Below are 144179 nucleotides of genomic sequence, written 5' to 3' on the forward strand. Positions count from 1 at the left end.
GGGGACAGAGGTCCATGCAAGGACAGGCAGCAGCCCCTTGAAGCAGCCTGAGTTCTCCCAGGGAAACATTTCCCATGGCACATCCCTGCTCCCACCCAGGGGCAATGCCATGCCTGCTTCTTGACTGGCCTGGCCCTGTCATGAACATCATTTGCAACATCAACTCTTTTTGGCTGGCAGTTCATCTCAGGCTCGTCCTTCTCCTAATTTTTACCATTTTTTTTTCAGAGTTAATAAGCAACTACAAAGATTCACTTTGTTATATTTGTAGACCAGATGTAACTCCCCAAACTCATTTTTTTGTTAGGTGTCCATTTCATCCAAGTGCTTCCTTCTTTCTTCAGAATATTTTATAGGCTGCTAAATTCACACAGCAAACCTCCAACCTCACCATGTGCATGGTTTCTCTGTAATAGTAAAGTAGCAAGGGTGGCTGATTTTGCTACTCACAGTTTGGGCCGTTCATTGGATTAGGAAGATTTCCTCTCATAATTTCAAATTTTCTTTGCAGGGGTATCAAATCAAATCCACACCTTGCAAATGCAGCTTCCACAGGAACAAAACCATGGGGGAGAGGCTAAGAAACCATGCCCTGCCAATTTTTAAACCGTATTTCTCATCACAGTCTCAGCCATGCTTTCTGCTGGAGTCTGCCAGCAGCAAAATAGGCTCTGCATGATGATGGTGTCTCTTTGCTGTGTTTTGCAACATGAACCATGGAGTTCTAAGCCCTGTTAACCTCTATTAAAAGTCCATTATCCAAAGGTCCTCATTTGAGAAATGCTGTTACACAGCAGGGGAGAGAGCAAAAACTTAAGAACAGAATAAGTGGCAAAGGAAAAGATAATAAAAGCCCAAGCCAAGAATGCAATGGCTCCATTTGCCCCTTTGGTATTTCAGGGATGTCCTTATCCTTGTTTTATATTATGCAGTAGCAAGCACAACAACAGACCCACACATCAATCTATCTGCTCCAGCAGCTCTGACCCCCAGTGATTGCTGCCCATAATGGAACCCATAAATGGGTTCCTGATGTTCTCAAATAAATCAATGCTCTTCAGTAGCTGGAATGCCACTCTCCCAAACGATGCAGTTTGGGCCACAGAAGCTGTCTATTCAGTGCTTGCTTCTCACTTGCTAATTTCTTGCCTGTAAATAAAGCCCCATGCCACCTTCTTGGGTTTCCAGGATCTTCAGCCAGGCCATCTTGGGCCATGGTCTTGTCAGATCATCTCAGTTAAGCAGGGTCAAACCTATGAAGTCCTCTTGAGAAGGAAAACAGGGGTACTGAGAACACTATCAGGTGTTTGAAAACCACTTTTTCTCTTAAGCAGAGACATATCACTTGTCAATACCATGATTAGGAAACTCTATACTGGAATGATGCCTTCCCCATCAGCTGCAGAGCAAGGGGCTTCCTGGTGACACCTCTCCTGGTGACATGGGTGCTAATCCCACAGATTTCCAAGGTGGGTATCATATTTTGCCTACTTTAGGTCTCTCCTCCATAAATTATGTTTCCAGGGTGTACTTCCTTTCCTAACACACTGCTTAGTGGTGTTCTGGTAACAGCACATTAGAGCAACAAACAACACTCTTGAGGTGAGGACACGTTCATGGTTGGTCTAAAACACTTTTCCAAGTCTAAACTCCCATCTTCTTCCCAAAAACATTTGTTGGTGTTCCCCTCAGAGCTTTCCAAAATAATCACACATTCCTCAATGTTCATTAAGACAGGAAAGCCACCTCCACTGGTGACACTTGCTATTTCCACACCAATTTGACACTCGTTCAGGAATCCCTGGGCTCACAAGCTGCTGCACTGGTACAGGAGGGCAGAGCTGTGCTGTGCCAGAGCTGCACTCAAAGCCTCAGCAGAAGACAAGAGGCACCTGCAGCAATCACAGAGCAATTCCTACAGCTCAAAACTCACACTAAGCAGGCACCCAACAAGCATTAAGCAAAAACACTTCAGGAGCACACTGACAGAAGGAGAGGTCTGCCCTTGGTAATGAACCATCCTGACTCACCTTTGTAAGGCAGGTGCTCACGTATGGATGAACTCTGGAATGAATCCTGCAGCTTCTCCTGCAGGATTGCTTCACCTCATTGATTTTTTATTCTCATTTAAATGCTCTGTTCAAAAATTCCAACCCAGCCCTCTTGAAAGCCAAAAGGTTGACAAGTTCTTAGCTTGAATATCAGGAAGGCCTGACTGCTGTGTCACTATTTGACAGGCAGCCCATGTTTTGAGTACCTAAAACTGTTCTATTTTTAAGATAATTGATGGGACACATGCTGTGGTCAAATATTGGAGAGCAATTTCTATAATGTTGGGGGTTTTTTTTTGCTTATAAATCCCCCCACATTAATTCCCCTCTATTACCAATCCATGGCATTTCCAAGTGCAACTGGAGCAAGTCAGGGAATGTGCCCATGTAACATAACCTTGCATTACTTTTAAGAAACTCGTAGGCTGATGGGAGAGTCTAAAATTGACAATCAGTAGCACACACCAAGCATGTCCAGCAATGCAATGTAACCCAATACAGGGATTATAAAGGATCAGATGATGGCATCTTAACAATAACAACCACTGAGGAATGGGAGCAGTCATAGAGAGACACCCTGTGGGAAAAACACCAAGGGGAAAAAAAATCACCCACCACATCTCCAAACTCTTCCAGATATAAATATATCAGATTAAGTTTGCTGCTTAAATAGAGTAAGGACATCTGACTTTAGAAGTATTTGCCCAAGACAGGGAGCTGCAAAGTCAAACCCTGTGAGAAGCAGCAGGCACAGCAGGCTGGGTCAGGGCAGGAGGGAGCAGCAGGGATGGGGTATGAGCCCCCCACTGCTGCCCCAGCTCAGCCAACCACCACATGTCACTGTGCTGAGATCTCTCATCATCTCCCATGATCTCTCCCATCATCACTGGGTTGATGTCTTGTAATTTCCTCTGCCTCTAGGGAAACAAGCAGAGCTGCATCTCGTGTTTCAGTGGGACCTGGATGCTTCTAATTTGCTCCCCCCAAAAAGAACTTGGTGATTTTTTTTTGTTTGTTTGTTTGTTTCCATTTTTAGAGAAATCTGAGAGCAGCTACAGTACCTGTGCAGTAGGAAACAACCTCTGTCATCATCCACCTTCTTGATTACAGGAAAAAGAAAACATTAACAAGTGTAGGGAGAAAAAGGGAGCATGGAGAAGACTTTGGTTATGACAGAAATCAAGGACAGAACATTTCAGCCTGGGGCAGGGCACTGACCACCCACAGTGGCCTGTCCAAAGCAATCCTGTAGGGAAATGCATTGGCAAGTCAGATGCATATTCCTTGGTTTGTATCAAAAAGGGTTAAATAATCAGCAAATGGATTTTAAAATAATTTCAATTGTTTAAACCATTAAAAAATATCAAAAGCTCCATGATTTTGGGGTAGGAGACAGCCCCACATATGAGCATTGAGATTTTGCTGGTGGGGGTCTGGAGATGACACAAAAGCCAACTGAGCTGATCCTGGCAGTCTGGGCTGACCCAGGACAAACCTTTGCCCCATTCAGAGCCAAAAGCTGTTCCAAATCTGACCCCCAAAGACTGACTTTCTGGGCTTGCTTGCCACTGAACAGCACTACACCTCCCCTGCCATCTCCCAGATCTTTTTTTTACTGACCACATTCTAAAATGGCTGGAGCAGCACCCCCAACACAGCCAGGGGGGCTGCTCTGCACCGTGTTCTGTTACCCAGAGCAGTTCTGTGGCTGCAGGAGGGAATTTCTGCTCCCAGATATCATTTATAGCACAAACATGGGCAAAATGCTGAAACACTCAGCACTGGTTTCTGCTAACTTGGTATTTTCCTTTCCCAGCTTGTTATTTATGCGACCTTGGAGAAGCATTTGTAAATACCTGAATGTTTTCATCCCTGGGTGGTGGTTTGTTACCTCTTCTTCCCAAAGCACAGTGCTAACAGCTGCCAAAAGGAGCAGAAAACCAGCCCTGTGGTGAATAAAAACAGGTCTGTGAGAGACCATGAGTGATTTTGAATGTGTTTGGAGAATTGTTTACCTGGGATGATTGCTTGGTTGGATTCTGGTGAGGATTGTTTGAGGCTGATGACCAATCCAACCCACCTGGGGCTGGGCTCTCATAGAGGGTCACAAGTTGTGTTAGAGATAGAGTCAGAAAAAATAGTATGTAGTCTTAGTATCCTCCTTGTATATAGTATATTAATGTATTTTAGCATAGTTATAATAAAAACATAATTCAGCCTTCTGAATTGAGTCAGACATCATCATTTCTTCCCACTAGATTCATCTGCATTTACAATACTGAACCTCACACTGCCCATGGGCATTACACAGGGCATTTACCCAAATGTTTACCACTATTAACAGAGAGCTTGTTGTTCCAAATCCGTGTGCCAAACAGGCTCAGAGACTCAATACTTGCATCAGAAACGCAAGCTCAGACCTTGAGAGAAGACATTAATCTCCCTGAAAACTGTGTACCGACCTGTCTGTGACAGCATGTGCAATTCAGCAATTATTTACTGCTAACTCTGCCTTTATTCTTACAATTTATCTGCGCTCTGGGTTTGCAGGGAAAAAAACCCAAAAAACCCAACAAACCTAGGAGTGACAAAAGCCTCATGCTAAAACCAAAATACCAGTGGCTAGAATTAAATGTTAAAATATACCCTTTCTTTTTAGGCCAAATCTGTATTTTCACTCCCAATGTTGCCTGGCAGCACTATTAAATCAGAACTACAGTAACACAATGTCAAGGATTCTTCAAGAAGCAACATCATAACCTTTGCAAGGAGCAATCACCTCCACATTTATATGAAACACTGAATTCAGCATAAATAAATCAGATGAGAAACAGCCATCCTAGGAAACAATGTCACCTTTCACACTGAAATAGGGTTTACCTTTCTTTTGCAGCATCCAAACCTGTCACAGCCTCACACCTCGTGTCCTCCTACCACCAAAATGAGCCCACAGGCAGTGATGCTGCAAAGGCCACATGGCAACCTCGTTCTGTACACATGGGGCACGTCCTTCCCTAACCTCAGGCTGGCAGCAGGTGCAAGGATTTCTTCTAGAGTTACTCCAGCTGAGCCCTGGCTGGCTGCAAACTCTTCTCCATCTGCAGCTCTTTGATGGCACTCTAATGATGAAATAGAAATTGAGACTCCTTCCTGCTGTGCTGGAACAGGGCAGGAGATGTCCAGGGGGGCAGAGCACGTCCCTGTGCAGTCAAGGACTTGCTGAAGGATTTATGGTGAGTCCCTTCATCATAAGGGACTGACAGGGCTAACCAAGGTGGATGGATGGCAAGGAGCTGGCTGCTTCTTGTTAGAATCTTGCTTCTGTGTCATTAAGGCCCTGACCTTTGTGTCCTCCTGGGCTACCAGCACTTACCACAACTCACACTGCCCCTTCCTCCAAGGAGGAAAGGTCACCTCAGGCTACATTTGCTCCAGCAGAGCACAGGGTAAAAACTTTGATGATAAATCCTGCCATGGGAGAGATTTCGCTGACAGAGACTTCACTACTTGTGTGAGGCCCTGCTGTAGCTGAGGCTGTCAGTTTTATACCTTAGAAATGCATTAAATATGACAGAAAAGTACAAAGGAGATGGAAGAATAGTGCAGAATGGAGAAATCTTCCTAGAAGTAGTGTGAATGTATCCAGACAGTGCCAGGCGAGCACAGGGAGCCTCTCCTGCAACGATCCCAAAGCCCAGAAGATGGAGCAAACCTTCAGTCTTTACATCTTTAGAGTATTTCCTACACACGTTTTGGGATGGGCTGGGTCATGGTGAAGGCTTCTCACCCACCCAGGAGCTGCAAACACTGCTGCTGCATTCTTCACACTTCAGTTGAGCAAGTCCAAGATCATGAATGAGAAGTCAGCAGAAACCTACAGGAGTCACATATTGAGTCTCCTTGACCAAAAATTTCACATAAGTGTAGTCAGGTGAATTTTAAAGATTAGTGATCTTAAAAGATTTTTCCTGTGTTGGGGAATGGGCTCCTGGCCTGAGCCTCATCCCTCCTGGTCCCTGCACTGAGGAATGTCCAACACCAGCCTTCCATGGGGCTCATGGCAACTCCCATCACTGCTTGTCCTCCCATATCAGAGTATTTTTGTTCAAAACAGCAGAGAAGAAGCAGACAGTAATTAAAAATATCAGGCATGGCTTATTTTAGCTCAGCGCACAAATTCCTTTTTAAGGATTGCTGGCAAGGACTGGGTCTCCTTTTTAACTCAAAGCATTCAAAACCACTCCACTACACACAGATTTAAGTGGGGTTTTATTTTCCCTCCACACTCCTATCAGAGCATCTACCTTCTGAAGAGAGAGACGTTTGTAAAATCAAACCCCGTGGGTCTCATGTTTCACCTTGTTCACCTCCTGGCTTTGTTCTGATATTACCAAATAAGAATTTCTAGATATTTCTTCATACTGGAAGGGTCAGGAAGGATTCCAGAGGAGCACAAGAGGCAGGAATGCTCCTCTCTTCAACTCTGCTGTCAGGCACTAGATGTCCTCAGTTATCCTGGAGAGGCAGGCTGTGGTTAAACAGCTACACACAGATGAGATAGGAATTCAAACAAAGCACAGGCAATTTGTATTTCAGCTGTGAACAAATAAGATAATGATTACAAGTATGTCTTTATTACCCCCTCAGCTGCAGTATACAGACTTGTTTCTGTGAATAGTTGTACATCTGCATCAAAAGATCACTCCAGAAATGCAACAAAGCAAGCTGGAAATCTGCAAGGGGCAAAGTTAAAGGTACTGGGGAACAACTGGGTGCAGCAGCAGCTCCCTTGATAGGCAGGAGATGCCACAGGATCATCATGGGTTTCCTTTCTCTCCTTTGCCACCCAAGACTGACCCTAAGCAACATCTGAGAAAAATTGGGTATTTTCATTCTCTTCTTCCAGGCCACCTTCTTCATTTTGTATTTTCACCCCTCACAGAAGTTCCTGAAAACAAAACTCTTGCAGAGCCAGGAATGTGGAGAATGACAAGAGGGGCTCGAGAGCTACAGCTCCACCATCCCACTTCCATTTCCAGCTCCTCTGGCTCAGCCCTTGCTAACTGGAAACCACAACCAGGCTCTGAACTCTGGCCCTAGAGGTTTTATAGACAATACCCCCAATTACAGCAACCATCCTCAGCTCAAACCCACCTCAAATTCCCATCTTCTCAACATCTTCATCCAAAATCACTGTTCCAGTGAGCTGGGAGGCCAGGCTGAGTGCCAGTGTTGTGCCAACATGGATGTGTTGGGCTGAGCTAAATCCTGAATGCTGATGGAAAAGCCAACACAGAACTCAGTTAAAAGCATTAAAAGAAAGGATTGCAAACAAAGCTTTAAATGGGGCACAGGCCTTGTTACACATCTCATTTCCTTTCTGTAGGAAAAGCTTTGATAGTGCTGATTCCATGAGCTCTGGGTAAGGAACTGGATTTGGGACCGCTCAGCTTCCTGCTCAAAGCACTGGTGGTTTGTAGCAGCAGAGAGCAGTCAATGCATGAAGAACTTGCCAGCAGGAAAACCCCAAATGCTGCTTTGAGAAATCCTAACGTACAGTGTCAAAGGGGTAATTTCAATGGGCACACCTGCAGGTTTTTTTAAACACCTCTTTTTGCCAGCAACCTGGATATAAGAACAAATTCAGTGGTGGTTGTGAAGTTTATGGACACCACAAAAAGTAGGGAATGACAACTGAAGAGAGTGAGACTGAATAATCTCAGCTACTGGGTGACCAGGCTGCAGAAGCACTTGTACATCTGACACCCAAGTCACTCCTACAGATGGGTGGGTGTCTCGGGGGCACAAACTCCAAAGAGGACCCAGCACTTGAGCAGCACAAACCCCCAAAACCACGTTCCAAATGAGAAAGGCTGTGGAAATTCCTAGTGCAAGGACAGGTGAGTGAGAAGCATTTTCAACAACACAACAACACCTCTGTATCACTGTAGAGATGCTGAGAGAGCCCAGCTTGGCTCCCTCAGTACAGCTGATGGAGAAGCAGAAATTCTGACCTGATACTCTGATGTTTTGGGATCTCTGACCTGCCTGGGGCCAACCTCCCTTCAGATGAGACCACTGACCCTCTGCACCCCACCCAACACCACAGGCCAAAAGAAATCAGACCACGGTGATTCACTTCAAAGCCCTGAAATAACATACACTGCACTTTCCCAAGCACTCAAGGAGAAACAGGAGGAATGCTGAAGTGGTTTTGGTAGCACACTTTTTAGTTTATTGACCTATACAAAATAATAGGTCTAAAAAATTCAAGAGTAGTAAAAGAATAAGCAAAAAGAGCTTTCGCATTTCTAGAAGGCTATACAAATATGCAAAACCAAGGAAATAAGTTATTTTTTATTTTGTTTTTGTTCGTTTAATTCCAAATTGCGACTCTAATACAAACAACTAAGTACCAGCTTAACAAGTGTGTCCTTCTGTATATATTACATGCTCTGGAATACTGGTAAAAAAAGTCAAAAAAGTTTATCAGAAACCTTTCTATTCACAATATGAACAAGGAGTAACTAATCTTCTGTATAAAAGAACAAAAGAGCACCATTGCTGGAATCCTGAAGCACAGTACAGCTGAGAAACGAGAGAGATTTTACCATATGCAGACGAGTCATCAGGAATCAGGCAGGATAACCCCGTGCCAGTTTGTTCCTACAGATGGATGACCTGAGGTAGGTTTATCCCTCTTAAATCAAGACTGCAGTCACACGTTTTCTCCCTACACAAACGCTTCTGTGAAAAGGCTGTTCTGTCACTCAGTGACTTTGCAACGCACCTGGCGGTTCAGGTGACTCGCGGTACAATCCTAATGCCCCTCATTTTAAGGCACCCACTTGGCTGTTTGTGTTTGCATCCACCTTAAAATACTGGCCACTGCTACCAAATTGTTCCCTGGGGCTCCCCACTGTGGATCCCTGACCCACTGTGGCACAGCAACGTGTCACTGTCACCTGCTGAACAGGGGTCACCGCGCAGCCACAGTGAAAATTTGCCTACTCCTCCACGCAGTGAAGTTGTACCATGGAAAGGTCATTAAATGGGCTGTTATTAATTATGTTTTATCATGGAAAAGAGAATTCAAAGTTCACTGCTTCTGTTTCTGAATCCACAACTAGCTATTAGCTTTACATGATGTATGTGTCGGCAAATTTTTATTCTTTCCAGAACTTGCTCGTGGTGCTAACAAACACTCCTAACAAAACCCCAAAAACTGGACAGACTCATTCAAACCTCCATAATAAAAAAACTCCAGCCTTCCTTCAAGTAATGTTCCAATATTGGTTCAATCACCCTTTGCCTCACTCACGCACACAGATCTATCCTTCATAAGCCCATGAAACCTCTTCCAGGTCCTCATAAGCCATGGCAGAATAAATTTTCATTTTTCCTTCTTCTTTCAGACATCAGACTTGTGCTCCTATAATTCCTGGTTTTTCCATAAGAGTCTCCTTTTCACATTTTTTTTTTTCTCTGAGGTTTGCCTTCAAGACCTTCCAATCTTCCCAAAAAGTGCTTGCTAAATATAAATACTTCAACCAAGTGCTGCATCTGGTCATAGATGAACTGTGGCTTGCCCTGGGCTGTAGGGATTCACAAAGAAACGCCATTCGTGGTAAGACTTGGTCAGTTTGCTACAGTCCCTCTGAATGCTGAATTCCACCTTTCCCAGCAGAACAGCCTTAGCCTGCTTCCTCTTTTTGTTCCTTTTGAAGTCCCGCCCGAGGTCGGCGGCGTTTTGTGCAAGGCACGCAGGGGTGGGAATGAATGAGGGGCTCCTGGGGGCTACACCAGCGTCCCGGGCTTGGAGTCCTCGTGCCAGAACAGCCTCTGCTCACTGCTGGGCAGCTCTGCCTCCAAGCCATCCTCCTCGTCCCCGCCCAGCTGGCTCGGCTCCACGTAGGTCCTGCAACACAAACACGGCACCAGGATCAGCTGAGGGTCTTCCCCAGGCTCTTAAATTCATGCACCTCCCTTGGGCTCAAAGCTATGCTGGTTATTTTGAGTTTGCCTCCAAGCATAAACCCATTTTTTATGCTGTAATCAGTAAAGTTGTGTGCAAGAGCAATCTCAAAGTATCACAGACTGGTTTGGCTTGGAGGCACCTTAAAGCTCATCTTGTTCCAACATCCCTGCCCTGGGCAGGGACACCTTCCACTACACCATGTTGCTCCAAGCCCTCTCCAACCTGGCCTTGAGCTCTGCCAAGACTGTTGGACGTACTGATTGCTTGTTTGCCATGATCACATTAAAGCAGAAAATAAAGCAGATGAACAATCAGACAAGTGATTCAGCATGTGGAAAATCAATAGCTAATGAACCTCATTTAAATAAAGCTGCTAATACAAGCAGAATTTTCAAAGCTCAATTATGAGAAATTAAAAAATTAGTAGAAACAGTATTTTTAAACACTGTTGCCATAGATATTTTAAATCACTTCAGTAAAACAGCCCATAGCACTTAGCTCAGGAAAAAAAAGGATCTAACAACAGCTTTTATGTATTCCCTTACACTTCCATTTATTTTAAAACAAACAGAATTAAAAATTCAGTATTTTCACACAAGTCGGTCTGGCAGCAAGCATAAACTGCAACCCACAAAGCAGGAGGCACACGTGGGGTATTTATTACACTGAGCATAAGTGTATTTAAATGTGATGGCATTTGTGGGGGCAGGAGTCATTCCCCAGGGCAGGAGCTTTCTGTCCTGACAGCCAAGTGTTCTCCAGCGGGGGGGACACATCAAAAATGCCATGCAGAAGCAGCAAGAACTGCAGGATTTCCTGCAAGGACCAAGCAGAGCCTGGGCTCTCTGCAGCCCTTGGGAGAGCCCCCACAAGCAGGAGGTGCCTGCAAACAGGAGCACATCCCCCGTTGCCTTGATTTTTAAAAGTGTTAAATTTTCTTTTATAGTTATTTTGAAAGTTTTAAAGTTCTCACAAGACTTCTTTAGCCTTCTGGTAATGTTTACATATTTGAGAGTCAAGAGTTCCCATACAATTTCATGTATAAATAGAATAGCTTACATATTTCTCTGTGGGTGGAGAGAAATAATTAATTGCTCTTTAGACCGGTGTGGTTGGAGAGGTGGTATCCTCCAATCCAGACACCTTTAGAATTCTATAAATACCAGATGTTTGAATAAAACTAAGTCTTTTTTGAATTTACCAAGCTTCTGTGTACTCATTTCATATCCAATAACAACAATCCCCCATGGCTCCCAGGTTCATCTCTGCCAAGGGAGATGCACTTGGCAGAGGTGGCACCACCTCAGATGTGAGGTTGGAGAGGTATTTTCTTGTTTTTACAAAAGTTTATCAGCACAAGCACTACAGCTTCAGGAACACAAGGGGACTGTGTCCTGGGAAACTGCTGATGGGGTTCAGGAGAGTCCCCCCATCAAAGGGACTGGGCTCACTGTGAGCTCTGCCTGCATCACTGCCCAGAGCATCACAGCTACCAGGGGCTGCAAGATGTTTGACTGCCCTGCACCAGCCACAGGAAAAAGTTGTGCAACCAATGAGTTCATCCTTCACTACGACTACTCCCCACTTCCTTCAGTGTCGGGGTACAGTTAGTGGTGGAACATTTCATCTGCTCCACACAGAAAACCTGCCCTCACAACATCAATTTCATAAATGCTTTTCATCCTGGCTCTTTGAAATCAAGCTGATCTGCTCAGAAGATTTAAGAGCCAGTGACATGCAAGAGGAAGGGCAGAAAATATATATTCTACTCACCTGCTCTGCAAAGGAAGGTTGCCATAAACATTCCCATAACAGCTGGCATAGGAGGAATGAGACAACGTATCGTAGTCTGAAAGTCCCAGTGTAAGGGGGTTTCTCCAGTTCCCAGCAGTGTTTGTAGAAGATGCTGGAATTTAAAAAAGGATTATAACAAATTACAACTTTCTTCAGTTAAATCAGCTGAGGCAAGACAATTTTCATCAGCGATCTCTGTTGGGCTTTGCAGGACACGGGAAGACAATGCAAATACAAAATACGATTTACAAGCCCTGTGCAGGTGCTATTCTGTAGCTTTTAAAGTGCTTTCTGACACAGTCAGTGATGCTCACTGGACTATATTTTGGAAGCCATCACAAGGCATGAAGCTTTGTACACTGCTGTCAAACTCAAATGCTCTTTGTCCTTCTCTGGGTTACCGTGCTTACACAAAGAGCAAAAGGCTCATTTACTCTCAGGAGAAGATAACAAGCAAGACCTTCTGTAGGGAGCGCTGTGCTCCAGGACGGTGTAGATGAATGGAGACGAGATCTCTGCAGGCTGCTCTTGGGGTATCAGGTTTATTAGGGATGGAGAAAGGTCTTGCTTGGAGCTGCCAGACGCAGCACGTGGTGAGGCTTGACAGGGTGGGAGAGAGGAGAGACAAGGGGATGCTCTAGGAGAGGGTGGAGGTCCTAAGAGAGGGAAGATCCAAGAGAGGGGAAGTTCCCAGAGGCCATCCGACCCCTCAGAGCCCCCTTATCAGGGGGCTTCAAGGTGGGCTGGAACAAACTTGGGCCAATGGGGTTACAGACACTTGATGTTTTAGGGGAGGGTTACAGGTGTGAGGTGAACCATACATTTTGTGGGGTGAGATGGAACAGTCCATTTGACTTTAGGACTTATCTGTAGGTAAGGGTATTGTCCAGCCAGTGGGGAGGATTGTTTTCATCCTGGCTGTATTATTATGAATAATTATATTTATTCATCCTTCCCAACAACCGTCCTTCCAAAACAGAACAAGATCCTACTTGGCTCCTCATCTACCTTTCAGGACAGAGCTCTGGTCTGGCTTCACTGAAGCAGTGACAGGGGGCAGAACTGAAAGGACGGCAAGGACTTAGAAAAACACAGATGAAATCAGACATTACCCGAAGAGAAAGACGACACCCGACTGCTCGGCGAGCACGGCGTCTGCAGAGCAGCGAAGCCCAAACTCCTCTGAGATCCTCTGTCAGACTCAAAGCCTGCCTGCAGGCTGTGACCCTGCTCCTTCTGGCTGGAGGCACGCTGGTACCAGCCACGGAGATGCTCTGCTACTAAGGCCTTGTGAATGTTTTTGGTTATGTGCTCCGTTTTAGCAACTTGCTTCCTCGGGAGCCTCAGGGTTGCGTAGGGGTTGTGTGGAACTCTGTCCACCTCGTCCTCGTGGTAGGAGCGGAATTCCCTGCACCGCTCGTATCCGTAATGCGCCGATGAGCGGTAGGAGGGGTTGACGCTGTACTGCCCCTCCGTGTCACTCTCATAAACGTATCCCCCGTTGTAATAAACGTCCGGCTCGGTGTACGGGGAGTATCCAGAGATGTAGTAATTATTAGAGGAAGGCTGCTCCTGATTTTTGTGGAAGACACCACTGCGGACGTCCTTATGGGCCAGGTTTGGCATGCTTCCTGAACTTGCGGCAGAAATGTTGTGTTTCTTTGACCGCCTTCGACCCCTGGTCCTGTTGTCCAGAGTCTGAGTGGTGTAATAGGGGTTGGGAGTGGGTGTCACGCAGTAATACTCTGCACTTGACTGGCTGGTGTAGGATGATCCATCGTCCAGGATCTCTGTGCTGCTGCTCCGCTGGGACTTGGAGAGGGAGAAGGTTGTCTTTTCAGCAGGAGTCTCGGACAGCAGGTGGGTCTGGGATTCCAGACTTCCACTGCGCTGCCGGCAGTGGTGTGGGGAAACATCTGGCCTAGAACAACACAGATGTTGGCTGGTTAAAGGCAGTCTCACACAAATGTACACACAGAGCTGGGGAGAGCACACAAGGACAGGTCAGCTGCCTCCCCAGTCCAAGCACAACACAAATCCTGCCTTATGTTTCCACACAGAGTATTTGCAATGCACAGAAATCAGTTTGGCTGAATTTTGTATTGGCTGCAACAGTAGGAGATCTGCCTTACAATAATCTGTCAGGCTGAGCAAGGTTAATCTGTGACAGGGACACACTGAGCTAAGGTCACAGACATACATTTGGTAATGATTTACAGGAGGGCTCCCTCAGCTTTTAGAAAGGAAAAGCCTACACAAGTAACAAGCTTGGAGCAGAAAATGGCAAGATGGGTTTCCTTTGGATCTGTCTCTCAATGCTGCATTACAAACCTTGAGCTCTTGATAACATTTTAAGATTCCTAGCATCTCTCCTTCTCCAGAATGGATTGTCAGCTGTCTAACAGCACAGACTGAGCTCATATTACAGCTGGCTTCCCACAGTAATATCTCTAAGCAACATTTTGAAAGCCTTAACCTGCTTGTGGGAAAAACCACGCAGCGAACGACCCTTTGCCCTCCTAACACCATTTGTTTTGACTCTGGTGCTTCCCCAGCTGGGTGTGGCAGGCGAAGCAGGGGTCCCTTACTGCAGGTGGCTGCTGCTGTAGGCGTTGCGGGTCAGCACGGGGGTGGTGGGCATGCTCCTCCCGCCGTGGGGCTGCGCCGGCCGCTCCAGCGTGCGGAACGGGCTGCTGTGCGTCGAAAGCACGTCCCTGCAGCAAAGGAGAGAAGCCCAGTGAGGTTAAACGTCCCACAGGTCCCACCACGGGCACCTGAAGTGCCGCAGAAACTAAAGAAAGGGAGGAACAAACCTAACTGGATATGTGAGAAATAGAATAGGAAGAAAAATGCAACCCTTTCCTGTGGTTCAAGGGAGGTTTTCACAGGATAATCAGAAGGACAAGTTGCTGCCGAAGGACAGAACCATTGAGGAGAGACAGAGCAGGTAACAGAGAAGTAAATCAATTAGGTTTTCAAATGAAGGACATCACAGTTGAATGGGTACATATGGCTATAATTTGACTTCTGAACTTCATGTGGAGGAGTGTTCTGCTACTCTTGAGGGACAGATGAGGAAAGAAAGCAAGACATGGCATTGCTCAAAACTCTAAAACTTAAGCGTGTCTTCAACAGCCTGCTCACACAAGACAGCCCAAGAAATCTGAGGATCAGTGGGAATCCATACACTGGGTACAGCTGCTAGCTAGAACCAGGTCTGACATGATCACACAATCACCTGCATACCTACTGCTTTTGATGTGCTCCAGGGAGCTGTCCTAGCTCATTAAGTGCTCAAATCCCATAGATTTGGGATGGACATACAGCTCACTAGTGATGGAAGCTGTCTGAATCCCAGTAACTCTGCTTGTAAACAGAGAATTCTCCATCACGCCTCACATGAATTATGTCTGCTTTGATAATGCACCTGCTGAAATACTGATACCATCAGGACGGATGGGTAGGGTTTGGTGCTGCCTGAATCCGCTAAACACAGTCATCGGGAAAATGACAAGTTGTTAAACGAGCACTGAAAAAACCCAGAAACTGCCACAAAGAATGACAGCACGAGCAACTCCTTAAATGCAGCCCTTGCTATTACATTTCTCACCCGTCTCACAAAAACTGCACTACACTTTGGTTTGAGATATGTGTCAACTGCTTATCCACACTTTTGTTCTTAGCCAGGAAATTCAGCTCCCAAACCCTGTAAGCCCAGAAATTTAGCTCCCAAACCCTGTAAGCCCAGAAATTTAGCTCCCAAACCCTGTAAGCCCAGAAGAGCAAGGAGGCAGTGGGCTCTGCTGGAATGCTCAGCAGGGACAGAAGGATGCAGCTCATGCCAGCAGGTGCAGAGTGCAGCAGCAGGGAGGTGTGCCTACCTGGAGTGTCTGCTTTCCAAGAGCTGCTCGTTCATGGATGACTTCCTGAGATGAATTCTCTCCACGCCAAGGGACTTTGGTGGGGGAAGTCTTGGAGAAAGCTGTGCAGAGCTGGGTCTCTGTGCTGCTGCAGGAAGTGATTCGCTGACTGTTGGAAAGGAATATGCACTTTGTTAGAGCAAAATCTGTGATATTTTTGCTCTGTGTGTAAATCTGTGGTCCCTAAGGAGAAGCACTTTCAAGTACAGAGACAATGGCAGGAGTTGTGGATCCAGAAAAGATTTCCTGCCTGTACTGAGCTCTCTCCACACAGACAGGACATCGTGGAGGCTCCTACAGATCCCAGCAGCACTGACTCCTCTGGAGACTGCACCCAGCTTGGGGCTGTGCCAGATCACAGAATGGAACTTCCTGGGAAAACATGTGTTTGCAGAGCAATCCTTTCCAGAGCCAAGCAGAAAAGCTCAGCCTCTGCAAAGGCCAGTTCCTCTCTCTCACTTTCCAGCTCTTGAAAATGACATTTTAAGAATTAGTTTTGAAACACAACCTGAAAGAGACTGACTTCAAAAGCCACTGAATGAGCAAAGACAACTGACAGACACATTTGGCTGAAGGCAATTGGGAAGATGCTGGTTTGATCCTTGTTCTCACTTTGCTTAGGGCACAACCAGGTCCTGACAGAGCCAACAGGAAACTCCAACTAATACATATAAATGCAGGATGAGCATCACAGAGAACACATTCACAAGCCTGGCTCCACTTCCACTTGTACAAGCAGAAATCAGGTGTAAATCCATTTTATAGCACCACCTGGTTTGTACAAGTCTAAAACTGGGACAAAGCGAGATCAGAATCAGGCCTGAACTGAAAAGTGAGTAATAATTTACATAATGTTTGTCCCCAAATGACGATTATCCAGTTTAAGGGAGAGGCAGGCCAAGTCCTTTCCACCTTGTGGAACAGGGTGTGAGTGTGTCTGTGGGTGTGTGTGTGAAATGAGTAAGCTGAGCAAACACCAACCCATGCAAGATGCAAGCTCACTAGGGAACAGATAAACGTAAATAGAGCATTAGTATCTGTGACTATTCCACCTTTCTCCAAGTTTTATAGTAGCTGTGAGGGCAGAAGGGCTGGGCTAATTCTTCCAATTTGTAAGTCCTTCAGTTCTAGGCCAGGCCCTAGGGACACTCACAGTGTTTTCAGCTTGCAGGTTGCTCATGTTAAAACCAACTTCCTTCTCTGAAGATGACTCAGGTCAGCTCACAGAGCAGAAACTTTCAAAAACTAATTTGTTAGGAGGAAAGATATTCCCGAGCAGCTATTTTTTCCTCTGCTATAAAGTAATTTATCATCAAGAGCCACCAAAATTATAGAATCATATAATGACTTGTACTGGAAGGAACCTTAAAGCTCATCTCATTCCAACTCCCTGCCATGGGCAGGGACACATTTCCCTAAAAGGTTTTGCTCAAAGCCCTGTCCAGCCTGGCCTTGAACATCTCCAGGGATGGGACATGCTAATGGACATTAAGTCAAAGAAATGGGCAAACTTTTAGGGAGAAAAAAGGATAAGCATCATACCATCATCATAGGTGGTTGTGTCTGACAGGGAGCTGCTCTCGGATGGAATTATATCATCTGTGAATAAAAACAAACACTTTAAGCATAAAAGAGTCAACATCAACTTACAGATATCTTAATAACAGTTTATTTTATAGAGTTTCAGAGCCAGCTGATAATTTTTAACACTGCAGTCCTTACTCTTTAGCCCCCAAAGCCTGAAGACAATCCTGGTACATCATCACTCTGTGTGTTCACTGCAGTTCAGCAAGTCACCCAGGTAATTATCAAAGGAGATTTTTTTTTTTTTTCTTTTTTAATCTGCAGCAGGAATCAGGCCAAGATTTACAAAGGTGTTTTCCACCCCAACAGATCTCACAGGGTGTTTTGGTGCTTCAGTAGGAGTCAGGAGCCTACACAGACATGCAGATCTTGGCTGTTAGCAGCTAATCTCCTCTAGGTACACCTGAAACCCCACCAGGTAGGTACAAAAAGTCTTTTAAAATTTGGCACTCATTTTTGAATGTTTCATCAGTATACAGATCCTGTTTCAATTAAATTAAGATCAATCCAGAGTAATTCCACTGATTTCCATCAAGGTAATGCAAATTCCAGCAACACAGAAAACAGGAACTGTTGCATGGGCATACTAATTTTTTGTTTCTTTTACATTTTGTTGCTTATTCACAGCACTTCACTGTACCTGTCTCACCTTGATGCTACACAATGAGAAACAGCCTGTCCTCACTCAGGTTTGGAGCAGACCACCAGCAGCAGAGAAATGAGGCTGAACTAGAGATTATTAACCCATGGACAGCTCAGTCTCTAGGCTGTTTCTGGCAAGATATGGCACTGGTGGGGTAAAAACCTTCATGAATCTTCAAACATGACAGAAAGGAAGCAGCAAAAAAATGACAGTAGCAGCCACTTTGTGTATGACACCTGCTTGTGCCCTGAGCTACCATGAGCATGTGCAAGTACACTGCTCCTGCTGTCACAATTTGCTGCCAGGAAAGCTCTGGTTACAAGAATGTACTAAATAGAGCAGCTGTTCAAAACCAGCAAAAATCAGGACTGGTCCCTGCCCTGGGGGGACTTGTCAGACCACCGAGGATGGGCTGCAGCTCTGCTTGCAACCTGACACTGGGAAAAAGCTCCAGGGGAGCTGATTAATGTGGATTTGACCACAGGGCTGTAAAACATGGAACTGGGCCCAGTGTAGGGAGGAACAAAGCCTGCTGAGGAAAAGAAAAAAGCCAGCCTTAAGCTACAGTGCTGGATTCAGGGGGGTGTGCAATGCTGACATACTCAGATACACTGACATCTGAATTTAAATCCCTGGTCTGTGCAACTCCCCTCAATGGAGGAAGAAACTCTGGGCTAGAGAGGGAGGAAAGGGAAGAGAAAGTGGAACATGGAAAGCAGTCCAATATGTGCTTCACCTTCTACCCTTGGGGCTGGGATGGAAACAGCTATGGTTTGATTCAATAAATCAATGGGACTATTCAACATATTGCTTCCAACAAGCAATTCACAGACTCAGGTGACTCATCAATGTTCAGCCTCCTGAAACCCAGACCTGAAGCCCGAGAGCACTGCTGGTGACCATGACAAGGTAACACATAAAATCAATTACTGAAGCAGGGGACAGCTTCAGGTAAACAAATACAGGCTGCAGGGTGAGAGCCTGAGACTGGAAGGGAATGCAGCTCCTGATTGCAGGCTTGGACTTCAGGGCAAGAAACTGCCAACACCAACAATGGCACCCAAGGATGGATGGATCTCTCTGCTCACCAGCCTTTCTGGTCATTACCACACACCAGGTGCCCCAGGTAATACAGGACCTTCCACAATCAGTATCCAAGAGTGAGCAAGAGACAGGTAAAACAGATGTTTCCCTCCCCTCTGTCAATCAGGAACAAGCTGGGCCACATTAAATGCCGATCATCAGTCTTTCAGAATAATCACTGTGTGATGATGGATAGCCCAGTGATGCCGTGGTGTGTCAGGGCTAAGGATACAAAACTCCTTCAATTGGCTTGGATACTAACAGGTTTTCATACATTATCCTACAGAGCAGCAAGAATCTCACTTCCCTTAGGAGAAAGACACTCTCACAACAGAGGGCTGAGAATATCTGCTTTTACTGTGCTCTTCAGTGGCAAATGGATTTAGTAAAAAAATCTGTTTGCTACTAATTGCATTCATAAACTCCTGAACTTCACTTATGATTTCTGGGAAATCAGGAATTTTGAATCAAGAAGAAATGTCCTCCATCCTGCAGAAAACCCTGCCTGCTCTATTTCTGCTGGAAATGAAGCACCACGGGAGGGACAGGGGAGAGATGTTACATGTGGCAGCTCAACTGCACTCATCACACCAGGAATTCAGGCATCAGAAAAGCTTCACCCAAGGTGTTGCTGCCAGCCTTCAGTGCACAGCACCTTCAGCCCATTCCTGGTGCTGGAACATGTCTGTGCTTGCTCCTAAACTGTGGCCTACTCTGCCTTCAGCCTACAGCAGTGCACTGAGTGTATCAGATGCAGCAGTTTCATCTTCTTTTTCTTATTTAACTGCCTTGGAGAAGATAAAAACCATATAGAGAAGATGTAAACAAAGTTTCTAAGTAAGCCAAATTGCTCTTTTTCCCTCCTGTTTGCATCAGAACATGGGGAATTCTCTCACCTGGTAGAGCCAGAGTTGATTTCTGGGTTGGTTTTTTGCCACATTTGATTCTGTATTCATTTATGGAGTTTTCGATCTCTTGCAGCTTTTTTACAGCATCAGCATACTCTTGCTTTCTTTTCTTCTTCACGTTTTTGCAGAGGTCTGGCTCACTGGCAAGTTTCTTTGCAGCTTCCACCAGCTTTTGGTGTATGATAAAATTGCTCTCCAAGTCCTGCAAAGTAGGATCCTGCAAAATCGTGAGTTGCGTTATTTCTTTGTACTCCCCAAAGAAATTATCAATGAAAATCATTTTAAAAAGTTCTATTTTTGTGGTGATGAAGTAAAATGTTGAGCACAAAATACAGAAATACCAAAGTTCATACACAAGAAAATCTCAGCATATGAAGGTCTTGAATCTTATTTCTAACTAGGGTACAATTCTGAGATCTCTTGGGCAAGGTCCAAAGTTCTGAAGCCCAGATGACATAACTAACACAGGCTCTTAAATTCAGGTTTAGGCTGCTAAACCTCCTGCTATGAGTCCAGCCCTGAAAACGACGTTCAAAATCTCTCCCTACTTCATAGAATATAAAAATGGAAATTGGTATCACCATACCTACGTAAGAGGGAGTTTCAGGCTTTAATTAATTGTTTGTAAACTACTTTGAGAAGCTCAGATGAAAGGCACTGCAGAAGTGCTAAGCAACACATTATTAAATCTGGTCAGCAGGATTTTGGTTTAATAGCATTTAAGCAGTCCACAAAATCACTTTGCTGCAGACAAGGAGCACACCAGCCCTGTGAGGCAGGGCAGTGAGTTTCTGGTGAAAGACAGATGCCAAGTGCCCAACACCTACTTATTTGGATGCTACAGCTTGTTAACAAATCTCACAAGGAATGAGGAGGAATGGAGTGTGTTCAGAAACTGCAAACATCTGAATTACCCTATCACTTGAGTCAGTCCCTGCCAGCAAAGTTCATTTTAGCTTCTTGAGCAATGTAGGGAGGTTTTATTCAGGTGGAACCTTCATTAAGCCACAGGTAAAACTCCTCCTCCTGTCACCTGTCACAAAACTATGCTCATAGACAGATGATTTTGCAAGGGGGACAGAGCACACCCCTGCCACGTTCTGGTTTCAGACGCCATTCCAACATGACACAAGTCAGGCTCCAGAAAAGTCAAATGGCATTATGCACCTGATCTTCTCCAATTAGCAGCAAAATATCTATTAAAATTCATGCAACCATGGCCAAATCAGGTCGGGTCAACTTAAGGCCTTTAGAAACAACCAATTCTTCTGGTCAGTTCAAAGCACGGCTGAAAGAAGGGCAGAACCCACCAAAATTTCCCCCTCCACACAAGCAACTGCCCCAGCTGCTTTCCTCTTAAAAAACCCAAGATGAGCTGGAGTATCTCCAAGTGGCTTTGGCCACTGCTCTGGCCATGCCAGCCCTGCTGTCAAACAAGCTGCCAGGCTCACCTCCTCGCTGGGGAGCAGGTTGTCATCCAGCTTGAACGCCGTGCCAACGCGCCGCCTCACCTGGGGAGGCTCCTCCCCAGCACCCAGAGGATATTCCTTGGGCATCTTGCCTGTCAGCTCCTGGGGAACAACACAGAGGGATCCAGCTAAGCCCCAGTGAGAGAAAAGGGCTCCCACCTGCCCGACCCCAGAGGGAGGTGCAGCTCTCACCGCCTCTCGCAGGCAGATTTTCTTCAGCTCCTCGACCTTCTGAAGCAGTTTTTCCTGAAGGAGTTTCTCTTTCTTCTTTAGTTCCATGATTTTCTCCTTCTTCTGTTCTTCACTGACCTCTGAATCCTGAGAGCCTGGAAAACACACTCTGGATCAGGATTTCCAAGTAAAGGCCATTTTAATTGTCTGGTAGTCTCACTTGCCTTTTAACAAACACAAGCCCCATTAAATTTGGCTACTTCACATTTATGTGCAGTATTACCTGATGAGATCAAACTGCCATTGCTGGCCATAATAAGCTGGTTCTTGGCCTCCAAAGTCACCAGCTTTGACACTTTTGGAGTTCCCATCTCTGTCAGATCCATGGCGATATCATCCAAACTTCTGGCTGATGGAATTTTTGCCTGAAGGAGTTAAAAAAAAAAATCCAGCCTCATTGAGTTACCTCTAATTAACTTCAGAACACATCACAGAAGATGACATTTCACACATCATCTCCCACAAAATTAAGGGCTAAAGCAACAGCATCACACAGGTGCTTGCGGAATACAAGGGCTGTTTGGCATTCTCTTCCCCTCTCCCCCAAAACCCAAACCATCTCCCAGCTCAAAATCTCTTCAGCTTTCAAAACAAACACAGGAAAGGAGACAAAAGGAAAGGCAGATTAGACACCCAGACATGGGAATTCCCTCGTCCATGATTACACTTCCATAGGCCTTAACTGCAGGCAGGCTAAAACAGATCAAATACCAATGCCACCACTAACAGACTGCTCAAAAAGCTGACAAAAACTATTTGTAGTTTTTCTCTGGAGAGTAGTTAATCCATGGAAAAACATACGCTGAAGGATATACAGGAAAGGTGTTGAAACTCATGCTTGCAGTAAAATACAAACTCATAACTTACTTTGCTTTGCTTCCTGTCCAAGTAAAACTGGTGCTGACTGATTGCCATCACCCAGATGGACTTGATCAGGGAAGTGTTTGCATACCAGGTCTGCACCACCAGCCCACTCTGACCAAAGGTCCTTCTTGACACTGAAATTCTGAGGAGGTGAAAAGAAATGCAATTTCAAGACAGGTCTCTGAGGTTTAAAGTCCACAATATGTCTCTCTTAACCAGGTGAGGCTCAGCCTTTATTTTAGGGATGTAAAAATTCAGAATTCCTTCATCCCATCATCCAGTGCTGCTGCAGATTTGGCCATGACAAACAGTCCTCCCCCTGCTCCAAGAACTCCCTGAATGGACACACAGGGAATTTGAGAGGACACCCAGAGCTGTGACAACCCCAGTTTGCCCTGCCAAACGCTGGATCAGGATCAGTCCCAAAGCCCAGAGTAAACTCAGCTCTGAGGCACCTCCCACCCCATCCACCAACACGTGATGGTGAGCTCCCACTCTGGGTAAAGATTAACCCTGATGACAGAACTGCCTCCTCCAGCCTCACCTGCGGGGATCATGCACTTCCACAGCAAACTTCTTCTCACGGAAATAGAGATTTTCCAGCTGTTTCCATTGAAATAGCTAGAATTGGGAGAGAGAAGCAGAACACGGTCACCAAATCACCAGACATCTCACCCCAAGGTGATATCATTCCAAATTACAATTCCTGTGTATCTCCAGCTATGGCATGGACTGAGCAGTAACTACATTCATAACATCAATTAAAAGAAGCACGTAAATATAGGATGCCCCCTCAGTAATTTCACACTCTTATACAGACAATGTGCTGCAAATTGAGGATTTTGCCAGTGACAACATCTGCCTCCATCAGTAGCACATTTAATTTCACTGCTATAAGTTCCCAGAGATCTTGGCGGGGCAGCTAAAGTAATTTTCTCTCTGATTAAACACAAAAATCTCTTTACAATGTAATTGTATAGACAACTATGTTCTACTTCCCTGAGTCAGAACATCCCCAGGGAATGGCAGAAGCTTGGAAAAAACCAAAACTCTCTTGTGTGTCTTTTCACAAGAGAAAAGACACAGTGTGTCTCTTGTGAAGACACACTGTGAGACATCCAATGTGACATTTTGGAGAAGAGGTACAGCATGTACAGAACAACAACAGCTACAGGGGGAAGCCACCCCCAGCACATCCTTCTGCTGGAAACCCACATATTTCCTGCAAAGTGCCAGCTGGGAGAAGCGATCAAAGTCAGTTGGGGCTTGGCAGCTGCACCCGTGGGATCAGAATTTCATATGAATTTGCTCTCCTTTCACAGCAGCATCAGCCACCCCCTGGGGATGAGCCATTGGGGGCTGCATCTTCCCAGCCCAGCCTCGCAGGTTTCGGCAGCACCACCTCCTGCCCCCTTCTCCAGCAGTGCCAGGGTGCCTGGATGCACTTGGGGACCCAGATGATGTCCCCCAGACCATGAAGGGCTGCAGAGGTGCAGCAGCTCGCTGCAGTTTACATCAGCTGCTTGCCAGAGCTGCAGCCCACAGGGGTGCTCCCACCCAGCTGGGCAGGCAGGGACAGGGCTCAGTGAGAGATCAGCCCTGGACACCAGGGATCCAGCCGAGGCACCCAGGCCTTCACAGCAATTCCCTCCTTTCCCTGCTGGAGTTTTTCCAAATCCTCAAGGGTGCAGCCAGCACAGCAGAAACCCCCAGGACACACAACATTCCCACTGGCGTTTGCCAAAACCTGACATGCCATGCTACCTCCCAATATAGAAGCACTTCAGGTGTTGTAAAAAATTATGTATTAGGCTGTGATGCATCTGAAACATTTGTAACACAATGAAACATAACCCAGCACATTTGTGTTTTGGGGGAAAGTGGCTCTTTGAGCAGCCTCTGCCTCCGTTTAATTAAAACTTTCCTAGGAGTACAACTGACTATTAGAACCTGCCGTAGAAGAAGTGAAGCCGAGTGGAAATGCAATTTACTTGAATTAATAAATTATTTTCTAGACGACTGTGGAAGTTTCCCTCTGCTGCTTGAGTAAGTTTGTGTTTGTCTCACAGCCCTCCTGCCCATCCACACCGCTGTCAGAAACGCCTCTTTTCAACTCTGCGCTGAACTTTGAAAATAAATCCATTAACAAAAACGCAAAAGGAAACAAGCCCAGCAGTCTGTCGGGACATTGAGCAACAGACATCGTGCTCCAGCAGCGATCCCAGCCGGGATCCCGGCACAGCCGCGGCCGCTTCCCCGCGTCCCGCACTCACCTGGCCGCAGCCCCGATCCCGGTCCCGATCCCGAATTCCCGGCCCCGCCGGGCAGTGTCAGGGGTGGCATGGGCAGGGCACAGCCGAGCCGTCCCTCCGTCCCTTTGTCGTGCTGCTCCTCTCCGGCAGCTTCGCCTCCCACTGCTGACACACGCCTGACATCACCACCCGCCCGCTCCGCTGCGGCGCCTCCCACACCCCTTCCCCAGACAGAGGGAAAAACCCAACAGCGGAGGAACAGGGAGGATTCCACCGAGGGGCTGCACCCCTGGGAGCACCCCCGGGTGCCTGTGGGGGCCAGGGGCTGCCCGGGGTCCCCGCGGTGCCGTGTCCGGCCCCGCCAGCCTTGACTCACACCCAGAGGCAACAGGTCCAACCAGAAGCATCATCCCGCGTTCCCGGCCGCCCGCTCCCACGCTCGTAAAAACCATGGGCGTGCTTCAAACATGACCTCTGGAAAAAAAAACTGCCTCGCTGCGCCTCTTATCGCGGCGGGGGATGGATCCCCGTCGCCTTTATCACTTCCTTCGGGTTTTTCCCCTCCGGATGCGCTCGACATTCCTTGAGGGCTGCGGGAGAAGGGGGCACCTGTCCCAAGGTGGGTCGCGTTTGGCAGGAGGACAAAACGCAGCAGCTCCAGCACCTGGAGCAGCCTCCTGCCCTGGCAGAGGGACACGGGGGTCTGTGCAAATCCGACACCACGACCACTTCCAGTGCCGAAGAAAGAAAAAAAAAATAGGCGTTTGCATTTTTAAGAAAACCCGCATGGAACTGCCTCAGGATGTGGGTAGAGCTTTGCTCCATTTCCACTGCACCCTGTGAGATCCATCCCAGCCCAAAAGGAGCTGAGGGGCGCCGCAAGCATTCGCAGCTGGGTACATTCAGCACAAAGACATCTCTGCCTCCTTGCCCAAAGGATAACTCCAGCTCCCCGCTCTGCTGTTCCACAGCAGCAGAGAAGGGAATTGGCGTTGTACTCAAAACACATCTTTGCTCTTGAGGACTCAAAAAGTGCCCTGTCCTCAAACTATCTCATTTAAGAACAATATAAACTCCTTAGCTATCACCTCCTCTGACAAACGCTCCTAAATCAGGTTCTTGTAAAAAAGGCTGATGATTAAATGAACAGCTTCAGAGTAAGTTGTGAGCCAGTAATATTTATACAGATGCACATAAAAATAATCCTGAATGAAAGTATTACACTTCTCTGCCTAACACACTTGGATTCATGAAGACAAGAGGGGAAAAAAATTACTCAATACAAACAAGGGCAAAGCAATAATGTTTCTTCAACTGAAATTTTTCTAACTCATGGTCAAAAGGCAACACTCAGGAAACCGTCACCGCTCTAGAGATATCCTGCTCCCTTCAAATACTCCCCACCCTGTACAGACATGTTCCTAAATAATTCCTAATTTCAATCTTACCTAAACTACATGCATATTTAAAGACAAAAGAGTGGCAAAAAAAAAAAAAAAATCTGGAAATCTGGAACTGGTTTTTGAGGGCTGGAAGAACAATTAGGAATAATTAAAATGTTTTTGTAGAAGTTTTGCAATGTATGTTCCCTTTAACCAGATGATTAAGTCCACTTGAGCTAATTAATGTTTTCTTAATAGCCTTCACATCCACGTAGGTTGTCAGATCCTAAAATGCTCCTGGAAAATACTGAGCATCCCAAGGGGCTGCCTGTCTGACTCTGAGTAGAACTTGGCTTGGTCAAGGCTGTTTTTCTGATTTTTTTTTTTTTTTTGCAGAAGGCGGAGGTACAACTCTGATCACATCTCATTACCCAGGCACCTCTGTGCACCAGCCAGACTCCTACCACCCAGCTGCTGCTTTTCTAGCCCACGAGTTTAGGTTTCCCTGTATTTCTACTGTGATTCAATTCCAGGTATCAGGAAGCACTGAGTAAAAAGGAATATCCCTCCTCCCTGCACAAAAAGAACAGTAATAGTCTAAGGCAACCCAAGTAGGCATGGCATGTCTAAATGTTGAAACACCTTAAAAGCAGCAGCTGGTTTTTCACCTGGCTGATCTTGCATCCAGTTTTGAATAAAATTCAAGTTTGTCCCTGCCTGGCAGCAGGAGCAAACTGGCTCAGAAAAACGGTCCTGTCAGGATGGCAGGCAGGAGCTGGCAGAGACCCTGCCCAAAGAGACGTGCAGGAGAGCTGCTCAGGCTCCTGGCTCAGCATTGCTGTGAGCCTGATGAGTTTTGTTTAAAAAATAATATTTTAGCTTTTTTTTTTTTACAAAGTTTCTTTTTGCAACGAGGTGTAAATGTGGAGAGCAGCTCAGTGCAGGGCATGCTGCTGCACCAGCCCACATGCTGGAATTGCACCTGGGACGTTCCCAAAGTTAGTGACAAATTCTGACCAAGAGCTAAATTACCCAAATCTCTGGCTTTCCACCCAGATGGTCTTTGAGTAAGGTCAGCATGGAAGTGCAAGCCATGCCACAGTGTTTGCAGCAGCCTTTCCCTCGGGAAGCACTTCCAAAGCACCTTGTGGTACGTGCAGTGCCTGCAAGGAGGCTCAGCAACCAGCACCTCGGGAACTGGCTGGGAACAGCAATCTGCAGACAAATCTGGCAACTCAGAGCAAGGAAACATAAAAGATTTCTGCCCACAGGAATGCACCCCACCCGATGAGGGAAATTACCACCCAGCAGCGGCGCTGGGAGCAGGCTGTGTTTCAGCCCCTCGACTGCACTCAGCTGCCTGGCACGCTGCCCTCAGCTGCAATCCTGTGTTTCACTGCTGCCCTGCCTGCCCATGAAGGGAGGCACTTGAGGAGATGGCAGCAGAGCCAAACTGCCCCACCTGCAGCAGCTTCTGAGGGAAAGAGGCAGACAGCTCCCACCTGTGCCAGCATAACTCGGCAGAGCTCACCTGCAGGCATCCTTCATCCCTTAAATATTAAGCCAGTCCTCTAAAAACCTCTTCAATCATATTTTGTTCTAATACCTTATGATGCTTTTTTGCCTTGTCCTCACTAACACTGGCATCATAAGACTGAGATGTCTGCCCAAAACATTTGTGTTTTGCAGCAGGTAACGTTCAAGCGACTTTTTTGCACATCTGGAAAGAACTGAATTTCAGAACAGCCTCACAAAAACTGTGGTTTTTTTTAAGTAATTATGCAAGCTTAGTATCTTCTATCTAAATCAATGGCTTGGTGAGAAATAAACACCATAAAAGAAATCTCTGCCTAATTAGAGCTGCCTGTTGAGAAGGCTGTTCCAATGCTGCTGTGTTCTGAACTATTCAGCAAAGCAGGACAGCAAATTTACATTAAGTAAATGTTCTGCAAGAGAGAACTTTCAGCATCAACTTTTAGCATATGTTGAATTAAGAAAGAAGTATCATAATAACTCTTCCTCACACCTCAGGAGCAATGCATCCCAACAAAGAGGAAGTCATGCAAAAGTGTCAGAATGCTTGGAAGGGTGAACAAACTGCTCCTGGACAAACTCAAGACACAAAAAGACACCTACAGAAGGTGGGAGAAATACAGAGAAATTATCTGAGCAGCCAGGGGTCTGATTTGGAAAGCTAAAGCCCTGGAAGTATTAAATCCAGCTAGGGATACTGTGAAGGTGATGAGGCCCTGGCAAAGGTTACCCAGAGAAGCTGTGGCTGTCCCTGGATCCCTGGGAGTGTCCAGGGCCAGGCTGGCTGGGGCTTGGAGCACCCTGGGATAGTGGAAGGTGTCCCTGATATGTGGCAGGGGGGTTGAAATGAGATGATCTTTCAGGTTCCTTCCAGCCCACACCATCCTGTGATCATCACTGCCCATTTCAAAACCAGTACATGCTAACAAAAACACTTCTGAGAACACAATGCAGCCAAGACATCAAGCAGTAGAAACGATTTTCTTGGACATTTGAAACAATACCACACCAAGATTAGTTCTTCTCTTCAGATAACATAGTTAATTTATCACGAGGGAGTCGCCCACAGAAACACAATGAAGTGGGAGAACAAGTCAAAGAGCCAGCAAGCTGCCTTCTCCAGCCCTCAGAAGATCCTCACATACTGGCTGAACACAGAATAAACTCAACTCATACCATAATACACCCTCCATTAACAAGTCTTACATTGTTTATCTCACCAGTGAGAAGAATGGGGTAGAGATAAGGGGAGATCTATTCTGGCTTGAAATGACAAAGTCCTGGGACCTGTTTTATACTTTTCCTAATTGATTCGGAGGATACTGGGGACAGGATTTTGGCAGGCCACCTCACAGCAAGCAGGAGGCACTTCTCCAAGCAGGAGGTGACTCTCAATATTAACTGCAACTGAAAGAGAATATGTTTGCAAAGCAGCAGGACTGCAGAGCTAATCCCAGGTCTGAGCTCAAATCTGAACAAGGGTTGCCAAATTCAGTCTGTTTTAATGCCCTGTGAGACTCCAGGATGATAATCAAGTGAGCTCAGTATAACCTCCAGCCAGCATGGAGCCACTGCTTTTATCTACAAAGACAATTTTCATAAATGACACACAAAATAATTCTCCCTTTTCAGTCTGTTACAGAGCTGGAGCACAGTGCTTCCCTCAGTGCCTCAGCTGGCAGTCCTGGGTGATGGGGAACACTTGGGCTTTTCTAGAAACTGCTCCCAAAGCAATACAGGAGTGACTTGGAGCAACAAAACTTCCTTGTCCAAACCATCTCAAGTCAACCAGCAAAATATTAATAGCTGGAGCCAAACCTCCCCAGCCAGCTCTGCACAGCTAGACAGCCAGGGCAGGTTCTCCAGGTCCAGCCCCAAATCACACACCAGCCTCCCCGATGGTGAGCTGGAGCCCTGGCAGGGCTGGTGATAGGGATCTGGAGATTGCTTCACCCAGGCCTCTCCTGCAAGTTGCTTCCTGTGAGCAGCTCTCAGCCTTGGACTCCATGCACTGGTGTTGATCCAATAACAAAATCTTGGGATAACCACTGTGCTCCAAGGCTCGTATTTAGGTGTCTTTGCCTGAAGACCTACTTGGATAAAGCCAGAAGATTTCACTTTTTTAAGAGGGTGGTTATATTTCTTTGGATTTAAGTCATCCTCCATTAATGGGTGCAGCTAATGTAGATTTTATTTCTATTATATATAATGCAATTTTATTCTAAATATGGAGTTGGCACTTGCAAGATACTTGTGATTCTATGGTAAAGCAAACACATCTGACAGCACTACAGAAAAGACAGAGAACAAAATAAATCTCCTTGATGTGAATCACTGAGGCACAGGTATCAATTTCTGTTAAAAGCCTCTATCAAAATGCTGCAGCTTTCCCACCACAACCAGTGTCAGAGAGGTTTGCACACTCAGAGATCACTTGTAGCTTTAAAATTCAGGAAGGCCAACTCAGTCTTCATTGGACTTGGACTCAGCCTTTCCCTCTTAGTATTCTCTATTTATGTATCAGCTGCATGCATATTTAACCATCACCAACTGGAGAAGTGGAGCACAATGAGGATGCTCTTTCCCAGATGGCTGGGGATAAACACAACAGCAGTTTTGATCCATGGTATAAACAGCTAGATAACACCAGCACACGGCAGTTGTGAGTTTGGCTCCATTCCCAAAAAGCAAAGCAAGAAAATTCTGCTAAATCCAGCAAAACTAGCAACTAGCACCACTGCTCTAAAAGACAGGAATAGTTTACATGCCTATTCCCCTCCTGCCTGCTGCTTCAGAGAGACTCCTGGGAGATTCAGGCAAGCTGTCCATACTCCTCTCTCTCTGAAATAAATTCTGATACATTGATAAATATGAACAAACAACAACACTGATTAAAAGGAACTTCTGCCTGCTCCATCACAGGCAGCAGGGCTGTAGTTACACTGAAATAAGCAGCAGTATCCTCAGCATTTTAACTCCAAACCCAAGTCTGGGTATGGGTGCCCCTCTAGACCCGCTGTCTGCTTTTCCTCCCAAAAGTGATCTGATTCTAATCACTTGCCCAAAGTGCACTTTGTATTTCAAACCCAGAAACATTTTTCATATAAAGAAACTGTTTGTATATTTAGCCACTCGTTAGAGGCAATAATGGCTCAGGACAAGTGGTGGCTTATGTAATTTTTGTCCCTTTGCACTGACACCAGAAAAATCCTTAAGGATACTACAGCCATATCCATCCCCACAGTTTCAATTAGCTTACAATTAGGCTCCTCTCTCTCACCTTCCCTATTCTCATTTCCATTGTAATGCTTCCACTCCAGAGATGATCTCTGGATTTTACTTTATTTTTCTTATACACAGCTCCTGCTGCATTCAAAGACAATGCCTCATAACTAACTGTAGCAGGGTGTGACTTGGTATCTGGGCCCTGCTGACCTTAAAAAATTTTCTTAATCAGCCTGGTTGATGTTGTAAACTGAAATCCCACAAGCATAAAAAATGCTTGGCGAAGCAATGCTTTCAGCCAGGCAGGCTCCATTTTCTTGGAGAGCATTGCTGGTCACAGCTGGACATCTTGGCTGCAGAATCATCTTTTCCTGGCTGGAAAATCTTATAGATGTTGCCTAAAATCAGGGAAGTGCTCCAGGGCAAGAGGACCTCCTTGATGCTCTCCTTTGACATTCAATGGCTTCATCAAGTGGACTTGATTTACAAAGGGTTCCTCCTGTGTTACTCTCTTTTAATGCAGGCATGGGAAGAGACACCTGGGATAAAACTCTGTATTTTACTAAACAAAGCCACACAGGTACATAAATACACCAAAAGAAACCAAGTCACAGCCTGCTCTGGTAAAAGAGAAGATCAAGTTGGAACCTTGAAGGGGGGATTACTCTTTAACAAGGAAGTTTTGTTAAGCTGTGCTTTTTGGCACCAATACATTAAACGGTATCATTTAGCAAATGTAAAAATTCCCTGGCGAGGAGCTCAACTTCATGTGAACTCCTGCCCAGATAATTCCTGGGGAAAGAAGAACAGCAAACTCCCAGGTCTCCATCCCCTCATGGCTTAGATGTTTTAGTGAAGACACACTGGGAAGCAGTGGGTTGGAGAAGGAGGAGGGTGACTTCCAGTACACAGCATTTATTCTAAATTTCCCCTTAGAATTTATGGAAACACACAGTTGCTTCAACAAGCCTTCAATTTCATGCAGTTCTTCTTGTTTTTTGCCTGTATCAGTGGAGCCTTTTATGCATCATGTACAAAAAAACCCCCACCTACAAAAGTGAACTGAAAACACTGCCCGAGTACAAGGCCTTGCAGAACCACAACTGCTTCATATTTCTGTAGTTATCCCTGGGGGCTGCCAAAATTCCCACCCTGAGACCACCAAACTCAAGACACACGAGCCAAAGCTCCCAAAGGGAGTTTCCACTATCTAGGAGAGGGAGAGATTTACGGCCTCAGTGCCAGCAGAAATCTCCTTCTGCCTCCAGTCTTTGGTCTTTTGCCCACCAGTCTAATAAGCAACAGCTTAAATGAGTACATTCTGACATGCAACACCATACCATATAAAAAAAGTCAGATGCAAAAAAAACTTACTTTTCTGGGCTTAACTTTATCTTGTAAGTCGTACTGGCCGATTCCTTTGTAACTTATTCCAAGCCACCATGGGATTCCTTGTTTATCCTGAAAAATGGATGTCTACGTCAACCAAGAGCTACTTAAGAATTAGGCAATTCCAAGATTACAGCCCTTTTGTACTCTGTGACAAGTACAAGTAGGTACAGAACGAGGATTTTCTGGCAAACAAATTGACGTGAAGTGGATTGCTGGGGTGAAGGTGGAAACTTTCTCCCTCACAGAAAACCAGGTGGTGGCTGTGCAACGTGGGCAGAAAAGCGACAGTGCTGCTGAAACAACGGGGTGTCACTGCTGGAGGAGTGGCTGTGGAGGGGAAGGACAGGGGACAGAAAAAAAACTGTGGCCAATGACTGCATCCACTAAATTCAGGCATGGACAGCCACAGGAGGAGACACCAGCACAAAACATCAGCTTCTCAGATACCGCAGTCACGGCCATGACTCAAAAGTAAGGAGACATCATCTCTGCGGAGCTCTTCGGCACAAAACACTTTGGCCCCGTCTCTGCTCTACAAATGGGAATAAATGGTGTAGTTCCATCACTCTGCAAAGGTATTTCTCAGCATTTCCCCACTCCAAGCACGCACCACTAATCACCTGCCACTTAGGAGGAGTCTTTTCAACATTCTATTTTTCTAATCTTGATTAATGTCTCTGGGGAAACTGCTTCAGCTCTAGAAGTGATACCCAGTTTAATTAAGATAATAGGAATTTAGCTCCTGATAGGATTACATAAGGTTTTATAAAGATTCCTTTCTGCTTTCTGGAAACAATTTTTTAAGTACATTGAATGGGGAAAAATTACAGAGGTTGAAAAATGTGGGGTTCCACACTGATAGAAGGCACTGAATCATCCAACTGCTCCTTTAGGAATGCAATCCCTCATAATAAGCTCAGCAATCACATTATCTATAGTCAGTTACTGACCTTTACTCCATAGTAATGAACTCCATATGTTGGCAAAGCTTCTACCACTTTCATGTACCTGCAGACAGATTTATAGCATATCAGATTATTTTCTCTGGAGGAAGTAATATCTATTAACATATTTTTTTCACACATACATCCAGGACACGTCATTTATCATCTGCATATTTTGAAGGCCTTAATAGTTGAAGGCTCATGTTTTCAGAAAAAACTTATCTTGGCTTGGGGAAAGATGGGGTATTTTGGCCCAGTTAAGCAAAAGGAAAATCTCTCATACAACGGAAAATTCAATCTTTTATCAGAAGATAAAAGAAAAGATAACTGAAACCAAAATTCTGACTTGAACATGTGAGCCTTTTGGGAAACATTGGCAGGAAAGACCTGCCTATAATTATTCCATTATGGAGCTCTAGTTACAAAGGATAGGCTCCAAATGACTATGTTTATATACCATTGTACAACTGTTTCATTAGGCAATTCAGAAAACCACTGAACAGACCATTTTTCCCTTGCTCCTACTGAAAAAAGAACCACAGATTATTGAGACAGATTTACAGGCACTGAGATACATGAGAAAAACTGCAAGGAGTCTGCACTGTCCAGCCATGGCTGTCATCTCAAACATCTCATAATATATCCTACTGCATCTGCTTGTAGGTAAATGAAAAATACAATTCCACAGGCTCAGTGGGCAGCTTGGAAGACCTTGATGTTTTGAAAGCCAAATTCTGAACATTTCAGAATTTCTTACAGGGGATAGGGCAATATCCACCCTTAAGAGTTTAGAATGAGAATTAATTGATGGCAGGCAACGTATGGAGAAGAGTCTTCCAATAAAGTAAGATCCAATGTCTTTTGTATTTGAGGTACTCAAATGACTACACAAGTGCTGAACTGCAAGCCTGTGAAATGTGAGACTTCAGATAATTCCACTTTGCGATGTAACTCAATAAAAAGAGAATCTGACAGACACAAACGATGTGGTTTGCAGGCAGTAATGACCCAAAGAATCTGCCTTGCCACTTCTCAACCAAAAAGAACAGGAGAAAAGTAAAAATATCATCTTCACAAATTAACAAGTGTCATACTCACTGAACAATGGCTTGTCCTCTGGTCAGACCTTTGATTTGTGTATAATGCTCAATTACTCTGTCCTCACTGCAAACCAAGCACAAAACCCAATTTAGAGGCTCAGTGACTTTGTTCATGTGCGATGGCATCTGTTGAAGCTCAGCCACCTGCTCAGCATGCAGAGAAGGGTTCCCCTTGCATGTTCCTTGCTCCAGTTTACATTCTGGTTCTTGCTGAGTTCTTTCCCACCCTTCATTAGGCAGCGTGGAGCTGCCTGGCTGATCCCCACCATCACATCCTGCCTTCCAGACTAATTAATGAACCATTTCGGATCAGCCTGTTCTGCTGCAGATGCTGCTGCAGAAGAATGGTCCTAATTGTGGAAATTCATCTTAATGTTCTAAAGGACCCAAACTTCAAAGGCCGGTTAATGCTCCATATGTAAGACAGAAGAAGTTTAACCAGAGCTGTTTTCATTCCTGTGTATTTCTTCCCCCTGACATTTCATAGGTGAAAAAAAACACACATTTGTCAGCAATGACCTTTTTGCATTTTTCCTATTACATATTTCAACATTTTGTTTTGGAGGAATGTGAAATAAAATATGCATTTCTCTGTCAGACAGTTGAAAGCAAAGAAATACCCAGCAGTATTCATTCAGAGACAAACAAATTATAAGCAAGCATGGTATACTTGAAAATCCATCACGTACACATCAAGCCTAAAAAACCAAAACAAATGAGGGAGTTGAATTTGCACAAAGGGCATAAATTCCAAGGAAACAATATCACTGATTCATCCTAAACGCTGTTTTCCTTTGCAGCAAATTCAAGCCCCAGAATTGCAACTTTCCTGCCTTTCTAGATTATTTTCTTCCCCTGTGCTGTTGAGAGGGGCTGGGTGGGCAGCTGGCAGCCAGCAAGGGTCAGCTCACCACAAAGGCTCCACTGTGTGACAGATGAAGACTGAGGTGCTCTCTGCAAACCCAGGCCTGGCTGGAGTTCAGACTTCAGCTCCTTCTATTGCAGGGTCCCCACATACTCTGATCCAGCAGTTTCTGACTCAGCAATTTAATTTGAGCAAACTTTCAAGGAGGAATTTGCATCAGATCTTGCATAATTTATAATCGTCTTAAAACCGGAAATGCTTGAAGATGAGCAATTAACTCCATGTCCTGGGCTGAAAACTTTTAGAGGAGTTTGCAAACTGCTTAAAATTCATCTTGTTGTTACCACTCATAGCAATGATTTACATTTTAAATTAAACAGCTCACCAGTAAGCAAGTGATGGATGCTCCTGCAGTGTCTTGGTAGGAAAGACTGGCAGTGTCTTCAAGTCTTTTCTAGTGTTCTCATCACTGAAAAAGCAAAAATGGCCCAGAGTCAGTGCTAGTGAATCACAGATGGACTCATTAGTTGGGGCAGAAGGAAGGGCTGTATTTGCTGCTCACCAGTGTGGAGGGTTGCCCCATGTCAGGCTGTCATAGCAACGTAACTCTAGATGCCCTCTCACATGACACTGATGGATATGGTGTCATGCTCATTATACACACACGTGATGCTCAGGCCACCACGGTATCAATATTTATTTTGCACACCCTCACTCTATTTGCTGAGTGCAGAATGAGCCCTGAAACAGCTGCAGAAAGCCCAAAAGTAAAGCTTGTAGTGCTAAGTTTTGCTCTGTCTTTAACAATACATTTCACAAAGCAATGTGGTATTTGTTAAATCACAGAAGTTTAACACAGATCTGATTCAAAACAAAGGGTTTCGCTTCATACACTTTCAAATATTTCCAGTGAAATTAGTTCTCCTGTATTGCCTATTGTATAGAAAGTTCAAATATTCTGAACTCTAGGCCCAACATTAAATGAAATACAGGGGGGCTGAAGTATTTGAATGGAATTTGTCATGACAAAACCATGGCAGAATATTTTAAAAGTTTTTTAGGGACATCAGTAAAATGGTTAATATTTTCTCCTCACATGGTCCATTAATTAATCAGCTGAAACCTGCACGCCCCATTTTGGCAGGATTTCTGCATGCCTTCGCAGCAGCGCCAGCAAGCACCAACACGATTTTTCTATGCAAAGAATGCACCAGTCACGTCCATCAGCATCTGCCTCAACTTTGTCCAGGCTTTCCTTGAAGGTGTTTTTCTGCTCCCAACCTCTCTTGTACTGTTAGAGCTTTCATCAGAGTGATGTCCCCCTTTGCCATGACCACTGAGGATGGAGCTCTGCACATGGAGGACACAGCAATCCCCCCCACCACGATTCCATCTCCCAGATGCCACATGGAAAATACAGGAGATTAAAAGTTGTTTTTGTTCCTCAGGATCAGGGGCTAATCCCTGTGCAAGGCTCTTCCCCAGCCCTGACAATGAGCCTCAGCCCTGAGTAAGGGGGACCACCTCTGGGGACAAGGAAACAGTTCAATCAACAGCCTATTTATTCTGCAACTTCTTTGATGAAGCTGCCAAGAAGGGGTCAATTAGCACCGAGGAGTTCGGGTTGCTGCACTCTTCTGCCAGGAATATCCATTTTTCTTTGCAAGCTGGCCAGCACCCAAGTGCCACTAACCGGGACACCTGGGTAGAAAATCAGGATTTCTCCTTCCAGCACTCAAATACTCACAAAAAGCTGAGTTTTATTCACCCCTTGCAAGCCCATTTTGATGGGATCAAAAGGCTGCGGGACATCTCGGCTTGCAGAGAGAAGGCAATGCAGACACAGAGCACACTCATCTGAGGCCGCAGAAATCAGAGCAAAGAATAAAAAAAATCCACAAAAAAAAAAGCCAAAAAACCCAGAAAACTACCAAAAACCAAATACAACCAAACAAAAAACCCAAACAGCACCAAAAAAAAAAAAACAATAACAAAAACAAGAACAACCAAATATAACATTGGCCTGAACTCCCTCTTAAAGCTGGAAGTTTTGGCCCTCCAACTTCAATCACAGACTCACAGGATAACTGATAATTAAACTGCAATTTTCCTCCTATTTTTAAACCTGATTTATCACTGCAATGGCTGCTCTAGCAGGCAGAATTGGCAGGGAGCTACAGTGAAGTAGGAGAGGTTTTGGAAGGAAGTACTAACAAAATAGCTCATTTTTACCAAACAAAAGGGCTGTTTCTGTACACGTAGATTCTCAGCCCTGTATTCATTATCAGAGGTTTAATGGGTGGCCATTAAACCCCTGTTTAGCAATCTGGTTGTAAGGGCTGAGGCAATAATAAGGAGGCTGATGCTGGGAGGCCAGGGCTGAGCTCTGGCAGAGCAGGGGACAGATGACACCCAGCTGTCACCACTACACGTGGGTGGAGAGGTCCCAAACTCTCCTTCCCCAAGCCTTACGGGGCCAGGAGCCTCCCCATCACTGAGAGTCTGCAGAAATGCCTCAAATCCTGGCAGCTGCATCTCCCATGCTCTGAAATGGCCTCCAAGAGCTCTACTGCCTTCTTGTTTGGGCCCTTCCCCTCTCTGCTTGGTTTTTGGGCCCCTCGCCTCTCTAGATGTGGCTAAGTAGCAACTTTATCCTCCCCAATGCCAAAACAAGGGTGCTAGTTAAGCTTGAGTGATGAGTAGCAGCTCATCAATCTGGAGATGTCTACTGCTGAATTTAAATGTTGAGGGCCAGCCAGCAAACCCGCCTCCAAGCAGGGCCTGTGGGCTCTGAGCTGGGGCACGAAGCGATCAAAGGGCTGTCACCACGTCTGTGCCATGACAGGGGGCACGTCCCTGCAGCACTGACCCAGAAGCACAGCCCTGCTGCAGACTGTCAGCAGGCAGGGGCCACGGAGCTGTGACAATTTACAGCAGAGCTGGGCCTTCTCTCCTGCCAACCTACAAACCCATCCAATTTCTTGCAACAGCAGAGAATACACTGATTTTAGGAGGCAAAACTGGCTCCTGGGACTTGTCTTCCTCACAGGACTCAACCTTACACCCTGAGGTTCAGACACCATCCCATTTGCATGCATTGGAAGAAGTCCATCCAAATGGACTTATAAGGCCTGAAACACCCTGAAAAGCAACATGAGGATTTTTTTTCCCTTGCATAATTGTAAGATCAAGCATGAAACAATCCTAGAAAAATGTAGAAGACCTGGGAGAGACGGGGCACAGCTCCTTGCACGCTGGATGCCTTCAGACAGTGCAGGCTGGCACGCAGCAGCCTGGATCTGATGACTGCAAGCCCCAGGATTAGAGTTTGGGATGATTCACAGCTTCAGGGATAATAAAAGCCTCAAATGGTCCTCCTCCTCCTTCCACAGAGTCCATTATCACTTCATCTGCACCAAGCAAGTCTCCCCTTGACCTTCAGGATCACTTTCCCAAGCCCTCCCAGACCCAGCTGTTCCCCAGAGGTGACAACTCCTGATAGCAGGAGCTGCGGTTTGAGTTACGACCTGTTCCTGTTTGGTTTCACAAGAACCACGAGATGAAACAGCAATCCCAGGGCAGACAGCCCCGGCTCCAGATGTCCCACCACCCCCATTATCTGCCAGCCAAACGCCCAGTGCTGTACGTGGCATGTCCATGGTGGGCTCCCACCAGGAGAAGGATGTGGCTGTCAGGATGGGGCGGCCCCAACTTGCCTTTAATCTGACCCCTGCTATGGAGGGGGTTTCTGGACTGGTGGTTTTTGGCATAATTTCAATACATAAACTGCCCAGAGTCAATGGGACTGAACAGTTTTTGGCAAAAGGTTTGTTTATTCCCCAGGAGAATATAGGAAACTCTCAACTCAAGTATTTTTCCACTATGGAGAAGAATTAAACAAAAGCAGCAGACAGACCTTTCCTTCCTATTCCACCCTCTAAACAGGACTTTTCTCTCTGGCAGATACAAAGCAGAACTTGAATCAATCTGGGCAATGCAAATGGAAATAATGAAAATTTGTCTCAGAGCCTCCTCATGCCAAACCTCAACTTGCACTCCTGGTACTGCCCATAATTAATTCTCTGTCCCAACATGATCAAAGGTTTGGTAAGATGCTGTCCCCAGCACACCCTGCTCGTCAGTGCTAGCTCTATGGAGAGGGAGCTTGACTCTAAAATAACCAGATAACATGATTAAAAATATTTGATCATGTACCATACTATCAATGGGACTTCCTAGCTGAAACTCCAGCAGCAAAGCAGGACCAATCTTATGAGCTTCCTACACCCTGCTGATGTTACAGTGAAATTTTAAGCATCTTGCTAAAACCCCCACCAGAAATCCATGAAGGAACTAAGCCAGGAAGGAACTAAGCCAGACCATAGTGGCATGCTCTACCTAGAGCACATTACTGAAAATTTAAAGAGTTACATATTTATGCCCCCAGAAAGTGTGTCTTGACAGCTTGTAATGGAATGATACAACACTCCCTGCCAGGCAAAGATTTACAGAACTGTGCTAATGAGGACCATTTGTCAATAGGTTTCCCTGTACTTACTGTCAAAAACCAGCTTATGCCCCTTGCCAATGCAGGTAAGAGCTTAGATGGAGTATGATATGGTTAATGAGAGTAACAAAACATGAAGAGCAAGCAACACACCCAGCAGCAAAAGCCATATATTGGACTACAGCATAGAAGCTTATCAGCCCACAGATTCTTTGTAAATATTAACAACTTAATGAGGACAGGACTTCAGACAACTCTTAACTGACTAAAGCAGAGGCAGGTGTGTCTCCCTTTGCTGAATTGTGTTTATAACACATAATAAGGGACAAATTTATCACTAGGGAAAGTGCATTGTATAGCAACTTTATTCTTGGAGTTCCTTGACCTCACACAAATACTTTCTTGTGTTACTACAGGATCATTGGATTAAGTCACTCCTTGGTTCTCCTGAATGTCATTATCTTATGTTCAGATAAATCTTGAAATTAATTTTAGGCATAGCACAGGTAGAATTTAGAGTGGCCTTGTCTTTAGAAAATGTCAATCAGCCTCTCAAAATTAACGTGAAAGTTATTTCATGGACCAGAATATTTGAGAATGACATATGAGATTCACAGAAATGTACAGCTGCACAGCAAAAGGATGATACACTATTACCCTACATCATGAAGGTTATTCAAAGCATTTCCATTAGGATTTGTCACCTCACTCTCTTCAAGATATTTAGAGCTAGCAAAAGAAATACTCCAAAACAGCACATGATTAGAGCAGACACTTGAATGCTTGACAATCAAGGGTTTCAGAGGGTCAGATTATTCAGCTGATGGCAGTAACAGCCCTATTTCTTGAGAAAGACCACCAAATTCATTTGCACCAAATTGTACAAGAATATTCTATGCTGCTGCCCACACCCCAGCCGGGTCCTAAAGTGACTTTCTCAAGTGACCAGACTCAGGGAAACATCACCAAGGTCTCCAAGGTGCTCCCATTCCTTACACTCAGAGATGAGAACCAGCAACATGGACCATCCCATTGTAGCTGGGCTGCTTCAGCAACAGGTGCCTGCTCTGTAGGCTTTGGGTTTGCTGTAAAATAAAGAGCAAGGCAACCTCAGGCCCCCGTGGAGGCTGCTCTGCCCTCAGAGGGACCACGAGAAACAGGTGTGAGGAGCAAGCAGTGAGGCAGTGGAGGGGAAAAAATGAGCAGGGTTAAAAGTGCAGGAGAAAAGTGAGGGAAGGAGGAGAGAGCAGGGGAGGTACAGAGAAAAGATGATGGATTTAGCAGCTTTTGAGTACGCCAGAGCAGCAGGATCTTGGCAGGAGGATTTCAAAATGTGCTCTCTGACAAATCCTCTTTTGTGGCAAATGCCAGACGTTTCCCATCATTTCCCAACCTTTCAGTTCATGGTCTGCTGGCACACTCAAGAAAGTTATTTTTCTATTGAAGGGAGCCCAGGATGTGGAAAGGCCATGAACAAGGGGCTCCCGTTGGTACAGGGCTGCCAGAGGCCGAGCTTCCCCTCAAGCAGCAGGAGCTTTGCTGGGGGCAGGGCTGCAGAGGCTGCCACTCCAACAGCAGATAGCAGCCGCCTGCTCAGAGAGGCATTTGAAGGGGTATTTAAGAGCCTTCCAGCCCCATCTGTGAAAAGGACACTGATAAGCAGTGCAGATGGCTTTTTTAACCCCAGCTTGTTGGACGTTCAGGCTGTGACTATGCTATGGGTTCCCACCTTGTAGAGCTGCAACAGCTTTAGCCCCACAGCTCAAGGAGGACCTCCACCAAACACAAAGTGTAGCTGGGACTGGATGACCATTCTCCATAGTTGAACCAGAGCCTTGGACTTCCAGGCCTGACTTTGAGCTCCAGTCCAGTTTCCTGAGCCAAATTTCTCTGCTTCCCAAGCACTGCCCAACTCCTGGGCAGAGCAGCAGCACCTCCTGATCTGCTGGGGTTTGGTGACCCCATACACTGGTTTTTGGAAGACAGGCCAGGAGCACCAAGGAAAATGCAATATTTCTCCTAACAGCTGTAAGCACTCACCTCTCCATATGAGAGCATGGTGAGCAGACAAACGGGAACATGAGCTGCTCCCAGAGCCACCTTGGCAGATGAGACAATGCTACAACTTCCACTCTGCAGACAAGGAACAGGGTGCCAAGGAAGCAGCTCTGCGTGGCTAGAGAAAATCTGTGACCTGGAGCTGCCCTAAATCCTCAGGGCTTCTTTTACAGCTCTTGTTGTGAAACATGAATATTCTGACGACAAACCCGTTTGGTCCTTGAACCTACCACCTACGATGGGTGGTGGATCCCATCCCACAGACCTCCTACGACACATCCATGTTTAAAGAGCTGCTTGCTCAGACCCACAGCACATGCTAGAAGTGCTCCCCTAACAGAGCAGACAAAAGCAGAATGGCTCTGCTTCACCTGGGGATTTACTGCCAAGCAAAAGATGGATATTCACAGTTGATACAACGCTTGAAGGATCCCAAGCCCTTCCTTACAACAGCAGACTGTTATTTCTAACATTCACACTTTCTTCCTGTTCGCACAAAGGTCAGCTTAGCCATATTAGTAGTGGGTTTTTAGCATGTCTGAGTACAGTAGCAAAGTTTAAAGCTTGTTATCACAGCCCGGCTGATACATGGAGATACATGGAACCACAAGAAAAATAAAGTGTCCAAATAATGATAAAGACCTGACAAATCTGCAAAAGCAAAAAAGCTGACGTTGAAAAGCTGTCGCTCCGTTTCCTCTAAGCACAAAATACACCTCAAGTGATACATCTCAGCCACAATGGGAAGGAAAAGCAAAAGATTTACTTCTGCTTTTCTAGAGTGAGGATTTTGTTAGGGATCAGACCAGAGCCCAAACTCCTGCTCACAGCTGAGGGTGCAAGACTGGAAAAAATCCCTGTAGACCTGATGAAGTTTTTCAGATATTCAATGAAAGGGAAGTGAATACATTACAACACAAAACCATGAAATGTGATTTTTACAATAGAAAAAGGCCACGTGTTTTAATATTGAACCTGTGCTTAAGCAAATTTCTAAGACAAGGGAAAAGCATCTTTTACTGGAGATGTCATGATGCTACCCCCCTTGTGACAGCTTCCCCCCTGCATGGGGGACAAGCTGGGTGATGTTGAATTTCCTGGCACCTTGCTTGCCTTGTCTCTCATCTATTTTGCATGCAGAGCACACACAAAAGACCTCTCTAGGTGGCTGGGTTGTACCCACTCTAGCTTTGCTCTCTGAGTTAAAAACAATTAATAAAAAAAGAAGAACCAAAGAAAAGAAAGTACTGTGGAGGGACTATTTAAAGAGGACAAAACACAGTAATCCCTTCTCTGCCCCTATGGAAATTGTACAAACATCACACACATGAAATCTAAAAATTACTGTTCCCTACCAAACTGCCATAATTATGTGTGAATATTAAGAGTTACATTGCTATATACAAGTAGTAAATCCCATGAGATCAGGTTGTTAAATTACTGCAAACATCCTTTTTTTTTTTCGTCTTCATCTAATCCTTTCTGCTCATTTCCACCCACAGTGTTTTCACCTAATTAATCTGCTCCATAATAAGCATTCTATACGAATTCCCTGACAGTCCTTACAGAACTACTTTAAAATAGGAAATTGTAAAAAACCATTACAATTACATCATTGCAGACTGTATATGCTTTATATGCCATGAATTGGATGAATCTACAAGTAGCACCAGTGGAAAAAACCCTGTTGCCATGAAAAGACTATACAAAAAATGGCATCTTAAGTACTTTTTCTTTGTATTTGCACCTGGTTTGCATGAAAAATAAAACACCAAGAGAAAACAATGTTTTCATCTCACAATTGCTGCCTTGGTGCTCAGGGAGATGGAGCTCAGAAGTTCCCTGCCTGGCTCCCCTCTGCCTGCTGCCTTCCCTCAGCTCCTGTTCTTCATGGCAGACCTGCATGGATTCACCAAGGAAAGCAAAATTTTCACCCTGCTAGAGAAAAATTACTGCAGTCTATTACCAGCTTTCTCTGAAGAGCGTATAAAATTCAATTAAGCTCTTGGGAAAGTGGGCATCTGATACCTATCAGTAGGGTGATCATCATCATTGTATGAAATAGATATGACTTTCCCTAAACTTGCTTATTTACTACCTTGGTTTATCATATGCTCCCAAATAAAGCAAAATAAATAATCAACCCCCTCAGCTAACAGGCTCTGAGCAAGCAGATCTTTGCTTGTCTTGCCCTAAGTTAGCTGTTTATTGAAAAAGAGGGAGCTGAGGAAAGCACATAGCTGGGTTTGACAGAGAGAGAGTTAATGGTTCAGAGCCAGTGCCAGGTATTTAAAGAAAAAGTGCTGGGAGTCACAGCTGAAAGGCAAAGCACACAATGAGTCACTTGGCAAACAAGGGCCAGGGGCACAAGGGGCACAAGGCAGCAGCAGGGCTGAGCACTGATTTACAGCCAGGCAGACACAGCCCACGGGGAGCTGGGGGCAGGCTGCAAAAGGCTGAGGGTATCAGGGCACAGGCATTTAAAAAGTGCATTTGCATGGAAAAGAACATCAGAAACTAAACTGCAGCGCTGGCACAGGCACCAGATGGATGTCCTGAGAGTGGATCCCCTGCTGACCCACCAGCTCTTCTGTATCACCACTGGCACAGGTGTGAGGAAATAGTTGGGGCTGAAACAGGATCCAGACCGAGCTTTGATCTTGGGCTGCCAGGTGAGATGTCCCCTTGGAACTCATCCCCAAACGTGTCTTCCTGCCCCAACCCCAGCCCTGGGCGTGGCCACACCAGGAATTTTCCTGGCAAAATTCCCAGAAACAGGCTGGACAAGCCACCTCCAACAGACCTCAGGTGTGTCCTGTTCCTGAGGGTTAGCGGTAGAGCAAGCAGGTGCTTTGCTATCAGACAATTATTAACTTCTTTCCAACAGCTATTTTCTTGCACTGCCCTCATTATCTTACCTGCACTCTTTTCCACCAAGAGATCTTCCAGTTTGCCTGGCAAAATATTCAGCCTCCTAACTAAACACTACCCAAAAATCTCACTCTGAGCACTCACTCTTAATTAAGAGCAAATTGTTAATACTACTTTCTGCATCTACATCAAGAACTTCATTTTTTTCCAAGTAGGATTTTTAAATTCAGGAACAATTACTCCATAGCCCCAGTTGCAGGGCTATCTCTCACCCAAACCTTTCCCTTTTACAAACTGCCTTTATCACCCCCTGAACGATAAACCCCGGTGCCTTGCACATGTCAGCTATCAGGAATTCATTATTTTGTCTGTGTTATGTTATACCAGTCGGGAGTTATCTTTGCAGCCCACAGGCCAGAATCAAAAATGAATGCGTCAGCTATTTAAAGAAAATAGAATCCCTCCTCCAGCAATTTAATTAACTTCCAGGGAGCATGGCTGGGTTTCAATCCTGGAAATGGTACTGGGGAAAATACAGCCCAAGATTACCAGTCAGAAAATAAACTTTTTTTTCCCCCAAGTTGCTTTCCTTATATAGTCCCTGTAGCTAATCTGATTTTGATAAATATTTTTCCAGTGCTAGGACAGCATTTAGAACTTCTCAGTTATAAAATGTCTCTTTCATCAAGCTACAAAGGAAAATAAAAGTGTATAATATTATACAGCATTTTAGAGGGCAGATGCTTAATTTATAAACTAAATACAGCTAGATCATTTATTTCCCAAGGAGGCCAGACTTTATATGTTGAACATCTACAAGAGGAATAATTAACAGACTGCCAAAACATTGTCTCTTTAAAATTCAAATAGAATTCCTAAAATAAACAGAATATGTATTTTTTTCCCCCAAAACTGAGACATGCCAGAAGTCACAATTTGAATCACATTGTCTTTCTAAAACCTTTGCATAGAGTTTAACAATGAAGATTTCATAAAACCAGGCTTGCAGATTTTTCTATTTGCAAATAGGAGAGTGGAAAAACGCAATTAACTCACGCAGAGTTTCAAAACTCCAATCAATGACTAATGATTGCTCGGGGTTCCTATTGCAGGAGCTGGGCAAAAAGTGCTGGGAACTCAGCTTAAACACACGAGCAGTCAACTGGAAACCATGGATGAGTTGTGCAAAGCAAACATGAGGCAGTGTTAGTTACATCCTTCCTGTTGAGCAAAGCGTGCCCAGTGCTGCACAGGCAGGCAGAGGGGAGGAATCTGCAGCAGCCCAGCCTTCCTGGGGACAGCAGAGCTGCAGGACTGTCCTGCTCTGCTCAGGGCAGCCCTGACACCATCCCAGGCAGGGGGAGAGGGATAGCTCACTGAGCATCCCAGTGACATCCTCTTCATCACACACAGCAGGGGATTATCTTGGCTGGGATCACCAGCTGGGTAAACAGGAAAAGGAAATGGGTACATGGTGGCCTGCTGCCACCTCTGTTCCTCATTCCTCTGGTGTCCCAAAGCCAGGTGAGGCTGCCTTTGAGAATCTAGAGTTCTCCAAATCAGGACATGCTGCAGGTGCAATTTTGAAGCATGCACTTTAGTTTTATAAAGATGTCTTCAAAATCAGGGTCCTCTCAAAGTGGGACTTGGGTGTATCATCTTACATAAAGTCTCTCCCCAAATAATAAGGCACAAACGAAATGATTTTTAAGATCACTTCCATCCCAAACCATCCCATGATTCTGTGAAAAAAACCCTGTCTTCTAAGATCCCAGCTCAGGACCTTAGGGTCCTACTGCAAAGCACCTGCAAGGACCAAACCCCAAAGTCCCTGGTATTCCCATGCTGCCAGTGCTACCAGACTGTGAAGCCCCTTCAGAGTGACCTTTGTGGTGTAGAAATCAAAAGTTTTTTACTTTCTCTGAGCACCCACGTGTCAGGCTTGCTCACTGAAAAGAAACAGATTTCCAAGGAATGCGCTCACCCACTCAGCATGGGGCAGGGGAGGGTGTTTCTCAGCAGGCTGCTGCTCCCTGCCATCAGGGTGTTATCTGAGAATTTGAGCAGTGGATTGGGAAAGAGGTTCCTGCAGAACCACGGGAGTCAGCCGTGTTTGGGCCCTGGTATGGAGCTGACGTCAGTGGGAATGCCACATGGTGACCCCACCACAGGATGTGTCCCCATGGAAAAGCTGCCTATGGGATGTGTGTGAAAAATCAAGACAGGAAGAGATCCCCAGCACTGCCTGGACTGGCCCAATCCTCACTTCCACAGAGCTAATCTCCAGGACTTCAGGCAATTCCTGTATTTACCCACGTTCATTCAGCACTAATCAAGTATCAGAAAAATCAACCTGCACATTCTCACAGAAGCAGAGGTGGTGCAAGAGCCACATTCCAAAAGGTGATTCAAAGCAGAATGTCCAAATGACAGTGAGCAGAGAGCACACTAAACTCAAGGCACTGCAAAGGGAGGCAAATCCCACTGCACAGGAGTGCTGCTGCAGGGACACGGTCTGTGCAGCACAGCAAGCTGTGCAGCAGAAGCCAGTCCTTCATCGTTAAGATATGCTGGCAATTAAGCCACTGCTTTATCAGCACTGGCCCAAAGGACCACTTGTGATATGAGACATGGAATTCCTTCACTCCTGGTGTGCTCACGGTGCCTGGGACAGCTGGCTGTGTTCATTTGCCACCGGGGCATAACATATGCTCAGTTTAACAGAGGAAACAATTGCTGCAGCTATTTCCATGCGACTCTTAGGGGAAGAGCTGCATTTGGAAATCACTCTTGTAGCAGAGTACTCTTCTCCACAACTTTCTTTAAATACTTCTGAAGGTAACCACGGGCAATCCACTCCTTGCAACGTGTCCAGGGAAGCATGGAAAACAACCACAGACAGTTCTTGGGCTCATGGAGCCATACTTACAAACCTATTTATGGCAAATGATAAGGAGGCTGTGTTAAGTTTAAACCACATAAGGGAGCTTTTCACCACTAAGGTGGTTTCTAACATTAACCCCTGTTCTTGACAATCAAGAAAATTGTGCCACCAGTTGCTACAGCTTAACAAGTTACTTATTGTGGAGTCAGCAGTGATTTTCTGGTTATCTGGGCCTAACTGAGCTAAGCTTAGGGCGTCCCTGTAGAGATCAGGCAAGATAAGGGGTCTTTCTAGAGAAAAATGCAGCTTACTACAGGTATAAGCAGTATACTGTGGGTCACAAAGCATGAACAAAACAGAAATGGTCTGCACAGCCAGCCCACCTAGCTGATCACAGACATCTTTTCTCCCTGCAGGTGTGACAGGATGCCAACAAACAGGAGGAGGAGGAGGTTTGATGGACTTCACAGTACTGTCCTTTGGCAGGGCTCAGACAGGACTTTGAAGGGAAGGGGTCTAGGGATTGGCACTGGCATTTACTTGACAACTGCCCCCTCAAGGGAAAGCAGAGTCATTCTGGCAGTCAAACGTGACTTGGTTTGGGTAGACAGGTCTGTACTGAACGCTCTCCAAAGCTGTGGTAGCTAAAGCATAAAACACACCTCTCCCCCCATATGGAAACTCAGCAAGCAGTAAAATATTAACGTGACCAAAGCCAATCTTCTGAATCTCTATTTGCTTAGTGAGCTGTTTCTAATGGAAGGTCTTTCCCCGTGCTCCAGCAGGTCCAGGTGACCCCACCTGCTCCCCTCAGCTCCTTATCACAATCAGAGCTGGGTAAGCAGCACCTCCAAGGGGAAGGCAGATCTGATGATGCAGCTTTAAACAGCTCAACCAAAGAAGGGGGGTCACACATCAGCTGCAACACAACTGTTGGGTCAAGTGTGGGGAGGGAGAGGCCCCGGGGCAGCTGCAGGAGAACATGGCTCACTGATCCCAGGGCAGCTGACAGTGTCCCTGCACTGCCACTGCACGGGCAGGGCTGTGGGCAAGGTCACCCACATGGACCCAAACACAGGTCAGCAGAAGTACAGGCAATGGTTTGCTTGGCAAAAGTTTGGCAAAGCACAGCTCTTCCCAGCAGGGAAGTGTGGGAGCTTTCCCCTTCTCCCACTTTGGCACCCACACTTGGGAGGGGAGCAAAGAGTGGTGGCCTGAAACACTGTTTTGACTCAGAGCTTGCTCACAAAAGACATTACTCACCCTTGCAGACTCAGATTTTATCCAGCCCAGCAGCACATTTCACTTTCTTTGGGCACTGCTCGCAGCTGGACTTTACCCCCCATTTGTGATTGTTTGCAATACAATGCCAGCACAGAAAAACACATCCATCAAGCACACACCAGCATTAGAAAGGAAAATGTTATTACCTGGAATAGTCCCCTTTAGCTTCCTACAATTGAAAAACAGTGACAGAATTAAAACGTGATCTCTTCAAAACCCTCGATTTTCCCAGCATTGTTCACTTCCCCACTCCCACAACCCTGCAGGCAGATCCTGACTCCCACCACACTCCCTGCAAAACACGAAGCCTGCCTGCATGTGCTCAAGAGCTGGACTTGGCCCCTCATGCTCCCAGCTGTAGACAATCCACCCACAGCACAAATAAAACTGCTTCCAAAACGGGGATGAGTTTCACATTGCAAATCAAATGTCGCTTTCACTGCACAAGAAGTGAAATACAATTCTCCCTCCTCTCCCATCCAGGCAAAATTGGCTGTACAGTCAGGTCAGCAGTTGGGAGGAATTGTGCTCACTCGAGATGAAAACAACTCTTCAGGCAGATCAAGCTGCTGCTGCAGCTTTGTTGTGGCATTTTGTCAATGACACCACAATGGGGGAAAATCCCCAATTTTTTAAAGGCAGAATTTTATTTCATAGAAAGTGGTAAATAACTGGAGTTTGAGTCTCAGTAGAACAAAACTAGATTAATGAGAGGGGAAACTGACACTGTATATTTTAACATAACAGAGGTATCAAAACCATATGCTTGGAAAAGGAGATTCACAGGCATAATGTAGCTGATTTAGCTACAATATTTACACTTTTCTTCCCAGATCTCTGGAATGTATTTAAATTACGGTAAGTGATAAATTGAATGGAAACCTGCCCAGATAAATGACTTCCCTTGATTAGCTCTTACTCTTTCAATTTAAAACCTCCTCAAATAAATATTTCTCTTACTAGCCTGTGAAAAAAAAGAACTCCTATGTATTTCAGCTTCCCACTCCGCTCCGACCATAAATAAACCCTGCTGGTCCGTACGGAGCGGGAGGAAAACGCCGGGAAGGGGAAGGCGCAGAGCCGAACCGAACCGGGGGGAGACACTCACCTGGAGCACCAGGGCGGCCAACTTGAAGACGGTCTCGCTGTCCACCTCGATGTGCCCCTGTGCCGGAGAGAGCGGAGCGTGAGCCGGCGAGGAGGGGACGGGGCAGCGGCAGAGGCGGCGCCGGCTGCGGCTCCGGCCCGGCGCTCCCCGCCCCGGCTCCCCTCCGCTGCCACGGCCCGTCCTGCCCTGCCCACCCCGAGCCCGGCCCGTCCTCCCCACCCCACCCCAGCCCGAGCCCGGCCCTCCCTCCGCCTGCTTTCTTTACAAATCCGGCTGCCGCGTTTGGTGGGATGCTGCCCCGCGTGTGGCGGGATGCTGCCCCGTGTTTGGTGGGATGCTGCCCCGTGTTTGGTGGGATGCTGCCCCGCGTGTGGTGGGATGCTGCCCCGTGTTTGGCGGGATGCTGCCCCGCGTGTGGTGGGATGCTGCCCCGCGTGTGGTGGGATGCTGCCCCGTGTTTGGCGGGATGCTGCCCCGCGTGTGGTGGGATGCTGCCCCGCGTGTGGTGGGATGCTGCCCCGTGTTTGGCGGGATGCTGCCCCGCGTGTGGTGGGATGCTGCCCCGCGTGTGGTGGGATGCTGCCCCGTGTTTGGTGGGATGCTGCCCCGTGTTTGGTGGGATGCTGCCCCGCGTGTGGCGGGATGCTGCCCCGCGTGTGGCGGGATGCTGCCCCGTGTTTGGTGGGATGCTGCCCCGTGTTTGGCGGGATGCTGCCCCGCGTGTGGTGGGATGCTACCCCGCGTCACCGCGCCCCAGCTCACCGGGACGCGGTCCCGCACGCTGCCAGCCTTTGCCGTGCAGCAGCGAAGGGATTTGGGTGGCTGGAAGCACACCCACCCCCCTCCTCAGGGCACAGAATCCACCCGTTCCAGGGATGGAATTACTAGGATGGGACCTTAACAAGCATCTAGACCCCGAGCCCCCTGCCCTGGGCAGGGACACCTTCCACCAGAGCAGGTTACTCCGTGTGCCCTGGCATTCAGCACTTGCAGGGATGGGGCATGGCAGGCACATGGTTGGGTGGCACCGACGAGCACTTATCAGCTCCACAAGTAGCAATATTTGACAAGATACAAAGCCTTGACACCATCTACAAGAAAAGGTATTTCTCAGCTCCTTTCTGTGCTCTCCAGAGCACAGAAGCTGGGCTTGGGTGCATCTATCCATCTGTCCCAGCCAAGAGTGCCAAGGAATTACTCTCTGTAAAGAGTTTTACTGGTTACAGTTTTAGGGCTATTCCTTGTTTGTTGTCATTGTGGTACACAACCCCCTAATGCTAAACCAGCCATACTGATTAGTCACAAAGACAGCACAACTGAGTCCTTTGTCCTGCTCAGTCTGCACCCTACAGCTATCATTTCTTCCAACTCCACTGGAGCTCTAGAGCAATGTTCAGAAAAACTGCATGGACCCCATGCTGAAAATCTCCTGTGCCTCGAGAACACCCCAAAACCAGCCCTGTTTTACCAGCACTGTGTATTCAGAAACTCCACAGGTGCCAAAGCATCAAAACTACACGAGGATCCTTTTCTTTCTCCTGCTTACAAGCTTAAGTACATACTTTCCAGGTGTGGAAAGCCCCTGGCCTTGGTTCTACTCTAGGACCAGCAGTGACACTGGAAGAGAAAAGGAGATGCACTGACAGTTGCACTCTTTTACCCCTCCTGCATCCTGCAAACAGTGAGCAAAGCACAAAACTATGGAGCAGCCCAGGAACACAGATTGTTCTTATTGACCTTCTGCAAATGCAGATAGTGGACATGTCACTGAGATCCCAACACATCTTTAGTCCCCAGGATCTGTTGGCTGAATGAGGAGAGAAAGCAGACCGAAAGCTGAAATAAAGCCAAAACCAGGGCAGCAGCAAGATCTACAGAATTACATACAGATACAGGGAAATGACATCTCAAAATATATTAGGGCACATCTGGAGCTGAGCTAATTTACCACAGCTGCAGGTCTGGCCCACAGAGACTAAATTCAAAAGTTGAACAAACAAATAATTCAATTTTCATGGAAAGGAAGTGTTTTTGCCAGCTTTGTCAATAAAACATTCCAGCAGCAGCACTCCCCCAGGCTTCTCTGACAGGCAGACCAAGAGGAATTTCCCCTTCCCAACAGGTGTGGCACCAGCTATGCAGGAGAAGCCCCCAAAGCATTCCCAGACATATTTTATTAGAAGAGGAGGGGTGCATCACAAGTTTAGAGAAAAAAAAAATAGCTTGAAGTGCATCCTTCCTTCAGATCTCTTTCATGTTGGTGCTTAAGAAAAGAGGCAAGATTGCAGCCCAGAACTCTTCACATAGGTGCAATTTTAAGGCACTTTGTTACTTCCAGGTCTGTATCAGGTTAGTCTTTGTCATGCACATCTGAGCTGGCTTTTTGAAAGCTTAAATTACATCTGCCCAAGCAACCTCTGATGCCAGCTGTGGTGGTGAGAGGATTACAGGAGATAGGTCACCCCAGCACCACTGGTGTCCTTCAGCAGCAGACAAAGAGCTCAGATTTGGGAAAATGCCATCACAGGGAACCTCAGCTCAGCAGGAAAGGTGAGATCTGGCTCAGCAAAGCTGTCCCTGGATCACAAAATCAGGGAAAACAGGGACACAAAAGACCTTAAAAGCTCACCAAGAGCATTGCCCTGCCCCAAGGCAGAGTCAGCTACATGGGGCTCATTGCCTTTTAAGTTTACAAGAAACCCAAGGAGATTTAACTCTCCAAAGCCCTCTCAATTTATTGCTGGCTTCCAGATAAGCTCAGCAGCACTTGATGAGCTGCTGCAGCAGAGTCTCTGCTGACCCACAGCAAGAGCTTCTGCTGGCCTTACAGGGGTGTTTGGGACTTAAAAACCAAGCACCTCCTCACTTTTCATCTTCAAAGCACCTCACAGACATTAACTAATTAGCAATAGTAATTACAAGACTGCTCTTGTGTGTTTATTTGCTTTTTCCTAGATACTGGCCTTAAGAAACTCTGGTCACTTCTACTGGTTGCTGTGGCATGGCCACAAGTGTTAACAGTGATCCCACAAACCACTTCATTTAGGGTTTTAGGAGGCCAGAGAGAGCATGAAGGGGGACTGGCTTCTCCAGGTGAGGAAGCTTCACTTTGCTTTGAGAGTGAGGCATTTGCTGTGCCAGGGCCCTCAGTTTGCTTAGAAGCTGTAAAGAGTGAAGAGACTCCTCCCTAACTTGACCTCTTGAAGATGTTGTAGGTGTCTTGACCAAGCAAAGGGGACAAACAGATCACCCCAGGAGCAGAGCTGCCATCATGTCTCCCCAGCTGCTGCAAACCTCAGAACAGGGTGGACCAGCCCTAATTATTGTCCCCTGTCACCACACAGGAACAGTGCCAGGAGACTGGGGCCACTATAAGCAAGGCTCAGAAGAAAAAAAAAAACAAAAAAAACAACCAACCTGAAGAACAACCCACCCTTTAAAGGGACTAAAAATCACAGAAAAAAACAAAAGGTGCAGGGAAGTGAAGGGACTGCCCTGAAGTCCTGCAGTAGCTAAGCAGCAGAACAAGGATTTGAAGCAAAGGATGCCAAAGCCCAGCTCAGCCTGTATTTGACAGAATAATGCCTGCAAGTGACAGTGTCTTGGACAATTCCCTCTGAGCCTGGAAGTACTTTTCCATCATAATATAACATTATTTGCCATCTGGCTCACCAATTGGCCATTGCTGTAATGTAATCCAGCTCTGCCCTGGGCTGTCATGGAGTTTGGACAGCCCTTGGCTTGACACAGATCCAGACAGTGATATGTGTCATTCTGGAGTGCAGGACCGTGACTCTTCCCACTCACTCAGGCAGTATTTTGATTTTATAATCATCCTTCAGCCTGGAGGTTAGCAGATGGGGGTTTCTGTCTTAGTATTGCTTTATCAGCAAGGTCAGATTTCAAAAATAGATGAGGAAAATGACTGTAAGAAGATTAATTTGCATTGCCTGCCATTGCCAGGGTAATTCAAGCAGAGACTTCAGTGAGCAAGTGGGGGACCCTGAGAGCCAGGGCAGCCAGTGCTCCCACGGCCACGTGTTGAAAATGAAGGTAGAAGATTTTCCTAGATTTATCCCAAGTGGGAACAAGGTCACCAGCATGAGGTTAAGTAGATGTATGTCATTCAGATAATGGAATCTGAATCTTCTCCATTTGAGATGTAAATTAGTTTAAACAGATTGGTGACTGCAGCTTCAGGGAGGGGATGAAACTGATATTTTTCAAATAGAGTTTGTACAGGGGCCCATCATTTTAACCAGAGATAGATTCAGACAGACGACCAGTGGCTTATCTAAACACTGAACTCGGTCCAGTGGATTCAGGTGGTGGCTTCTGTCATCCTGATGAACACCAGAGTAATAAAAGGCTGCAACAGGTATCCAAACTGGTTGGCAATTACTGTAGAACAGGAGGAGTAAGTCACTATCTCAGCATCTGGTTAAGACCAACTCAACCTTCTGTGCCCACGGGCAGAATTTAGCCCCCAGTTCAGATAGGAGCTCAAGTCTTGCTGCAGAGACATAAAATGTGATAAAAATCACAAGCTTGGTCATGAATAGAGGAGTGAACCCTCATTAGACACAGCAACAACACTAGAATTTACTGCCATAGAGATACAAGTCTGAAATCCTGATGAAAACTCAGATCAAGAGTGATGATAGTCAGATGAGCATTAACTGTGTTAAGCAAATATTTAGGCTGTAAACTCAGATTAAAGCAGATTTTAAAAAAATAAGCACACATAGGAACTGTCATGTTTAACTCTTTAGAGCCAGAGCAAGAAGTGAAAGCGGACATGGTTTATTCAAACCACATGTAACCTCCAGAGGTTAAAGGCTGACAACAATAGTCATTTCACCTGCAGATTTGAGAGCTGAGATACCAACATGCTTGTTCCCTCAAACAAATTCCTTCAAAATTTGTATTAGCCAAAGACACTCCCCAAAACACACACGCTATGATTGAATAGCCTTGAGACAGCCACAAGACTGAATATAATTACCAGTGATTACTGAAAGGTGATTTTAAAAAAATCTGAAAGAAGGGTACAATTAGTTGGAGGGAAAGAAAGGTCCCAAACGTCTCCAAGACGATCAAACCAAGGCAGGCAGGCAATTAGCTGGGTGTGGACCCATCCCAAGTGAACAAAGCAGTGCCAGCTCCCCTGTGCCCTCACCCAGCACTGAGGTGACTTCCCACCAGGGATGCAGCATCCCTGCTGTGTGTCCTGGCAGCCAGAGAGGTGGGCTGGCACATCCCAGCAGTGCAGAAAGCTTAGCAGCTTTTCAGTGTTTAAGGCTTTTTTTTTTTGACAGGCTGGGGAGGGCAGTGGGTGTTGGCCACAACCTGTTACACCACACAAGCTGTGCAGAAGGAACTAGGTCAGGCAGATCCTGTCACTCGCCCTGTTGGGGTGGATGTGCTGGGAATTAATTACTGCACAGACAACACTGGCAGCACATGGAGAACCTCCAGTGTTACAGCGAGCTCATGGGCACTCTGTGCCCCCTTCCCCGGGACCCTGTGACTCTGACCAGATAACCCTGGACCCTCCTTCCTGCCCCAACGGGGTTTGGGGAGAGCCAGGGAAGCCCACCCTGTCCAAAGTCTGTACAGACCCCTGACATTCCCTGTTCATCCTCTTGTGCCCCACTCTCCCCTAGGACATCACAGAACAAAGAGAGCTGAACCAACATATCTGGGGTAAGAGCCTCTTTTGGAAATCTCTGCCATCTCCTGATATTCCTCCCCTCACAGCCTCGGATCTCTGGGCTAGCCTGAGAATTCAGGGGGCTGTGAGGGGGGGGAACGTCACTCCAGCTTCCGACTGCCTGTCCCAGTTACCAGCACTCACACCTAGATCTGAGCCTGGTGGTGTCACCTGCTGCTCACACTGCCCTGCAATGCACTGGAGGCTCCATCCCACTCCCTTCTGCATCAGCTGCCCCAAGCTTTGCCGAGCATCCCAACTGGGACTCAATTCCCAAGGACAAACTCCAAGCTGGAAAAAGCACAGCAGAGCATGTGTCTGCCTCCAGCACCTCAGGGAGGTAAAGCAAAGCACAAAAGCAGCAGAATACGAGCTGCTATAGGAGCAAATGGCAGTCTGCTCCTCCTGACCTTCCTCAGAGGAGCACTTGAGATTTCCACTTGTGCCGCATTTCTCCCACAGGGCCCTGCAGCCTGGGTGGCTCAGAAAACCTCACAGCTGCTTCACAACATTTAGATGGTCCATGATGTTTTCCATTTCATGCATGGAACCCCACAGCCCTTCACACCAGGCACAAGGGAGCACAGCCTGAGACCAAACACAGCTCAGTGCATGTGCAGAGGCCAGCACAGCACTTTCCTGGCCAGACCTGCTGCTTCCCACCTCAGGGGCTTAGGCCAACCCAGCTCAAAAATAAATGCTGTTAGTGCCTTGTGGTAAGGGACAGCTTCAGGTTTCCCTGTTAGACTCTTTATTTTGCTGTCTCTGCCAGCCACTGTCATCCATTTCCCTTTGACTTTTGTGCCTCAGCCAAGTTTCACTTAGATGAAACTTCAGGGACAGGAGCAGCTACTCTAGGACTTGCCTGCACAGTGCAGCAGGAACATATTTACTGCTGCTTTTTCTCATTAATACAAGAGTAAAAGCAGAGAATGGGGAAAGGCATAAAGACTTCCCTAGTTTGCAAGCCAGGGTACATAGCAAGTGTCATTAGCATTAACATATAATCACAGCCTTTTGCTTTCCTACCCCAACATCAGGGTGAGATATCAACACACACAACAACAGAACTGGCTGAGCTGTCACAGCATCTTTGCTCTGTGGCCAGGACATCAAAGGTGCAGGACTCTTCATGGCAATTAACCCAGTCGTTAGTCCCAGGAGGAGGTGACTGCATCCAGAGATGTGAGGAACAGAACTCGGGCTGCAAATCAACTGAGTCTTCCTAAGCAATGGGCCAGCCCAGCTGGGACACAACCTGCACCTCCCCAAGAGCCTCACAGGTCCCTGGGGCACCATCACCCTTTACAGAAGGACTTGGCTCGACCTCAGCACTCTCAGAGGAGGCCCTGGACTGTCCCCACACCATGGCCAAGCCCCTCACAGCCCAAAGGCACCAGCACAGCCCCATGTGAGGTCTCTGGGAGGCCCCATGGAGATCTGCCAAACTACATCGGCGTGGGATCCTGCCTCCCCCTCCCGTCATGTTTTGTTCACAGGCTCCATCCTCCTCGTCTGCTGACATGCTGCTGTGAAGGCTGGGCCATGGAGGTGGCTGCCATGGCAGAATCCACAGGAGAGAACAGCCCTGGAGGAGGAAAAGGCCAGCTGATCCTGCTGAACCTCAGCCCGGGGTACATGTGCTGTCTTTGGGAGCAGAACAGCCAACTCAGGCAATGGACAGAGAGTATTTAATAGCCTTGGCTAGGATCAGACCGTGTTACAAGGCTACAAGGGAACATTCCCCTCTCCCTTGAGGTGGGGGAGAATTAGGAAATATCCATTATAAAACTTTCAAGAACTCTCTGATATATGACCACTTTGCTCCCCATGAGCTGGGAACCAGCCAGGCTTTGTGCTCACACCAGGGGTCTGTTTCTTGGTAAGCACTGGGTCTTCAGGCTGCCAAGTGCTCACAAGCATTGCTGTTCATGGAGCTGTCACAGACTCCTCTGAAAACTTACATTTCCTTTAACTTTTCCCTTTTGTAAAACAATTCTTACAAGTCCTTGAAACAAAGGGGAACTTAAATAAACCCCCCAACACCCAGAGATACAGAGGAAATGGGAAACACAGCCAGCTTGACCAAGATCTTCGTTTACAGAACATATTTTAAGGCCTGGCAAAGACTCAACTGTATGGCTGCAGAGCTATATGGAGGTTAGCCCTAATGCATAATAAACTTGACAGTGCTTTGTTAGCCAAGTAGGGTGTTATTTTTCCAAACTTGGCTGTTTCAAAAGAAGAAAAGACTAATTTATCTTTCCAAATTTATCATCAGCATGTGCGTGACCAGTTCTGACCCACCTCCCTGAAAGCATCCCAGCTATGGTCATGGGCTGTGCAATAACACACTGAGCACGTTACAGAGCTCCCTGTGCAAACACATCCATTCCAGGTAACCACTGCACCAGGCTGCCACTCTCCTAAATTCCAGCTATAAATTTTAACCCAGTTTCTTGGAATCAATGATGGGAGAGAAGGTTTTTAAACTGGAGCTGTCACCACTGAAGTTTCTCAGTCAGCAATACTCAAAGCCTTGGAAAAGAGAGGCACGTAATAAACAAGAGCTCAGATGTACACAAAGCAACTCCAGCCTTTGCATTCTCCCAAAATACATGTGGATAAACGAGTTTTTAACCAAGTCACTGCAATGCACTTCCAGAGACCTGGATATATGATTATCACCAGCTCCCACCTCCTGCTCGGTGGTCCAAGCTGTTCCTGGCAATGGATGTGACTTCTCCAAGCTCCAGGAGCATGGATGCTGGAGAGCAGGAGCCAGGCAGCTGCTGGGACCACACAGCACTGAAGGGCCTGGGGACTGCAGCACCAGAGCAGGGGAAAAATGGGCAGCTTGACATGACAGGAGGGCAGGGTGAGAGCTCTGGCAGCATTTGCTGCCTCAGCTGGATGCCAGGGTTTGTGCAGTGAGGGGGCACCAGGCGCTCTGCAAGTGCAACAGCACATCTTGTGTTCTGTTCACATGCAAAGGAGGCTTCACAAAAGTAAAAATGAGGTCTCAACCCTTTTGTTTCAGGCAAAGGGGTCTCCCCCAGGTGCTCACAGGCAGAGGAGACCACACAGAGAACAGCACAGGTCACAGAGGATGCATGAACCTGGCACGTGCCAGCAAAGGTCCCAGAGGCACAAAGGAGCTTTGATTGTACAGAAGAGCACAGAGGTGGGGGAGTGGGTGGGGAGCAGAAAAAAATATATATTTTTGGCAGCTGAGATTTTACTCTCTATCTTGTCCCTTCCTTGCCAAAATGTCTACAGAGATTGCAAAATGCACAAGCCCCAGTTTCCTCCAAGTCCTGGCAGGGTGAAGCAGTACCTGATTTGCAGAAAGGAGGAGAGAGATTTGCAAGAAGGAATGTGGGGTTGAAAGGTGAGGAAGGGAATCATGCACTGCAGAACACCAAGCAAGCCTTCACCCTTTTCAGAGCTGTCACACAGGTTTTGATTTCATTTTTTATTACTCATAATCTTATTTTGTAATATATTATGTAACCAAGAATATAGTAACATGCTATAGTATTTACCCTAGATTTTTATTCATCTGGTACAAGATGGCTAGCACACACTGCCCAGCAGCTCTAGCCTGACCCCAGAGGTGCTGGACTTTCTTAGGGGGATTCCATTCTCTTTGATTAGACACAGCCACTTACAGGATTTCACACACAGACATCTCAAAGAATACTGTAAATACATTTCTGATGCAGCCTCTGCACTTGTAAGCCAAGGATAAATCCCCTCCACGGGAAGGGCTGGCACAGAGCTTTGCCATTGTGCTGGCTCTGCTTGCCCAAGCCTTTGTCTGGCTCTCCTGGTGTGTCCCACATGCCAGCAGGAGCACTGCCATGCCCATGGCACATGCAGGGCAGCATCACCCTCTCCTCTCTGCTCAGAAAAACATCACTGTCCTCTAAAGACAGAAGCCAAGGGAGCACAGGTACCCAAACAATGCTGTGCTGTCAACACATGCCAGTGTCAGGAATGTCACAAGAGCACTCAAGCATCAGGCATTTGCACCACCCTGGATTTGGGTTTCCCCTATGGGGAAAAGCTGCAGTGAAAACTTTGGAAACACCTTTATGAAAGCAAAAAACCATGGGTGACTTTTAAGCAATCATATCCACACAGGCCTTAGCACACCCCAGGGATTGCAGCATCTGTCCCAAAACCACATTCCTGGCCCACACAGAGCAGAGGCTTCCTGCAGAGATCCAGGTTAGGCTATTGCCTGGCAGGGCTTGCTCTGGGAGCTCTCCTGAGCACATGGGCTGGGTGTGGGCTCCTGCTTTTTGACTGGGGCACTGGGGCTTCCTCACTCCAAGAATACAGCAAGGAAAGGAAAGGAATGAGGGGGGAAAAAAAAAATCAAAACAAAAGCCAAGCTGAGGCAGGTCTAACCTCCTGGAGCTGGATTAACAACTGAGAAACGCCAGGGAACATTCCTGGCTGTCATCAGTGAGCATCAGCCACTTGCCTCATGGAGCTGGGGATGCTCCTATTCAGACATCCCCCAGCTCCTTCCCTGCCCCACAAAGGAGCCAGCAGCACCAGGGGAGAGGGCAGGCTGTGGGAGCACATCTGAGGGACCTTTGTGTCTCCTCCTGTCCCTATCCCAGGGGTTTAGGATGGCCCCACATGCCCTAGAGACTGACCCGAGGCTTGTCACGTAGAACAGAATATTTTTACAAGAGTTAATTGGAAGGTTAAAAGCTACTTGAGAGTGGATGAACTGGCTCCTGCTGAAGGAGCCACAGGCTTGAGCTGGGCTGTGAAAGTGCCAGCACAGAGAGGGCTGCAGGCAGAGCCAAGCCTCCCCAGGTCTCGCTGGCTGCTGAATCACCTGGTGCTGCCCAGAGATCCTTCTCCCAGGAGGAAGTGATGCTCCTCATCCTCATCCCTCTGCTGCCCACAGAAACTGGACACAACAGAAACTCCCTGCTTCTGGCAGTTCTGCTTGCAGGAACAGGGATGCCACACTTTGGGTTGCTACAATTAGAGCACCACAACTTGCAGGCCATAGGGAAAAAAAAAAAAAAAGAGCCAGCCTGCCTTCAAACTTCTTTTTTTATGCTTCTCTTCTTTTCTTTCCGATAAGCTTTATAAATACACATAAACACATATACTGGCACACAAATTTGTTAATATTGGGTAGGGTTTGTTTCAATAGCAGTGGCATTTTCCACATTCCATCCAAAACCAGAACAATTTTCCAATTCTAAAATTATTTGTGCTGTTAAACTGCTCCAGTTAAGGAGCAATTTAAGGGTGGTTACAGGCTGCCAAGACCCTTCATTTTAAGTGGCAGATATGTCAAATGGAGACTTGCTTTTTAATAACCATAACCAGTGAGGCCCAAGTTCTTTGAGCATCTTTCAAATTTGAGCATGTCGTAAAAATGCACCAATTTCTTTCACTCACTCTTCCAGAAAGCAATTCCTGTACAAAGCACAGTCACAGCTCTGCCATCAACCACTTCTATATGCTTTCATAAAACAATGAACACTGGATCCTAAGTAAGAATCCCCCAAAATCTGAAGCATATTAAAGGTGAAAGCTTTGGCTGGCTACACCGAGCTCCACCAGCAGTCAGTGATACAGGATTGTTTCCCAAGGAAAGGTTGTAAGAACCAAGTGACCCTCTCAGACTTGAACCATGAATGAAAACAAAAGGCACCAGAGTTTGACATTAACTGGAAAATCTCAGAAACATCAGAGTAAAGTTCACTGAACTGCAGCTGTGAGTAGGGGCATGGCAAAGTTGGCTGTCACACCACTCTTATTCCAGACCAAGATGTACCTGCAGCAAATCAACCTTATTCTTTAAGGTTTTGATTACCACATCCTGATGTGCCTTTTAAAAACCTGTATTTTACCAATCTGAATATTTTAAGAAAACAGTGGAAGCTTTTCAGCCAGCAAGTAAATACAAAAAATATTCCAACAACTGGTTGTGATTGCTACTTTACATTTGTTATTACTATTTACTGTTACTTGACTATCTCACTGAATTAAGGCAGGAAGTAAAGTAATTTGGGACCAAACTCACACCACAGGACCTTCCTCTCACAGGCCTTTTCTTCTTAAGACAAGTTTGATTCAAAGTCAGTAAAGAGACACTTGCATTGAGTGTTTGCTACGTAGAGTGTAGGAGAATGTGCCACTGAGCAGAGTCTACCTGGGAAATTACAACCCAGATTTCAAGTAACTTAAAAGATTTTGAGTATTTCAGACTCATTGTAGAGCACTGAACACACAGCAGGGCTGGGAAATCATCATCAGCCTCATTCATGTGCATGAAGCATCAGCATTCAAGGCAAGGAGAGAGTCAGCACGCTGAGATTTTAATACTTCAATTACTTCTAGAAATAAGACACAGCTCCTATCAGGTCCTCAGCACTGAGTATGTGGCAAAGGAGCAATAGAAGAAAGATGCACATGGAGCTCCAAGCCTTACCTGGTGTACACAAGACTTGGCATTCAGAAAAAACAGCTCCACTGTAGTTTTGTCCTTGAGAAAGGAAATGCTTTCAATGTAGAACCTGAAAATTAAAAAAAGAACCAAAAACATGAGTTTATCTCTTGAATAGGTTTCATCTTCCTCCCAAGTAATTTTATTTCCTCAGTGTTTTGTTCTCTAGCAATAAAATAGCACAGAGGAACTATGAGCTACTGCACTTAATTTCCTGCCTTTTAGTAGGGAACAAGCAGAAATCACAGCCTGACAGCACACAGTGAACAGGGACTTCTGGTTCAATAGATCCTGGATATCTGATGACTTTTCAAATGAGATAAAACCCCTGAATGCTACAGGAGTGAAGCCCATCCCTCCACTGCAGGTGAAGTCACAACAGTGGAAAAAGCCACTCCAAATGTGTTGCAGGTGGGGAAGCCAGTCCAACACTCTGCTGGAGGACAGGGGTTGCTGGCAGAAATGTTAGTAAAATGTTAGTCCCCTTCTAGGAGAGCAGAATGTTAGTAAAAACCTTTAACTTTGCTCCAGGTCCAGATGCTCCCACTAAATGCTAGGCAGGAGACACAACTTTTTTACAGCCAAGCAAAGACCTGGACCACCAGAGCCTCAGATCACCCAGGGCTCCCAATGTCCTGTCCTCACAGCAGGGAGGGCTGGATGACCCACACAGGGCAGTCAGAACCAGAAAAATCTCCCCCATGCTGCTCTTGAGGCTCCTGAGAGCCTCAAGCTCCATCCCCTGACTTTTGCCCTGGTGATCATCCTGGCATGGAGGGTTTATAGGACATCTGAACAAGTCCCCAGCAGCAGCACAGAGCACGTGGCAGGGAGCAGTAAAGCTGGGACCTGCCACACGTGTTAGGAATGTTTGCAATGTTTATGCTGTGACTTCAGAAAAGTGATACATTAAATAGTAATTGCTTTAACATTTCACATTCCTACAGTGTGTTCCATCAAATTAATTTCAAAGCACTCTCCAGAATGCCTCTGCAGATAATTCACCCATTTCACAGGCATGCAGGCTGTCCAAGGGGCAGCCCAGCAGCCTGCCCCAGACATTTGAAAAGCTGTTATACATTTCCATGACTCACCTTTTCCCATGAACTTTACGAGCCACAGGTATTTCCACCTTCTCTTGATCTCACCTGATTTTTTTTTTTTTTCCCCAGCAGGTTTCCTTAATTTTACTTTAAATACCTTGAGTGTTTCTCTTCAGAAATGCAGAGCAGAGAGCAGGACCCACACTCTTCATCCTTTCCCAACCTGCTGCCAGACCAGCCCTTCCCAGAGTGGACCTTCCTCAGCCTGCTAAAGCCTTCACTGCACCTTGCAGTGATTTTCCTCAGCTAATGACTTCATTTGCACTTCCAGTTTCTTTCAGCCAGGGTCAGGTGTGGCTGACTTACCCTCAGAATCAGGACAGTTCTGGTTCTGAGGAGAGGCAGCTCCCAGGCACTCCTGGTAGAAAGCAGGAAGCTGTAGGATCTGTGGATTTAGGGTGAGGGCACAGGGGGGCACTGCCCCAGTCCCAGCTGTGTCTCTATGCTCTATTTCCTCTGTGGTACAAGCTGTACCTTCTTATCACCCCTGTACAGATGGGGAACACTGAACCACAGAGATAAAGGATGTTCAGAGCATGGCAGGCACATTTGGGAACACCATGAAGTGCACATTCTGCTTCAACTTCCAATGCTGTCAGCAGTCTTGAAACAAAAATGATATTTCTGAAAGTCCTCAATCTGCATCACAGAGCCCTTCAGCTGAGTGTACAATCCAAAAAATCTCTGTGACTGGATTGAGTTTATGCCAGCTGGCAATAATTAAAATCTCAAAGGATAATCACATTTCCTTATTGAACACCAAAAGCTCAGGAATGAGAAGAAATGAAGAAAAACCAGCAATCTGGAGATTCCTCCATTTCCAGTAATGCAACTGCAAACTGCAGGTTTTGAAGTGGCTTTTCTGCTGGAATATCTATTTTCTATGGATCAGACAGTTTCTGTAGTGCTAATTATTTCTGTACCTCCCTCTTCCTGCTCTGCATCTCACTGCCCACCTCCTTGGTTACCTGTTTTGGATCTCATCACCCCACAGTAATCAGGCTTAAAATTCCCTTCTGAAAGTTGATCTTTCCAAGCCCACTCCTCACACATTAACTCCTGCCCAAGCCTCTGCACACCCTGTCCTGTTGAGGACCATCTTGCAACAGAGAGGGCCAAAATGAACACCAGGAGCAAACAGCATAAATTCCAACCAAAAGAATGCTCAAGTTATAGGATTGCTTTCACAGCTTTCTTGGGCAGCCATAGGTTTTGGCCTCCCAGATCTTGATCAAACAGTGTAAATAGTGAAGAGCCCATCACCCCTTTATAAATGGAGCTTTTTCTTTCTGCTGAGTGTGGAAGAGGAGCTCTGGACACCATCACACACCAGCACGTATTCAGCCAGAACAAAGTGCCACTTGTTTGTCCCATTCCCCTGGTGACCAGCGGGGGACATGGGGAGGCACCAGTGCCAACTGACCCAGCTACACAAGAGCCTCTGCCTTGGAAGTGCTTCAGATAATTAAGCACACCAGGCATAAATTTACCCAGATCTGAAAAGCAAATGAGGTCAGCCTGCTCTCACGTTCCCTCACAGGCTGCAAGGAAAACAAAAACTCCAACAATATTAAGAATATGATGCTTGATCTTTTCTGCCAGTGCAGCTCTGTTTCGTAGGTTGTGGGTTTTTTTCAGGCCCTTAACCAGCAGAGCTTTGCCAGCAACAGCCCTAAAGTAATGAAATTACATTGGCCAAAATCACCATTTTGACAGGGATTTTATTCTTTCCTGGGGAGTGGTTAAGCTGTGAGCAAAACAGCCATCAGCAATCCCTTTAAAGTACAGACAGCCCTTAAGTAAACAGAAGGAAAAAAGTAAGTGAAATTGTTTGAATAAACTGTATTGCAATTTAGCACACTCAAAGACAAGTCAGGCAAAGAAGATATTTAAAATACGAGGTTTTAAACAACAACAAAAAAACCCCAAACCCACCCTAGGAATAATGTCCTAGTAATAGGTTCCAACCTACTTTATTTCATAGTTAAATACAAAAGAGAGCAGCACTTAGCCAGGGTCTAATCTTCTAAAAATAACACATTGCTTTGATATTTATTTCCTTTATCAAATCTGTAATCAGTTCCTTTAAACAAAACCCTCTGGTGATAAATAAACCCAAGTGGTAATGTTTGCTTGGTGGAAACAATTACTCACCTAACAGCAAAGTACAAAGTTGCTGGCCCTGGTTTCTTGGGCAAGTCATGGTCCAGGACACGGTGATCCAGCTGCAGCCAGACACTCTGACCTCTATGGAAACAGGTTGGGGAGAAGGTTAAAAACTGGGATGGAAAATACAGAAATTGGTTCTTTTCAGTGCCCCTGTTTACTCCAAGTGTTACTTTAAAACGTTCAAGACTCAGCTCCAAGGCAGGCAAACATCTCATCAAATTACTTCCTTTTTTTTTACCTATCCCAACCCTTAATCCTGCAAGGCTGAGCCATGGGTGCCCTCCAGAGGCCACTCCCTCCATCATACACCAAGGCAGGTCCTGGAATCCCACTGGAGTTTCTGGGTAAGCCAACAGCTTTCAGATAATCCCCTGGCAGCACTTTAAACCTCACTGTGACTCAGTGCCAGCCACCAAAAACATCCAGAGGAATTTCATGGCAGCTTTTCTGGGGGAAAAAATAAACCAAGTACAAACAGTATCCTCAAGGGATTTACAGAATAGCTGGGGGAAAATATTTTCCAGCAAGTGAAAGGACAAGGATGTGGCAAAAATATTCCAGGGATAGCCCAAGATGTAAGTGACTGGTAAAAATAACACAGTGCTGGGGTCAGGGCCCGGGGGAGCAGCTCCCATCAGCTCCATGAACTCCAGGGTGTCCCCAGGGCCAGTCCTGCTCCTGCACATGGGAGGTGCCTCAGCAGGGTGGCCCCATCCCCATCCCTCTGATGGGATTTGTAGGTGGAGGTTTCCATCCAGGGCTGCATAAAACGTGGCAATGGAGAGTGAAATGTAAACGTTAAGGAATTTAGAGATTTTAGAGGAGCTAAGATTTTACTTAGAAAAAAGCCTTACTAGAGTTAATTAAAATAATAATAATAAATGAGTAGGCCTAGATGAAGTAAGGAGTTAGTAGTTAACTAATAATTGATTGATTGTCAGCACAATGTTTATTTAGCTGGGTTTATAATGAAGAATACACAAACTGACAAATAGCTTTTAGGAAGCTAAGACAATAGTGGGCCTGCTCTGTTCTGAAACCAATTGAAGACAAGGAATGAGAGTTCTACCATTTGTCATATTGGCATTGAAAAGGTAGAAAGGTCAGAATGAGGAAGACTTAATTTACTTCCTCATTTTGGGACCCCTCCCCATGAAAGGGACACCGACCCATTTCAAGGAACAAACCACGCATGCTGAATGGCTTTTGGAGTGATTAGCATACGATGTGGGGAATGGGATGTACCAAAATTATGAATATGTATTGGTATTTTGTATATTCAATACTTGTATGGATAAAAAGACTCTGTAATCACCTGGAAGCTGCGGTGTGGATTTGGGAGCTATCCCACACAATAAACACAGACTTTCTAACTTTACACTGTTAGAGAGTTTTTGTCCATCACAGTTGGATATCGGTACTAGATCAATATCCATATTTTTTAATAAATCAAGAGCAGCAGGGACCAATGTTATTCCCACTAGACAAGAGGTTTATTTAGGGGCTGTATTAGTGCACAGCTCCACGTCCCCACTGCCCTAAGCACCTCTGCTCCAGCTGTTTGGGGGAGCTGCAGGTAACTCCTCTGGAGACACCGGCCCTGCAGCCAGCAGATGTGGGGATGCATTTCACTGCCCTGCTGAGAGATGAGCCATTGCAATTAATTAACCCAGCTGACTCTGGGTTAATGCCATGGAACAGAGCCTGGGCAGAGCATCACACCAGGCTCAGAGAGAGGAAAGTGCTTCCTGGGCAGGACTAACCTCACAGCTCACTCTGCTTGGGAAATTTGGGGTTAAAAGGCTCAATAATGTATTTAAGATTCAGGTGCAAAGCAGTGGGAGCAATTCATTTTGGAAATAAAAAAAACCTTTCTGTTGTTACTGAAAGTGCAGAGGAGGAAAGCTGAGGGTGTTCACATGGGAAATTACCACTGAATCAGTTTTTTCACTGTGTGAGACAAATATGAAATGTGAACTCATCAGGAAAATATTTTACAAGGATTTTCTGGTTTGTGCCCAGAAGATATTTTCCAAATATTTTCTATTTTGTGCCTTCCCCTCTCCCCAGCCAAGCAGCACAAGAAAAAGGTAGGAAACTCTTTCTTTGAAAGAAAAAGTCATTTTTCCATCATGCCAAACTGCCATGGTATCAGAGATAAGGTTTTACATTGCAATAATGACACAGCTGTTTAAACTAAATAAACACACTCACGTGTCATCGATAAATGTTATCCCAAAATATTCCTTTTCTTTCAGGTTGAAGTGTGAGGCCACCAGATCCAGTAACTCCCGTGACAAAAGTTTGGGCTATTGAGAGAAAAAATAATTTTATTAATTTCAGTCCAGGCTTTTAGTAATTTTTTTTTTTTTCTGTGCAAATATCGACATTTAAGTACACATGGCCATGCTAAAACCCTGTTGTACAACTGAATACAGAAGTGGCATATCAGACTCAGGGTGTCTCAATGGAGCTGTGTGGGATGTGTGGAGTAATTCTGTGCTTAATCTATGACATTAAGCTGAAGGGCACAGACTGAGTGCTGCTTTCCTCTTTCTGGGGGAGAAGACAGCATCCCAGGCTTTCTTGCACTTGGAGAAGGAAGGATTTTTCAATTAGGAAAATATTTTGTAGTGGAGGATCTCATGCTTTTAGTTCTGTTATGGGAAAAAAACATCCTCAAAACCACAGAGTTTTCTTCCCATCTAAATGACAAAAAAAAAAAAACAAAAAACAAACAAACAAAAAAAAAAAAAACCAAACACCACAAGGGGTGTGTTTAATATCCTTTTGGTGAACACAAAAAGTGAATACAGAACTGATGGCAGATATTTTGCCCACATTGCACGGGGAAATCCTTCAGCTAATCCAGGTGTCAGGAGAAGCACACGTTGCCTCAGCATGCCTATTCCACTCCTGTGAGCTTTTCTAGCATAACTAACTCACTTCAGCCCCCAAAAGAAAACAAACAGAGAAATCTGGCACTGCTGCCAGTCCCCAAAAGAGTGAGGTCTGTACCTGAACCAGCAGCTCCAAGTTCCTGTCATCGAGGAGATGCACCTGGCAGTGCCGGCCCTCGGTCATCTGCAAAGACAGCAGCACAGCCCGTCAGGAAGGACAGCATTCCTGGCTTGCACCAGAGCATGTGTGGCTTGGGGACAAGGGAATGTGGAGCAAGTAGCTGATTTTGATGGATTAGGAGATACCAGAGCTGAGAGTCCTTCTCCGAGAACTCCATCTGGGGAGCTGCCTCAGCACTCGCAGTTCCTGTCAACTCCAAACTGGAATTAAGGGTGCTTAGCAGCACTCAGGATCAGATAAAAAAAAACATAAATGCTGTGAGAATTAAATGTGAGGATGAACCAGCCTGGCCAGCGCCACAGCCTTGGATTTTTGCTCTGGTGAGGAGGAGATGATCAGGGACCCAGGAAACCCAGATCCATCCAACCCTCCCTGCAGATGGGTCAGCCCAGATTTGGTCCATTGACTGTGTCTAGAACAGATGGAATCTCCACCAGCACAGTAACATTTTCACTTGGGCAGCTATTGAAAGTCATCACCTCCATGGGATTCTTACATAGGAGCTGCACACATCAAGAAGGTGCTTGAACTGCATCACTAAGAACAGGATGAGCTTTACCTCTGATGCTATATCTGAACTACTTCTTTCATGTCACATTTATCTCCTGCAAACTAAGTCTCTTCCCCTCTTTAGGAGGCGAGCAACTCAGAAATAGCTGCCCATTATGCCCTTTTAGTATCTGCCCTTTGAAATCTAATACATTTCAATGAAAGCTTTTACATTATTTAATATCTGTTCTAATTCTGGGCCTTTCAGCAGCTCTAGTGAGGACTAGCTTTGCAACACTCTCTGGGTGAGAGCTGGTGAAGGAAACCTGGCTTTTCTATTTGTTCTCCCAGACTCAAAGTAACTCATTTTCCTGACAGCACAAGCTTCCAGCTGACTATAAATTGTGAGCTGTGAGCAGAGGCTGGGGGTGGTTTGCTTAGACAGGGGCTGCCAGAGGGATTAAACAGTAACACGCGATGGTTTCCCCTCTCACATCCCTCTGGCTCCGCAGGGATAGGGACAAGGACAGTGCTGAGCTGTAGAGCCATCAGCCCCTCTCATCACCTCCTGCCCCTGTGCACGCTGCACACCCAGGCCTTGCAGAGACTTGAAAATAAACACAATTTCTGCGTGATTGCAGTACGGCCGCAGAGACCTCACAGCTGAGACAGCCGCCTGTGTCACTAGCCAGCCCTTCTGTCACCAGCCCAAATCAACAAAGCTCCATTGTCCCAACTAATTGAGCTCATTTTGACCAAAAAACGACAGGAGTGGCCTCCTGAGGAGGTCAGAGATGAGCCTCTGCAGGCACAACTCCCCAAAGCGTCCCAGAAAACTGAGCTGCAGCATCTGCACCCCAGCATCACCACCCACCAAAACAGCAGGGCTGGCACAAGGAGCGTTTGCAGAACGAGTCTAGGGGACAGAAATCCCTTCCTTTCTCTGCCTCACTGCTACGAACATGAATTTGTACAGAAGTGCCAGATGAGCAGTGTGCACGGTGCACGCAGCAGCTCAGGGCACAAGGCTGCTGCGCCCCAGAGGCAGCAGTGATCTCACAGCTGCATCCCTCGGTGCTGCACCCTGCAGAGCATCATCCCCCAGCCCTGCACTCCCAGCAAGGTACCACCTCCAGCAATTCACCCCTCGGGTTTTGGAAGCAGAGCTGCACACCTTGGGGCACACCCCCAGAGATTTCTCTGCTGCCCAAACTCAGCACCCAGAGCCCTTAAACCCATTATGATCCACTCCAGGTCCATTTGTTCCTAAGAGCTGAAGGGCTGCCATGGCAGGCTCATAACTAAGTTGCCCATTAGCATCAATTAATCATTTCATCAGCGCACCCTTCAAGGTGGAGCGCATTTCTGGCTCTGACACAGTTACCAATCTGCCCATGCTGCGAAGTGTCGGATCCAATAGTGTTTTTAAATCATTCCCCATCTGTTGCTCTGAGATAGCATGAGGGTTGCCATCATTTAATTGTGAGCTGCTTTAGCTTTCACCCAGTGAAATCACATCAATCACTTCTGACTGTTTTAATTGCCTCACTAGTCTGTTGTTAAGTAAAAAAGGTTTCTGTTAGAGCAAACACATCCACAAAGCCTCGTGCTGAGGAGAAAGAAAGGTATCTGGAAGGATTAAAACATGAAAGAAATACCAAGCATCATCTGTGCTTCATTTTAGCTATCCAAGGTAACTGAAAAGCACCTAAAAAGTAAATAAAACTCATAACAGCCCTGAAGATAGGCAAGGTATAATTATCCCTGATTTTATTGATGAAACAACATAAGAAAACAGCTTAGAAGTCACATTTACAAATATAGACACAAACAGCTTTTAAAACCTGAGACACCAGGAATCTTTCCTCAGAAGTCCCACATCCACTTCCCAGAGTGGTGGAAAGCTCAGTCAAAGTTGCCAAGAAGATGCCAAGGTCCCAGTGACAAAGCACTGTGAAATGCCTTTGCTGTGCCCCACCTGCATCCCAGGCTGGTGTCATCCCAGGAACACTTCATCCCATGGACAAAGCCACAGGACAGCAATGTCCAGAGCTATGAGATGCCTGTGGCTGTAGCTCCAAGAAGAGCTGCTTGCACCCTTCTGCAACCCCCCATCCCATTCCTGAACACCTGAGGGCTACATTCCTGCTAAGACACCTTCTCCAGCCAGGATGAGACACAGGGATACTCACTGTGTGGCACCACAGCTTGCTCAAGGAACACAGATCTGCTGGTGTGACCATCAGCTTTGCATCTGTAGGCTCCAATCCCAAAACAAAGCCTGGACAGTCAGAGCCCTTCTCCTCCTCCTCCTGCACACCCAAAGCTGCAGCCCCAGCACCCTGGTTCCTGCAGCTGTGCAGGAGCTCACTCCAAGTATCCCCACCCCATTCCTGACGGGGCAGAGACCACATCACTTGGCTCACCCTGTTCTTCCAATCAGATGAAAATCACTCCAGATTACTACCACAGGGAAGCACAAGCCCATCCTACATCAGGAATGTCGCCCACCAGAGAGGTCATGTCCAGGAGACAATTCTCACATCCAGCTGCCTCCCTGTGCAGACAGCGCTCCGAGGCACAGGGCAGCACTCACATTTCACAGCCCTTTTCTGTGCAGGAGAAAAAAGCTTTGGAAGCTATTGCTGCTGCAAGCTCACCTCATAAGCTTTGGAGTGTCAATCCCCAGGAGTGACATGCCTGTGGCACAGCACAGTCACAGGTACCAATAACCTGGCCCCATTCTCTTGCACGGAGAAAAGCTGGAGCGCTTCAATAAAGAGGCTTCCATCACTTTCATCAATTGGATTTTGGCCAGGGAAAGGTGCCTCCAGCTCAGCAACTGGAGACTCTGAGCTCCTGGAGCCAAAGGACTTCTTTTTAATTCCCCCAATGACACTGGTATGATTTATTTGATTTATTCCCCACAGCACATTTGCTTGCAGGTCTGTTTCCTCAGGCTGCGGGAAGGGACTTGTGCTGTGTCCCAATTCCCAGGGCACCAGGCTCCTCAAAGACCCAAAGCCCTGGAGCCCTTACTGATACGTTTCCTTTCATCTTTAATTCAGGATGCCCTGCTAATCTGAACAATATAATTGATTTTCTATGTGTTGGACCAGTCCATCATGAGATGAGCACAGCTGTCTGCCTCAGTCAATAGCTGGGTTGAACAGTCTTGAGATATTTATACACACACACATCTGTTTTCACCTTATTCTCACTGATTTGGCATTGTCTGTACAAATGAACAATTTTTGCAACATGACTCCAAATTGGTCATCTTAGTTATTTTTAAAAGCCTGCTAATATTTGAGCTATTATCCAGTAAAAGTAGCAGCGGAAAATTCATGAAGCATCTCTGTGTCTCATCTCATTCCCAACAGGAAATTAGGAGAGAGACAGTACACAGCCCTATTTTTGGTAAAACCATACTGAGAGACTGGGAAACAATAAAAATCCAGCATCCCAAATTCACTTGTATCCTCTATACACAGGTAAGCAGCAAAACCTCAAAAACTGAGAGGGTTGAAAGGAGATGAAGACTTTCCACTGCAGTTCTCCTAATTTACAGGCTGTCAGCAAGAACCTGATTCACCCAAATCTTCAGTAAAAAAGGCAGATAATGAAGGGAAACAAACAATTCTCAGAATATCCATGTGTGGAAATTAAAGCATATGGTGAGATTGTAGCTCTACATAGAAAATTAGCATTATCATAAAGGTTTCATTAGCTGGGAGGAAACAACATGTTGTCCTCCCTTTTTATCACAAAAAAATGTGACAAATTCTCCACCTAAAATCATCAAAGCAGATTTTCCAGAACATCCATCCTTTAAAAAGAAAATCAGCAAGGCAGAGAAAAAAACCTACTTCTTGGTTACTTAGACCAATTCCCTATAATATCCTGAGCCTGAATGTTTATTTGGGAAAAAAGCACATGCAGGATATTTATGCTATTTCTCTTGGACAGAAACATCCTCCTTATGCAAAGCTGGTTGTTACATGCAATATTTTTAGACATCCATGTGTGTCATCCCGTTAGGAAAAAATAAGAAAATTAGTAATTAGACAGGGTGTAAACAGGAAATCTCAAAAAGAAAAAAAAAATACCCCACCATTATGCCAAAAAAAAAAAAAAGAAAACAAAATAAAATAAAATAAAAAAGCTGTCAGAATAAGACATCTCCTGAAGGGAAGCTTAGGAATTGGAGAATCATGAAGGGTCTGGGTCAGGAGCAAACCCCAATGTGATGTATTCCCTCCAGGTCAGATCTCTCCCTCTCAGAACTGGGCAAGTTACAAAGAAATCACTTGCTCTATCTGTCACTGACTTCTATTTTTAAGCCTTTTTTTGTTTTAAGGTCTACAGAAAGAAAAGAAAATAAAAAAATTAAAAAAAACAAAACAAAAAGAGCCAACAAACCCCAAAGCCTACAAATTCTCTGGCCAAAGAAGAGAGGATTACACGCAAGCTGCACATAATTTGTGGGAATCCAGAGCTTCCCTCTCTCTGCCCTGGCTGCCCTGGGACCCTGGCAGGGGTCAGGAACCCCCCTGGACAGAGCCCCCAGAGACACTGGCTGTGATCTCTGCCCATGGAAAAGAGTTTTCAATCTTACAGGATCAATTACCAGCTCTGTTTGATATCAGTAATAATTAAGTGTGGCACGGGTGCAAAAGTAAAATTTTAGGATTCTAGATGAGGGGTCCAAAGGGGACAAGATGGAGGAAATTGGGTGTGCCTTGTCCTTTTTCTCCTTCTTCATGCCCTCCATGTCTCACTGTGGTGTTGGCGTTTTTCTGTTGGTTCAGGCTGGGGACACACTGTCCAACGTAGGTGACAGATATTGGCACGTTATTGTAAATGCAGCCCAGGGAGTTTCTGGTATTTAATGTTTGTCACATCCCACTGAGGGCAGAGCCCCACACGCTGCCCTGCAGGACAGAGCTGGGCAGGGCAGCAGAACATGTGAGAGATCAACAGAATAAACAACCTGGAAACCAGCACAGACCAATTATGGCTTCTGCTTTGGCAGTGGGGCAGAAAGACAGAGACTTTCTACAATCTCAGAATCATCAATAGCACAGATTCTGACAATAATTAAGACAAAACTGGGAGCAGTGACAGGCTCAGAGCCCTGTGCCTGCATCCCAGCTGCTCTCCCTGGGGATGTGCCACGGTTTGGGCTCAGCAGCCCCAGCGTGCAGACACACTGCACCACTAAGTGCAACCTGCCCAGGGACAGGGGGCTGAGCCAGGCTCCTGCAGCCTCCTAAATACTCATCAGCAAAGCTTTAAAATCATCCACATCCAGCAAGGCTTCACACCTTTAATGCTCTGAATTCCATGAGAAGTCTTTTGGAAGGAGCAAACCTCTCTCCCCAGTTCTCTTCTTTCCTTCCTCCCAGGATAAACCCTTTTGTTCAGGCCTGGGTGCTACTGGAAATATCCCAGTGTGACACCAGGGATTTGGTCCCAGATGCACTGAACTGTGCATGTTATTTCCATGAGCTCCTGGCAGGGTAACTATATAAAATTAAACTTCACTGGCAGATGAATAGCTCCAAAAGGTATTTTATAGGCAGGAAAAAAACACCTATATTGATGCATCCAGTGATGAGAGAAAGGGGAACCATTTTCACTACATAAATGGCCAGCACACAGCCTTAAACCTGCAGTTTGAAAAATGAGAAATTGGACTGAGGCACATCATTAGTACATAGATTATAAAAACTGGCTCATTTATTCCTGAAACAGGCATACCACAGCGGCTCAGGCAGTCAGAGCACTGAAGAAAATAATATAGATAATAAAAAGCAAAATTCCCTCTCCCAGAAGGCAATGCTGTCCCTTTGCACACTGACTTCACAAAGCCTGTGCCCTGAGGGCATCCCAAAATGCTTCCATCCTGCTTTTGGCAGTGGCACAGAAGCAGCAGCTCTGCTTTCCAGGTGCACAAACCTGGATCTTTGAAGGATTCCATGTTCAAATCCCTACCTGAACTGCACTTAACCACCCATTAAAGCATCACCACTAATTTCTTGCAAAGGTTCTGTTTTTTTAATCCAAACTTCTCTTCTGTAACTCATAAGCCTGTAAGAGATATCAAAGCTTAATACTGAGCCCCTACACTTCAGGTTTTCATTAGCATTTAAGTGGGTTTTTTCCTTTGGTTCTGAAGGCATTTAGGATCAGCTCCTCAGATCAGCACTGCTTCACTGACTTTGGTACAACCAGCCAGCTTATGTCTGGCCCTGAATGTGCACAGCCTGATCAAAATTTGAAATCACATGCAAGAATGTCTTGCAATAAGGAGCTGCCCTAGCCAGGCACATCTCAGGAAAATAAAAGCCTTTGCCTGTCCTTCTGGAAGGAAGGGGCCTGCATGCAGCTGGGGGGAAGAGGGAAAAAGTTATAATGGTTTAAATGACCTCAGAGTTTCCTGGTGTGTCTGTTGGGAGAGCAAAGCTTCATCATGTTCCAGCACTTGGAGCCACTTAGAACTTGAAGGAATAAGCAGGAAAATAACAGACAGAACTTTGGGGCTATACCAGCACTGCTGGGGGAGCTTTTTAAACAATCTGCACAGATCTCCAAAAACATCATGATGCACATTCTGGGGAGCCTGTCTGCAACCCACAGGTCTGCCCTGACCAGTGTGGGTGCCATCACTCAGTGTCCCATGGTGGGACGTGCTCAGGGTGAAACTGATGGATGAGGATTGGAAATGCTCCACTGTCCCACCAGTGAAGATCTGAGGAAGGGAAGCATTGCCCCAACCCACTGGCACATCCCACCCCACTGTGTGCCTCCCCAGCAGCTCCTCTGCCTCCGAGCAAAGCAGCCCTCCCCTCTGCACTCACTGATGCCTCCTGCAATGCCCAGTGGGTCAGCTCTGGGTCCAAAATCTCGTGTTTCCCCAGTCTCTGCTCACACCAGCCACGGCAGCCAGTGGTTCCTGCCATAACACCACAGTCTGGCTCACACAGACACAAAAAACCTGCAGTGATCCCTTTGAGGGCAGTGGCAGGACTCCCACCAGCTTTATGGGGGCAGACCACGTCTCCAGACATACTGCCTCTCCTTCCTAATCTTCAAGCCATAAAGAAGCCTTTGGCTGAAGTCCTGTCTCCAGTGTAGTCAATTAATTTTTCCATTAATTTTAATAGGGTCAGGGTTTTGCCTTAAATCATTTGTTATCTCACTATTAACCTTTAACAGGAGCCAGTATCTGCTTAATGTTAAATAGCCAGTGATGCTCCACAGTGGCTGGCTACAACTTTCATCCTCTGAGCTCTGGCAAACCATCCTGTAGGACCAACCAGGTGACTCCAAGTGCCACCCCCATCCCTCCCAAGGGCTGCAGAGGCCACCTGGGCTCTGCACACTCCTGAGATGTTTGCCCACAGCAACTGCAGGGGCTCTGCAGCAGAATTCCCAGGATATTCTCTTTCTCAGGACCAGGCAGGGACAGACATTTAAAGCCATAACTGAATGACATGCACAGAAATGTTTTAAGATGAGACAGGCTGGAGAAAAGTGCCAGCTTTGCACTTTGATGTCCCTTTGATGATGCTCTACATGGAAATGTTGGCTCTGCTGAAGTTTGGCAATGAGCTGGAGATAAAACACAGTGCCTGGAACAGGGGGCTCAGAGGCTGCCTGGGTTGCATGGCACCTTCCTAAAATAGCCATGAGAGCTGAAGATAGGATGAAAAAACTGGCTCCTGCAGAGCATCAACTGACTTTCATGTAAGCCCCACCAGCTGAGCCAGTGAAAAAGTCTGGCACAGGAACAGCCCAAGTGCTCTCCCTCACTGCAGGCACTCTGGCTTGGCCAACAGACTTTCCATGCAACCTTCCTTTTCCCCATTTATTCTATTATCCCTCATTGCAGGGGATGGCAGATCTAAGAGACTCTTTTATTCACTCTGTTGATCGCTTGTATGGGATGACAGGCACAGACTCTTGGGGTCATCAGAAAGATCCCACTCACCAGAGCAGGCTGTGGGGCTCTAAATCTCATCCTCTTCTCCCAAAATCCTCAGAAATAATGATGAGCATGCTGTAATAAGACTCCCAAAAAACTGAACAAAACCAAAGAACAGCGATAAATTAAAATCCAGGAAACAAATTCATTCAATCTTCCTCAAAATGATAAATCCAGTAACTCAGCCAGGAGTTAAAGCCCTTTGCCAAGAGCAAAATATAAGCAGCAGAATTGCAGCTTCTTTCTCCCAACCAGGAGTGTGCAATGTAAAAAACTCACCCCTCTCCTTCCCATGAGGAGATCTTGCAGTGTGGCTGTGTTTCCTGATGGCTTTTTCCTGTACTTGCCTTTGCTCCATTCCCCATGGGGGTGCAGGGGCTGTTCTCTGTGCACCAGCACAGGGCTGAAAGCACTCAAGTGCAGAGGCAGCATCAGCCCCACTGCAGGAAGCAGAGGGAAGAACTGCTGCTAAAGCCTGGCTCTGCTGGCCCCAGAGCTTCCAGCTGCCAAGCAGCACCCAGCCAGCATTTCACCTCCCCTGGCACTGCCAAAGGCCACAGGATCTCTCTGGCAGTGTCATGACAGATGCTGAGTCCCTCTGACAGAGGGGGAGAGGTTGGCTATTCTCACCTTTATTGCAGGAGTATTCTCCTTAAATGTGTCTGAAGCTGAAAAACTGAGCAGGTCATGGCATTCCAGGGGTGCTGGCATTCCATTCCTGCCACTTTGCAATGCATTTAAAACAACAGTGACAAAAGAACAGGCAGGCAACTCTACAGCTAATGCTATTAAAAAAAAAAAACAAAAAAATCAAAAAAAAAACCTATCTGGAAAATTAATAGGAAACAATCAGTAGAAATCTGCCACAAATATCAAGTCAATGAAATCCAACATCTGCTTTCCTTGGCAGCACACAGCCAGTAAATTCATGTCTGCTGGAGACACACTTATCTCCAGCAGTGCTGAGACACTGCAGGCAGGTCATTACTGCACACAGCCCACAGGGGTGGTTTGTTCCAGTGCAATCTCCTGCGAATTCAGGGGGAAAAGGTCTCCAGTGGGATCAGAGTGCTTTCCTGATGCTACCTGACACAGCAAATGCAGGGGCTGCCCATGAAGGAGCACTGCCTGGAGGCAGCAGCATCCTCTGTCCCTCAACAAGCATTGCCCACAGTGGGGCAGGACTGGCCTCCTGCCCTCCTGTGACCTGTCCTGAGCTTTGCTCCTCAGCCAGGAGGCAAAGCAGTTAAGCTCCAGCTTCTTTGCTTAAGTCTCTACAACACCAATCTCAGGGTTTGTTCTGTGCAGAGCTTCTGGTAACTCCTGAGTTTTACCTCACCCCAGAAGCCATCCTTGGCTCACTCGAACAAACTCAGCTTTCCCTGTTACAGGAATAGTTACAGAAGACAAAAAAAGAACCTTACAGAAGAGTAGTTTCACATCCCTGGAGACCCACACTCCACCCTTGATGCCTTTTTGCCTCTCCCCAGGCCTGAAGCTCTCCCCCATTTCTGATGGCTTTCCACTGGATGCTCCTCTGTCCCCTCCAGCACCTCCCTGCTCACCCCCGAGTTGGGTTTTTGAGGGAAGACTCCCAAAGCAGGAGACACACGAAGAGCAAGCCCTGACCAAATAATTGCCATCCCCTCCAGGCACCATCTCATTCTCTAAAGTCATCTTGAGTCTCTTCTTCTCCTGCCCCATGCAGGTCCCTACACCCAGCATCCCTCCCTGGACTTTTCCAGCCACTCGTGCTTGGCAACAGCCCCTCAGGAAACCCGAGGTGCCAGCCTTGGACAGAGACCAGGTAAGAAGGAGATGAAAAATAATTTAAAAAGAAGGCCAAAGCACAAATCCTTTAAGCCTGCAACTCTTTAAAAAGATTGCAGAGGGCAAATAAATAAACCAAGAGAAGTCACAACAGTGGGGTGGGCTGGGGCAGGCAGCGAGCAGCGTTTCTGTGGAGGCGAGGAGCCAACATTCCCAGTGCCAGCAGCTTGCCAGGCACTCAGGGGGCTGATCCACATGGTTCCACATTTCACTTTTAAAGCAAAACAAGTGCTTTGGATCAAAGGCTCTTTCTCAGCAGCCGTTGCCCCTGGCTCCGTGTGCACTGCTGCATCTTCCCAAGGGTTTTTTAGGGGGTGAGAGAGGAGGGGACCTTATGAGGAGATATTTAATGGTTGCATGCTGAAAGGAGTTACTGTACCAGGCGCCAACCGCCTTTTCTCGGGACTCATGAATCTGTGCTTTGTTCAGGTTAAATCATATCTCAGAGCAGCCCATAAGGGTAATCTCTGAAAAGAGGTTTCTCTCTAAAGTAGAGATCTTTGCTCCAGCTGCAGCAAAGTTTTCAGAATCCAGCTTGGATTTAGCCCTTTGCAGAAGTAGCCAAGGCAGAATTTACAACAAAGGGAGGAAAAAGCAGCTGTAAATGCTGGGATAAACAAACAGCCCCTTATCTCCTCAATGGAGTGTAAAAGACACAAAGAAATTTTTATGGACTGCTCCTTCAAGGTGAAGACATGAGCAAGCAGAAAGGTTTCTACCTACCCCATCCCAAACTTTCTCTGCTCTGTGCTGCTTTCTGGCTCTCCAGGGCTCACAGCTCCGAGCTCTGCATGATGTTTAACTCAGGACACACTGCAAGAGCACTAAATCACATTATCTGTCACTGCTAAGCATCAGAAATTAAAATACAGCCTCTTACCTCCACATTACACAGCCTGCTGGTTTAAATGGACTTGAGAAACCCAAGAAGTAATCCCAGTGTGCACACACTAAGCCTTCATGTTTTCTGTGCATCTGAGCTGGGGGAAGAAGGGAGACACGATCCCGGACTTCTTCCGTTGCCATATAATCTGAAGGAAATGACCTTCGTGTTTGTTGCTTTGATTACAGATTCAGAAACAAAAGCCCTTCCAGAGTGAGTCAGGGGACACAAGGGGTTGAAACGGGATTGTTAAAAATGGGAAAGCATTACAATTGTGGGTTGGTTTTTGGGTTGTTGTTTTTTTTTTTTTTTTTCCTGTCTGTGATATTAACCCCTTTATTATAAAACAAAACTGAGCGAACAAGCAGGAGTTGCTGACCAAAGGCACAGCACAGTGCCAGTTCTGGGGCAGGGAGACACCTCGGTGTGGGATGGTGATGCCTGTGCCACAGCAGGGGCTGAGGACCCCCATGCTGGCAGCTCTGTGCTCGCTGGGAGCTGCCATCAGCCCTCCCAGCTCCTCCACCCCACACACTCCTGGGACAGGAGGGGACTTTGTGCAAAAACTGGGCACAGCACTAAAACTTCAGGCCACCCCCAGTCTGAACCCCTTGGAGCAAGGCTGAGCCCTGTGGCAGCAGGACCAACGCGTCTGAAGGGATACAGGGACAGAGATAAGCAGAGCTCTCTGCTCAGCACAGCTACCCCAAAAACTGACACCTCCACTGAATCTCCCTGCAACAGACCCCCCAGGATCACCATCCCACTGGACTTCCCAAACTGCTCTCCAAAGCACTGCCCTGCTGCTCTGATGTGGGTGCTGCACCCTGGGGAGGGAACTGAGAGCATGGGCACAGTTCACATCCTTGGCCATCAATGTGAACTTGATCCTGTTCCACAGGAGTACACCTTGCTGCTGCTAGGGGAGTAAATCATCTACCTGCTGTTCTGCTGCTCCTTTGCAGGCTGTTCTCTGTGTGCCAAACACTGAGTTCTACTTTGACTCCCTGATTCCTTCCCCACTGGCACATCAACCCCCAAGGCTTCACACAGCCCCCGGCTCTGACGCAGCAGCACAAACTGTGGAACTGTGCCAGGCAGGGCACAGCCTCACACAGGCACAAAAACAGCTCTCCTCAAAGAAAACTCCAACAACTGACACTGCTCTCACTGGAAATGGAAAAAACAGAACAACAAAGAAGTGTGCACCCAAATCCAGGAAGCTGGAACTTCCAGAGCTCCAAGCTGACCTTCAGGCAGGTACACAAGAGGCACAAAGTCTCAAATTTACACATGCAGTTACTTCAAAAATCTGAAGGCTCTACACAGTTATTTATGCTCTCAACTTAGCAGTCACTATGCATACAGAGGACAAACTATGAAGACTCTCCCAACCTGATTTTTTTAAAATCCAGGGATCTATTTTAATAGAAAAAAAAAATTAAGTTCAACACCTGGAACAAACTACTTTGCTTTTCCCACAATGAAAATGGGTCAAACTTCAGACAGCAACATCTCAGAGATGTGATTCCCTCTTCTCAGAGGTCCTGAGGCCACTTGGCCCAGCCGAAGTCCCCCAAACAGGAGACTCTGTGCCAGGTGTTTGAGGCCAACAAGAGGTTCCATGAAGCTGCAGAGCCTTCCCAGGAGAGAAACAACCTGGTCCAGCCATCACAAGGGTGAGTCAGCCCTGCTCCCCTCCTCTCCCTAAACAACCATCAATCCAGACACCTCCAGGGGCAGCTACCCCAGACACCAGGGTGCTGTGAGGTGCCAGAGGTGTCTCACCCTCCTTGTTTAATTCAGAAGAACCAGCTTTGATCAAACAACCAGCCCTTAAATAGCTGCAGACAAAAGAGCTGTCTTTTTTCCCAAAGTTATTTTGTAAAAGGCAATGTTCTCATAGTCATGAGACCATAAAAGCCTTCCACTCTATGTCCAATATCACAGGTTTCATGAAAAAACCATAAGCTGGCCCCACATCAGGCAGGAGGGTGCCAGGTCAGGTCCAGCCAGCTGGTCCAGACTGCAGCAGCAACCTAAGAGGTGGCAGCGAGACAGTTTTGGGATAGTATTTCAGAGCAACAAACTTGCATTTGTCTCCAAAACAGACTCCAAAGCCCCAAAAATAAGATGGAAAATAGACAGTGAGTCATGTTTCCTTAGAGAAATGATGTGAAGGTTACCTGGGTGGTGCCAGCTTCTGCCCTGCTGGGATAACCACAATGACAGGAATAGCTGGAGGAGGGACAGCACAGCTCCTCGGAGGATCTGTGGCTTCCAAACAAACACAGACTAGGGCTGCATAATTCAGCTGTACAGAGAACTTAGTTTAACTGAGAAAAATTAGAGTTTAAAAGAAATACAGCCCACCTGTAAGAGGTAGGAAGCTGCTGGAGTTGAGCACATGGAAATTCTGCAACTCTAAGGCACGAATGAGCCGAGTTTGGGGACAGCAGTGCCACAACCCTTCACTGAAGGGTGACACTAGAGGGAATGCAGCACACCCCAGCCCCCCCCAGCAAGGTGAACAGATGCACTGAGCTTGAAACAAGAGAGGAATTACTGCCACTTTCACTACAGCTTAACAAACACCACCCTGCTCCAAACCTCACACCCTCTGCCCTGCCCACATCTCCCTGCCCAGAAACCAGTGGCCCAACCAAAGGTGAAGCCAGGATGCTCAGGAAGCAGCACAGCACCAGCAGTGCCATGGGTGGAAGTGCAGGGACTTCTCCAGCACCATTCCCAGCTCTGCTGGCACCACACTCCTGTGCCTGATGGCCAGCAGGGAGATGCACCTAGGGCACCCATCCCCAGGACAGCACCTACCCCACATCAGCTGGAAAAGCAACAGAAACATCACAATCTTAACCCTAGCATTGCTTGAACTGTCAAGGATGACTTTTAATGGCTAAATCCAGCACATTCAAACTTTTCTCAGCTTTTTGGTGACACTTGTTCTCCCCATCTCCTTCCCCACCACACCACTGCTGCATGTTTAAATGAATGACAGATCAATTAGTGGGGAAAAGTGTACATGTGTATTTGTGTGTGGGAGGGTATTTAAGCTAATATATTCCAGCACTGATTGCTTTATCCTCTTTGCAGTCTCTGAGAATGAACTGGCCTCCATCTGTACAGAAGATTAGTAGAATTACTAATCACTAATTATGACTCAGAGGTTTTAAGAGCAATGCAGACTGTACAAGGGGTGGCCTGATTTTCAGAAAATGAGGGGACAAAGATAGCACAGTGTTATTTTAAGCACATGGGCAGTCCATCCAAGATCACAAAGCACTGCCAGCAAAAGGGGTGACAGAGAGACAACCACTCAGGAGGATGAAAATGAAGCTTGGAAAAACCAGCACGTGCCTGAAACACTTTTAATTTACCTTTCCATACAGTTTCTGTCCAGTCAGAGCAAGCTGGCCAGCCTCTCTGCAAAGGCCAGAATGGAGATTTCTCCAGGCAAGCTCATACAGGGATACCTTTGTGCAGGACTTGCTGCCTCTGAGAAGTGGCGCCAGCGACATTCGAAATCGAACGTATTTAGTGAGCTGCGTCACATCGAAGAGGAAAAATATTTACACAGGCCCGAGTGGTTTGTGAATAGAAGGCACTGTTTGAAACTGGCACCGTGACACCCCGAAGGAAATGAGATGAAGTTCACAGTCTGGTTGTGAAGTTTGTCAGTGAGGGAAGAGGGAGAAGCCATAAAAAAGAAATCATATTTTTGTTTGAATCAACTCTCTCCAACAGAAAACGCTGTATCATGAGCTCAGCTGGAAATGTGTCTGGCAGAGAGCTCTGGAAAGCTGCTGTTGGAAGCGTGCAGAGCCAAGTTTAACTCTAAGATGTCAGGAGGCAGTGCCCCAAAGTCCCAGCCATGGGGACACCTCCCCATGCCAGCTTTGGGCACAACAGGACTTTCAGCAGTGCCAAAGCTCTGCAGGTGACAAATGAGCAGCACCACTGCATTAGATCAGATCCCTTCAAAAAGAAAAACAGCTGGATGAAAGCAGCCAGAGCAAAGCTTTTCCAAGGTAACCAGTAATCCCCAGTGCACAAGTTGAAAACTTTGAAGGAACACACACACATATTCAGCATCCTCTAAAAAGGTTTTGAAGCTCCCTTTGCAAAGCCCTGACCTGTAAGAACACCTGAGATGCTTCTGCTGAGCATCACTCCTGGGATCTGTCTGGTGTGGAACAAAGTTCTGCCCTGACAACGCAGCCCCAGCTTTGTGCTCTCCCTCTCCACTCCAGCACTGCTTTTCATCATTGTGAAAAGAGAAAGGCAAAAAGGCACCTCAATTTGTTGTCAGCATTTTTCATAATGGAAAGTTAAGGTGTGGTAGCAGAGGAAGCATGGTGCTCACTGTCCAAACCAACTACGTTAGCACTGGAGGAAACAGAAGTCAGCCACTTCCTCTCCCACCCCAGGTACCATGGGCCAGACACACGTACAAAGCCGATTTCTTCTGCTTCATCAGCAACGTTTTTTCACTTCATACAGGAAATGACCTTCCAGAGGTTAAAAAGCCCTTTGTCCAAAAGACCCATATGAAAAGTTTACACTGTTATGCCATAGTTTATCAGCTAATTACTGTGCAATTGGTAATTTCAGTTACTCCTGAACTGCTTCATCACAGAGATGCTCCTGTATCTGGCTGTACATCCAGCAGATCAATCACAACACACCATTGTATTCAGCAGGGAGTCTGGGAACAGTTTTCCCAATTTCTTTAAAACTTAGCATGGAGCAGACTGACTGACACACATTTAACCCTGACTCTAAACCATTCACTTGACCAGTTTGTGATTTATAAGAGTTATCTGCATCAGTAAATAGACTGTGATGCCATGTCTCATTCCTGCTTAACCATACTGAGGAATCACTGTGCTGTGGGATGTACTGGTGGCAACTGGCATTGATACCTCAGAGGAAAACTTCATGTCAATACCCCAATGAAAGCCAGGCCAGTGATAATGCAGGTAATGAAACACAGGATAAATGCTGATTCTAGAAGTCTTTGGCTTTGCAGCTGCTTATTAACCTCATTTATATAAAAATTTCACTTGGTTTTACTGCCCTATAATTAAATCTAAGACAGGTGGCCTATAAACCCAGCATGTGGAGGGTCCTGCAGAAAGCTTTTTTTGGGAATAGTATCAGGACACCTAGAAATGCCATGTTGTCCCATCTCAGGCATTAGGAGGGGCTCTGGGAAGAACCCCCCAAAACCACAGCACTATGTGCCAGAGCTCCACAACAAAATACAGCCCTCAGTCCTTTCTCTGGTAGGAAATGGGAACCCTTGAGTAAATGTTTCTATGCCAAATTCTCATCCAGGAATTTTCCCAAGCCCTAACAACCCCAATAATTCATCCTGACTTGCTGCTGTTAGAAAAAAAGACCTGTGCCAGCTTTTCTATCAGCTGTCTCTGCAGATCTGTTATTTCTAGGACAGGCTTTAAACGCTCCCTGCTATGGACAAGACAATGTTCCCTGGCACACAACCCAAGGGCTCAGAGAGTCAACTCTCACACTGCACAGCCCCTCCCCTCGAGAGGATTTGGGGTTATTTCAGAGTGAAACGGGACACCCCAGCAGTGCTTTGGCTCACAACCTCCTCCAGATGAATGGCTCCGGGCAAGTAGGACAGCCCTTCTCTTTTGGCAGGTGGGACAGATGATGGAAAGCATCCTGGAGCAGGGATCAGCTTGGGGAAGTGCCTGGGTTAGGGGTGAAGTCGCTGTGCCAGTGAGCAGGTGAAACAACAGGTAAAACCTTGGGAAAGGTTTCCCACGAACACAGGCTAGGAACAGAAAGGCTAAGGAGAAGGTGACTGACAAAGGCTGGTTTGTGCTTGCTGGGGTGGGTTTTAGTTGTGCTTAAAGCTGCTAAGGCAGGTAAGGGCTTTATGCTGGCAGAGAGGATTTGAGCCTGTCCTGCCAGCCCCGTGACCACCTCTGCACCTGCCAGCTCCCAAACACAGCTGGGACCCTGCTCAGACACACAAAGGGGTTCGTGGCTTCTCTGTGCTGCAGCTCAAGCTCAGATCTCCCACCAGGCTACCAAGCATTTTGTATTTTAAGAAGGCTAAAAAATCCCCCTCTCCACAAGAACACATGCAGCACCCCAAGGAGAAGAAATCCGACTTGCTTTCCTTTCTCCACAAAAATGTACTGATGATTAAATAGAGACTTACTGGCAGCATCCAGCTCACACAAAAATAGCCACTGGCTCACAAAATGTGACTCCCAAATACTGATCAAAGCAAACTCAGGTTTCCAGGGCTGATCAGCAGCACAAGTGCCTGCCACCTCAGCCTTCCCTGCATGTCCCTTGCATGCAGCTCAGTGGACTAAGTTCTGCCTGGTGTCCTGGTCTGTCACATCATGCACAGTCCAGGGAATCCTCAGAGAGGGGAAAAGCCCACATTTAGACAAAAGAATTTCTATATGAAACCTATGGTATTTTTCATATCTGGAATATGAATGTAAAGGAGCTACAGAAATGAGCCTTCTCTGTGAAGCCAATGTGGAAATGTTAAGCACCTCTCCAGGAGTTAATTTTAATAAGAACACAGGGCAAAAAGGTGCTTTCATGTGGCTGCAATACCTACAGGACCTCTGGGGAAAAATCTGAGTGGACAAATAGCATCCCTGGCAGGTAGGAGTGCCCTTTCTACAAAGAACAGGGGAACAGAGGAAAACAATTTGCTCAAGACAATGCAGGATCTGTAATAATGATGGGACACAAAATCTCACACCCAAGAGTAGAGTCCTGTCCCACAGACATTGCAATATCCACTTCCTCAGAGAAACAGCCCCATGGAGTGCTCTGCACTGCTTCTGTTGCTCCTGTGCTGCTCCACTGGGCCTGAGGTATAGAAATGTAACCCAGGGTGGCTCAGATTTCCTCCCTGCATGCAAGGGTCACCCAGCCACTGTCTCTAGCTGTTTCCATAGCTTGAAGTACTTTAAAAAATTAAGAAAACCAATTTGATTCAGGCTCTTGCAGGACTCTGGTATCTGAGCAGTCGGGTGACATTTAATGCTGTGTGCTCAGTCCTGCACTCAGTGGACTCAGCCAGAGGTTTGAGCAGCTGAGAGCCAAGACTTCAGCACAAAAAGCAAATTGTTACACAACCCAAGAAGGAAGAGCTGCAGGGCATTCCTTCAGCCATCTCACTTTAATACACCCCAAATTACCACTAGCAAATTCCTGATGTTAAAATGTGAGAGTTGCTTTGCTTCTGCCAGGTTTCACCTCCCAGGGAAGACTCTCAGAGCAGCAAGTGGGGAGCAACAGGTCCCCAGCAGGACAAGTTGTGGGCAGAGGGGAAGGGGCACTCCCTGTCCACTTCCTGGGCTCAAGGTCTGCCTGGTAGGATGAGAGAAGGACTAGTCTTCTCTTTTCACCCATTTTCACATCCCCACTTTTCAGACACATGTCAGTGATGCTTTTTCATAAAGAAAAGACAAAGCAACCGCTAGGACACAGTAAGCTTAGGCAGAGATACAGATACAGTTTGTATGGAAAAAAAATCTCTTTTCACTTCAAGCCAGCCATCAGTGTATGGCAGCTGAACAGGCTGAATACAGCTGTTGTCTGAGCTGGTGCTCACCGAGCCTTTATTCCAGCCCTGGAGGGATGGGGTTGTACCTCCATGGGGATGCAATGGAGAGGGAAGGCAGTCTAAGCTGCATGGTCTTTATGTGAATGGACCCTGAAAATAACACCCACACAGCACAGGCGTAGCTGGATTTTACTTAGAGAGGAAGAAGAGAGTCAGAGCTGCATCCCACCACATCCCTACAGGTCAGTAAAGGTGAGCAAAGGAAGAGCAATGACACTTTTACTCCTGCATTCCCTAAGTAGTCATGATCCACATCCACAGTGACACCTGTGTCAGACACATCACACAGTGTTGCCACACATGGTCTGCCCAGGACACATTCAAGCACTGGTACATCTACCACTGTAAAGCTGCTCTCCCACTCCTGAGCCTACCCTAAAGCTAAATACCAACAGATCGCTTTAGGATTAAACAGGCACAGCTGTCCTTAGCTGTGGCATGACTTTCCCATGGAGGTTGCATCCTGGTGCCTCTGGAGACTGTTTGCTACGAGCTGTGTCATTCTCTGTATTGCAACACACCAAGGAGAGGGGAGAAGCTGCTTTGAAACATTCACCCTGATGTAGCAAACACACGCAGCGAGGCTGAGAGCAGGCACGCAGCACAAGTTCACATGCAAGACAGAAACCCATAGGCACAGAAATAAATAACTGCCAGCAAAAACAGACTCGAGAAAGAGTGACACCACCCTCGCTGCAACTGGATACCACAATGGGTGCAAGTACAGGGCTGTGTTTAAGGAGAGCCCCCCAGTTGCCATTCCAGAACCCACTGCATCCCTCCCAAGCAGCATGCCTCCGTGCCATGCAAAGAACTATCACGTTACAAGCTGCCACTATTCAGTGACACAAACACAGCAGAAAAAGCCACGGCCAGTCTCTCCCACGGGAGCACAGAGAGCAGCTCCTGGAGCTCCAGATCCCAAGGGTGACAGCAGCAAGAGGGGGTCCCGGGGGCGTTATATGGGGGGCAGCTGGCTGCCAAAACACTTGTAGATTGACTGATAAAACATCCTTGGCACAGAAAACATCTCCCCCAAACCCTGAATGCAGGCACTTTGAAAGCAACACCAGGACCAGCTCAGGATGCTCTGAGCACCTTCCCAGCGCTGCCTCGCCGCTCTTCACCCCACCGCAGCGCGGAGCAACCATCCCGCAGAAACAACGCGCAGGGGAGCAGGTGCGGGGACGCCGTTCCAAGGAAAAGCTGGGACGCTGAGCTGTTTTTTTTTTTCCTTTTTTTACCTGGTAGACATCGCGGAGGCCACACCAGGCTCGCAGCGCCTGGCGGCACGCCCGCAGCCGGGCCGCGTACCACCGCCGCAGCGCTGCCACCGTCACCGTCCAGAGCAGGCGGCTGCCGCCGAGCAGCAGCTCCTCCACGCCGCACATCAGCACCGAAGCCATCAGCCGCTCCGCTGGCAACACGCACCCGCTGTCGCTGCCTCGCTCAGACGCCTGGCATGAGGCTGCCCGGCTTTATTCGGCGGGGCAGGGCTGCTGCGCTCAGCCCCGGGGTCAAGGCTTGAAACAAACTCCGCTTTCACGGCGCTTCCTGGGCAGGTTCCCAGGCATGCCCCGGCTCCTGACGCCCAGCCAGCGGCTGCACTAGCTCAGCCCTCCCAGCAGCTCACACAGCAGCCTTGTCCTTAGCAGCTTATATAAAGCTCTGTTAAGCTCCACTAGCTGCCACTATGTTTTCTAATTAAATGTTAACCCTTTTGCCATGTGCGCCGACAACAAGCCCGTTTAGATGCTGCAGAAGGAGAGGAAGGCGCTCGCTCAGCGCTGCCGCGCTTCAGTGAGCTGGGCAGGCGCTGCACACGCGAATCCCGAGCTATCTGCCTCCAACACCTCATTATCCGCTATACAGGGAACAAAGCTGCCGTTCTCTCGCGGCTGAGCCCGTGCTCAAATTATACAGTAGAAATCCTGCTTGAAAAAGGCACTTCTGGGGAGCAGCAAGTAGAGGAAAGCGGGGGCGTAGGAGGGGAGGGTGGCGAATCAGTCCTGCAGAAATAGAATAGCTTGGAAGAGACCTTAAAGTCCCTATTGTCCCAAACCCCCTGCTATGGGCAGGGACACCTTCCACTAGACCAGGTTACTCGGAGCCCCATCCCACCTGGCTTTGAGCACAACTTGTGCCAGTGCTTCACAGTACAACAGATGGACTAACTTCTCTTCCAGCTCTAATTGTGGTAAATACCAACAGCACAAAGCCATCCCCCTGTTCAACACTTCCCCCTTGGTTCTTGCATCATATGGGTAAAACACCCGAAACGTGCTTAAGAGATGATTAAACTCTACTCTTAACTAACTCCATTAACACAGCACTTGCTGCATGAGAAAAACAAAGCTGGGCATTGTGGCCGAGCTCTTCACAACAGCCCGCAGCAAATAAACACTGCAATAATAACCCACAAGAGACTCCAGCCTTGCCTCGAGACAGCTCAAAATTAAACAGCACCCTGCCCTTCTGGGGTTTAAAGTGTTAAAGCTCCCAAGCCGAACCTTCCATTTGAGCGCTCTTCCCTATTACAAGCTAAGGGAGGGTGGAAGACAAAGGATGATTAATGTTTTTTAAAACCCCCTCCTCAGAGGATTGGACACTTTCTAAGCTTTTTGGGACAGAAGCTGCATGCTACCATCAGCACTTTGTTGAAGAAACTATTCAAGGAGGAGGTTTTTGGCTAAAATCTTCAGCAAGGCTGACCTGTAAGAGTAAACTCTTGTGCAGTGCAGTGAATGGAAAGCAGCAGGAACAGCCTGCACACAGGCTGGGTGGGAGAGCTAAATCCCACCAAGCTTCCCCAAGGGCACTGCCAGTCTGTCCCAAATGTCCTCACAGGAGGAAGACACCTGCATGCCCACAGCACAGTGGAAGCATTCACAAACCCCACTTCATTCCTTATTAATCAACCTGCTCGGATCTGCAGGAGCTCGTGAGCGCTGCTGTGGCAGCTGGGTGATGTAATTCTGCAGACAGATGACTGCCTGCCTGTTTGAGACAGCCTTTGGACCTGTGTCTCCAAGATCTCCCTCTTCTCTTTCATGCATAACAGAGTGAAAGCAGCCCTGGTCCTCTGGGTGCTGGCATCCCTTGGCTGTGCTGTTGCCAGGGGTTTTGGTCACTCCAAGTCTTGCTTTCACATGAGGAAAACAATGACCATATTTCAAATGGGTATGAAGCTGCTAAAAAGTGAGCTCAAGCAGAGGAGGAGGATATGGCTTCTTGTAACAAGAGATAAGCAAAGATTTGGGCTCTGCATTGAAATCTGGCATCCATATTCCCTCTCCAAGGGTTTTAGCATCCCATGGAATTACTTAGAGCACGTAGCCACAAAAAAATCTTCCTCCTCCTCCTCCAGTGCTGCCCACCACTGTGTTTAGAGGACTTTGACAGCAATCCACAGGTACCAAGTAGAAAAGGTTTCCCTCTTCCACTGACAAATATCCATGGGGTTATTCCAATAACCTGAGCCAGTACCACTGCCAGGCTTGGCAGCAGGGAGTTGCCATTCCCTCACAGAACACTGCTCTGGAGAGGAATCAGCCAGGAAAATCTCCAATGGCATCCATTCACTGCAATCAAGTCATATCCAAATTTAAACACAGAGATTAAAAAAAAAATCCAGTTTTCAAGTGCCATTTCTGAAAGAAAAGGACCCTTGTAGCTAAAGAAACAGTGCAGGGAACTGTCCTGCGCCAGGAAAATCCAACCAACCCACTAGGAAAAGTTTACGTGGTTTTCTGCTCTGCCTGCTGCCCTCAGTGCCTTTTTGTTTTGCCTGTTTTCCCCCATTACCTAAATAGATTGAAAAATAAGGATGATGATTTTCCTTTTTAACAGAGCAGAGCAGATTTGTGCTAGGTTTCTTTTGGTTTTGGATTTGTTTGCATGTTTGGTTTTTTTCAATCCCTCTATGATCCATGGTATCTTTACACTTAACTTACATGTTCTGCAGTTATTCTTTATAGCTTGTGAGCCTGAGCAATGGCCCCTGATGCTCCATCTCAGAAAGCAGAGCCAGGGGTACTCAGGCCTTCCATCCTCAGTGTTCCCAGCTGCTTTTCCCATCATTATTCCCATCACTTTGCCCAGGCTTTATGTTCCTATAGCAAAGTTACAGCTCCATGGGTAGGCTGGAGCAAGGCAAGAACATTGTCTCCACCCTGATTCAGGGCACATGGACTTCAAGTCCAGTCTCATAAACAGAAACTTCACCCATTTTTTCATCCCTAGGTGATAAAACTAAGTAAGAATTAAGTCCCATCTGGAGTTCACCTTCCCAGCTGACCCAAGTACAGGGAACGCACTGTCCCTTGAACCTGGATAGTGTTAAACACACACAAAAATAAAAAGAGCAAAGAGCAAAGGAAATTTGTGATGCAAAGAGCAGCTAAATGCAATTTAGGATCATTTTGGTGGAGTTATATGCAGCTGATGAATTATCCATTCACATCAATCTTAGTCTTTTATTGACTTCCACTCTAAGAACCTGACTGCATGTGGGTTAGTTTGAAACACCTAAATAATACCCAGGCTCCTTAGAGTCAGAACAGAAAACAAAATTCAGCAAGGGAATGCCAGCAGGATAAATACCCAGGTGGTTTCCAAAGGCTGTACCATCCAGATTTCTATTCTGTGAGGAGAAGGAGGGGGAGAGAGCTCTCAGAAAATATCTTTGTAGATATATGTACAACTGTCAGGGGAGCACAAGAGACAGCTACTGCAGATCTGTTTGATGTGCAGTCATATGAACAACACAGCATTCATTGCTGATAAGGAATAAGCCTACACAACAGTGATCTAAGGAGAATGTCACTTTAAAAGGCAATAGAAAACTTGACGTGTGGCAGACTCATGCTTCTCCTTACATTATTGACTGCAGATCCAGAATAATGAGTAATAAAAAGAACAAAGGTTTGCTACCAACATAATAGGAAAAGATGATCCCAAGTGGATTCTCGGGCTTCCTTGCATGTTATCTTCTATGCCAAAATTAATGGAACGAGGCTTAGCTGAATTGCTGCTCCTCTCTTCAAAGTTGCTCATATGAAGTTCACATGAATAAAGAACTCATCTGCGTGTGAGGCCAGAGGACAAGAGCATCAATCTGCTTTTAAATCTACAACGCAGTATCGCTCCTAGATACGACTTTTGATTAGGCATACAGGAAAGGACACACACACAACTAAGTCCTTGGTGATAGGAAATGAAATTAAAGCTTTGATTATTTCAGTCTCTGAACCTTCCACAAAAAAAAAAAAAAAAAGGTGAGTTATTGTGCAGATGCATAAAATGTATAATTCTGCAGGCTTGCAGGTATCTGTCCTGACCAGAGCTTTAAAACATGCTCTAATCCATAATCTGCACTCATATTGATAACATCTGATTGCAGCCAAGATTTGTAACATTCTGTAGAGCAAGCAGTAAAGTTCAGGGAACACAAAAAATAAACCCACAGAGAGCCCTCACAAAGTGATGAGAGACATTTCTGTTTCATGGCACACACCACTATTGGCATCTGCTGCTACCTCAACTGCAAAGGGCTCCAACCCTCAAGCCCTGACCCCTGGGTGGGCTCAGGGCAACGAGAAGCATCCCTGAGCTCCATGCCAGCACCCAAAAACCTCCTTGTCCTCTGAATTCCCACCGGGAACCAGCTGCAGCCCCACTTCATCCTGCTCCTCCCAGGCATGTTTCTCCTTTCTGTACAAATCTCTGTGCAGATCTGCATGAAAATCTTCCCATTTTGCTCAAGTTAGAAGCCAACAGCACACAATTTCACTGCCTTTAAAAATAAACACAAGAACTGCTCAAAGGTGCTGTTTTGTAGGCAGTTTTCATGAGCATGAACAACAGGATTACTTGGGAATTAGGACTTTCAGACAATGCTGAAGGCTGCATATACCCTACAACTTTATTTTTTAAATTCCCGTCATGTACCAAGCCTGTCAAGCTATGAACATTAATGCAATTAACCCCAAATAAAGATGAAGTGACTTTTCAAAAATTGGTTTTGCTACACTCTGGCCCTTAATTACCTACTTATATATAAAGTGAAATGCAGACATGGGCACCCTCTCTTTGATGTTTTAACCTCTCAGTACATAAGATGCTTAAGCAGCAGCACCAGTGCACAGGATAAATCTGCAATCCAACCTGCCCTGATCGAGAGCTTCTGATGCAAGATTCAACTTCTGCTAAAAGTGTCTGCAAACCAAACTGGTTCTTTGAGATTATCAAAAAGAATTAATCATAATGTGCCTCTAACTAACATACTTAATCCTTCATATAGCACAAATTTGGGGACCTGTCAGAAATTAAGTCTACACTTCCACAAATATTTATTTACTATTATTCACATTATCAAACTTTAATTTAGAAAGAATGAAAGGATCATGCTACTCTCCTTTAAGGCTAACAGCAGCATCCAGTGTAGCTATTTATTTATCAGGTTCTACACCAGGAATTTCAATTCCCAGCTTTTGCCCACTGAACTGCACCTATGTCAAGTGCATGGTGTAGCTGAAAGCCACAGCTACACCCAAAATGATCCACAGCTCCAAAGGGAGGTTGATACCTAATGCTCTCTTCTCTGGATGAGGCACATCTTCTAAAATTTTATTTTTATATAAGTATATATAGCCTCTAATAAGCTTATTTAAGAGCAGCCTTATATATTTCTATATGAGGTGCTGATGTTTTCCCTCCTCTCACAGAGCCTGAGCTGTACTATATTGCTCTACACTAATAATATAAACACAACACTGTGATGAACACATTTTTAAAGATGAACAGCCACTATGCCAGAAACACAAATTTCCTGCAGTCTGTATTCCATAGTAAACTAATTAGCACTTCACATCAGAAATGAAGTGCCACAGTCTTTTAACTTTATAAATGATTAAGCAGCTGCTGTCTGATTCCTCAAACAGCAAATTTCATACCTGCCATACCCAGAACTACAAAATCAGGTCAGGTTCAAAACAAGCAGCAGATGCTCCAGTTTCACGAGTCAGGGTTTATCATCTTGCACTACCACACACTATCACCATCAGAACAACATCACCCAGTTTTCAGAAGACAAACCTAGTTCCTCCAGTGCAGCAGGGCTGTAATTTAGCACAGCTCCACTGGCTTCAGTGAAACCTCACGTGCCCAAACACACAATCAGGTGGGGATGCTCAAGGAGGCTACGTGACACCTGGCAGCAGGGAGCAGCACTTCTAATGCAGGTCACTCTTAACACATACCTACGTACAAATTGTATTTAAATTTGTATAAACATGTATTTGTAAGGTGGGAGAACTTCACAGCCTCAAAGTCAGTTCACACTGAAAAGATACCTAGCAGGGAGAAACACCAGACTTGTGGGGAAAGAAGGATGAGGAAATGGGAGAAAAGAGTTTGATCTCCAGCTGAAAAAGGATTTGTCTCTATCACACACAACAGAGCCTGTGAATGCTTTCTAAATACAAGTTTATATCATTTTTTAGCCACGTGGGTGATGGCCAGCAGAGCAGGGTGGGGACCAGCAGGAAGGCTGACACCTACCCAGCCACAGCACCACTGTCTGCATCTCTCTGGGCACAGAGACCTGCCCAGGGACACAGCACAGCAGGTCAGGATGTGACACTGCCCTCCCTGCTCCAGGATGGGGCAGGACCATGGAAAACCACCCTCTTGTTCTCTGCCTTGTGGGAAGGGCTTCCTCCTCAAGGAAAGCTCCTTCAGGAGGGGAGAGTCATCACCAGTGACATGGGAAACCATCCTGCTCTTGGTTCTACTCCCAGGTCACATCTGGAGGAAACGAGAGATCAAATGGCACAGGGTGGAAACGTGGAGCATCCTCAGAGCTGCAGAGATTGGCACCACCAACAGAGAGGGCTTCACCCAGAGCCTCCCTGGGACAGAGCTGCCAGAGGAAATGACTCAGTCCCTGTGAGAGGGAGGATTCTCCTTCTGGGAAGCATCCCTGGGAAGTGACAGCACAGGGGGGAAGAGACTGTGGCTGCCTTTGCAAGCTGAGGCAGGAAAAGCAATTTCTCTCCAAGCTGCTGATTTCACCTACCTGAAGGTGCTGATTTCACCTCACTGCTTCCTAACCAGGTGCTAGCCCAGCAACAGGTCACTCTCAGTCCCATGCAGGCTGTGCTGTGCCTCCTACCCCAATACCAGCCCTCAGAGATGGTCCCCAAGCCTGAGAGGGGACAGGAGCCTCCAAAGAGGGACTGAGACCCTGCAGAGCAAAGGGCAAGCAGCTATCACACCCCATGAAAATAAATTATAGAAAGAGACAAACACCCTCTGCATCTCCAATCTCAGTGCTCCTATACTTCTACCTCCCCCAGACTGGCAGCGAGGAGTAATAAAGTGCACAAAATACTTTCAACATCCTAATTTTGGAGGCAAAACTGTAACATCTGTGCACTCACACGCCATGCTGACAAAATTTCTACCTCCTGTGCCCCATTACTCAGGTGAGTCAGTCCAGTCCCTTCACCTCCCACCCAGAGTTGCTGCAGCAGCTTCCCAGCAGCTGGAGCAGGGCCAGGTCCCTCTCCGTGGCTGGACACTCCTCCTGCCCATCCTCCTGGAGCCATGGAGTGCTTCAGGGTCTTATCAGAGACGTGGCAGGTTGCAAGTCTGCAGGGGCAAAGGGATGCAGGCAGGTGACAGGTCCAGCCTCACTGGTTTGTGCAACGCTGCCCTGGCTGCAGGAGGGTTTCCTCCCCAGCTCTGGTCACTCTGGTGGCCACCGTGCTCCCTGCCAGGTGCCACACCTGCCCAGCTCCCCTCAGGCACCACCATGGGTGCTGCCATTGCCCTGCTAATGTCCCGGACATGAAACGTGGGGCAGCGTCTCCTTCATTTTGAGTCGCCAAGGAGTATTAAAGGGAGCTTGGAGAAGCCAGGTAATTATTTCTGGATGAAGAATTTCACAGTAGATAGAAGTACGTGAGGAGCGTGGAAACCATGGCTGCCCCAGCTTTATGATTATTTTATAGCCTCATTAATCTGTGGCAAATGGGGCAGAATTAGTACATAACCTAAATACTGGGCAGAGATCTACAGCTCTGTAAGAGGAAGCATAAATGAGATAGTCAAGTTTCAGCATTTTGCATGATATATGTGGACACAGAGACAAAAATAAGAGCCCAAACCTACCAGTGTTCCTGACAAGAATCTTTTATACAGTGAGAATAAGTGATATCTAACTCATATAATTATATCTTCAGTGCATCCATTCTCTTAGGATGAGTAACTTAGGATGCTGTAGCCTCTAGAAAAATCATGACTCAGAGCAATGCTCTGCCCTTGATTAGGCTTCATGGGTCATGCCTAGTCCAGGGAAGGTGTACCTAGGAAAGGACTTACCCTTCCCTATGTACCTGCTCAGATGTCAGAGTTCAGATCGCTGCACTCCATCAAACAGGAACCAAGACAACATCTTGGATGCCTCTGTGCTTCTTCTCCCTATCCCCAGTTCCAAACCCAGCAGAGCAGGATTCACTTCTGTGTCCATTCAGCATCTGGCACAGCAGAGCACCAATACTGATACAAGCACTCCATCAAAATCCTTATTTAAAGTAACCCATCCCCAGGGCTGCTGGCTGGCAGGGATGAGGGCAGCAGCACAGCAGAACAGCTGATGCTCTCCCAGGGCCACCAGCACTCACTTCACCTCCCCCAGGCCCAGGCCCCAGCCCCACCACTCCAGCATGCCCAAGAGAATTGTCCTGTGGACATTTTCATCTGGGATTTGATCCTGCACAACCTGAAGACAACAGATCTTGTTGCACTTGCTATAGGTGAGGTCAGTTCAGATCCTTTTGAGGCAGAGCTGTGCATTTTCCCAGCTAGGGGAGATTCACTAACCAGTGGAAAGAGAGAGTAGCTGTTAATAAAAGAGACAAAAATAAATTGGTATTGTAAGTCTATATAATAAATTGCCAGCACTTTTGGTGCTATGGACTGATGTTTTCTGTGAACACAGGTCTGCTGCAATTGCACTTCCAGAGCTAGGAAACACAAAAACAACATTTCACAATGTCTCATCTGTTGCTACAACAATTAGTGCCTCATTTTATTAACAAAGTACCTGTAAAGTACTCATTTGCCAGCTCTGGGCAAATAAATGGGCAATAACCATCTAAAATTTGAAAGGAGGCAGCTTGGGATGTCTTGTTAGAACAGATGAGCTCTGGTGTAAAGCACCTCTTGAAGGTGAGGCTGTTTTCAGGGTGGCTGAATGTGGCTCTGGAGAAGGAAACAAGTTGAGCAGCTCAGGGCATTTTCCCAAAGAGGGGTCACTTCATGACTGTGGGGGTGCAAAGAGCAGCTGATCCAAAGGAGAAGGAGAAAGAGCAGCCATTGAAAGGATGTTTTCATCCTCAGAAGGCATCCAAAACAAACAAGCAGCATGCCATGGGCTTGATCCAAAGCCCTTTGAAACCAGTGGAAAGCCTCCAGCTGCCCTCAATAGGCTCATGGGGAGGCCGGGCATGCCTTGGGAGCCCCACATGCTGCCCCACCAACAAACACCAGCCCAGTGGGGACCCTTCACCTCCTGCAGCTCCTCCTGCCACTGCTGTTCTGCTCTTCTCAGCCCCAGCAGGCATTCTGCAATCATTAGCTATTCAAGCCATTCAAATTATATTAAATATACGCATATAAAAATAATTTTTTTTCTACCCAGCCCCAGGAACTCATACAGGTCTTGAATCCATTGCTGACGTAGCTGTGGATCACAAGATCTGCACCAAAAACCTGAACTCTGCTTCTGTGCTTCACAAGGTTCCTTCTGGAGCCACCACACAGCCCAGTCCTCCCCCAGTTGCCACCTTTGCGTTTGCCCTGGAGCTTTCAGGAGCTGCACAAGAAATCTGCACTGATGCTACAGAAATTCCAAGTTCTTCTCACCAAGACAGGTCAAGTTTAGACAACACATTTTGCACGTTCAAGCTGAGCAAGGCTCCTTCGAGTCCCGATCCAATTTTCCCTCCCTTGCGATGAAGAAATGCCCAGGGGAAAGGCCAGCAGCTCCAGCAGTGCTGTCAGACTCTGCAGGGTGGGAGCAGTGAAATGTCAGAAACACAAACAATGAGAGAGGAAGAGGGAGGGAAACTGGGATGGCCACGGGGGCTGAATCAGCCCGTTGAGGTCAGCAGGGTGAGGTGCTGGGCACAGAGCCCTGTCCCTGCCAGGTGAGGCTCACCCACAGCTCACCCCGCTCTCACAGCCCCACCAGACACACGGGGCACACACAGCAAGTCCCCCCTGCCAGCACATCTGTCCCCACAGCTGGTGGCCATGGCCACAGCCACGGGACAAGCTGTGCAATCCCTTATCCCAGTACTTGTGGAGGTGAGGACAAGGGTGCAGAGGCAGGGCTGTTAGCTCAGCCCACAGCTCAGTCACTCATTTTCCAGTTAACCGGGGAGAACAGAAGGGGAGAGGCAATGGTAAAGCCCGTTCTCCCATTCTCTGTTGATAAAACAGGCTGTTAAAACTCAATATACTTCAGATCCAGTGTTTCGTTCTGGTTTTTAACTCTTTTTAACTTTTCCCTCAGTCACCTTGGCAAAAAGGGAAGCAGAGCAGACATGCTGAGAGTGAAGCTTTAGCCCAGCCAGGCTCCCACAGTTTCCTAATCTCTCTTCTGGCCATCCTACAACAGCATCAGCTCCCCAATGGAGGTCAATCTGAGACCATTCATACACTTTAAAAGTTATTCCTGCTCTAATGGGCACAAATGAGAATTCTGCATTTGTTAACAATTATCCCAGGCAATAACTTCAATTCCCCCCCTTACTTCCAAAGGAAGCAATGCAGACTGAGAACTGAGTAGTACCTGTTGGCAGAGAATTTTTTAAATTAATGGATAAGAGGGGCTCAATGGCTTCCTAAAAGAAGAAATCCCATTGCTTCCCTCTTCCTGCCCCCGTGGGATGTAAGGCAGACTTGAAAACTGCCCTGGCCATTATCAGAGCTGTGATTCAATCAGCTTTTCATGGTCCTAATTAACGGCTATTTGTTTTAATGGGCGTGATTCCTCACTTGCCAAGACTGCAGAATCATTATGTATTTTTCCCTTCCTCCTTGGAGAGGACATGAGACCTTAGCCAGGCAAAGGAAGCCATTTGGAGCAGGAAGAGGATGCTTGGAAGTAGAGCTGGGGTGCTTATATTAGGCCCTTTCGGAGGTCAGAAGATCAAACTGACTTTTTTTTAAAAAGAAGTCTGCTGTTCTCATTTACATTAATGGCCAAACTGTAGCACCAAGGGCTCTTTGCCTGCCCAGCTGGTCCTGGAGGATGCTCCCCAGAAACCCAACTCCCATCCTGTGCAGGTGGCTGGAAGGGGACAGGGGACATCCAGCCCAGGAAAACCAGAGCACCTGGTCCTCCTCTCCCTACAGCTCCATCAGGAGGAAGGAGAACTTCCACCTACTTCTGACTGGACCCTGCTACACCCAGTTTCACTCCCTCCTGCCTCATATACTGTTCCTCAAGGCAGGCAGTAGCTTTTGGGTGGGAACAACTCCAGGACTAGGGTTTTGGAGGGTAAAGAAAACACAGCTAAAGGCTGAACGGGCTCAAATGTCCCATAGGCTGCCTGCAGAGACAGCAACATTTGCTCTTTAGGGGCACAGACAGAGGGGACTGTCCCCCCATCACAGCCCTGTCCTTCCCACCCTCCCCAGGCACTCAGTGGCCTTGGCAGGGTCATGGGGATATCTGTCCCTTCTGCACAGAGGCAGCAAACTCCTTCAGCACACAGCCAACTAGAATTCACACAGGAGGGGAAAATAAATTCTGGGGTTCAAAAACAAATCTAGATGGTGCTACATTATCAAATCCTGGGGGAGTTAAAAAAATAAAATACAAGAAGAGTTACATTTAACATACTTTGCCCCTTCCCCCGCTGCTGAATGTTAAATCAAATAGTGCTTCCCCCCACCAAGAACACAGCAGCCACGGGAATACAACTCCTGCTTCTGTATTGCTAAGTGATGCACTGGCCTTACAGCAGGTAAAATTGTGGCACAGCACCATCTGTTTCCCAATATGCTTGCTGCCAGCTTCCATTGCAGGGATTTACTCCCACAGCCCTTCCAAGGCAGAGCATCTGTCACAAGAGAAAGGGATCTGTCACCTGCCCACTGCCTATTTGGGACACAGCCTATTGAAAGGTAGGGACAGAATATTTATTTTCTGTCGCACAGCACAGGCTCACAGTGCCAGCTCCAGTGAATAGCCCTTGATGATGCTACACATCCTTAAAATATTGCAGGGGAAGGCACATTTTCCAGCTGTTTGTGCCTTTTGCCAGAGCACATTTAGATCAGCAGTTTCTCTTCTAAATATTCTGAGGGTTGCTGCAAATTTTCCACTATGATTAAGTAGAAGGAGAAAAGCAGCCAACAGCTCCACATCTTTAAATTGAAATTCAAGGGACTTGTACACAAGTACTTGTGAAAGCCTCAGACGTCAGTCAGGCAGCTTCCAAACTCTTGTGATGGTTTCAGGCAAATCCCAAACAGTGACCAAAGCCCCAGGGGGCTCAGGACAGAGCAGACCCCAGGGGTGACCATCCCCAGGGGGTGCCAAGCCCCAGTTCTGGGGGTGCAGAGCCCCCCCAGGACTGCCCCATCTGCAGCTCCCTTGAGCTACTGCTGGACAGACTGGCAGGCAACAGAGCAAAGCCCACACTCCAACTGGAGCCAAATTCCTGCTGTTCTCCCTCAGAGCAGCTGGTGGGGCTCTGTGCTCAGCCAGGGGAGCAGAGCCCTGGGCAGCTGGAGCAGCAGGTTCCCCTGGCTGCAGGAGGGTTTCCTCCCCAGCTCCGGTCAGGCACCACCATGGATGCTGCCATTGCCCTGCTAATGTCCCAGACATGAAACTTGGGACTTAAACTAAGTGTTTTGGGGCTGTGAGGTTGTGGTACAGGTTCCAGCAGCTGGCTCGAGCCAGGGCAGCATTCCCACATGGTTAAGCCTCCATCCCCTCAACAGCATCATGTCCAAATGGCCAGCTGACCCTCCAGCCAGCCCAGCATCGGGAGCCACGCCAGGTCTGCCATGAGCAACACCCATGCAAAACAAACCTGGGAGAAGCCTCTCTGAATACGTCCATGTTCTGTCACCTCCGATCTAAGCTCCACCAACCACTGGGACATTCCCCAACTCCTAAGGTGGTAACAATCCCCCGGGTTCAATTCATTACCAACCCAAAGAAGTTCCTCTCACCTGAGACTCGGCAGACAGGCACGTCCTGGAAGGGAAAGCTGCTTGCACACCTCACCCCCTGCCACACGCCATAGGCTGTCCCGGATCCGTATCCAGATGCTCGGCCTTGGCTCTCCTGCACAGCCTGGCCCGGTGGCTGTCCTGGCCAAGGGTGCTGGTCACACACGGGCACCCGAGCTGCTGGCTGCAGGCAGGGGAATTCCTGCAGCACCGGCAGGAGCGGCCGAGCACCTCCCAGGGCAGCCGGGACGGGAGCAGACGAAAGCAATGAGCAAACTGGTTCAGCCTGTTGCTGCCTCTGCTCCGCACACGGGAGGTGCGCAAGTCAGGTGTTTGCTCCTGCCCCAGCTTGGAAAGAAACAAAAAACAAAAAACCCAAACCAAAAAAAACAAACAAACAAACAAAAAAAAAACAAACCACAAAACCCCCCCCCAAAAAAAAAACACAAACAAAAAAAACCCAAAAACCCCCAAGAAAACAAAAAAAACCAAAAAACGCCCCAAAAAACGCCCCAAAAAACAAAACAAACAAGAAAACCAACCAAAAAAAACCAACAAAAAACCCAAACAAAACCCCCCCAAAAAATTTATGAAACAAACAAAATAAACCAACCCCCCAAAAAAAAAAAATCCAAAAAAGGCAAAAAAACCAAAAAAAACCAAAAAAAAAACAAAAAACAAGTGGTTTCATAGGATTTAAGACTTTCACCTAAGTACTTTCAAAGAGGATATTTGATGACTGAAATAAGGATAAAACAAGACCTAGAATTTCAATGCCAAAGTTGTAGCAAAACAAACCCCTCCCCAGATTTTTATTTTTTTTTTACATATAAGCACCTCCTCTTCTACAGCCCTAATTTTATTGTCCAGTCAGGAATGGGGAGTCTTGTTTCCACTTCTCTTCCCTCCAACCCCATCAATGTCACAGGCTGTAAGAAATCAAGACAACAGCATCACTTTACAACCTGCTCTCATCTCCCATGGAAGGAAAGCAGAGGATCCACCTATGCTTCAAAAAGATCCAGCTGATCTGGAAGTACAACCTGTTATACTCTTCTTATACCTTAAATATCTCAACGCCCAGGTTTCAGTAGCTGCTTTGCTGCCTCAGGGATGCACCACATCAGTGCACCAAAACACACAGCGAAAACACACAGCTCTGAGCCAAGGGAAAGGCTGATTCCAAGCCTGGCACAGGAGCCACTGGCCAACCTGTGGCTTTGGGACTCCCCCTTGGTGCCATCAGAAACACAATCTCACTTCAGCTCTTCAAGAGAGCCCAGCTGAGCTCAGATCCTGGGATGCTTTTTCTCATTTCTCCCAGTAAAATGACTTCCTAGCAAGAAGTCACTGGGCACCTCATTTTCATCACTGCAGCGCTGTTAGTGCCTGTGCTTTGCTGCATTTCAGCCCTGAGAGATTCACCTGCTTCACTGTGCCTCCCAGAGGTGTGTGTAAAATCAGCACCCCCAAAGGAGCCTTGCCTACAGCACCCAGAATGCTCCACTTGGAGATTTTAACATTTATGATTTAAAACATCTTAAAGCATCAGTGCATGAGTGCACTTCTGGCCTATTGTTGGACTGCTCTGCTGGGAGAAACCTAATCAATTTATCCTCACAGTTCTCCAGCCTTTGCTCATCCTCAGTATTATACACCAGGTATGGATTTTATCCTGTTCATTATTTCACTATTTCTGCAGTGTCTTTATGGGATACTACAAGGCAGAGTTATCTATTTTCCCTTGCAAAAATCTCATGCATCCTAAATGGAAAAATCATTCCAGATTTTTACTCACAGTCACACAGAACAACCTCCATGTCCCAGCCTGTAAGAACAGACTGGGATTACACAAAACGCCAGGGACCAAGACCCTGGTGCAGACTGAACCACAGCACAGCTCCATGGTGACATTCCCGTGTCCCCCAGCCCCGCAGCCACTCCTGCTGCATGCCTTGGTTCAGCCCAATAAACCCCTCCTTGCTTAGCATCTTTTAGGTTCAACTCTGCATAATCCTTCCCTCCATTAGGCTAATGAATGAAGTGTTTCCAAGGAGCAGAAACACACTTGTTACCAAATTACAAGAGTCGGGCTGAAGCAGATCCTTTAAACAAACACATCCTGACTAAGCTCTTCCAACCCTGTTTACCCAATCCCTCCTCTCCAGCCCTTGGGTATCCCCAAAAAGCAGCAGCACTTTGTTCTGCAGGACCGGTCTTTCCATGGCCCAGGGCACTGGCCTGCCCTTATGCAAGGAATTTGTCCAATTCCCCTCCTGGGTGAATTCTGCTGGGCTTCTCTCCTGCATCCACACACCTGTTCTTAGAGAGGGCAGCTCTCTAGGGCAGCATTAAAAACATCCAATGCTGCCAAAATCTCCTGCTCTCCCTGGCTTTTCTCCTCAGCAGCTGCAGCATGCTTGGCTTACAGTTTTGGGGGCTCTCACCCATAAAACTCAAGCCTAGGGGAGCTGCCCACACTGCTTGGGGAGCCCCAGCCCCCCAGGACTCCAGGGTTACCAACCTCCTCTCAAAAACTCTATTTTTAATCCCAGCGATCACAATGATGACGGTGGCAGGACTTGCACCCGTTTCAACCCTCCCCACATCACGCTTACTACAGTGTGCAAACAGCCAGAGAAATACAGGATGACAAAGCCCATCCCCAAATATTTCAGCCCTTTGGGCACGAAGCAAAACCTTTCCCAGTGCTCACACAGAGGGATGCCAGCACACTGCAACCTGTCCCACGACTGAGGAACACTGCACCAGGCACAGCAGCACAGGGCACACTCTGCCCCAGCCCACCAATGCATTCCTGCAGCCCTTCAAAGCCTCCCCACAAGTTTATTAAATTTTATTTTACAGATACCACATCCCCACAGATGCTTTCCCACCTCAAGAGCAGTGATGCTCTTGAGGAAAGGCGAATTTTCCCCTCTCACTAAACACCCACCGATCGGCCATGGGGAGATTCCCACTGGGAGCAGCACCAGGCTGAGGTTAAAGAGATTCTGCTGATCAAAACCTTGGCAATGCCTGAGCAGGGATTCCTGGATTTATTCAATTATTCATGCCGGGCAGTGCCTCACTAGAGGGCAGCCAGCACACGGCTCCCACAGCCCAAACCTCCACAGCTCAACACAAACTCACTGTGCAATTACAGAAGGCATCTGTGGCAGGAACATTCTTCTCTCTCTCAGGACTTTTAATAGAGGAGTACAGAGGAAAGAAAGAGCAAACAATTTCTATTCCTGCTCCTTGTTTTTGCCATGTGGAATGTGTTTGGATAATTGTTTACCTGGGGTGATTACTTGGTTGGATTCTGGTGAGGATTGTCTGAGCCTGATGGCCAATTCAACCCACCTGGGGCTGGGCTATGGTGAAAGGGTCACGAGTTGTGAGTTAGATATGGCAGATAGAAAAAGTAGGCTTGTAATTTTAGTATCTCCTTTAAATAGTATATTAATGCATTATAGCATAGTTATAATAAAGAAATAATTCAGCCTTATGAACTGGAGTCAGACATCATCATTTCTTCCCACTGGGTTCACCTGCATTTACAATAGGACAGTGTGCAGAGCGAGGGATAAAACACTTTATTAATGCCACTCTGCATGTGGTGTGGCTCAGACAGGGGCTCCCAGAGGTACATCCCTTACTCCCAGCACCCTGAGTGCTCAAATTCACTCACCACCTCCAATATTAAAGCCTGCTTTTCATGATTTCCCCACTAAAGTGCCAGTATTTACTGAACAATGCAATTTTTTTCAGCAGAACCTCTAAATTTTTCTCCACAACCCCATGAGAAAGAGGCAGAAATTTATTTGGCTACCTACAGAGGGGAAAAACAGCAATTCATAAAAAAATCCCAGCAATTCACACACATTGAAAAAAAAAATCCAGGCCCTAATTTTGTTTTATATACCACACAAATATAAATCAATGAACCAACAGCACCACAGCAAAGTTCCCCTTTCCCATGGGAATACCCAGGGCCTCACCAGATAAATTCCTTCATGCCAGAAACAGCCAGATCAAACCCCAGTGCTGGGAGATCTGCTCTGCATTTTAGGTATTTACAGTAAATGCTTACCGTGGTGTAATGGCCTTTGTATGGCAACAATACCTTGTCCTGTTAGGAAATCCCATGGGAATAGGGATTTAAGGTAGACAGTGTAAATTCTCACCAGGATTTAGTAACCTCCACTGGGACTGATTTGCTTAGAACAATAGTTAAACAGATCAAATATTCCCAGGGGACCCTTCTCTGATCAGCAAACTGATCCAAAACTTCCTGGAGCCTTTCCAGGCTGGGTCAGCCCCTCCAGTGCCAACATTTGGTTCTGGAGGGGCTTGAACCCAGCACAGCCCTGTGGATGACCCCATCTCAGCAGGGACTGCCCTTCAGTCATTTCTGCTCCACGTTTTAACCAACCAAATTCAGGTTTTTTATAGATGAAAGTCTTCACAAATTGATCTCTGTTAGAAGAAAATTGGTCTCGGACTAGAAAGGAACATAATTTAAAATATATTGCCAAAAAGAACATTGTTTTTTAAGAAGAGGACAATTTTTCTCCTTATAAGTTGCTCTCAGTTCTTCAAGGCCATCGTGGTCCCAATTCGATACCCAGATCCCAAAGGTCTCCTGGCTTCAAGGAGTAAAACAAAACCATATCCAAGAATTCCCCTGTGAGAAATCAGTCTTGCCCACAGCCACCATGTAATTAATGTGTTCCTGCTCTGTGTATTCTAAGAGCACATTGGCAAGCTGGAATTTGTTTCATACATATTTTTTCCAGTCTGTCCCTTAATCCACCTGAACTCCTAGCAAGATGACAGGACAGAGGTCACCCTTCACTCTGTTACTAGAAAGTGAGCCACTGTGGGAAAGAATGTGCAGGGCAGCACATGAAGTCACTGCCTGAGACACCTGCAGCAGCTTAGAAACTTGGACAGAATGAAGAATTAGCCCTTTTCCAGGACTGCTGAATATTATTACTCCTTTCCTTGAACAGGGATTTTCACTTATGCACACTTATGTATACATCAGAAATGAGAAAGCAAGATGGCTTGTATTAAAGACAATCCTAGGACTTTATAAGCCATACTACTTACATGCCAAAACCTCATATTGGATTTATTTTTTTTTTATTTTATTCTCCAGCCCCAGTAATTTAGCAGCACATATTGATTCTGAAAGACTGGGCAAAGCTAAATGAGCAGGATGCAGGGGCAGCCAGGAGTAACTGTTGAGCCAGAGAAAGAACTGACAGAATAGGAAGAAAAATAATATCACTTAATCAAAAAAGATTAAAGAGAGTCTACGTTTTCCCCTGTTTGAATGGCAAACTTCCCATCAGATTAAAGAGACCACTTAAAACCAGAATGTTTTCCATCAGAAGTCTGGGTACAGAAAATAAACCAGCTCATATTGTCCAGAGGCTCAAATATTCTTTCAGTTTATTCCAAAAAGAGAAATATATAGGAAAAGAAGTGATATATATTTTCTTTTTCTTCAATTAAAATAATTTTCTGGCAGTGCTTTGCTGCCCAGTGCAGGAGCACAGGCACTGCTGGGACTGACACAGGGCTCATGACCCACTGTGGAGGCAAATTCCCTCCCAGCAGTGCCAGCCCCACTGGGATCCATGGGATCAGCCCTTCACCCTGCCCTGGGGGACTCACGCCAGGAGAGGATGCAGCTGAGGTTCAGAACATCCTTTGAGGTGAAAATTAAATTCTCCATGTTGTGGGTGGGCCCCTGGGAAAGCTCCCACCTTCCCAAAAGTGAGCTGCAGCACAGGGCTGGGGAAAACCTCCCCCAGCCCTGGGGACAAGGGGACAACACAAGCTCTCCCCTCCTGTAACACAGCACAAGCTGCCCATCCTCTCCTCGAGCAGAACTGCATTCTACATTCTGAAACCAGGAGAAAAAGAAACAGTGCATGGGGACAGGATTAGTGTTCAAAATTAATTAACAGATAATGCCCCAACAAATGAGTTTCATCACAGTTTATTCCCTCATCCCACAGGGAGAACATCCTTCTTATCAGAGCAGCAGAGAAAGTGAGGACAAGCCTAATAAAAAGACAAGCTGTACTTCTGAGAGTTGTTATTTTTAACTAATTCTCCCTGTTTTGTTCCACGTTACTTTAATTAAATGGCTGAGATTGTGCAAAGAGCCCAATCTTGCACCAGCACTAATGTGCAGTGCCCCACAAGGCAACGAGGGGCTTGGCTGAGCACAATTCCTCAAGAGGATGTTTTGATACACAGCAGAGTTGGGAGCTTGTGCCCTATTACCCCAGGAGAGGAAAAATCCACGTTCCTGCAGAGGTGTGACTCTGCTCTGGGTGCCAGGGGGTGTTATGTTCTCCAGGTGATGCCTCCTAGCCAGGCACCCGTGCAGCAATGGGGAGGTTGACATCTCTTCATTTCTTCTGGTCCCTGACACCTCCAGAGGCAGGGGTTTGGTGACTTCTTTTGGGGTTTTGGTAGGGGCGTTTTTTTAAGAAATTGTCTAATATTTTTGCATCCAGAAGCACTCTTCTTACTAAAGCATTGCTCTGCTATGTTGTAGTCAAATAAAAGCTCAATAATTCTGTTGTAGTTAAATAAAAGCTACTAAAGATTAGATCTAGCAAAGACTCTGAAACACGACGCTGTTTCTGAAAGCCCATCAGACAAAGCCAGGGCCTGCCCCAGGACTGTGAGAAGATGGCATTAGGGTCCCTCCCCAGCACACATCCATATGTACCCAATGATGGGCCAGTTTGCAGGGTACCACACCCAAAATCACAGCTACTGGGGCAAAAGGAAGGCAAATATTTTGAGAGAGGTGCAGAGGTGGCTGCATGCTCCACACCAGGTTCCCAGAGCATCAGGCACGTCAGGATTAGAGGCACTCTCCCCTCCAAACACAAATCCAAGGATTTCACTTCAGCTCTGCATCACCCAAACAAATCCCTGATGCAATCCCATGGGGTTCCTAGTGCTTGTGATTTTCCAAGGAGCAGGGCTGGGGAGTGTCCAGCCCCTGACAGCCTGCAGGACCCTTTGGAGCACTGAGGGTCCCCCCTGCCAGAGCCTTGGAGCAAGAGTCAGGGGGACCTTGCTGGAGAAAGGTGCCTTAGCTATGAGGTCTCAGGTTAGAGACTTCTGTCTCCAGTCTGGGTTCTGATAAATGATGTTCTGGGGCAATAATCACCAATCCTGTAAGAGGAGACCTCGATGCCCACAGCAGTGAGTCATCCCCCTTGCATATCAGCCCCCAATGCCTTCCACTCCCCATTCCAGGATTTGATTCTAAACAGTTCCCATCTGTTTTCAAAGCTTCTTATCTGTTTGTTTTAGCCTGCAGCTCACAAGTTTGCTCTTTTTGCCTTTCCTTAGGGAAAGGCCACCTACCAGCATGGGCAGTGGGTTCAGGCAGCACTGAGGAATAAATGGATGTGGCTTCTGTGATCACTGGTCTGGGTGATCTCTGCCCCCAGAATCACACTGCTGAGCCACTCTTTGCAAGTGTTGTCCTACACAGCTGCAGCTGAATTCAGCCTGGAAAAACATCTATTCCCTTCACCACCTATGAAAGTTTATTTTCCTTTAGTATGAACCATAACACATAATACAACTAGAAGAAGATGACAAGGAAAAAAAAATTTGGACACATTTTAAATGCCCATCAAATTCAAAATATCAAACAAATACCAGCTGTTGGTTCTGCTAATTTTCTGGGACAAATATGGTAGAAGAAAAGGATCTTGGAGGAATGCATTCAAAGCTTAAGCTGAAAGGGAAGGTGGCAGAAGAAGCAGCCCCCTCCAGCAGTGAATTACTCAACCATATCACAAATGCAAATGTGGACAATCCTGCTAAACAGGCTCAAAGCAATTGAGTCTCATAGTGAAATTCACTGAAACTACAGGAATTTGCCCTCGAAACCTTCCTTCAAGTACCCATGTCTGCACTTAGAGATCATAGGAGGCATCTAATAGATAAAATTATCGACCTTTCGAAAGCTCACTTTAAGCTGCCTACAGGGAATCACATAATTATGGGATGAAAGATAAAGCTTTGTCTGGGATAAGACAGCATAAAGCAGTGAGAAATGCATTATACAGTTATCATCATCTGGGCTTCTTTCCATCTGCCTTCTGAGGTTCCTGTTTCCAGGATCTCCTCAGCTGCCCTGAGATTCACAAACCAACCAAAGGGAGAGCAGCTATTGCAATACCAACACTCCAACAGCCTGGACTTAAAGATTTAAGAAAAAAAAAAAAATCAAAAGCAAAGGGCCACAACCCTTTAAGAGCTGCAAACATCATGGAAATCATCATTCCTCATCTTCTGTGATCTGTCATTCTGTGATTACCAGGAAGGGCTGGAGTTGCAGCAGCATCTAAAAACACCATGGGCAGACAGTGAGGGAGTATAAAAACTCATTCTTAGGGCACAGAACAACCACTAAATGACAGGGGTTAGGGTAAAAGCTTCCTCCAAGGACTGGCTCGCCCATAGTTCTGAATCAAGATGCAACTGTCAGCTGGCTCCTGTCCCTTAAAATTACTTCCATCTGCCTTCACCCAGCCAAGCTTCTGGCATAAACAAAGCCCTCACAACCAAACATCCTCTCCCTCCACACCCCACCGTGCATTCCATTCTGGAAAGAGCAGATTCCATGCTGACCTACAGCTCTGCAGGCAAGCCTCAACACTGCTGGCCTGTTTTCTTTTGGAAGAGAGAGAGTTGTCTCCCAACAGAATCTTTCTTCCCATTGCAGGGGAACAAGTAGAGGCTGGCTGTTCCCTGTGTCCTACCACCTTCACTAAGAGACAAAAGGACATATCCCACACCAAAATTTACAGCAAAGCTACCCAGCACCTAGCAAAGTCCCAGGCTTTTTCCATCTTGGAGGTGCTTCCATCCCATCCCATCTTCCTGTCATCCCCTGGGAGAAGGGAGCTTTGTCCACAAGACCTCCCAATTCCCCCCCAGGAGTTGCTGTGTGTTTTGAAGCACTCAGATTCAGAAGAACAGAATTCATTCTGCTCCAGGATGCCAGTGCTGGACTTGACATGTATTGGGCTGAACACAGTGATATTCACTACTTCAATGCAAAAGACCACATTAAACTTGATAGATTTTGCCATCTTCTCACAGACCCCACTCCTGTATTATAAAGGAAGTGAAGCACAGACCTGGCTGCACACACAAAGCCAGTTCCAGAGCTTGGAGCACATCCCAGCTACATCCCATCCTCATCCAGAGCTGCATCCCCTCTACCAAACAGTCCACTGCACTGTCCTGAAGCATATATTAAAAAAAAAAAAAAAAAAAAAAAAAAAAAAAAGTAAAGCCTGCAGTAATCCTTATTTTGCCTCTTTTTGTTTTGGTTTTGTTTTGTTACTGTATGCTCCAGTTGCTGTTGGAAAGCAATTTCTGATTCAGGCTCTAGGTCCATTTAACAATTCAACTAATAATTGTATTTTATTTCTCAGACTATTAGCATGTAATGGAGCAGCAGCAGCCTTGGCTCCTGCTGTCTGGGAAGACACAGAATTTGTGCCAAGAGCTAAGTGCATTGCCTTGGGTCAGCTGGTCCCTCCAAATCCCAGAGTACATTATCTTGGGAGTGGGCATTCACCCACTCTGCTCTCAGCAGGAACTGGAGCTTCCAGTTGCTTTTCAAAAAGATAAAGAAATATCAGTGTATTTCCTAGTGCTTTCTCCCCTTCTGTACTCTTCCCACATAATAGAAAGCTGCTTAAATGAGATGTGCACACTCACAGAACAAGTTAATTAATGGTCTCAGCCTGAATTGGTGAAACCAGCATGCCTCGAGCAGTGATTTAGCACTTCTACACTCGCTGCCAGACTTTCACCTTCCAAGCAGTCTTTAATCCCCCATATTAACATTTAGCTCCCCGCTGACCCCCCATATTAACATTTAGCTCTCCTCCCTGCTGAGGGGCCTCTTCCACAACCCAACTCTTTGGGAGCTTGTTCTGAAGACAGAAGCATCCCAGGTTCCCACTGAGCTGGGAGCTGGAGTGGGGCTGCAGGGCTGGGAGGGAACTGGCACCACACTCCACAGCAGAGGGATGAACATCTGCAACATCTGCCCAGCCCCACAGCAACCAACAGGATGAGCTCTTCAACCCTCATCAGACCAGCAAAGAGCCTCATTTCTGAGGTACCAAAGTTCCTACAGAAGCAGGCTTGAAATTAAAATTCCTTCCTGCTGAATGAAGCCTTTTCTGATTCTGGTTCATCCTACCAGCACCTTCTCTTGCAAGATGTATTTTCTTATATGATAGAAGAGAGCAAAGAGAGGAGGAAACATTTCCAGGAACTGCAGAGTTGTGTTTATCCAGCTCAGGTTCTGGTTTGCAGCAATCACTGTACCCAGGACCTGCTGCACACACTGGAGTGGACTGTGCCTGCTCTGAAAACACAGCCAGGCTCAGAGACAGCCAGGGACAGTCTACACAGAGCAGGGGTGACAAGGACAGAGAGGTCTGAGCTGTGCACCAATCTCAAGGAGCCTCTGCTGCAGGCTTTGCAGAGATCTCCTCCTGCAGAGGCTGAGCCCAGGCTGGGCTCGTGGGCAGCAGGCAGAGAGAAAATCCAAGAAATTGGTGGAGTCCTCATAGCTGGAAATGTTCAGAAAACATGTAGGTGTGGTGCTCAGGGATGTGGTTCAGTGGTGGAGCTGACAATGGTGGGACTCCATGATCCTAGAGAGCTTTTCCAGCCTCAGTGATTCTGAGATCAGACTCGGGGAGCAGAGGGAGGACTGGAGCACGGCCAGGTCCTGCTCAACCCATGAAGGGCACCTTACCCTCTTGCACAAGACTTATTTGATCCCTGGAGATGCAAAAACAGATGGGGAAGATGAAAACCAGGGCTCTCCCCACTCACCCAACCCCAGTCCACCTGCAGGAAGAGCAGAGCAGGCACCACCCCTGCTCTCAGCCCATCTGTGCTGGGACCCAGCCAGTTACAGCTGGGTCAGGCAGGGGACAAGGGGACAGCAGAGCCCAAGTGATGTAGCAGAGCATTTTGGCACCTCTGAGCAAAGCCAGCCAGGGAAGCAGTCACGTACAGAAACCTACTCCAGCACTCCCCAGTTCTCATCCAATTATGATATAATTCTTTCCTCTCCCTAAAGGATTAAAGCAACAAAGAGGGAGCACAAAGGGAGAGGTGGGAGGACTGCAGCAGCATGAGGGAGATGAGAAACCAGGGGCTCCTGCCTTTGATGTTTGGATGATCACATCATTGCAATTACTATGTCAAGGGCTCTGCAGTGTCACTGGTAAATAAATCATCCACGAAAATTAAATGTGCAGGGAGCTTGCACCACTAGTCACAGCGGGCAAAAATGAGAACAGAGAAGTCAAAGCATTTCAAACAGAGGAAAAACTCAAAAATGCTAGGAAAACAAAGTAACATTTTGGATTATTTCTGTAACAAATATATAATCTCTGTAGATGCCTGTACAGGGAAGATAGAGACTTTAGATTAATCTACTGTTCTTTGGGAAATTAAGCCATTAGTTAATAATGTGTAGTCTTATTGCAGACAGAGGGAGGATAAAGAACTCATTTGTCTTGCACAAGAAAGAATCTGGCACTTGATACCTGTCCTGCTATAGCATTAAAAACTATGCAATACACTCATTAGTCTCCTTCATCACAAAAACACCTGGGTCTTCTCTCCTCCCCTCCCCTGCTGCCACAATGAGGTGATTTGTGCCACACCACAATAACACAGAATTTCACACCCCACTCTATTTCAAGAATAAACCAAAGTAAAATTCCATCCCAAGCACTCGCTGCTCGGTTGATTTGAGTTCCCTGCTATGGCTGATGCTCATTTCCCAGATGAATAAAGAGATCCATGCAAAGATGTTTGCTCAAGGTCGCTGGTGCCAGGAGCAGGCAGAGCTCCCACCCACCCTCCTCTCTGCTGACAGAAACCCCAAACCCACAGAGCAAAGGGAGCACTGCAAACATCACTGAGAGCAGATGGGATGGAGCAGGGTTTGGTAAAGCCTGACTGACATTCAGCCATTCTCTTTCCTCTCATTCAGTCTCTCCAGGCTCAGCCAAGTCCAATTTCTTCTCAGCTGTTCGCCCTAAGCTGCCTCATCCTCCCCTCCATGCTCTCCCAGCCCAGAGGTGAAGCTCCAGAAATGCTTTCTAAATGCCTGTTTTGCAATTCAAAACATCCCTAAACTGTTCCATCAGCTCAGTATTTGCCTGTAATCCCCTTTGGATCTGAAATGTTTATACAGTATTACTTGCAAGATTTAACTCGGAGATAATTAATTCAGTTCTGTGATTTTTGGCTTCATTTTGATTCTAGGGCACCAAAAGAAAACCTTTGCTTGAATCAAAGCACTTAGAAATCTGACAAACTGATTTACTGCCCTGAAGAGAACTTTTTTTTTTTAAATACAAATTGGTTCCTACTTTTACCCACTCCCATTTTTGTTTAAACCCACCTACTGATGGTGGGAGCACAAATTCTAAAATCACACGCTCAACTGCTGTATCATGTTTATTTTAATCAGAGCCCATCCCATTCTAGTTGCAAGTATTTAAAGCCCAGATTTGGAGTGCGAAAGCAAATTAAAATGAGAAAAATCAGTAAAAGTGATGGCACCCACCACCATTAGCAAGCACAGCACGTGTCACTGCTCTCAGGGCAGGGGATGCAAAGGATAGGAGGGAATGGTTTCTGATTTCCAGAGGCAGGGCTGGATGGGATACTGAGAAGAAATTCTTCCTGTGAGGGTGGTGAGGCTCTGGCACAGGTGCCCAGAGAAGCTGTGGCTGCCCCTGGATCCCTGTAAGTGTCCAAAGGCAGGCTGGATGGGGCTTGGAGCAACCTGGGATAGTGGAAGGGATCCCTGCCCTTGGAACCAGATAATTTTTAATGTCCCTTCCAACCCAAACCATCCTATAACCACAAACCCACTGTCTATTGGCTGAGGTTGGTCACAACACACAATAGAAACAGTCCCCTTTCATTAGAATTTGTTAATTGTGCCATGCTTTGCTGTCCCCAGCAGTATCAGTAAAATGCTCCAAGTCTGAAAGAAGTCTTTAGCTACTGCCAGGTTGAAGCACCTATCCCTGCAGCCCCAACATCCACTCCCCTGCTGTCCTTTCACACAAAACCTGACACTTAAGTGACATCTAAAGGGTCTCAAACTGTCCTTCAGCAAGAGCAACCAGCTAACACCACTGCTTCCCTGCAAGAATTGTTTAAAATTCCTGCACCTCGAATTTCTCAGTCTGATGCAGCACCAGAGCTGTGAGTCTTCCCACCCACATGACCCCGTGTAACAGAATGCTCCTAAAAAGTAATTTATCCTCAGAACAGAGTCAGGAAAACCTTGCCTGACAGAAGCCTTATTGCTTTTAACTCAACACGAGTTACATTCTCACAGCTATAAGTAAACATGATTTCATCTTAGGAATAGGTCACAGATTGCTTCACAAACAATCAGTGAATCCTCACAGATCAAGCTACAGCAAAATCATGATCCATTCACATCTAAAAGAGTAAAACGTACCTGACACAGGCAAAGGGAGGGTGTTTCAGATTACTGCTGTCCCACTGGAAGCAATGGGTGGGAAGTCACTCCCAGATTTTTCTAGTCCTTAGCCCGAGATGTGACACAAACCGAGCCCCTCACAAACTTGGTAGGGGCACTGAAGCTGTGTCACACCAACTGAGAGCAGCTCAGCTTGAGGACCAGCACAGCAGACAAAGCATCCCAGCTGGAAAACACATTAAAAGCTTCAAAACCCTGCAAATGGCCTTGATCAGTTTTCCCCAATGGGACTACTTTTGCAGAAAAAAATAAATTCATTATTTATAGCAGAAAAGAAGGTGGCTGACTGCAGCTGAGGATGCCTCTTTGGATTTAGCAGATATCCTGATATGGGGCATTATGTAAACAACACCTACACACAGGAGGCTCCTCTCACCACAGTAAGAAGTTTTCCCTGTTTTTTGTAAGGAACAAAAGCTTCTCCCTTTTAATTTCAGTAGAAACAGGGCCTGGATTCTGAACTGTCTAGAAGTTTGATGGGTGACAGCCAAATTTTGTTCTCTCCACCTGAAGTTCTCCAAGCTGTGGCACACACTCCCCAGTCTGGCCACTTTCCAGTCAACGACCATGACTTTAATTTTTCACTGTGGTGGCCAACATCCTCAGATTTGCACTCCCACACCATTTACAGTCAGGAGACATGAACTCAGGGCACACAGAATGACAAGGGACTGTCTGAAGTAGGGCTTTGTTGAATAGTTTAGAAAACTGGGCACCTCAGCCTCTCTAGGACTTGACATGAGAGTTCAATCTGTTTATTTGCCATTAGCAGGCACCAAGCCATGGTGCTTTACCTTGGCTGCTGGACTGCCTATCGTGATATTTTTCACACATTCTTTGCTGGGTGAACAAAAGCAATTCCCTCTTCCCCAGGGATGCCTGACCTGATGTTGCTACACTTCTGACAACACAGCTCAAAGTCTTTACAAAGCTTTTAAAGTGAAAGCACAGGAGAAAGAGAGAACATGAAAGAAATTTCAATGTGGCTTTACATTTCCTGGTTTTAACTGTATGCCACAATTAGGGTAACACAAATAGAATTGCAGTACAATGCTCCTGCAAGCAGTCTTTGGGAAGGGGATGCTCTGAGCTCAATCTCCATTTGCTATCCTGAGTGGCTTCACAGAAATCAAACCAGGTATTCTGCTCAGCCAGATACCTGCAGTCAGGCTCAATACTTCCTCCCAAACGTTTTAAATGTTTGCCCCAGTGAGAAATATGGCGTATGAATTCAACACAGTGTTTATCCTATTCCTCTGCCAGAGGAAGAGAACCAAGAGAAGAGCTCGCTCCCTGTATTGCTCTTATGCATCACTGTCAGCAATTGCATGGTGAGACAAAGTCCTTTCAAAAAAGAAGAAAACCCAAATGTCTATTTTAGGAAATTCTCATCCATCACATAGCATTAGAGATACTCAAGGAACTCTGGCTTTATGTGATTTAACATGGAGATTTACACCCCACCCCACCTCCTTATTTTAGAGTCTTTGGTGGCATTATGCTTTGAGGTTCAATAGCTCCAAGTGGGGTTTCTATTTAAAACCTCTTTACTGCACGAAATTTTGTTACATGACCTTTTTAGAGAAAATACATTTTTGGGGAAAAAAGGTATCAGATGACTTGCTGACATCCGAGACATGCACATGCAATGGGCAAAATGTACAAATCCTGCTGGTTTGACTCAGAAAAAGGCAGCCTCTTAAAGTTTAGAAATACAGAACATCAAATTGTAGAGATGAAAGAATAGTTTAAGTTAAAATATTAAAAATCCACATCTACTGGCAAAGGAGCAGGGAGAAAAAAGACAAGCAAAAGGTGGGAAATTCTTCCTTTTAGCTTACGTGGGTAACATTAAAATCCACACACACATAATTACTCAGATTTTCCCCTGGGAACCCCAAATTTATGCCTGGCCTGTACAAGAGGACAACACAGCTGTGACAGAGAACAGACCTGTAATTACGTCTCTGTTGTGCCATCAACAAGCCCAGCATTCATGCACACACACCCCCAGGGACACGAATCCCTCGCAGACACAGCTGAAAGCTCATGTATCTCCTGCTTGCAGCCTCACCTTCTCCTGCATTTCATTTTGGGGTTGATTATTAGATGCCCACAAGCACCTATTAAATAGACAGAAGAAATCCTAGCAGGGCAAATCCCAGCCCTGCTGTCAGACAGGTCCAATAACCCAGGAACAAAGGCTGCAGCCGAGGTGTGCAGGCATCCAGGAGCAGGGATCCTGCAAAAAATGGCACTTGCTGGCCTTGGTGGCACACTGTCTGTCACTTTAGTGGCACTTGCTCCCCACTGTTTAGTGAAAACAGAGGTGCAAAGCACGGAGCTGTTGTGGCAGGAGGTGCAACACCCATGGAAGTGTCTTTTAAACAAGGGATATTTAAGGGATAGCCCAGGTAAAACCAGTCCTCCTGAGGTCTCTTGGGAGGGGAAAACAAAATCCCAGCCCTTTGCAAATCAGGGGCACAAGGAGCTGGAGATGAGGTGCAGCAGCAAGTGAATGTCACAACCTGTCCAAAGCAGGGGAGATTCCCCTTGTCCCCAGGGCTTGTGTGGGAGCAGGAGTGGCCAACACCTGATGCTGGGCAAGTTGCTCATCCACCTGGGCCAGGCACTCCCAGGGAAAAGGGACTGTCCTGAAATGTGAAATCTCCAGGGCAAAGCGCCACAGACATCAGGAGACACTGCAAAAACAAGAAGTGTATTTTCTGTATTTTCTACAGCACCATCATATTCCTCATTTCTTGCCACAGTGACCTACCCACCTGTGCAGGTAAAGGACCCCCATTACCAACAAATCAGAGCAGTAATGAGCTTTCTGCCCCAAAAAACACATCTAGCCAAACAAAACACCCAGCTGCAACATTTCTCTGCTGCTTGTATTCCTTACCCTGCCCTAAACGAAGGAAAAGGCTATGAAATGCTTTCTTGGACATGTCCTGCAATATGCAAACACTGCTCCTGGGCCAAGGAGCTCTCAGGAGAGGGCTGACCTGCTCTTCATAGCCATTGACATGGGCAGAACACGTGCCACAAACATCCTTATAAAACAAAGCACTTTTGGGAAAATCAGTGCTTGCTGCTCTTGCCTCCCAGGAGAATATACCTTACATACCCCATGCTGGTTCCCATTGCATGGCAATAAAGTTTCACTTCCTGTAAATACACAGCTAGGCATGAAAATATCAACTCGTTTTGTGTATCTTCTCACTCTTCCCTTTACAGCCAGTGCCAGCACCATGTAATTCAAACACTGTGACATGGGATTCCTTTCTGGCAAGTGCCCACACTAAATTTCAATAAGGCAGGCTTGGCCTGAAGCCAGCCTACAGAAGGTGAGTTTTCCTTTGTCTCAGTAACTTAGGAAGCAAAACAGCTACAAAGAGAGCCAGAAACCACATTGTGATGAGGATGAGGAGGTTGCAGGGGGAGAAGAGAGGAAGATTAATCTGAAAGTACCTTGTGACGGTTTCCAAAACAGAGAGCCTTAAGCAAGGAGGGAAATATTGGCTTGAGAGCAAAGATTGTATGCAGCTAGTGAAATAAATGGGAAGATTTCCAGTGAGTGGATCACTGCAGAACAGCAGAGCCATTAAGAAATCTGTATCCCCAGAGCTGCACACCATGCCCAGCAGCATCAGGATAATGTGGTCATAACTCAGAGAAGCATCAGCAAACAGCAGTTTTCCTACCCCCTGTATAATTTAACAAAGGCACAGACACTGCTCTGTCATATTTCTCCTCCCTGAAAGCAGTGGCATTACTTGTTCTGGGGTTATTTTGGTGCAGGTTTGGATTTTCTTTAAGAGAGATCTCTGGATTAAGCAACATCTTTATTTAAACAGCAGCCCAGGTTCATTGGTTCAGAGCAACCCTGAAAGCCAGATAGCTCCAAACAGTGTCAGATTTCAGTAACAGCTTGAATGAGAACACCTTGGCACTCATCCCTGCACAACAGCATCGGTGTGCCTGGAAAGCCTTGAGAATTAATACCCCATTTAACACTGCCAGGAATTCAGTGGTCAGTTTTCAGAAATACAGGGACATCAGAAGATGACAGTCTCCCTACACACGAGGTTGTGCCACCAACAAAAGTAGCTAGATTTATGGGAATTCCTGGAGAGCAGCTGTGCAGTTATTCCTGCTCACAGATGTGCTCCTGCACACCACCAGCAGCTCTTTGCCTATTAAGAGGTATTTCTTTTAAAGTGAGGCAGTGAGAGAGGTTGTTATAACGATCATGTTTGATCCTGGCTCAGGACCTACATTTACACCCCCTTTTGGAAGGAGAGGACTGAGATCAGTAGGTCTGCCAGAGCTCACCTTAGGTTGAGGGTGGCTCTGTGTGGTGGAAAAATTTTTCTTCTACTTGTGCTTTTAAAGAAAGGTTTAGTAGTTTCTTGTTGTTTGGTTTTAAGATTGTTTATTGTAAGTTATCTAAAAAGATTGTCCTCTTGGGCTGCTGCAGTTTGCTTAGCAGCTTAGGTAAAGGTACTTATAACTTTAGTTATTTTCTTTGTTTTTTGTCTTCTTTTTTTTTTCCTTGCATAGGGTTGGTGCTATTTTTTATATGGTATATTATGTGTTAAATGTTTATAGTTTTTCTCTAATGGTTATTATTTCTATTAAATGGTGCTTTTTTATTTTAAACTAATTTGTGAGTGTTAACATTACTAAGAACATGGAGGTAAGGAAGAAAAAAGAGGGAGGACAGGACAGACTTAAATCTTTCTATTTTAAAACATTTAACTCTCACGTACAAAACTAGAACTCTTTTGTATAGGACTTAAAACTCTCCTGTACAGTATTCAAAAATTCTTCTCTTTACTTTGTGACTACTTCTATTATAATATCTAAAATTTGTGACTTCTTGTTCTTCTTGTAAGGTTGGTAAATCATTTCTTTTGTGACTTCTTGTTCTTCTTGTAAGGTTGGTAAATCATTTTATGGTTTAAATCTAAAATCACAGCTGTTTTCAGCTGCCTGCCAGGGTCTCAAATGCTTCTGACTTGGACCCGGGACATTTTGAGTTCTGCCACAGGTCTGCAGCTACAGAGCAGCACTGGACAAGTCCCTGCCTGTCAGCTCCCCACAGCCATGGGGATTCCTCCTCCTCCTCCTCTGCTATTTGCATTCATTTCATGCAGCACCAATTCATCCAAAGCTCCTGCTTTACCACACTCTGACCTGGGAGCTGCACCCATCCCACGGCCACCTTCTGCCCAGCTGCCAGCACCCCAGGAGTGCTGGGATCCCCCAGGAAAAGCAAGGCAAGGCTTGCCTGCAGGTAAGAGCACCTACAGCCACTGGAGGGGATGTGCCAAGCTCCTGGCAGCATCTCTCACCAGGATTTGTCACCTCCCATCTCATTCTCAGCAAGCAGGAGAGTTGCAGAAGGAGTGAGCTCAGGTGCAGCACTGCCTGACAGTGCCCATGGGAGCAGCCCAGGCTTCACCCAGAAACAGAAACAGGTTTTTGCCCAGAAACACCCTTGTGTTCAGAACAAGGGGCAGAAGTTGTGTGCACTGCAGAGCTCTGCGTGCATCCAACACACAGCCAGCTCGATGGGAGCAGCTTTTCTTCTCCACGTGGATCTTTAAGATCCACCTTTCTGCCCAGCTGTTGTTTTAAGCCAGAGCTTCCCTGCTCACAACGTAAAACCCAAATAACCTGCACAGCAAAAATGAGAAGGTACCCAAGGCTATTTTCCAGAAGTGGAGCCTCAAACCCTTTCACAGGCAGGCAGCTGTTTTCTGGGCAGGCATCCCAAATGAGCTCCCCCCTACTCATGCAGAAGAGCTCCCCTTACCCTCTCTGCATGCACCAATTTCATCCTACTTGTGTGCACAGACAGGAATCAAACTGGAAGATAAGAATACCCTGGCAGGGATACTGCCTGTTTTATTTATTCAATAGCTCCCTGAGCCAACTAGGGCTTTGTTTGCTAAGCAATGACAGACTATTCAAATTATGCTTATTAAAACCATTCAGTCAAGACATCATGCCTTTAGAAATACTGTTTGGTTTATGTTACAGCTATTTTTTTCCCCTTCCTGAATTCAGCAATTCAGATTGTTCCTCCAGCAAGCCAAACACACAGATGATTAAATTCTTGCACCTCCAAAGCATAAAGGCATGCCAATATTTGGCCTTTTCCAGAGCAAGGTCTGAATAAATTGGAGTTTAGCAGGACTCAAAGCCATTTGGATACTTCTAGACACAAGCCAGTTTCTAACCAAGTTGAGAAAAATCTTCTTGGGAAAAAACACTTCAACACACAGAGAACTTTTGAAAATCAGCTCATGAAGGAGATGGTGCTGCCAGGAGATAGGTATTAAACTACCCACTTTATTCAGACATTTTCTACAGGCTTCACTCAAGACTTTAAATTTTGTATAAAGTTTTCATCACCTTCACAGTAGCAAAGCTGAAAGGGCATTGAACACAAGAATTTCATGGTAGTGAATAGCAGCACAGGGGCACTAAATCACAAACATCACAAACTTGTTAAGGCTCCCAGGCAATTGTACCCAGCCAAAGGTGCTTGTTGCCTCTCACTCAAACAACCCCTGTGGTTTTATTGCCTGGGAAGAGGAGTACCTTGCTTTGGGACAGCAATTTCTTGGCAAGCAGTGTCTGTGACTGGTCTGTGCCACAGGTGAAGCCTCCCAGATCCCTTCTCAACAAGGGATCTTTGCTCTTCCCCACTCGCCCTCCAGCCACCCCATTTGTTTCCAGCAGCTGTTGGATTCTATGCAGTAAAACAAAATAGAAATCCCGTGGTGGCAATGTGCTCACCCCTCCTTTTATCAACAGTCCTGAAGCAGGGACAGGAGAGCAGCCCCTGAAGCAGAGCCCAGCCCTGACAGAGGGAAAGCGCCGTTTGTGTCACCAACAGCAGGGTCTGCCAAGGCTTTACCTTGAGAAGAAATGTCCATTTAGTCCTAAACTAAGGAATTACCCACTCCTTTACAACAGCTTCCCATTTGCAATCACCCAACTAGTTGTTAATAAGGGATGTGCAGCAATCCAGGACACAAGTCAGATAAAACAAGTTGTGGAAACTGGCCTGGGACCTGTAGAGCTGGGACAGGCACATCCTGCCTGCACCAGAGCTCTGACCAGCTTGGAGGGCATTCCTGCAGCCAGGAGCAGGGCAAAGAGCTTCTGGAAATGTTTTGACAACAGTTGAGAACCACCACACTCTTACCTTTAACAAGTTTCTCTGAGTCAGCTCCCCCCTTCAGCCTAGAGCAATCCTCACAGCTTTTTTCCTTAAACACAGCATTCCCCATAGGCTGGGAGCTAATTTATGGCAATTCATTAGGCTGTTCTAACTCCGGCAGCAACAATTCATGCTGTAACTTTACTCAAATGAATTTTTCTCAAAAACACTACCCCACCCTGGCAAAATGTTAATTAAGGATCCTTTTCCCTGCTCTCTGAAGATCACAGGGCAGATGCTGTCAGACAGGTTTGCTTTCTGTTATTACCAATTCCAGCAGCAATTCACCTCTCCTAATCCCATTCTGAGTATCAGGTACTCACACAGACATTAAAATGAAATAAAGAGGATTACTGTAACCACCCAGGTAGCACCATTAGTTGGGACAGAGTTTGCACAGAGGACAAGGCACAACTGAATGGGTGAGGATGAGTTGCTGTCCCTAAAACCTGGAGGACATGCTGTTCCTCTGATGTCCTCCTGGACTTCCAAATATTTGCTTGGGGTTTCCTTTAAATGCAGAGTTTCCTAGTGGAATGGTGAGCATGCAGAGCACATTCCTCTGCTAAGTGTCTTCTTCAAAATTTGGGTAAATAGCAGCACATTCCTGCCCAGCTCACACAAACAGCTTGGATTCCAATGGCAGGAGCAGAGTCTGAAAGGACAGCTATGGCCTTGCTGCTGGTTTTCACCAAAACCAAAGACACAACTGATTTTGTGCTCTGTTAATCAATGTAATTAATCTCCCCCGGTGAACACATTTATCCCAGTAAATGGTTGCTCTAAACTGTATTATTTAGACAAAAGGGGAGCTGTAACCATGCCAGAAGGTTCTTACAGTTAAAAAAAAGTATCCTGCATGAAAAAAAAGTGATGATTTGTCATAATGAAGCCATTGCTAATGTTATATTAGTGTCATGTTAGTCCTGAGAATTTACTGGACAGTGGTAAATTTGAATTTAATTAAATTTTTCTTCCTGTATTTCCCCATCCTCCCTTTGGACATGGGTGTCACAGCTGCAGAGAAATTGCTGGCTTGAAATAATTGCCCAGTGAAAAGGCAAATGCAAAACTTTCAAAACCTTTTGTCCTTGAGAAGGGCACAAAGCACCATCAACAAATCCCTCAGAATCCTTCCTTGCACCAGGCTAAGGTGCTATGCCTTACCCAACATCCTGCTTAGGCACAAAAAAACCCAGTTTCAAGCAAAGTCACCACAGCCCAGAAGGTAAGTGACACATGGACACTGCAACAATACAGATATATTTCTTACATCCCAAGACAGCCATTAGGAAATGCTAATGTTGAGGAATTGCATCAAAACTACAAAAAAAGTCCATCCCCTTGGATCCTGTCAGTATGGCTGGGCCAAGATTAATCTGCCTCAAAGCCTCTGCTCTGCCCTGAGCACTCTGCTGGCTTTTCAAGGGGTCTGGCAGGGATTTTTATCTCCAAATCCCCCACCACAGCATCCCCAAAATTGGCTCCTCCCTGCTTCCTCAGCTCTCTGTGCCATCACTCCTGCTCACCCTGTACCAAGGAGTTCTCCTGCCTGCAGGTCTGCTCCATCCAACATCTGCCATGGGTTTTCTACACTGTGCAAATCCCCTTTTTCTTTGATGTTCATCTGCAGCCCTGGCCTGTGCTGCAAAGAGCCCCTCGACTCAGAATTGCAGCCCTTAAACTTATTTACTCTGAGTTATTACACAAGCTACAAGAAGCTGCTCACATAAGAGACACCTAAACCAAGGAAGCTTTTCAAGCAGATCTTTCCAACTCCTTAAAAACACAGGAACAACAGATTTTGCTTTTTTTTTTTAATTTTCCATTACTTTTCTCCATATGCACAAATATCTTTCATATTCCATGCAGAATTAACCTCTGAATTTAAAGTCACATGTCTTGGGAACCACCTCTCACGTTCCACAATTGAAGGTAATGGCTTGCAAAGGCTTGCAGAATTTCTCAGGATTAAAACAAAACAAAACAAAACAAAACAAAACAAAAAAAAGGTGTTAAGATGAGCTGATTCCAAAAGGCCTTTCCTTCTTTTTCTGGGGAGTAAATGATACTAAAATAACATGAAAAAATAACATGAAAAGCAGCATCATGACTAACCCTGCGAGCTCCAAAACCTGGACAAGAGCCAGTGCTGTCAGAGACTGAATGGGACATGAAAAGTCTCCCCAGCCTCAGGTGATGGGCACTGCTGCTGAAAGCAAATCTTCCACCTGTTTTAGCCCCAGAGGAAGAAAGCAGACTACACACAGGTGTTATCATTCATCTCCTACAAACTTCCTCATCAGACATCACCTCCTCCTCCCAAACCTTTCATTCTTTTCCAAAAGCATTATCAGCTGCTTTGGGCAGAGCAGTACCCAGAGTGTTATCAGACATCTTTTGCTCTACAACAGGAATTTCCACTCCTGGCTGCTCTGGGAGGTGCAGCAGCCCTGAACCCCCTCCCCAGGCTTGGGAGAGGCTCTGTGGTTTGATGGCTCCAGGCACAGGACTGGGAAGTGCTGGGTGGAACAGCTGGAGATGATGGCAGGCAGAGAATTCCCCCTCCCCTCCATCCAGAGCTCACACACACCCCTGGCACCTCCTGAGGCTCAGCACTGCTCTCACATGGCACCCACAGTGTGCTTTCACCCAGACAAGTTTTGCAGAGGGAGGTGACAGGCACAAGGGATAAACAGCCAGGAAAATCCATTTTAACCACTTTAACCACAGTATGATCTCAGCACCCTGGTGAAGCAGCAGCAACACCTCTATAGTGCCAAATACAGCAGCAGCACACGTGGTTATAAAATACACCCTCCTATGCTCTGCTGGGCCCTGTAGGATGCTCAGAGGTAACAAATATCCCATTTCCCCCTTATTCTCTCCAGTTCATTGTGTAAAACAATCCACCTGACTGTTTCTTTCAGGAGGGTGAACAGGCTGCTGCAGGAACATCCCAACAGCACAGGCACCTCCAGCAGAGGCTGGGTCAGACCCACCAGAATGTTCTAAGTGGATTGGAGTTCATACCTCGGGCTCCATCTCCTCCTCCTGATTTCAAGACTAATCCTGTGAGAAAGGAACCAGGATCTACATTTGTGCAAATAACTTACTGGCCATTTCCTCTTGACTTGTGATAATTCTGCACAGCCCCACTTTGCAGCCCGAGGATACAAACCCATGGGGGTAAAGGGAGCTCACACCTAAAAATCTGGGGGTGTGAAGGCCAGGCTGTAGTTTCTGACCTTCCTCCTCTACTCTGCTTATTCCCACCTCCCTGCTGTGCATTGAAGGCACTTACCTGCTCCACCACTGAGTAAAGTATGCCCACTGTTGTTTAAGATCAGCTGTTCCAACACACCTGGCCAGGCCAGCACACCTCAGTTAACCAGGGGCTCCAAGTATCCAAGATTTAAAAGGCTGGACTGCAACTTAGAAATCACTGACACATTAAAAAAAAAAAATTAAAATGCAACTTCTGGCACCTCAAAGCAGAGGTTTGAGCCTGCAACCTTTGTAAGGCACATCTCTAAAAGACTCATCATACAGGAGTTAGGAGGCAAGTCCCAGGCTGCATCCTCCCACCCTGGGCAGCCACATCTCTGAGAGACCAGAACACATCTCCCAAGCTTATCCTCACGTTTTTGCAGGAGTAAGGGCAAGGAATAACACATCTTTCTTTGCTGATACAAAGAGCCATAAAAGCAAACACCGCTCTTCTCCCCAAGCCTGCACCCTCTCAGCACAACAATGGCCAGACTTGGAACCTCGGGTTACCTTTCACTCACCTGGATGTCCTGGGTGAGTTTCTAAGGGTGCAGTGCCAGGCAGTTCATTCCCTGCAGCATTTCCACCCTGCTGCTCCCCACCAAACACTTCTTTGGTCCCTCCTCTGCCTGCTCTCCCCAGCTCAATCCCACCTCTGGTTCTTCTCACTCGATTGGTTTTGTGTTTTGTTGTGTGGGGTTTCTTTTCTTTTTTTTTTCCCTTTTTTTTTTCCTTCCACCACATTTTATTTTAGGAGTACAGGACTACAGAGCACCAGCAGTCTGCAAAAACAAAACCAAACAAGTAGAGCTCTGCAGAGGAAGTGCCAGACACGGAGTCTGGCACACAGCACACCCTGCCACTCTGTACTCCAACAGCAGAGCTGGAGACAACAAGTGCTAAAGCAAACTGGGAGTCTGACTCCTGGTGCCACTGAAATCCCACGCAGCTCTGGTGGAGATGACACACTCAAATGTATCTGAATAAACATTTGTGTCTCAGCTGCTGCAAAGCCCAGGCTCCATTCAAGTATTATGGAGGAGTTTGGAGCAGGGAAAGGGATTTCTCAGGCAGGGAGAAGAGGTGTAGCTTGCCCCAACAAGTGTGTGATGCTCTGACAGGGTGTAACTACTGAAAGACAAGATGTTAATGCACTGCTAACAGAACTTTCTGTCATTAAGCATCAAAGCTAGGCACACCACTGGGCTAAAAAAAGAGGTTCAGGCTGAGAATGAGAGGTTAAAATTAGTCTAAACACCAGTGTTTAAAGTGGAAAGAACCAAGTCAGCAGCCAAGTTAATTCCAGACAGCAAGAAACCTTCAAAGTACTCCAAGACAGGGTTAAAGATGGATTTATACACATGCAGCAAAGACCCTTCTCCTCCCTTCCAAACCCACCACACACCCACATGCCTTTGATCCACATCCTCCCTTGACTAGGGGTGGACAACCAAGAAATCTCACTCACAGTGCATCCAAACCCAACCCTTCAGTGTGTAGTACCAAAGCAGTGGTCACTAAAACCCTTAAAGATGAGCAAGGGCTGCACAGGAGAAGCAAGACCTTGTATCATCCCAGTAACCCCCAGTGTGCACACAGCCCTCCTCTCTTCCTTCACTCTCAGGCTGACTTGATGAAGCCCATGGTTTTCTCTCCTTCCCCAGTGATAATCAGGGATCATCTAAGGGATAAACTGAACAAGCCTTGACTCTGGTGTGTTTATCAGGTTTGTGCCATTACCTACAGAAACAGCTGGCCAAGTTTCCTGGTGTCTCCTGAATGCCCCAAACTAACACAACACAATTACATCTCAACTTCATTTCACCTTCTGATTCATGGAAACCCATCATTAGATGACTCCTCTCTCGTTTCCAGCAGTTACTTACAGTGATTTTCTTGTAAGTGCAGCGAAGGCAAAAACACAGAAAAGGAGCTCTGCTGCTGCCAAGAGAGGCAGACTCACACAGTCAGCACTAGGAAATACTGACAGATAAGCACATAACTCTGCCAGATAATGCATCAGCCTCAAGGCTGCCAAGCAGACACCTCCTTGGAGCTTCCCATTTTTGCCTCCCATGTAAGCAAAATCAGGTGGGGCTGGAGAAGGGCTTAGGAAAGGTTACTTCTCAAAACTTTCTGTTCTACACAACAGTACAAACCAATCAGAAAAAGATGCAACTGATTTTAATGAGGTTGGAGACAACAGCACAGTTAGAAGAAATTCTGTTGCCTTGGTTTAAATAAATTTTTTTGGAAGCGAGGAGGATGAACCAAGTCCAGGCATTCAGAATCTGCATTAGCTACACAATACGTACACATCCCTCCAACCCACTAACAAGGATGCTTACAATCAATGCCAGTTGTGCTTTAGCTGCTAGAATGTTAGATTCCATGAGCTCTCTGCTAAGCCTTTTTGACAGTGGAGGAGAAAGAAGCGATTTGAAACACTCGGTCTATTTTACCATAAAATTGAGTAATATGGTACCCATTAGAAGGATCCCTACTGCAGCACATCCCTGTACAGTTCCCACGCTTCTCAATTCTGCTCCATGTGCAGCTACCCTATGTGGTGTGTACTCCTGTTACCGAGAAGAGTTTATTCAGATTTTGGTCATTTAAAATTTGTTTTTAGCCAGGCCCTGCTGTCAGGCAGCATTCCTGCAAACAAAGGCACTTCCTTGGTATTATGCACAAAAGGGAACTCAGTGTCTGGGGAGTTAAATATGGTTAAATTGCTGGATCTGCAATCCAGAGGGGCTTGCAGTTTGTTTTCTAAACAAGAAACTGAAGTCTAAACGAAGACAGAGTAGGGATGAAGTGTGAGAAGAAAGTAAGAAGTGCTGTCCATGCTCTAGAGACAGCCTGGAGATCCTCCCAAGCTCCAGACACACATTTTTCCATCATTATCACCCTCAGAAACAAATACCATGATAAACCATGTCAATGTTTAATCTCAAACATGCACACCCCTATTTTTTTTTTTTTTCTTTTGAGATTTAAGACATTTTACCTTTATAAGAACTGCTTTCTTTCCTGGTTGGACTCAGTCCCTTGCAGATGTGTACATCTGCTTTCCATGCCATCCAGGCAGGGCTGTAGGGAAAGAAGGATGCAGGACCCATGTTCCCATAACCTGTGCATTTAGCACTGCAATGCCTCCAGAGGAATTCTGGCTCATAAAACCCATCAGTGTGCTGTGATCTCAGCCCAAGGCTGCATTTCAGATGGCAGCTCCTTCTGTGCCATGCCCACTCCATAACAAGGACTCTGCCTGGCTGCTCTCCTCTCCTTTCTTCCTGTATTTCTACACCCTTCTCCAGCTTTCCATCCTGAGTTTTCCTCCTGTTCTAAAGCATCCTCCTACTATATCTAACACCCTCTACCCCTTCCTTATGTTAAACCCAAGCACAGAGTGCAATGAGCCTGACCAGCAAAAATCATTCCACAGGTTCTGACTACAAAGCAACAGCCTCTGCCATGTTCTCAGGGCCAGGGCAGGCTGACTACAGTGAAAACACTCCCCAGAAAAATCCACTGACTATTTTTATTGCTTTCCAGTTTCCTTCTAAACTAGACCAAGTGGTCTCTGTCGCCAGATACTTCTAATGCCCCTCCAAGTGTTTCTAGGACTGGCTGGGAAAGAAGGGAAAGGATGTCCAATTTCTGCTGATCTGTTTAACACACTACTTAAAAATAATTGAATATTCCAGGCATCTGTTTCCTAATCTTATCCTTCACTTCAAAGAGGGGAAAAATCAGCCAGATCATTTATTCATAAAGCTGGAACACCTGGCAAATGGTATTTCAGTAAAACTGCAATTTCATATCTCTAAGAGCACATAAATATAGTATTCCAGCGAGGTACTTCTTTCAAACTCCAGGCCAAATTCTGGTCTGAAGATTCCCGCTCACTTCAGGAGGGTCATGATTTTGTCAGTTTCACATCTTTTGTTGCTTGATTTTCCATAAGAATTTTCAGGACTGAAAGCCTTGAAAGCAGCGTCGTTCTTGGGAATTTCTTTGCCGACAGAAACGTTCTATGAGATCTTTTATTTTGACACCACACAGCAATAATAACCAAGACCATGCAGAAAAATGTGCCTGTGTATGTGCTTTGTTTCTGCTTTCAAGTACACTGGGTTTGTTTTCAATGCAACACAAGGTAAATGGATTTGTTTCTAAACCATCTCTCCCCTACACTGGGATCTGAAAAAAATAAAGGATTAATTGTATGAAAGAGATTTATATACAGGGAGATTAACCAGCCTATGGAACTCTCTTTCAAAGGAACTAAAGATAGCTCAGACATTAGCATGAGAAAAAGTGTAGGGCTACATTTCTTACATATATTAAAGGGTTTTACATGCCCATTTCGCACTGCAAAGGCATGGCCATACAGTAGAGGCTGCCCAGGCTGTGACTACTGGAACTGATCACTGCTGATCAATAACTTCAATAATCGATCACCTGCATTCTCCGAGGCAAACAAGCAGCAGGAGAAATTATTCTTTTGGCTCAATGACTCGACCACGCCACCTCAACACATACCTAAAGGGTCTGAAGAAGTTCAGCTTCCAACTTGAGGAGTGTAGCAGTGATCAGTCCTGTCCTGGCAGAGGAATGAAGGACCTACATGCTTTTGAGTTCTGGGGCATCTTGGAAAACAGTCTGGGACAATAGTTTTTATAATAGTTTGTTACATTGACAGATAACCCCAGTAGAATTGTTTTCTTCTACCCCTCCAGCATCCCCCTTCTTCTGCACTGAAGTTTTGACAACTGCATAAAATCTGAAGCTTTTGTCAGCTCTACATACAGCTGATCTACTGAGAGTTTAGGCTCTAAACAAAGAGGCCATCACATGAAAGTATTTCCTTTCCTGACACTGCCCTGTAAATAGTCTACACAGAAAACAAAGGACCAAAATTACAGTTTGCATGTATTCAATGTGCACTCTATGTTTTTCAAAAATTACTGGAATTCTAAAGGAATTATGGTTTAAAGGCTTGTTGTGTTGCTTTAAATAGCAAAAGAAAACAAAAATCACTCCTTTCTCTAACCTATATCATTTAAGCACAGAACTGTTAACCATTGCTGAAAGCACTGATGCATTATGACTTGGGGCAAGAGGAAGGCTTAATGCTTTGAAATGGCTGCAACCAAACAACAGCAGCTTTGTCTGTGGGTTTTCAACATTACATTGGAGGCAAATTTCTCAGCCTGTTCAAAAAATAAGGTATGCACGCTCCAAATTAGCCAAGGAATTGTTCCTACTAAACACTGCCACTACTGGTGACATACACTAGATAAGGATGTAAATGATGTCCTGCGACCTATTTCCTGCCCTTGACTCTTGACTGAGTCATTATCTTTAAGTATTGACCAATCTTGCAGCATATGGCATGTGCTGGTTTATCTGAAGCCTGATTACAAATGTGAAGGTAGAAGCCCAAGACTCCCATCAATCCTTCTTGTGATGATATGGTGGTCTAAAAACCTTGATCTTTCTTTATCTCCCTTGCAGTGGTGTGTGCTCTGCAGCTGTCCTCAGCTGCTCAGAAACCCTTAAAGCAAAATGCAGCTGCTTTATGAAAGCTGTTGTCTGCAGGCAGCTCTTCACAGTCACTCTGCAATCACTTTCCATGCTAAGCACAAAAACTGTTTGACTGTGATTATCTAGTTTGAAATAAACACAACAGGAGTCAAAACATAGTATTAGCCCCTTAGAGAATTTGCTATTTTATTCTTTATGTTTTGGTATATAATCCAAGAGGAAAGGTCTGAAATGTGGTTTAACCGCATGGTTCTCACAGCAAGCCAACTCAAGAAGAGCTGTAACTTCTATTGTCACACAGCAAAACACACGATGCCTTTCCTTCTCCATGGCACCCTTGGAAGGGATGACCAAAGCTGGCTCCTGTCCTGGCTGTGCCACCCAGCTCAGAGCTCAGACAGGCAGAGCCTGGTGCTGCTCCAGAGCTGGACCTGTCACCTGAAACCAGCACAGACTGGCAGGGGCACTGGGCAGCACCAGCACTGTGCAGGAGCCAGGCCAGCAGGAAGGATCTCAGCTCCTCTCACCCATGCAACTGGACTGGATCCAACCACTAACTCAAATATATTCTCAACAGGAATGAGAATCTACACAGAAAAGACAAAAAAATCAGTGGCCTGAGCATGGTGTCATTGTTAAGCCAGGCACTTCCAGTCAGATGAATAAAACCAACGCCCCTTCAGCTTTGTTCCTCTGGACAGTACAGCCAGGCCAGGCTTATAGAAAGTAGTGCCACTCTCTTGGGGATGCCACCTGACAACCTCAGGACCCAGAAGTCATTTAACACAAATTATAGCTCCTCTTCTACTGGTTTTCCCAGCTTGGCCTGTGCACATCTAAATGAAAGTGTTCTCTGAAGCCTGGGATTGAACAGCTCTGCAGGACAGCCAGGGCACACTGCTGTCCAAAGCCCAAACATCACCAAGTCCAGAAGACACAGGAGTGCAGGGTGCTAATTCAGAGCTACTTTCCTGTGCCAAAAATCACACATCAGCCCACTCTCAGGAGTACAACCAAGGTTTCCTTGGTTTCTAAACAACCACGACTCCCCCCTCCCTTTTTGCTACTCTTCATTTTCCTGTAACTGCTGTAACACAGCATCCTGGGAGGGGAAAAAAAGCAAACAAAAGACATTATAGCCAATTTGTATGGAAAATCAATTAAGTTCAGACATCTCATTAACCTTCTAACCTGCTCATTCCCCTGCTTTAATTTACACTACTGCTTGCAAATGGATTTGACACATTGGCCCACCACTTCCCTGGGAAGGTGCAACAGGCACGAACAGAGTTCTTGGATCCCAGAATACTCCATTTATCCAGGTCCTTCCCTCCCTCCTCCCTGCCATTCACTCAATGCTAAGAAGCATTGGAGGAAGAAAATAGGATACAGAAAATATGCAAGAGCCCTTTCAGAATCATGTGAGCCCTGCAGTGGGCCTCCTTTTTTTTTACCTTCTGTTGCTTTAATTACCAGAAACTGTGAGCAGAATTGCCTCAACCAAGAATGCCCAACCATGGCCACATCAGCAGAGTCCCACAGTGGTGGCAAAGCCACAGGACTCACAGGAGTTTTCTCACACCACACTTCACTTCTACACTGTCACAAGACTGAACCAGGTAACACACACTGAAAAATCAGTCACAGGTGGTGTGTGGAGTTCTGGGTTTTTTTATGTTATAGCACAATGTCTAAGAAAGCCACGATTTCTGTAGCTGAGATGCATTTACAACCTTTACTCTGGGGATCTCTACAGTAATTCCATCTCACTGCCCAGAAAACACCCAGCTTCAGAGAGCACAACCCCAGCATTCCCACAGGAAACCACAGGAAAACGGTCACCTGCATCTAAAACCTCAGTAATTCATTCACTTCTGTCATGTTTTCATAATTATGGAATTCCAGGGCTTGTTAACACACTGAAAGGTTTCTGTACAATCTCTTTTGACTAAGATGACATGCATATTTCTAATGGACTGAGGAGCAACTCTTAACAAGGGTTTTCACATGTTCAATACAGCAGAATCAAACTAAAAGAATCAAGTCTGATGTGGCTGTATCCATTCAAGTCCAAGGGAATCAACAAAATCAATCTCCCTGTAAAACAGACCAATCCTTGAAATCCATGGTGTTGCAGGAAAGACAAATCTTTCCAAGGCATCTTTTTGGTAACTTCTGCAAATAAGCTCCTCGAAAGGAGGAAGAGGGGCAGCTTCAAGAAAGCAATTTCTAAGAAACAGAGAACACAAGTGAAAATGTATATTTTTCTAAACATATGTTTCTGCCTCTGTATGAGGCAGGCATAACTAAAGCACTGCAGTCTTCCCCAGCCTGCAGACACAGCTCTCCAGCCAGTGCCCCTGCGGCTGCTCAAAGATTTCCCAAGTTATAGCCAAGTAAAAATTGATTAAAGCCTTGACTACTTCACTGCAGCTATTGGGAATCCAGCAAAAGTTACAAGAATGAGCTCAGCTGCTCTTTGCTTCCCATTAGGCAAAACTCTAAATAAAGGCAGTGCTTAAAGAACACAATCCCCTAAAGGAAAAATCAACAGCCCCCCTGGCAGCAGCTGAGCTCTGCCCTGTTCCAGCAGAGACACAAATACTTTCATATGGATCTGTGCCTGAAAACCAGCACAGCAGAGAAGGTGAGGAGGGCTGGACCCTTGTGGAGACACTGCTCTAACAATCTCTAACCTGCTCTCCCCCTGGATCTCACCCTCTGGCACTCTCAAACTTGTTTCCAGGCACGATGTGTTCAACATTAAGTTTTCAGCTGCATTCAGCAAGGCTGTGCTCATTTAGCCAAGGACCCACCTAATCCCATCTATATAAAAAAAAAGGCAGCAGTGAGGTCAAAGGTAAAAAATTCCATTATTCTATATCATAGCAATGATAGGTTAGAAAGCCCAGTCTGAATGCACACAGTGCTCAGTGTAATTGAAACTAGTATCAAGTGCCAGGCAGCCAGAAACCTCATCCCGGTTATGCAGCGCGTCCTAAGTGAAGTTAATTTCAATTTAGTTTAAACCCATGGATTGGAAATCAAATTTAAGCACTCAAGGGAAAAAAAAAAAAAAAAAAAAAAAAAAAAAAAGGGTAATTTTCTCAAAATAGGTAGATCTGGACTTAAAAATGCCATGGGGGAGAGGGAAGACGCCTGTCAGGGTATCAGGTCTGCAGAGAACCCGCGTTAAGGACGGGCGGAAGAAGGAGGCGAGAGGAAACACACGGAGAACAATACTGGGAAAGGGCTATTCTGGACAAGAGGGAGAACGCGAGGCCAAGCCGGGCAGGGAAACAAGTGTAACAAAGGCAGAGGAAGGGCTTCCTCTCCCCGCAGGCAGAGATTTCTGTCCGCCCTCCTGCCCGCATCCCGACGGAGCCTGTGCCGGCTGAGCCAGCGCTGCCCCACTCCTCTCTGCAGAGGAACGAAGGGGCAGATACCCAGAGCTGCGTGTCTGCGCAGGGTGAAAGATGCCGGGGCTGCCCCACGGAACGAGGCCGGGGATGCTCTCAGCCCCCACAGCCAGGGGCCGGTCATCTCCCCAGCGAGAGCAGCCCATCACAGCATCCCATTGGGAATTTCACCCTCCCCGAGAGACTCCGGCTTGGCTTTTCCTGGCGGTCCCGAGCAGAAGACGCCGCACGCACGGGGATGTGCCCGCTCGCACTGCCACGACGGGGGGAGCCAGGGCATCGCTCCCCAGCCATCCCTCCATCCATCCATCCATCCCTCCATCCCTCCATGCCCCGCCGGAGAACAAAGCACCGCCCTTCCCGCCCGGCCTTACCTCGGCGGGGGCTCCGCGCTGCGGGCAGCCCGGGATGGGGCTGCCGGCCGAGCCCAGCCCGGCCCCGCCGCCGCATCCACCCGCGGCGGCCCCGGCCGCGGCTCCGCAGCGCCCGCCCGGCGGGGCAGGGCTTAGCGCCGGCCCCGCTGCCCCCCGAGCAGGGGCAGGGCGAGGGCAGCTCCGCCCCGGCCGCGGGGGGACCCGCCTGGGTGTCCCTGTGCCCCCGCTCCCACCCTCGGCTGCTCTCAGCCCTCCCCGAGCGGCGCAGGGGACGAGGCAACTTGGAGCATCCCGGTGCTCAACTTCGGCAGAGCCCGCGTTGGAGGGATGCTCCAGCCCCGCTCCCCACAAACACGAGTGGGCACCGGCGGCAATCCCCCCCTGAGCCGCCGTGGATCCTCCCCTGCCTTTGTTTTGCTCCCCAGCTCCAGCCACAATACCGACACAAGCCGTGTGTCACGTCCTCCGAGGTGATGGATGGGGATTTCTCCGGCTTTGCCTAAACGCGGCTACCTCTGTTCACAAGGAGGCTTTGTCATCCTCGCGACGTGAAGCAGAACAATAAGATGTGCTCAGGAATACCCATGCTGGTATGTTACAAACGGGCTGCTAATTACCATATGGAAATGAGCTGCCTAAAGTAATGAGTCGCAGCCTGGCTATTGTTTGGGGGGTGTCAGATCAACTGGAGGTGCTGGCAAGCGGTGCTATAAAACCAGGCTCGCCGTTGGCAATAAACGGCAGCATAGAGAGTTCTGTATATGCCACAAAACAAATCACTGCAGCTAAAACAGCACTTGTGTGGAGAAGAAATTCACTCTAGCATTTTGCAATGAATGGGTATTCTACTATTCCTGGAGAAATCCCACAAGTCTTTGTTCATTCATTTGACCAAAATTAAGAGGCTTACAATAGGCTCCTAGGAAAATGAGATTTTTTTTTTTTATGGCAATTGAATTATATCAAATAATGGTTATTAGCCCCAGAAACACAGGGTCTTCCTATTTATCACATCCACAGACTGCAGTGCCAGACTACCTGGTGCTTTTCTGAAAGCAGAGCAATAAACACAGCTTGACTCTCAAACATATTTTGCATTCATCTCCATCTCCACTGCACAGCGTTCCCTGGCTGTGTCTCACCCATGCCATTTTACAGCAATGATCTCTTCGTGCTCTCCTGGTACTTGCTGCATCAATCACGCTAATGATGCTCATTCTCTCACCTCTCCTCCCTCATCACTGCCTGCACCCCAGGGCCCCAGTGCCTGGTTTTTGCTGCCATCTGACTTTTCTGGTGTTTTCCATTCCTTGAGCTCCTCTGGGGTTGTGGTTTGGGCACTGAGAAGTGTTCCCAGGTATTTCCCACTGCCACGAAGGTGACAACGTTTGCCTCTTCTGCTCCAAACTGGCAGAAGTCAAGAGCAATGCCAGAGCAGCTTTAGGTCCCCAGGTATTGTACATCCCCACACACACCTTTCTCCTGTACTTTCTGTATACTGCAACTCCCTTCTGCCTGTTTTACTACAAGTTTCCTGCACATTTATGTGATAGAAAGTTTATCTTCTCGCTAGAAATACCAAACATATTATTTTAGCTATGTATATCTCTGTATCAGTAGTTCATCCCTGTCTGTTTTCCAGATACCATCAACCACCAGCTCCCAGTGGGCTCTGTACAGCAGAAGATGAACAATTACTACACAGTGTCTCTAAAAAGATTGTTCTATATCACAAGAAATCACTGCCTACTACTTCAGCCATCCCCTCCTTCCTGCATCTAATACTTCATTAGGGGAAATTACACTGACAGATATTTTGATGTGATGCATGCATCCATTTGCCCTCCATAAATAATCCTAAATCAAAATCTAGAGGCAGAGGAGCAAGCTTCCTCTGAGCAGAAAAGGTCAGCCAATATTTATAGGGGCTGAAATAAACGCTCTTTATCTGGTTTATAGCTGCATTATAATAAAATCAAGAGCTTGTAGAAAATACTGCTGCTGTACCTGAACAGAGTACGTGCAGAAAATGAGTGCTAGCAGGGCACAACAGCAGAGGAGACCTTCCAGTGTGATTGATGAAGGAATGCAGGGCAAAATTCTCCAGCTGAGTAACCTCTGCTGGCTTTGCACTTGACCCTGAGACACCAACCCACAGCAGCACCTCGCTGTGGGAGGGGTCTGACAAACCCACAGCAGAGCCAGAGACATGAAGGACAGACAGAGAAACCTGAAGTTGTGGTTTGCCTGGGGTCTCACAGCAAGGCACAAAGAATTTCTTCTGCTCTCAACCAAGCTAGCTCAGACAACAGCTCCCAACAGATGCCTCAGGTTTGGTGAGAAATTCCACTTCTGGTCCGTAATGGGGAGCAGAACTCAAAAAAGACTCAACAACAAAGTCCTTTTGCATTCCTTGTCCAACAGCTATTTACTGAGCTCAAAACTCCAGGGATTGAATACTTTGCAGCACAATTAGTCAACACATGTACGAATCTGTTTCCTGAGGGTTTGCAGTCTGAAACAGAATCCCTGCATTCCTAGCCCTGAAACATTATTTTTTTGATATCAACTCCCTAAGTAAATCCTGAAGGCTAGGGACATGAGTCAGATTGGGAAAAATGGGTGAATTTATGCTACCTTCCTTATGTGAAAGGCAGACCCATCTCTGACCATACCTCTTTCCAAAATCCCTTTACAGCAAGGAAGGAATATTAATGTTTTAAAAGGTACTTTGCCTCTCTGCTGAGATCTTCCATTGCTGCTAATCTGTACAAACTGCCAGAGTGGGTATCATTTATTATTTAGGATGAACAATGCAATGCCAGGCTAGATGAACAGCTAGTCCAACCCATTGCAGCATTCTTCTGGGAGACCCCAGTAAAGACAAGCTGTTTATGTAGCTTGGCACTGACATACACAGAATCCTAAAGTGAGGAGTCACTCGAGGAATGGTGAGGCACAAACTTGCTGTATTTCATGGCCTCTGCACAGCCAACATTCAGCCAGCAGGTGCTAACAGCGGGTACCTAGGTTTTGGGGGATGTAGGTGAAAGAATTGCTGTTTTGCTGGCACCAAAAATCATCTTTCATGTTCCTCTAGAGCTGGAAAAAGATGATAATCACTCCAGCAATAAACCACTTTCTATGACTGGAGGCTCCTGTTTGCAGCCCAACTGAAAAACCAGAATATAGTCACAGACAAAATCATCCTGCTTAGCTCCAAATGCTTTTATTGCTGATTTCAGCTAAGTTGGCTGATTTTATCCTAACACCAAGATGAGCACTCACATGCTGGAGCTGCATACCTGAGGTGGAGCACAAACCTCCATTAGAGAATAAGAGCAAACAGCTTGGATGGGAAATGGGATCCAAATGGTGGCATTTCAAATACGTTCATAAACCTTTACAGTATAGGCACAAAATATGTTAAAAACAACACAAAGCACACTGTGGTCAGCTCCAAATTCCCACAGCCACCTCACAGGAGCTCCAGCAATGCCACAAGCCACCTGTTGTATTACAAATCTAAAACAGAATTTGAAGATCCTAAAAGCTGCTCAATCCTAATAAAAAAATTTGGACTCTCTCAGCTAAGACGTTTGTCCAGTTATGAGGTTTTTCCCTCCCTGCTTTTCAGGACAGGTCTGCTGAGCTGGTCAGCAAAGTCTTAGTTCCACATTCCACACATTTCACTTGTGCAAACTGATTTTCCATTTTTCTGGCCCACAGGGCTGGAGTAAGAGGCTGTGCAGAGCCTTCAGGTGGCTGTACAGAGCGGAGTGAGGATGCCAGCCTGCTCACCCCTGAGCACAGGCCTCCTCCATAACAAAAGGAGATTAAAGGAAAGGAGGAAGGATAGGAGGGGATTTCCTCTTCTTCTCCAAAATATCCTTGCATCTGTTCCTCATCAAGACCTTTTGCAAGCAGAGTCTATTTGTGGGGTGTGATGTGGTTTAAGTGAACATCGTAGGAGACAAGGGGTTGCTGGCTTTTCTCTGCTTTCAGATTCATATCACTGAGTAGTCAAATCTGTGTATTTTTAGAACAGGAATGAGGTAAATAAAATGCAGAAAGATAGAGTAAAATGATGTAATTTACCTTAACTGCCAAAACACACAAAGTGGTGCTTTAAAAATACACAGCAGCTCCAAGTCCTGAGAAGCTCTTTGTAAAGCCAACTTTAGATGTCACGATTCAAGTCCAAGGTCCAAATTCAGCAAACATATTTGTTAGATGCTTAATCTCATCTTTCACTGGGGCACCAGTGCACTCCTGATATTTGCACCAGCCAGGTTTACAGAGCCTGGCACAGCTGAAGTGTCTCCCTCTACGTCTGCACCATTGTACAAATCCTGCTCTGTTTTCAGGTGTAGGGTTTTGTGTGTTGTCTGCAATAATTAACCACATTTTCCTAATTGTTTCCTTTTGGTGCTTTAAAAACTCCTTGGTCATACTCATATATATTAAATTATTATAAACTCAATATATTAAATTGTTTTTTGAGTTAAACTTTGCCTTAAATTTACATACATTGATGACATTCTAAAGTATTAAACTACATAAATACATTACTTAAACATGGGAAAAAAATAGGATTGTTAATTATGTCCAACAGTAAGCCTCTTAAATATTGCTGCACAGTCTTTATTTATCATTTAAATGTGGCTCTGTTCACAGATATTCTTCTCAAATACTATAAAGGCAATTAGAATTGGTAATGACTGTAAATACCATTAGTCCTGGTAATTTGCTCTCTCCTACACTAAAGTCTGACACACTGAGGTCCCACTGCCAGTTTTAGTCTCCCATGTTACAGAGAGACTTGTGATAGTCTTTTCTGGCCTTCACCCAACTTTAAGGACCTAAAATTAAGGACCTAAAATTTGAAGACCAGGCTGGATGGAGCTCTGAGCATCCTGGTCTAGAGAAAGGAGTCCCTGCCCAGGGCAGGGTGTGGAATGAGTGGATCTTTCATTTCTCTTCCAACCAAACCTTTCCATGATTCTTTGAAAATTAGCTAAGTGAGCCTGATTTATTCATGCCATCACCGTGCACCTCTGTTCTTTGAGCTTTCCATAACCTATTCCAGCTCCCCATTTTGTCTGTTTGTATTGCAAATGAGATCCTGTCACCTACACACAGAATTGAGAATAGCTGAGCTGACACTGCAGATAAGCTCTGCAGAAGGAGGCAGAGATTTTTACAAAGTTTAGATTTCTAGGCTCCTAATTTTTCCAGTGTTTTTCAACAGAAGGCTGTTCAACAGGAGAAAAGGACAAGAAGCACAGGCAGGTCCTACACAGGCTCTCAGAGATCTTCATCCCATGTTCAACAGTAGTGCCCTCATTGGAGGCATGGTTGTTGCTCCTTTATCACTAAAACTGTTCTGACAGAAATGGTGCTTATTCTGATGGCTGACAGCACAATCTGCTGGGCTTTTCTTGCATTTCTCCCACTTCAGCAGTCCTATTCCTGTTTCCATAGAATTAAAGGCAGGTTACCAAAGGGAAAGACAATGTGGCTCATCACAGCCCTTCAGTCCAGCCACGCTGCACTCCCCCACCACAGCATTGCATCCAGCAGTTTCTGAGATTCTGCTTCTGAGCATTCCTCTGCAGCTCTGTGTACTTATTTCTAAATGGTAGAAAGATTTTACACGGATATTCCTGATAAACCTATGCATTCAGAATTATTTGAAGTATTCATTAGTTTTTTAAAGATACACTTAAAAAAAAAAAATCCCCAATTTGTTCCATATCCAGTTTAAAATTTGGCCTTCTAGTGCCAAGAGGATCTAGAGACATCACCATGTATTAAAAAAAAAAAAAAAAGCAGTACTCATTGTCCCTCAGGAGATCCAGAAGCACATTACTAACATTATACATTAGTATTAGCATCTTCCCTTATTTTTTACAAATGGAAATAGCCAAGGGTAAGAAAGGGGAACAGTCTGATGAGCCAAAAATCTGCACTCCTGAATCCCACTCCTCCTCCTCACAAATCCATCCTCTCACACAGATCCCCTCTGTGTGTCTCCAGCCCAAAATACCTCCAGGACTTAGTTTGCTTTTCAGTCCTTGCTAAGTTTCATATTGTGAACACCACCAGAGAGCCAAACATCAATCACCCTCAGCATGGAGTACAGCAGTGGAGAAGGCTCATAAAAAGGAGAGTTTGGTGGGCTCTTCCATCAGTCCTGGAGCACTGCTGTGCTGGAGCCTCAGCTCTCAAGGATGGGCAGGGCAGGATGCAAGGACAGCCAGAGCTGGTTCTGGGATGCAGGGCAGAAAGGATCCTTGCAAAATGCTGTTTATGCCCCCAGCACTTCACCTCTTGTCTCCCTAGAGAATATTTTAACATGTGCACAGGCCTGTTCTCCACCACTTTATTGCCCTGTGATCTTGTTTGATCACTAGGGAAGGGCTGAGAGGTTTTGTCCTGATGCTTCAAGCAAAGAATTGTTCTACCCTTATTTTGGCTTTCATAGATTAGAGACAGAGCTTAAGGCTTCTATAGAAGGGACATTTGAACTTCTATCTCCAGGCACATTTGCCAGCCATAAACCAGAAGCACAGCCACTCTGCTGGGTGTCAGACACATCTTGATGGCTACTTGGATGCTTTATGTGAGGGCTTTTGTTTTGCCTTTCCACCAGCCAGTCCAGGAAGACACATTAAGATGGAAAACAGCGGAACACTAGAGGCATTTAACCAGCTAAAAATATTACCAGAGGTCAATGGACATAATTCTGACAAACAGAGTCCTGCTTGTTGGACCCTGTTTATTTGGTCATAACAGCTGAAACTGCTCCAAAGGGTTTTGTTATGGTGGTGTCAAGGAGAAATTATGACATTGAGCCCATGAGATTTGCTCTGTCTCTTCAGTAATGCAACCTAGCTCAGACTGTGACCCTCTGAAAATGAACTTGCTGACCTTCCATCAGCTCTCCCAGCCTCCAGAGTGCTCTTCAGGAGTACTCTGAAATGACTTCTGGTGAATGAGTGAACTGTACAATTACACAGAGTCTCAGCCTCTCCACATATCATGGGACAGAGCCTAGACATGTCCATCATGCAGCTCAGCTGTGATCCTGTGACTCTGACGTGGAGCTCCATGAAGATAAAGCCATAAAGTGTAAAAAAATCCAGTAAAAATTATTATGGTAAAGCTCCCAAAACACCCCAGTAAAAATTACAATAGTAAAGCTCCCATAAGCCACACTCCAGCAGCATGTTTAGCCTCTGATTCAAATCCCACACAACCTCAACAAAAAAACAAGGCTCGCCAAAGAAGCTGAGCTCCTTGACATCTCCAGACACTGCATCAGGAAGACACAATCAAAATTTCATTTCTGCACTAGCAGTGGTGGTAAAAATGCTCCACAGAGGTGAAAGAATAAATTAAGGAAGTGTTTGCCACGGAAGAAGATGGTACAGGTGATCTTACCTGTGGCACAGAGCACATCAGGGAGCAGAGGGGGCCAGCAGGTCCCTAGGGATGCTCCACCACAGGAGCAGGGATCCTGCCAGCCAAGGCTCTGCCCTCGGGTACCTGAGCAAGGCAGGGCCACAGCTGGAGCTCAGGAGGCCAATTCAGAGGATATGGAATCATGGTCAAACAAGGAGTTGGTTCCCTGTGGCAGACTCCAGGCACAGCTTTGCTCCCCCAGCATGACTAAAGACAAAAGATGAACACCCCAGGCTGAGTTTAAATGGGCTCCAGGCCCATGGGAATGGGTGCAGCACTGGGTGGGGCTGCTCAAGGAGGTAAAGGCTACTCAGGGCCCTGCTAGAGATCCTTTAAACCAGTTCTGTGTCACTTCCTACAGGGATTTTAAAGCTTGTTCCACAGCAGGAATAAAGTCTGCACTTTCTACAAATATTCATCTCCACTTTCTGCAAATATTCATCTCCACACATGATAGTGTAGGCATCCCCAGGTCCAGCAGGTTGACAGAAGAGGTCAGAACAGTGCTTGGCAGGGAGGATTTAGTCCATACAGAAGGTGTCTGTGTATGGGAAAGGCAGGGGGACAGGAGACTGCATCAGGCAAAAACCTTAAAGCCAGTTCTGATTCTTAACCTCTGACTTGAGGGCACTGTAAGTGCTGCACAGAGCTGGGAGGCATTGCAGTGAGGCCACTTGAGTCACTCAGCCTTCTTTTCTGCTCTTCCTGCTATTGAGAATAGTGCTTAAAGCCAGAGGAAAGGTTTTGTTGTTCTCTGGCTTGTGCAAGTTAGCACAGAAGACTGATTTTGATAGATTTTTATGTCTAGAGGAGAGCTGCATTTACACCTGTGCACCTTATACTGTATAAACAAACAAAATGTGTGATTAGACCACAACATGTCAGGGCATCCAGAAATTATCCACAAGCATCTGCCTCATTAAAACTTGAGTTACCTGGGCTCCTACACCTGTAAATTGTAAATTTTGTAAATCCCACCCTGCAGATTCAGAAAACTTTATCTGCTACCAGTATAAAATTTGTCTGGGAAGGTACAGAAAGTACACAGGATCTCACAGCAGCAAGCCTTTAATTACCGCCTGATAATCACCAGTGATTAACTTGTCATCAGCTCTTTGCTGGTTCCTCTTTAGCCTCCTTTATCTGCACCCATCATGGAAGGATCCTGGATCAAAGGACTAAAAGTGAGGTGGTGACTCACTGTCCTTCATTTCAGGGGTACAGTTGTATTAAATCAGTTTAGAAAATTACAATTTCATGTGAAAGCATTAGAACAGTTTTGGTTGTGTTCAGTGAATGCCATCTTGGATCTACATTTCCTGCTTTCTTAAGCCATAAAAGGTTCCCAAATCCAGTGTTCTTCACACAGAGCCATTTATCCAAATCTCTGACTAACCTTGCCACCTGTGTGCCACTTGGCTACTTTTTTCCCATTAATAATTGTTCACTCTTCAGATATGGAAATTGTTGTATCTTGAGCTTAACCGGAACTTGATTTTTATTCACCAGAGCAAGTGGATAATCCACAGGAGCCCGTGTTTAAAAATTGCTGCTAAAATCAGGGCAGCCAATGCAGAGCAAGGGTAATCTCTGGGTGGGTTTCATTCATTGCCACAACAGTCCAGTTAGAGAACATCCACTCCC

At 46.3% G+C, this 144179-nt stretch overlaps 1 protein-coding gene across 1 annotated transcript; it reads right to left on the reverse strand.

The window, feature by feature from the left end:
* Window positions 1–8263: 8263 nt before the first annotated feature.
* FRMD4B (FERM domain containing 4B) lies at window positions 8264–89162 on the reverse strand. The gene is made up of 23 exons (XM_021550798.3): window positions 88568–89162; window positions 68421–68486; window positions 67617–67711; window positions 65388–65480; window positions 62116–62200; window positions 49931–49987; window positions 48969–48991; window positions 35604–35687; window positions 34352–34417; window positions 33260–33317; window positions 32292–32378; window positions 23070–23146; window positions 22529–22667; window positions 21885–22026; window positions 21623–21756; window positions 21413–21532; window positions 19950–20178; window positions 17286–17342; window positions 15705–15852; window positions 14412–14537; window positions 12936–13744; window positions 11803–11935; window positions 8264–9969 (listed from the first exon to the last, which is right to left on the reverse strand). Exons 1-23 carry the CDS (start codon window positions 88727–88729, stop codon window positions 9849–9851), a joined length of 3111 nt encoding a protein of 1036 aa, XP_021406473.2. The 5' UTR covers window positions 88730–89162; the 3' UTR covers window positions 8264–9848.
* Between the last annotated feature and the right edge of the window lie 55017 nt (window positions 89163–144179).

This window comes from Lonchura striata, chromosome 12 (genome assembly GCF_046129695.1).
Source record: "Lonchura striata isolate bLonStr1 chromosome 12, bLonStr1.mat, whole genome shotgun sequence".
NCBI classification, from domain to species: Eukaryota; Metazoa; Chordata; class Aves; order Passeriformes; family Estrildidae; genus Lonchura; species Lonchura striata.

Coding starts and splice junctions, on each gene's coding strand:
- FRMD4B (XM_021550798.3), bottom strand. CDS start 88,729: ATGGCTTCGGTGCTGATGTGCGGCGTGGAGGAGCTGCTGCTCGGCGGC. Junction 67,712..68,420: donor ACTTGGAGCTGCTGGTTCAG/GTACAGACCTCA, acceptor TTCTCTCAATAG/CCCAAACTTTTGTCACGGGA. Junction 23,147..32,291: donor ATAAAGTTAAGCCCAGAAAA/GTAAGTTTTTTT, acceptor TCCCAATTCTAG/CTATTTCAATGGAAACAGCT.